Source organism: Anarhichas minor, unplaced genomic scaffold (genome assembly GCF_050575085.1).
Source record: "Anarhichas minor isolate MPS153535 unplaced genomic scaffold, ASM5057508v1 ptg000024l, whole genome shotgun sequence".
In the NCBI taxonomy this organism is placed as follows: domain Eukaryota; kingdom Metazoa; phylum Chordata; class Actinopteri; order Perciformes; family Anarhichadidae; genus Anarhichas; species Anarhichas minor.
In genome coordinates, this window is record NW_027466470.1 from 14,871,263 (window position 1) to 14,974,754 (window position 103,492).

General features: G+C 42.9%; 1 protein-coding gene across 1 annotated transcript; it reads right to left on the reverse strand.

Annotated features, from left to right (window-relative positions):
- Positions 1 to 3,094: 3,094 nt before the first annotated feature.
- Positions 3,095 to 96,185, reverse strand: LOC142956053 (ephrin type-B receptor 1-B). The gene is made up of 16 exons (XM_076097353.1): positions 96,152 to 96,185; positions 95,862 to 95,926; positions 80,747 to 81,428; positions 55,891 to 56,046; positions 49,081 to 49,416; positions 37,503 to 37,627; positions 29,941 to 30,103; positions 27,385 to 27,493; positions 26,276 to 26,340; positions 21,910 to 22,098; positions 20,450 to 20,697; positions 18,983 to 19,198; positions 7,197 to 7,346; positions 5,108 to 5,301; positions 3,926 to 4,081; positions 3,095 to 3,203 (listed from the first exon to the last, which is right to left on the reverse strand). Exons 1-16 carry the CDS (start codon positions 96,183 to 96,185, stop codon positions 3,095 to 3,097), a joined length of 2,997 nt encoding a protein of 998 aa, XP_075953468.1.
- Between the last annotated feature and the right edge of the window lie 7,307 nt (positions 96,186 to 103,492).

Below are 103,492 nucleotides of genomic sequence, written 5' to 3' on the forward strand. Positions count from 1 at the left end.
GATTCAAATTGAATCATTGGCTTCTGCGAAAAGGGACTCATGCCAATCTCAAGAAGTATGTGATTATTATTATATTGATAAATGGAAAAAGAGAAAGCAACTGATTTTGCCCATGAAGCAAACCAGTTGCTTGATTACCGTATGTTCCATTACCAAACTAAACCAACGAAATTAACTTTATACAATGACAAAGATGTTGCCACATAAACCAAACTGCAAAACAAAAACAGCCGATTTACTTCAATAAGCTAACTTTCTGACTTTCATCCAACACTCCATCTTTATGTCACCTCTATCCTGCAACCCCACCCTTCTGTAAACTGACTCATCCCCCTCTTGCAATCACATAAGCACAGACTCTGTCGGGTCTCTGCCAACTTTCTCTTCATTAAGCATCAGGCTGGAAACCAGATGTGGGCAAATCATAATAGAGGGTTCCTTAGTTTGTGTGTATTTGTTTTTTGACACTCCCATCAGTCTCCCTAACCGTGGCTGATCTGATGCCTGTCAAATGGGGGTCCCAGCAGGTGTTTGCATCCTTGCCCGGGCCCACTTGAGCATGGAGCCAACCATTTCTCAGGCCGGGGTGGCCATGGCCCAGCCCACTCCAGGACAGCCCAGGACAGCTTGGTTACACCAAGGATAAACGAGCTGGAGATGTGCCAGCTAGCGAGAGAGGGCAGGGAGAGAGGGCAGGACAGAGTGAGGAGGAGGATGACTTAAGGCGGGTGAGTATACATAATAATCACTTAGTGGGTCCGCCATCAATTTGTAATTTGGGATGAAAGGTGGTTAGATCTGTATTCATTCATGCCTCTTCAAATAGGGCCAAAGGGGATATAAGCAGGGCCACAGCTACAGCAGGGACTTGATTATACAAAAGCTCATGATAATTGTCTGTGAATAAGACACTTTGCTACCATGGCCGCATGTCATGGGAAAACAACCACGGGACATTCGGGTCAGTTTGCTTTCAATTGTTATTACTATTTCATCAACACTTGATAAAACTTGCCAAAGAAAAAATAAGTAAGCAAAACCACCGCTACTCATCACCAAGCTGCGCTCACACTATCGCATTGCACAGACCATCCCCAGACTAAAAAAAGAGAAATCATCCTTGTGTACTATCCAGCAATATTTGCAAAATATATTCCAGATACAGCAGTGTAATTTCAAAGACAGTCCATCCACAGCATCCCTTAGGAACAGTATAGACGTCTTGCAATCAAGCACTACCAAAGAGTGTGTTTCCAAACACCAATTCCTGCAGCTAAGACTTATGGACCGATTCATATATGCATGAAACTCCCACAAAGTGTTTGCCCTCAACCTGTATACCCATATGGCAGCAGCGTATAGTGAGAGTGCATAGATGTACTCAGCAGCTTAGCTACGGCAGTCTGTGGAAGGCTTTGCTACAGAGTGAGCGGCGTGGAAGCCGTGTGGGTTGTTTATTAATAAGCCTGTGTGTTCATAGGAATGCCATCAGGCGTCTGTTGGCAAACCTCAGCCCAGATGCTCATTTTGACTGTGTAGAGAAGTGAAAAGTGATTTCCAGCGCTTTGATTAGCTACTCTCCCAAGCATTTCAAACGTGCAGCGGGTTTTGCCCCGCCAAAGATACTTACAGGACCCGTGAGAAAGACTGACTGGATTTGCCTGAAATACTGATACACAGCAATTTTATGTTGAGTCAGCGGATATTTACCATAGATGTGGGCCGGCCGAGGTGTGGAGTTTCCTTCCCCTCTGGATGTTGCTGAGCACTCGCAACACACACACACACACACACAACAACAGAACAAAAAGAAATAAAAACATAAAACATATCTGTACAAGTAAGTGCTCACCAGCAAGAGACAGAATGTGTACAGCCACATTAAACGGATATTTTGTCAATTATTTTAACTCCTACAGCAAATGTCATATAGTTCTACAATACCAATTCTTTGCCTAAAATTCCTTTAATGTTTTCCTCAGCTTAAGATCCGGTTAGGATTGCCCTTGTGCCCCTGAAGCAGGGAGTCGTACAACCCAGTGTCTGTTGTCCGGCCGCCTGAAGGAAACCAGGGCACCGTGGGGAATCTACACATTGCATGTGTCTATCACAATCTAGTCAACAAACATGTCTTTGCCAAAAATGCAAGCAGAGAGTTCTGTACATACATATTCATACATATCACCTTCAATATGAAGGTTTATTATGACATATATAATCATATTCAGCAAGAGATAAACATATTTATATTCTCTGAATCTGGGTGGGGCTGGTTTAAGAAGTCCTTTGGTAAGGCCCTCCACCCAGGTTACCACAGGTAGTGTTAAAGTTAAAATACGAGTGGGCGGCATCTTGCTATAGTGATAAAAACAAAAGAAACAAACAGATGGTAAAAGACAAAAATATAACTGGCTCTAAATTTTGGCCAGTCCATTTAGAATACATTTTTTCAAATTCTTCAAACGAGCAAAATATGATGTGACAGTTGAAGATGGTGCTCCACTGTACATCCCTGTATTCTTCTCCCTCTAATTATTCCTATTGGTCATTGCTTTTTTCTTCTGGGACTTATTTCTGGCCAGGTCAAGGCATCTTCATTGCACACATTGACGACGGTAAAAATCACAGGTCACACAGGTTGTTTCTAAATGTCTCACACTTCGCTTTACAATTTTAACATCTTCAAGTCCAGATAATAAAGAAGTACAATATCACTCATTGTGCCATACAGTCTGAGATTGTGAGGGAGTCCCTGTGTCAATGTCGGATTGTTGGAGTTATTTTGGTTTAAAATGACATGAATGGCAGTCCATAACCACATCAACTGATACCTGTCTTCCTTCCTTTATTGAGGATAAATGGAGAAACAGCATCAAGTCTGAACCCTGAACTCCCGGCGTGGATTGCATGAAGTGTGATAACGGTTAATCATGTGGTGGTGTAGACCCTGGTCTCCTGTTGTCATGGTAGTGGATTAGATTAAGACAATTGTCTCGATTCTGGCGCGTTCCGATGGATCAGGGGTCATTCGAGGGCTGCCATTGTTGTTGGTCCTGCGAATGCTGCCTGCTCCGTGGCACAGCGCCCCCTGTAGTCATGCTATAGTCGTGGGTGACTGGCTCATCTGCACCCTCATGGACTGGATATTACTGAGGATCTTCTTTTGGTGGCCTGCCAGGGTCACTCCTATTCTCAGCAAGTCCCTGGAGAGAAAGAGAGAAAATTGAAAAGCAAGAACATTTTTGAGGCAATGGATGAAAGACTTTCCATCATATTAAAGATGGAATGGATTATTTGAGTGTAAACGCATTATACTAGCAAAATACAAAGACTTTCATTGTCGGGTGCATTTTACAGTCGTAACATCGCTGTATATGAAAGAGCAATTTCAGGGTGAAAAGCTGGTGGCGATGAACAGAAAACACAAATTTACTAAATTAATTCTACCACTTGATAGAAGACTTAGTAATGCGTGTTGCTTTGCATTGCAAAGAGACTGCATAAATGCCACCAAGCCCCAAGCATACATTTTTAATAAAAAAATGTTAGAATGATTATACATTTTCACATAAATTTGTAGACCAAGCAACATTGTTAATTAAAATAAATGAAGTGCAATGTGCATGTCTATTGGTACCACGAGTGCTATGAGAAATGAATTCACGACCCATGCTTTGAAACACTCATGAACACAGAGACAGTAGCAAATAAATGTGTCTCTTAAAAATGTGTATTTAAAGGATTTACATCCTTATCCATTTTGGAAGTGTTGATAGAAAATCTTTTGGATGCAATCGTTCAAAGACTTGAGTCACTGGGCGCATTCATGCTAAAAATACACACACTTGAAGTTTAGTCATTTCATACAAGTGCGCCCATCAGTTGCCATATGGATTTAGACCTGAGCATGAGCAGATGAACTCACTCTGAGGTCATTTGAGCCACCAGCTGCAGGGAGGTAAAACCTGAGTTTAGGAAGTTGTCTCTGTACTGGCTCATCTTGATGGCACCGAGCCAGTCCTCTACTGAGCTGAAGGTGTTGAAGTCAGGTATGGATCTGTCCAACAGTGGCTGAGAAGGCCTGCAGAAGCGAGAGGGGAAAAGGGGGGTAAGTATAGTACAGGGCTTTGATAAAAGGAGGATTTGAAGAGAAGGAGAGGAACTGTGGTTATGGCTTTTGCGTAGGTGTGTGTGAGAAGATGCAAGATGGAGAAGGAGAAAGTGTGAGTGTATCTATCTATCTATCTATCTATCTATCTATCTATCTAGAGAACAGCTCCACTCCTTGGCTGAATGGCAAGTGCTGCTAGTACAACAAGCAAGCTATCGTGATGTTTCTCAGTTTCAGATATAAGAAAACTGGTCACAATTAAAGAAACAGTGAACTGAGCTACAATACAGGAGGGACCGTGTTGAAAAACAGGCTCCATTGTAGAAACTCAAACTCACACAAAGCCAAAAGTTCACCTTTTAACATGGCAGCTGCACAAAGCACACGGCAAAACCAGTGGCTTCAGGACAAGTCTCAAAATGACCCTCAGTGTCCCGGCCAAAGCCTCAAATTTGGAATGGAAAATCTGTGGAGGAACCTGAAGCTTGCAGTTCACAGAAAGTCCACAACCAATCTGGATGAGCTTGAGAGGATCTTCAAAGAAGGGTGGAAGAAATTGCCCAAAACAAATGCAGGACTGGCAATATCATATCCATAAGTTTCAAAACAAATCAAGGCAAATGGTCCCTCTACAAAATAATGAATACAAATCCTGAATATCTCTGTACATTTTGTATTACTGACTACATTTTTGGAAAAACACGTTTTTTGCTTTAACAACCACAAAATGTGGAAAAATCCAACTTTTTAAAGCCAATATGGGGGTCTGAATGGGTGGGAGGAAAAATTCAGGTTTGATGCAATCAACAGTAATAAATTCATGTTTATTTTATGAGGAGATAAAAAGCAAGCATGTGCGTGCTGGATTGTTTGTGCAGACAGCATGTGTAAATACTGTATATATAAACTGCTGAAAAGCACATTTGTGTATACTTAATGTCCCCTTTAGGGTGAATGCACGTGTAATGTGCGGGTTGAAAAAGTGTTTTTACTCACACTGCAGGGATGTTGGCTACAGCTTTGAGGCTGGTGGGATTACGGATCATCTTGTCCAGGGTGCTGACAATGTCGGCGAAGCGGGGTCGTACGTTACGGTCCTTCTGCCAACAGTCCAGCATCAACTGGTGCAGAGCGCTGGGGCAGTCCATAGGTGGCGGCAGACGGTAGTCCTGTTCAATTGCGTTAATCACCTGGAGTACGGGTGGGAAGGGGAAGTTTGGGTATTTACAATGTATTGCTGTCAGTCACAGGTTTTTTTCTACCAACTGGCTGGTTGTCAGTAATATACTTCATTAAAAACAAAATACCAATTGAGTTTGCAGTGACTAATGATATTTAGCATATTCACTCTGTAATCCAGACACGCTCATCCCTGCCTCAACAACACCCCACCCCTTTCCCATACGGACACGCTCCCTCTGGCCACTCAAGAAACAGTTAGCATTCATGCTGATGTGCCCTTCTTCTTGACTGCAGCCAATCATATGCCACTCCTGGAGGACAGAGCAATGAAAGAGACGGCAAGGAAAGCAGAGGCAGTGTCACTGTAGAAAGAGGTCACTTGGGAATGGGCAGATTGCATATAATTAACACTGTGAAGCACAGCCACTTGACACATGTCTCTTAAAGGCTGCCTGGCCTTGTTAGAGAGAAGCTACAATTAAGAGTTTCAGGGTAGTCAGAGATAGAGTGAAGTGTTTTGAAAGAGTTGAACAAAGTTTTATCACAACTTGAGGCAGATTTGGAGACTTAGGCTGAGTGGAGTACCTTTAATCCAATGACCACCCTTCAAACTCCAGTCACTTCTTTTTTAGCTATAATGTATGTTTTGTAATAAACGATTATGTCTAAATAACTATATTATACCAACATAAATTAAAAAGCTTAATCTGCTGCCATGAAGCCACTTCTTAGATATTACAAACACAAAAGACCCAGATTGCTGCATTGCACATTGATGGACCTCTCTCTCACCCATATCCATGTATCCAAACTGTCTGTAGATGCAATCTTTTCTTAAAAATGCATAGTTGCGAGATAAGGGTCTGGTGTGAAATGAAGTCTAAAAGATACTATCATTAAAAATTAGAGGCTGCTCTGTCGGTTGCCAAGTCCACCCCGGAGTTGAGTGCAACTCAGCACAATCTTGACAAATGGTGCATATGGAGAAGTGGTTGTGTGTGCGTGGACTGAGCAGCCGGACATGCTGAGCAGTGCCAGTCCTCTTCTCTGCATTAGTCCCACCAGGCAGTGTTTGCTGCTGGCCCACTGAGGCAACATCTGCTGGGTTGGACGGTCCTTGTGGAGCAGGGTCCATAGAGGCCTGATGGTTGGCTGATTGTCTCACTAAGGGAGCTTAGGGAGAGAGACTTTGTAGTATGGGACTATATCCAATGGTTCTGGGGGTTGGTGTTGGTGCCTGTGTGTTTGTTGGAGTCTGTGTGTGGACCTTATCCAAACGGACATGGGGAACAAAGCAGAGCTCTCAGCAATCATCCATTGCTCTCAAAATCTGGCCAGGAAGGAAAGAGGATCGTGTGCAACTGTGTCCATAATACGTCTGCTTTCAAAGTCAGAGTCAAGGACATCTTCAGTCATGATGCTATGAGATGGGAGCCGATAAAAATGTGTGATTTACTACAGCTTCCTCTCTTATGAGTTATCCTTGATTGTGTATCTATGGGGTCGTTGAACCACATCTGTACGCAAATGGCCATCCTCTTAATGAGGCAGTTTATTCAGATTCAAACTTGGTTTTTTTACACTTACTTAAATGTTTATTTTTATGATTTTTCTTTAAGATCCCATAAACTCTAACTTTCTAGAAAGCTGCTACTTCCTAGTAAGAGGTGCATCTTCAGTGGTGACGCCATGCTGTACTAGGGTGTAACTAAGAAGTCAACACATTATTTGACAATTACACTTTTCAGCCTGTCATATCAAATACAACGGCTTTTCTCTCCATGACTGAAAGCCCAGTTAACGCTCACTATCCAATGTTCCGCCCTAACATCCTTTTTAAAAGGAAAAACATCGTATAAAAAAGTAACGATACAAATTCATTGGTCTACCAGTAAACACTTACATCCTGGTTGGACATGTCCCAGTAAGGCCTCTCTCCAAACGACATCACTTCCCACATGACGATGCCGTAGCTCCAAACGTCACTGGCAGAGGTGAACTTTCTGTAAGCGATGGCTTCTGGTGCTGTCCACCTCACTGGGATCTTCCCACCCTGAGGAAAAAAAGGGGCAGAAGGTGAAATTTAAGGAAAAAACAGTTTCACAAAATGTTTTTTTGCCAACATTCTTTTGCTGCCATTACCCTCAACACCTCCGTGCTTGCCTCAGCTGTATACTAAAACTCTTTATCCCCCCATTGACCCAGTATCAACACTCCAGCAGCCAAAACATACATAAGATTCTGCTTCTGTCTCAGCAGCGGCTCCCAACAGTGTCCGCCCTTCACACATCGACCAACATCACATTTAGCGTCTCCTCTCCCAGAGCAGTGTTTGAATAAAGGAAGATAGGCCCAGGCTTCTGCTCGTACATCGAGCGTGTCTGCCTGTAATTGGGTATACCTGGGCCTCAGGCATGCCACGCGCCCTGTTGGCTGAAATTGACAGCTGCTTGTTTAATATTCTTATTATTTAATATTTAATATATATATACAGTATATATATACACACACATTTGGGAACATATGCACAGGCACAGACAGACGCAATTGTGCACACCCACTCTGAACACCCCCCAACAGCACCTCCTCATTTATCTGAAGTGAGCTTGCCACCAGTTTAATAATGCCAATTAGCTGAATCTGAGCATTTGCAGATAAGCCGCTGTTGGAGACAAACCCAAACCCAAAAGGCAACCTACACAGACCACCCTGTTCTCTGCTCACTCTCAGAGAGCAAGAGGGTAAGAGACGACTCAGAGAGAGAAGAGGGAGGGATGTAGAGAAAGAGACGGAGAGGGAAATGAGAGATTAGTGAGGAGATTGAGAGACAAAAAATAGTTATTCCGCTCCTTTTCTATACTGCAGGTGGATGTTTGAAATGCTGGACAAGAATAATCATAAACAGGCTTACTTGCGTGTATTTCTGTATGTGTACTGCACACGCACACACAAACACACAGACACACACACACACACACGTATGGAGGTGTTACAGGTCAGTGCTGTATGGCACTGCAGAGGTGGAGAGGCTGAGCTCATTAACGACCACCTCCTTTGGGTTTGACCTTTGCGAGGTTGCCGACGCTGAAAAGAGATTTAACACCCGACCCTGAATGAAAACTGCTATAAGGAAACACTGCAAGACGCAGAGGCAACACACTCAGCTCTCAATGAGCACACGAGCCAGCGGAGAAGCAGACATGAAGCATTGAATGAATTAGGCGATTGGTGCAGTGTGTGGTTGTCTGTGTGTGACCGACGGAGAACATGAGAGAACAAGAAAGAAATACGGAGAGGAAGAGATCAATAATCTAAGCCCCAACGACTTCAGTGCTTTTCTCATACCTCAGACTAGTTCATATCTGAATCGTTTCATCTTTACTAAGACCCCAAGACACTTTCTCTTGCCCTTCCTTTTGTCTGAGGGCAGACTGGAGCTACACAGATACAAGCCGAATATCATCCCTGAGAAAAAAACAAAAGGGCCAATCCCCTTCCTCTTCATCTGTCACTCTGTCAGGGGCAATGCTTCAAGTCAATTATTTTATTTGGAAGAACATACATAAGATGAAAAACAAAGAAATAAACACAGAATAACATGAAAAAATAGCTGCTCCAAGCAAAATGCTATCTATTACGGTCCCTCTTCATCATTACTCGCTCACTCCCTCTTTTGCTCTGTACATCTGGTCTCATGCCCCGGGACCCTGTTGGGGATATGAGCTGAGTGTCGCTGGAATGGCCTGAGCAAAGACACAGGCTTCACAAGAAGGTCCTTGTGCGCCTCCAATGAGAAAGACTTTAGTAATAACATTTCCAAGGCAAGTGAGTCAGAGGCAGCTATGCAAACCCTTAGTAATTACTGCTGTGGGCCAATGATAGCTCTGCCAAAATCCTGCTTTAATAACATGAAGTGCTGAACAGCTCATGCATATAGGGAAGAAGGCAAAAACATAATACAAATTATTGGAGCTGGATGTTTTCCAGTAAAAATAGCGCTAATACCACAGGGAATGAGTTGGGGGGTAGCAGAAGTGATGATGGGAATTAAAACAGACCTATAGTCAACACAAAAGCAGGAGTGCTGTGGGGAGAGCTCTTTGGATATGGTATATTGTGCTGGCTACTGAAGAAGAAACAAGCTGTTTTCTGTTTGCCTTGAAGTGAAATATCGCCCCTGAAACTGAATTCACACACTGCTATCATCTCGGACAGTTAACTCAGAATTTGTGTAGATAAGCCAGAATGTAGCACAGTCACTGCAGCTGCAGAACTTCTAGGCCTTGAGAGGAGTAATCTGTAATGATATCAAGTGACACTTCGCAAAACTCCCATGATAATAAATAAAGTGGGTGACATCGAGTGCCTTATTCTCCAGAGATACTGGATGGGTCTATTTTCTGGTTGATAAATGTGGGTACTGTGAGGAAAAGGTGAGTGGCCATGAGGGGGTGTAAACCTGAAATAAATGTTCCACAAAGATACCTTACCATATTCTGTCAAAAAAAACAACCTCTTGCCCATTTTCCACACTCTGTGACATTAGCAATTTTTGTTCAACTAAATTTCCACATTAGTCATTTGGACAACACATCCAACCATGTTTGCACAGACAATTCCTCTCTAGAAAACCTTGAGCAGAAACAGGAGTGTGCTGTCAACCTAATGTCACCAGAATGAGGATTACAGTACTGGCTCCACCTGGTTGTGACCACCTGTGTCAGGCAGTGACCAGTTGTGACAGCTAGCGACATGTCTGGAGTGCGACTGCAACAGAGATGTGCTGGGACTGTATCACAGGGAGGTATCACGTTGAGACGAGCGTGTTCCTGTGACAGCCAGGTCCACCAGATGAAGGATAAACATGTGGTGGTGAAATAATGTGTCTACTTACTGGTGTCTGTAATGGTCTCTTTGCCCAATAAAGTGTGTGTATAGACATTGATACACATAGCAAGGATATGAAACACCTGTCATGTCTTTGCAGTGGTTAAAGCTGCCCATCCACCAATGTGCCAGATATCTTCATGGAGACTGTCACTGACATGCTGCTGCAGAATGAAGTAAAATCTGAAGCAAATATACCTGTCAGAGTACAATGACTAGTCCACGCAACAATGTCCCAGATAAATGTACTGTAAATGAAAAAAGAAGAGTTCAGTGTTTGGTCTTGATTTTGCTCAGCCTTTTCACTTCACAGAAGCTATTTAGAGATTCCAAGTAAACTTTCTCCTTAATCTGGAAGACAAATATGCAGATATCCTTCTCCCCGTCTTATTTCCTCCCCTGTTCCTTCTTCTCTTCTTCTTTCCTTTAATCCTCCAACTTCAGTTATCCACTTCCAAACAATGCACACTCAAATGGACTTGAGCACATTTACTTAGGCTGGGGAGAGTGCTCCATCAACATCCTTTTAATGAAATCCTGAGAGCAACGATCTGCCCTGGATGTCTGCCCAAAGAGGAAGAGAAAGAGAGTGGGATGGAGAGAAGCCAAGAGAGGGAGAGTAATATAGATGGAAATAGAACAAAAAGGGGTGGAGGTTGGTGACAGAGATGTTGGTTTCTCAGACACCCATGGGAATGTATGGTGGAGAGAAAGACACATGTCTTTCACCATGTACACCATATATACATTGGAGACATGCAAAACTCGGGGAAAGCATTTGTCAAAGTTTTATTTTATGTTCCAAAGATCCCAGACAGTCTCACATTAGGCTGGGAATAGTTTTGTCTCTGGATTTGATTAACAAACGAATTCTGGAAATGTCTCTATACTGCGTGGGAGGATAACAGAAGGGAATGAAAAAATGCTAGGCGCACCCAGAATAGCCCCCCATAATTGCTCTACTTCTGAAAAAAAAAAGATTAAAATACTTGCGCTTCATATTGCCAGGAACCTTCTATAGCATCCTGATCCCATTTCAAAAATAATTACTGAAAGGAACTGAAATCCAGTCAGGTTACAGTATAAGTAAAAGCAAAATACACCAACATTATTTTTCAGGTTTAGCTTATTATTTAAATAGTGTGATTTAACTGAGAAATAAGATAATAATGTAATTTAGTGCACCAGTTCAAATGCATCCCAATAATGTAATAATCAAAAGGGTATTAAAGATGCGTGTAACATTTCTCCTATGTCATTAACAAAATCTTCAGGACTTTCTTACTATTTCAATACTCTTCATTGTCACCTTTAATTACTAGATTCCAGAGTTTACGTTAGCTTAGTTAGCTAGCTAGCTGCTAGTGACAGTTGTAGTTTCAGCAAAATTGATGGTAGCTAGCTAAACATTTTAGATTGATGACTGTACAACTGCTACCGTCATACTGCATAATAGTTGATGTTATGACTGCTGACTGCTATACCCAGATTTCACCATAAAAAAAGGAAAAACATGTAAAAGAGTGATTATGAAAACCATATTTTTATGCCAAAGCATTTCAACTACAATTACAAAACCAATTTGGCTTGGTAAACAAAATGTAGTGCAGGACACAGCAGTTATATTCTTGTCAGCACTTGATGGAGTGTTGCAGGATTTAGTCCTGAAATCTTGGAAATGGGTTAGCATTTTTGCACTTCCGGTTCCCTAGTCTTAGAAGTCAATGTTTTTTTAATGGGCTTTGAGCTAGATGTAAAAATCCCATTGGCTTTTTGTCGAGGGAACCAGTACAATGCTAACTTTTGAGTTTGGAAGAATATGAAAAAAAAATGTTGTCATGTCAACACTTTTATTTTGAAGGTACTAAAAAGCTTTATATTTGGAAATTACTGCTTTGGTTGAACAACAGATTAAATATCAGTTTCTTTAATTGCAGTCTGCCGTATATTATTTATAAGGAGACACAGCCTCACCAACAAAGGAGGTATCTCTTACACTAATTTAGTTGTACACAAACTCCTTCGTTGTGAATCCTGCTCAGATGCAAATGCAGTCCAACAGCCGCAGATGGCGAATCAATGCCCACCTTATACTAACTCTGGCAAACACGACAGAAGGTATAAATCAAGGTGGAGTGCTTTGGATGGTTGCTCCCACTTTGATGCAGGGACCAAGTATGGATCACGTTACTTTCCTTCTGTTGCTCAGAACCTACACCTCCTCCATATTCATATTCTTTTCCAGTCCTAGAAATTGTCTGCTGCTATATTTAACCCAAGACTGAGCAAATTAAGCTCTGCAATCTGAATAAAATTAGCGTGGAAACAACTTAATTAGCTTCCAATAAAAAATAAAAAAAATCGAGAGATAACAATAAATCAGGGTAGGGGAGCATGTTTAGTATTTCGCTGAAATTACTGTATGTATGAGCATGACTGTGGTTCTATTTCCAGCATCAGCGACTTTAGCTTGGCAGGACACTGGAGTGGGAAGCCAGATAGGGATCATGCATCGTCACTGCAGTGGTGACTCATACTTATGTGGGGTGGGGGAGTTGAAAATCTGTGCAGGAGAGCATGAAACTCTCTACGTGCTCTCCCAATCAAACTGACAGATGACAGTAAGTACCTGGCATGTACTAGTCAACGCCTTCCACCAGCTTAAATAAGGGAGTTGGAAACAGCAGGGTACGTGGGAAATGCCAACAATTACATTGGAAATTGTCCTGATGCTCTTACCACACATCTCATATGAGTCTCATCCAGTTTAAACCAACTACCAACATTTGGAGATATCAGCCCTGGATTCTTTTCCAACACAACTGCTACTATATCGTGCTACAACTGCAAAATATAGCCACTGAGAGTTTGTTCCAGCTAAAAACAGGAACAACACATGTGTGTGTACACAGGTTGTATTTGAACATTAAAATACCCTACAGTAAACCTAGGCTTGTGGAAATATGGAGGGAGAATGTTCAACTTCTGTGCATTATCAAAGAGAATCATTGGATTACATCTTCCTTTACCTATCAGGAAATAAAGAAAAAAAGCTCTTAAAATGTATTAATATTACCAACAGTGAGGCACATACCCATTTTTGACAATGCTGTAGTGTGGAATCGCCATGTGGCGTAGTGTAAACCAGACAGCAAATGTGAGATACTGTATATATTGACAGTTGGTCATTTTATAGTGTAAGCTTGGTGAAAACAGCTTTTTAACACATCTTTTGCCAAATCTTTTTCACATTAAATTTGAATAACAAAACACGATATTTGTATCTGTATATTAACATTTTTTGTTTGTGCATCTCCATCTAAATATTTGTGTAGACGAACTCGCTGTTTGCCTGAAATTGGCTGTGATAATGGGGAGATTTTGGGGTGTGTCCTTGCTGTATGTTATGATGTATGGATATGGCCAGCAGTGCCATAACTTGTGGCCATCCTGGTGACACATATATAAATATTTCATACAAATTTGATATGTCATAAAAAGTCCCCTTGTTTGCCATGTTCCCATTTCCCTTCATGTTTACTCAGAGACTCTGTCCCTTTAACTTGCAGTGCATAAATATTTCACTACAAGTTGAGTAGACGAGCCAAAAAAAGTGCATGGGCCTGAAGCCAAAGAGAGAGGGGTAAAAGATGCAAATAGAAAACAGACAAATGACAGAAACAACAGCACAATCCACATAGTGTGAGCAATGGAGCGGAGCAGCGAGAATGTCACTCAGGTCACAGGGATTTGACAGATGAGCTTTGTTACTGGCTCTGTGTGACCTCACCTTTCAACCCCTCTCAGCCTCAATACAACAAACAAACACAGACACACACACACACACACACACACACACACACACACACACACACACACATCTAAAAACACATACACAGAGCCCCATACATGTCCATTCAGTCACAATGTACAGTACACATCGCGTGACATGCAAGGCAGTGACAGATGTCTCAAATTGTTAGTTGAGGCATAAGCAGAAATTCCTGACCCATACCTGTCTTCCTCACTCTGCTCCTGTGGCTAAGTTGTGATAGACTTGACACACTAATCTCACCTGCCAGATTTTGGAAACATATCCACACACACAAATTTCATATTGCTCGTTTGCTCTTTCATCTTAGCCACAAACTAACACTAAACCCCAGTGGCTATGCCCAGTTCTCTGTCTTTCACTCACCCATGACCGCCAAACACAAACAAAACATATGACGCATCACCACCGCAAACAGCATCATTCGTCACATCTACACTGAGTATGCTGCTCTGATGTGCCTTTGTGTTGCGGGAAAAGCCTTGAAATGGGAAAGAAGGGGACAGCTGGAGGAAAATGGATGCATTGATGGATGGCTCCTTAGACAGATGGATTGTTGAATAGAGAGAGTAATGTGAAAGTCTTCTCGGTTCGCCGGGCGTTTAGAAATCAATCCTCTTCTTTGTCAGGTAAGCAGGGTCACTCACATCTCACCTGGAATATGGGTAACTTCTTAAACGATGCAACCATGTAATCATGCAGTGATGCAAGTATACGGAAAAGCCACCGCTGCAAGGAAACGCAGTCTTTAAAGTCTTTCAATTAATTAGCATATATCACCTAAGCAATACCATTGCAGTCCAAGCGTTGTCCTGTTAGCCTAATTAATCACGACTTTGGTTAGCAGCCAACAGAGCGAGAGGAGAGCCCCCTTCTCTCTGAAACCTCCATAAGAAATACTCCAGAGTGAACCTACATCCAGGGTTAACAAAATTACCAGCATGTCCCCCTAACCATACATCCAGCATCACACCACAGGCACTGTAATTGGTGCGCCTCGAATTGCAGGGAAAATTAGAAAAGCAGTGGAGGGAAAGAGGTGATTCATTTGCTGGAGGAGGTCGATGGGGATGTAAATCACTGCATGTCAGCAATTTAATTTTCCAGATTCCCCGGCCTTGTCTGCCACGCCAGCCTTGCTCACTGATTGGTTAGCGTCAGGTCATAGCTGAAGAAGTCAAGGAGTGAAGGGCACCATGCATAGCTTAATTACAGTATAGGACCATGTGGAGGACTCTGTGGACGCTCCCCCCACACCCACACCCACACACACACACACACTTGTTTGCATGTTCCCATATTCAGGGGATTAAGGTTTAGGAGGACAGGTGAAATGAAAGTCTGTGGCAACGTCAGCTCTTCATATTATCATATTGTCGTCATATTAGATGGTCACTATTTAGTTCTCTTCAAGCCTTTAACAAGCATATTAACGGACTCTGGTTATGTGATTTGAATGAAACTGCTCTTTCGATTTGGAAGGAACCAAAATAGCACTGAAGATTTCATCTGGATGCTTATTATAATAAGGCAGCACTCGGTATGAAAGTGAAGCACAGCCAAAGCTTTGATGTGCTTGTTTTAAAATCTCTATCAGTAAAAAAAAAAAAAACTGAGTGTTACCATCATAACGTAGAGCTCCCTAGGTTCCGACTTCAAACATCAACTGCTCTATTGACTCTCCAGATAATGCCCTCAAGGAGACTTTGTTTGCATTAAACAACATCAAAATGCGGAATGCAATCTATGATCCAATCCACACCTTTTACACCCTGTTTTATTAGCAAGCTCAGCAGCGCAGACAACAGGGAGCTACTCCTCTTTGTTGCTAAATACGACCCATTCAGCAAGGTTTACCCAGAGGGGTCAAGGATACAAAGCAAGCTATTCCTGGGAGCGATTAGCTCCTAGCCACACCAATGTGAAGTCATGTCTCCTCTGGCCCTTATGACACTTCTTGTTCACCCCTGGGCTGAACAAGAAGTGAACCTGCCAATTGCTTACACTGTTTTGCTGTGCATTTGTGTTTTGCTGTGCATTTGTGTTTTTGCATATAACCTATGCTGGAATCTATGGGTTGTACTCTCCTCCAATCACAATTATACATTCGCCACTGACTGCTCATCTCCACTGATAGAGTTAACGCTTTAAGAACCTCGCTGCCCAAGATTCGATGCCAGCAGAGGTTGGATCACCTCCGATGCTTGAATGTGATGCTTTGATGTAATGAGAGCAAGCTGGAGATCGATGCCGTCTAGGTCCCTACTCCAGCCACCAATGCTCTGCCACTGCCTCCGGTCATCCCTGCTGAGACACCACCCTAGTTTGTAGATAATGATGACGTCAATATCTCGGTGTCCGGTACATCAGCATCCCGTGAAAGTCCACAACCGACATTTCTCTTTCTAGTCTTCCCGCTAGTGATGACCACTGCAGCAGGACGTGTTTGCCTACAACAGTCTACGCTGCTTCCACCGAAGCCGGTGAGCATTCTCTGCCATGGTTTTACAGCCCCATCTTGGCTGGGTGAGAGCGGTGATGGTGTGTGGACCGACACACAAACCTCCTCGAGCTACTGGCAGTGTTCTTGGTCTTCCACCACTTCAGACCCCTGAAGCAAGTGGGCAAAAAGAAAGTGGTGGTGATGACAAACAACAGCACCAGGGTGGCCTACATCAACAAGCAGGGTGGAGCTCAGTCTGTCACTGCCCTTTTGGGGAAAGTGGTGAGCCTGTGGTTGTGGGTCTTAGATAACTTGTTGTCTCTGAAGGTTCTCCACGTTGTGGGACAAGAGAACAGGGGCGCAAAGAGAAAAAAGACGACCAGAGAAGTGGAGGCTTCACCCCAAGGTGGAAAAGCGGATTTGGACATAGTTTGGGAAAGCAGAAGTGGATATGTTCAACAACCAACGCATCAATCCGACTCATCAATCTCCTGTTGGGGAGAGTGAGGCAGTCTGGTAGCCCGAAGTTGCTGCTCGCCACCGTGTTAGGCAGAAATGACTCAGATGATGGCAGCCCAGCCCTGGACCAGTTCTGGGTGGCTCTGTCTCAGGACGCAGGTGCGATAGGCCTGTTGTCCAACCTGGGCCATCTTCTCCAGGCTTGGCACCTGAGAGGGAAAAGCTGAGGAGGGCTGGACTGTCTATACAGGTTGTGCAGACCATCAAAGCAGCAAGAACGGGATCCACAATAGCCTGTACAAGGCAATGTGGTCAAGGTTCCAACGTTGGTGCATGGAAAGGAGGCTAGATCCCCTGTCCTAAGCAGTTAGGTATATTCTTTCTTTTTGCAGTGTTTGGTGGATAGAGGGCTGCCTAATGCTACTGTTAGAGTGCGTGCAGCAGCCAACTGGTCTGTGGCCACCTTGTCTTGAAGCAGTTCTTGAAGGGGATCAGAAGGCAACACCCAGTAATGGGTGCCTGCTTCCTACAGTGGGAACTGCCAGCCAAATTTCAGTGGACGAATGAAGGCTTGTGATTGGAGAAGAGTATTACCCAGAGTACAGTAGAGGACTCTGCCTGTGCTTATAGGTTAACAATAGCATAACCTTCTTTGCTGCTTAACCTCAGCCACATTAGAAGGAAATAAAATAGAAGTAAAGTACTTTGTGTGTTTTGTTTGTTCACCAACATTTTGATGAAGACAAATTCTTTTGAGAACTCTCTTTTTGTACCTGTGTAGCACTGACTCACAGGCTATTTTACTGTATACTTTTGATCTCAAGTTTTGCATGTGTTGAAATAACACTGAAACAAATTTTAGAATAGGCTCTTTTTATAGCATAATATACTCATATTTATTCATAATAGATACAGTGCTACTTCAATGCTGTAAATTCACAGTGTATACAATAAATCATTTTCAGAAAGATTTCTACTCCCAGGCAAGACTGGTAGAATAGGTTGTGTGACTTGCAAAATAACAGTGTATGGCAGAAATGTATGGCTTTTGTAAGCATATTTATATAGTATGTATATTTAACATACAATGTAAGTGGTATGTAACAAATATATATATATACAGTATATATATACAGTATATATATACCTTTAGGTATAATAGTATTGAACCATGCTCTTTTTCCATATTGACCAGTTTTGCTTACAAAAGACCTTGCTGTCATCAAAATGTACCAACACATATGATATATTGACAGTAAAACAAGCTACTTTATGCACCAAAGTATCAAAGCAGAGCCAATGAGATGATACCAGACTCCTGCTCATGGGCCTGCACACACAGATACACATCATCATTATATGCTCGCACACACACACACACACACACAGACATAAAAAAGAAAAAAAACACTCGCACGAACTCGGGCATGCCGGGAGTCCTAATGACCTGTGCTGTGTGTTTGCGAGGGTGTAGGAGTGTGTTTTGAATTAGGAAGAGGAGAGGCAGAAGATGAACTAACGATGGCTGCTAATAATTACAGATCTGTAGTGTGGAGGAGTTAATGAGGAGCCAAAGCCTCCCATGATGCCCGAGTAATAATGAATGAGGAGGGAGAGAGAGAGAGAAGGGAGAGAGAGAGGGGGGGTGGTAGCTGTCAATTTGAGAGGCCGCAATGCCCTTTGATTTCTCTGCACTCTGGGCATGTCAACGAGAGAGGAGCCTTCCCAGAGGAGGCTTGTCTCCACACTAATGAAGATGTGACAGACCTCTGGTCCGTGACTTGCAGAGTATAGGAAAGAGGAGGAAGGATGATGAGGAAGACAGACAGCTAATATAAAATGAAAGGCACTGAAAAGGTGAAAGGTTGCCGAGACCTTCAAAAAGAATGAGACAACGTCATGGAAGCAAGAATGATTATTAGACTGATAGGTTTCGATTGTTGTAAATGTCAATAACAAATTGACTGGACACTTAAAAGATACATTGCATGCAGATAAAAACGAGATTAGTAAAAACGAAAATGTTACCTATGGCCCTTGAAATAAAGTTAAACATACAAGTACTCACTAGAGAGCTGGTGTAGCTGGGATCAGAGGTGTCATCCTGTAGGTAGCGCGACAGGCCAAAGTCAGACACTTTGCACACCAGGTTGCTGTTGACCAGAATGTTTCGTGCAGCCAGGTCACGGTGGACGTAGTTCATTTCTGAGAGATATTTCATCCCAGCTGAAATCCCACGCATCATTCCCACTAACTGGATCACCGTGAACTGACCATCATTTTGCTAGAGGACAGAGACAAAACAAATAAAAGCAGTTATTTATACGTTAACTTTGTCACAATTAACATAAATGAGATTAGCTGGAGGATATAGAGATGTCAGCAAATGGTAATATTACTGCTTTTTAATGATAATCAACTAATTATGTTGATTCTTCACTGAATCATAGATAATATGTTGACTGGAAATTCCAGGCTTGAATGTTGTTATTTCAAAGAAATACAAATTTGAAATAACAAGTTTGTTTTCTGATGTTGTATAGAGACAACATGTCATCTTGATGTCTTCAGAAGGGCTCACCAGTCGGACTCTCCACCAGAATTATAAAGATTTTGTAGTATATCATTATTACCACAGCCAGAGGGTGCATGCTCATTCAGTGGCAATGGGACAAACATTTGTTATTAGACCTGGCATGTGCATAAGAAACAAGTAGGCTAATCTACCGGCTTTCCCATCTATTTGAGGTTGGAGCAACGTTTTTTTTCAAAGCAAGTAATTATGTTCACTTATCTAAGGTTAGTTGTTTTTTTGCTGCCCCTCGTTTTTTAATCATTTGTTGTTTACACTTAGCTATTACAAAATTGACATCCTGAGATCTTTTTTGCCTTTCAAATCCTCTTAGTATCCAGAGGAAAAGTAGACTAGCATCCATCTCTTCAGCATCCACGCATGGTGCCCCTACCCCTCTGTGAATGCTCTGAAGAGCAAGCTTTGAACCCCCGAAACACAGTAACAAATAAGAGGGTAAGGGAGATCGATGGAAACACAAGTCGGATGTGGCGGTTAGCAAAGCCAACTTCAAAGAGCCCCTTTAAACCCACCCTAGATCAAAGTGGAATAGAACACCAATCCATGAGATTGAAGGAGGAAAAAAGCGAGTTGAATATTGATTAAGCTGTATGTCTGACTATAAAAGAAAGAGTGAAGAGTCCATTAAAAGCTTCAAGCATTAATAGAGAAATTAAGGGCTGATAGAGCTAACTAATGGAAATTTTCAAATTAAGAACGATTGAAATCATGTTCATTGTCACGAAACATATTCTCTGTTGGCTCATTCTAATTTGAATTAGAAGGGATTCTTAGCTTGGACTCCTTTTCTGGGACTCTTTAACAATTAATTTCCAATTAGTTTCTCATTTCCATAATGCAAGGTTTCCATTCAACTCATGAATATGACTTTTCATCATCACCATATAAATGTTTGCAACTTTGTATACATAGTACATTTATGAGTTCACACAAATTACTCACCCTGAGGAATGAGTCAAGGGCACCATTCTCCATAAACTCTGTGACGATCATGACTGGACGACTCTTTGTGACCACACCCTCCAGACGGATAATGTTTGGGTGATCGAACTGGCCCATGATTGACGCCTCAGACAGGAAGTCGCGCCTCTGTTTCTCCACGTAGCCTGCCTTGAGGGTCTTGATAGCTACATAGATCTCCCGCTTACCGGGCAGCTTCAAACGGCCTTTGTACACCTCCCCAAATTCACCTAGAGGGGAAATAGGGAGAGGTGCACAGTGGTTGCTCTGTCAAAAAACGAGAACTGATCTACTTTTGTCTGATGAAAAAGTGATCACACTAAAGATTAGTAGAGTTGATGAGATCTAAATCTATTCATTTATCAAGCTTATTTACATCTCAAGTCTCTTGGCAGATATTATAGATCTTTATTTAATCTATATCAAGCATGCTGAGTGTTGTCCAATACTCCTCTAGTGTTGCTCCTTCATGATATTCCTAACAGTGTCGCTCCTCTGACTCCCACTATTTATCAATCCTAAAAGGCAGCCAAGTGTCTTCGTGTTCCCCAATGAAAGAATAACAGGCAAGCACTATCTGGTAAATATCTGGTATCTGTTTGATTAATTATCGCCACCTTAGTGCCCTGCAGAGACACCACACAGTGAAATCAACAGAAACGGAAATCTTTAATTAGTTAGTCCCCTTGCATCCTTACCCCTATCCTATCTCTGTCACTTCCTCACACCTAGCTTGCTGAGTAGGCCGGTCCACAGGATCTATTCCAAGCCCAGTCTCATTACCAGGTGTATTTTTACCTCTAAATGAACCAAAACATATGGTATCAGCATGCCCTTCCTGTTGTCAAAAAAAATTGAAGGTGTGCCCTGTCTGTAGGAAAAAGACATGCTGGAGACACATGGACATATCAAGCTGATGTTATTTTAACCTCCAGATGCTCAGAATGTACTAAAGAAGCAATCAGCCCCTAATAAGCAGCTCATCATTTTTAACAGACAATTTCACATTGAATAAGGAAATGACGGAAAATATCTCCACCTATTTTACATGTAAGGTTAATGAATGGGTCAAGCCAGAACATGTACGAGACTAACGCTAGGCTCCAAAAACAGAGAAGCACAGGGAATAGGCTGCAAGGCGTGAGTTATTTCTAATGCCATTAGGTCCCAAGGTAGCTGGCCTATATGCTGCTAGTGCACTTGACATAGGCCCTTGACGTGTTCCCATCTGATGTGGCAGCCAAAGGGGCTGTGCTTTACGACCTTGGACAGATGCAGGCTAAACAAGCACACAGATATTCGCATGTTACATGCAGAAACACATGCAAATATAGCAATCCACATCCACCTTGCGGACACCTGCACACATAAGTGTGTGTACACACACACACAGACACACACACACACAGATTGTTCCATAGCACCCATTCCATTCTCCATACCTGCACCGATGACCTCCTCAATCTTGACAGTGGAGACGTCAATCTCCTTGGCGAATTCTCGCACAGCTTCGTTGGGGTCTTCGTAGGTAAAGGGATCGATGTAGATCTTCATCCCCGGGGAGCCTGAGAAGTGGGTCGGGCAGCCCAGTGGGGAGGGGCAGTTAGACATGTCGGCTCGCAAAGAGAGTTCTAGAACAACCAAAGTGCTCAATGAGCTTTCCAGAAAAAAAGACACCGTTCTTTTTTTTTTTTGTTAGGCCAATGTCTAGTGTTAAGAACTGATGAATGCAATTGCCTTTCAAGTTGTAGGCTAAATCACAGTGTGACACAGCATTACTTACAATCACTACAAGCTCTTAACAGTTGTAAATGATGATAACTCCATTTGCCCTATTGTCCTCCTGAGAGACAGGCCTCAGTTGCGAGTAGAACAGACAACAAAATGGTGGTTTGAGGATCCAGTACTTGGAATGGCGAAATACACCAGAAAAGAAACAGAAAGAAAGATAAAGGGATGAGGGTATATAGAAAATCTAAATGTAGACAAATGATTTCACCCTTTTATCCTTTAGACTAGCAGTCTCTGCTCTTTGATAGTGGTAGAACCAATTTCCCCCGAGCCTTTCCCTGTGGGAGCTCATAAAGAGATAAAAGCACTGCGCTATCAACTAGCTCTTTATTATGTTTTGCAAGAGGTGACACAGTTCACAGACTGGAGATGTCTGCAAACGGAGGAGAGATTGTCAGTGTTGACAGGCCGGGTGGGGAGAAGTGGCGAAAAACACTTGTAAACAAATTCAATACACGCTGCCACAAGACAGCATTACGGCGAGCAAGCAGACGTCAAATCATCATTTCTGCGGTGACACCCAAGGGCAGCCCTCTTTCTCAAAGCTGTTTAGTCAAAACCCTGGCAGCCATGATTGGAATAAACCCATCTCCATCATGTCAATTTGTGCCTGCTCATTTGCATAAGCCACATAGAGAGTGGGAGGGGTCTCAGGAGACATGAGGAGGATAAGGTCTGGTCTTGGAGGGCTCAAGGTGCCTCACCTCGCTCTTGACTAGAAGCTGATTCTAGTCGGCGCACTAATTGCCTTGAACCCTATCTGTGTGAATGTAATTGCTCATTAGAGATTCCATACAGATTGGATTCAAGTTAATCCATCGCAGTGTTTATAGCTTTGCATTACATAAAATGCTCACATAGCACCACTGGGTGGAACTCAAAATCTCAGCAGGGAGCCATACAAAATAAATAAATAAATGTGAACACATGCGCTTAAAATGTCACGCACACACGTCCATATATACGTACACCCATTACTTTCTAATTCACAGTCCAGAGCCCACCTTCATATATAATTTAAAATGAAAACAATTTATCTCTCTCCCTCCCTCCTTCTGGTGCAGCCCTGGCTAACTGGACTCATCTTTTTATGGCCATCAGATAAAAAATAGATTGATGCTTTATTAATATTTCATAGTTCCTTCATTTGAGTGTATGAAGCAAATGTATCCAAAACGTCACTTCTATTTTTATCCAACATAAAAAACAGCAAGCATGTCGAGAGAGAATGCATGACTGCTGCAATGACTCACGGGCATATAACACATACCATTGCTTCATACCTTTTTCAATTACAAGGCCGCATTTAACATAAATGAGACAAATGGACAAACTCATAAATTTAATGAATTTGGATTATAAACCCAAACAAAATCCTTGAGCTATGGCACGATTTCTAAAACGGTTAAAGGTATTTAGTTGACCTTAATTATGAATTACAGTTTACTGCACTGCACTTAACCATGTTATTTTCACCAATGTCCAGCATTTACCCTGTTATTAGTCTGCTCTGGTCGTTTACTGAATGGCCCTAATGTATCCACAAATCAACCTTAAGGCAGTAATGCTAACATTAATCTATTACTGGCAATGGGTACAATCAAATCACTGGTGCACAGAATGTTCTTATTGCCTAAAGACAAACAGCAATGTCATGTAAGTGAAACTGTAGCTTCAATAATGCTCATCTTTTTTAGTTAAATTAATTATTTCATATGTTAATCTTTTACCAAAGAAACATGATATCTTCTCACTCCTTTTCCCTGACAATATTTGTAATTTAGCAATTTCAGTGTACAGTAATTATACGTTTTAAGTGATTATCCACTTTGAAAAACTAACATGCACAATTGCAGGACACTGTGTACACCTGTAGTGAAAACAGTCCCATTTCACGTTGGCGCGAGATGGCACACTAATCTATTCTGTGGCTTTGTGAGTGTAATGAGTTTATTTTCTAAACACAAACTAATTATCCATCGTTTGATGTCAGTAAATCATTTGTCAGACTCACACTGCAGCTTCTGCAGCTTGCAGGAAATCACAGAGGGGATCTAAAGATGGTATGGGATGAACAATCACATTTGTATAGATGTCAGTTTGGGTTTATCAGGAATGTGGTTTGACCTGTAATACTCAGGATGTTGAAGTGTCACAGTATTCTACTGCTGCTCACCAATTCCGTTCATGCCTTAGCCTATACTCACTGAATCCACATGTACGAATGCAGTATGCTGCTGCAAGAAAAACGAAGCAACTGAAGTATAAACATATTTGGCATCTAACAACTAGATTAGTTAAATGGACTTCCAAATCCCAATCCTCAGTCAGTGTTAGCACAAGATGCTGAAGTACAAACAGCTGAAGCTACAAAGCGACAAACGCAGTTCGAACATTATTGATTTAAGGATGTGTTGGTAGTCATATGCAGAGAAGCATTAGGGCATACAGTAAACATGCAGCTCTAAGAAAAGTTCATATCTGTTAATTAACTGGGGTTGACAGGTTGTTTGTGTGTGGAAAGAATAACAGGGAAGAGATGAGAAAAAATGTATATGCTCTGATGCAGTGAGGTGAGTATAACATGTTGGTATGAACGCTGATGATACCGTGTGCTATTAAAACAAAACAGAAACCCTTAAACCCACATAAGCAGCACTTGATTCATGTGTGGGAATAATGTGTGTGCTCATGCTTTGTGTTCCAATCTGCTTGTCATGACATCCCACCCAGCGTTTGGTGTAATGTTAGCGGTCTCATTTTCACAACCATGACCACACCGCGCTGTACTACTGAATTTACAGTATGAGCACCATCCCCCCCCCCCCCCCCCCCCCCTTGACGCCTGTCACGATAGGTGGGCTGGGAATGAGGAGGTATCATCTAAGGTGTGTGGCAACAGCTGGAACAGTCGGCAGCCGGGTGAAAGCCGGCAACGCATTCTTCGGGCGAATTCACCATAAACAATTGGCTGAGCTGCGCTATTTAATTGTTGTGTTGAATACTGTAATTACATAACTGCCAGTCAAATCTTGAGAGAATAGAAGACAATAATGAATCATGGGGTGGGGGATTACTTCATGAGTGTTGGCGGTGTGAAGGTTGAAAGAATAAACTTATGAATAGGATCCCTTATCAGCATTTTAGTTCCTCTCCACGCTTTTTATGATTAGGGCTGCAAGTGTCTCTGATCTTTTGTTTATTTTCACCAGTCATGTTAATTGCATTTGGTTACCCCAAAGACAGCCCGTGACAAAAAACCCACTCTTCTGCCCAGGTTTAATGAGCCCCCGGATAACGCTGCTGTAGCTTTGACACAAAGTAACTGTGCTGAAATGCTTTGCTGTGTCAGGCTCAACAAAACTCTATCCCCTCGAGTGAGCCCCCTTTCAGACGGCTAGGTCGGCAGTACACAGGGCTTTTATTTGAGGTACAAATCTCATACACACCCTTTTGTGTGTATGTGTGTGAGTGTGCGTGTGGAAGTTTATATACGTGTGTCCCTCCAGGCTCCTTCCCCTCATCAGTCGGTGCCGGGGGGGGGAGGGGGGGTTGAAACATGACTAAATCACAGCTCTTATAAAAGCCCTGAGAGATGACTGTAAGTCAGTGTCATTGTTTAAAGGAAGGAACATGTCATTTACATCCACAGATGCCTGCTACCTCAGGTCATTTCTCTTTCACCTCACTTCATTTTCATTAATGTATTATAAAAGATTGCGTGCTTTACCTACATTTCCTATACAATACATAATGTGACAGAAGCAGAGGACTGGACAAAGGGAAAATGGAAGTGTAGCAAATATCAATGATATGAGGACAATCAGGGAAGAGATATCTCGACCTGCGCAGCACAATCCTCGGATTTTTGGTTTCGAAAGCTTTTAACTAGATCTGCATCAAAATAAACATAGTAAGAGACAATCATTGTAATTGCCTGATAGCACCCAAGATTTTTGGAGAACACCTAAAACCACTTGCTTATAAAGGGGGCTTTAAGCATTAGGATGGACTCACCTCTTCCTGTGCTGTAATGTTGCAACTTGTCACTGTACACCGCCTCCTTGGTGTATGCCCTTTTCCTAAGGGAGCAATGAATGTTGAGAGAGAAACGACAGGATGAAAGGAAGTGTAAACGAGGCCTTATTACTCTTCATGTTTCGCTGTATGGCCTGAAAATGACGTGGCTGAAATTGAATCAGTTGCCGAGGGTTAGCGATGGCAAATGAAGTTTATGAAAATGAGCTGATTTTTAATTAGACCTCGATAGGATCTCTCTGCTTTTCATGTGTCTCTTCTGCCTCAGCATCAAAAGAGCCTGGCCTATTTGATGAACACTTTACTTGCTCAGAGTTGCACACAGCACTGCAGAAAATTCGACTTTCATATATTTAAAGCTGAGCAAGATAGGAATATGACAATGTGTCAAACTGCTGCGAAATGAAACTCGCTTGACTTAAGCAACTTAACAGGGCAAAGTAGGAGCTGTTAGGTTCTCTGTGAAATGGAATATTCCATTAAAAATATGTCAACTTAGCTTTCCTTTCTGTCAATTTGGTTGCTATTACGAAATGCTCTGTGAGTTTATGGAGGCAACTGTGTTTATGGAGGCAACTGTGCGTTCCAAAGTTTCACCTGGAAATGTGGCCATATTGGTATTAGACTATGTCTCAAAAGTATACCGTACTGGATTAGTTTCAGTATCAAAGAATGCCATGTCATTTTAAGACACATTTTTTAGATGTATCGCTGTTGACTTTTACTTTGACAAAATGTATTTTATGCAAACCAGTCATATATGGTTAGATTCTGATGTAAAACGAACATCTTCATGCGGTGTTGCCATCTGTCCTTCTGTACTGCAAAGCATGGCGTTCATGATTCTATGTCAACCCCTTATATTTGCTTCAGGTCAACAGGAAGCTACATGCTGTCATTACACAGCAAAAGTGGTCTAGATTTGCTGCTGTTTTCTTCTAAAGGGGAAAACATTGGGAGCGAAAAAATAAGTTAAATTACATTTTTTACAAGTTTAATTGTCAGGGACAAATGTAGCAATGAACTCAATAAGGTTGCAGCAGTTTATGCATGTGCTGCAAGAGACCAGAGAGGGGAAATGTGGTTACCTGCTGCACACGATGGAGATGGCAACAAGGGAAACAATAAAGACCACTCCTGCTGCCGCCGACCCCGCAATCAGAGGAAGCTGTTCCCTCAGCTCAGACTTGAAGTCATCTGTGTGACACAAAGAGAAAGGCAGACGGACAGACATGGAGTATGGCTTAGGTAGAGCTTAAGAAGTAAGACTGTGTTTATTTGAAGGTGAGTATGCGAGTGTGTGTTTGGGAGGTAAAGGGAGAGAAGGAGAGAAGAAGAGGCCGAGCCGAATGGTTAGACTGGGTGTACGGATGGATAGAGAAAACATATAGATCTCTCTGCTGAGCCCGCACTGACTGAAATCCGGTGAGCTTTAGAAAGACTGACTGACAGGTTGTGTTTGATAAACCAGGAGAGAGACAGAGAGTGACAGAGAAGCATACAACTGAAGGTGAGAATAAAGCGGGGACGGCCTCTCAGCCTTCTCCGCTGCGATACCTGTCAGAGACGAGCAGACAAGAAAGTGCCCCTTGGAATGTTGTTTCTCAGGTGTTGAAAAGGAAGTAATCTACCGCCAATCACACATGTAGCCCAAACATGTTTTATGTTCATAGCCGAGGCCGGTTGGTGGCAGTTCAGAGGACAGCTTAAACGCCTGCCGAAAAACTCTACACAGCAGAATCTTCAGTTATCTTTTGGTGTGCCTGTCGTCCCGCGACTTTAGCACCAGCAAACACTGCAGTTAAAGCAATGCAGGATTTAGCATGCTGCAGGCAAATCAGCAGCTTCTAAATCCAATCCCCCCGTGTAGAATGGGCCTATTGGATTAAAGTGATAAAGGGAGAACTAATGCATTTTCGAAGCAGTGTGAGAGCTGGGATATATAAGGAAACTCAATGTGACAGGAATTGCTCACTCTTTTAACTTGCACATTTATTTAAGCAAACAGTGTGTATGATGTTCCGGCTTCTCAGGTTTTCAGGCAGTCTTCCTGTTCTCTTTTGATGCACATTAGGCATGAGAGGTCTAGATAAATCTCCCCTTCACCCATATGGGAATGGTGATTGGTGATTTTCCCTGAGAGCCACACAGCTATATATATATATATATATATATATATATATATATATATATATATACTGTATATGACATCTATTTGACAGCTACCTCCAGAAGAAAATAGGCTCAGATTACAATCAGTTAGTTATCAGAGCCTCAGCCTATTAGAGAACTGGAGAATTGTGACATCAATAACCCTACTGATGGACCAATCATTTTCTTTCATCACACCTGTCAATCAAGTCTTCACTGCTCGCGAGTATGCGTGTTTGTGTCTACAGGTGGCAAAGAGACACCTTTTGGAGGCATGTGAAAACGTGCCGACAGATAGACAAAAGGGATTATGTGTTTTGAGAAAAGACTTGGAGGGAGAGCGGCGGTTGGGTGGCGAGGTGGTCGCTTCCTGATGCAGTGAAGCGGCTTGACAGGGGAAGGGGGAAACCTGCAGAGGTGGAGCCGTGGGTGTGATTGTCAGCAGTTCTCTAGCATCTGCTGCTAATTGCCTTGACAAATGTCGTGCTATGGCAGCGAGCCAACGGATGAACTGTAAACAGTGTTTGTGCGAGCGGGTGCAACGCGTGTGCATCTTCGTGTGTTGGAGAGAAAGATAATTTGTGGGCAAGGGTGATGCAAAGGTGCCACTACATCTGCTCTGTGCTTGTAAATAGCCACACTGATGACCTTCATCATCATTCCATCTTCCCCTCCCTCAAGATCATCACCCTCTCATTCATCATTAACATCTCCATTCGTGCAGCACAATGTGAAAACGTCTTTCCTGTTGTTTTTTTTTTTTTTATATTTTGAGCAATGGCCACACGTGCATGGTCGTCAAGTAGTCCAGCAAGGCACAGTGAAGCATGCGCTTTGGCAAATCTTCTGAATGTTATCCAGTGATTTGTTGAATCCATCCACACCCAATCACGCTTTGTTCATTTTAGCACCGATATTACTGCCTATGAAAGAGCACTACTGTGATATACAATAGCACCGCTACCACCAACCCTGCGCACACACCTCCTTGCACTTATACTAATAAACTTAGTTCCACAACCTTGCCAGTGTAGCAGGTGTTACAGCTCCTCTTCATCCCCTTCCCTCTCCAACAAACCAGCCCCCCCATGGCAAAAAATTAATCTCATCAACTGCTAATCACAGCTATGCATTCTGGGACGGCTCTCCAGCAACAGAAGGGCCGGGTGAAAAACTAATTAGCTAAGCATTTTGGATCAAGCACAGTTAGAAGCACAAACAAAAGACACTCGGAGTTCTACATATTCGACGCACCCACACACACACACACATTGAAACCTGAAATTAATTTAGCCGTAGAAATAGAAGTGCAATCCAGAATCACAGTTCCCCTCCAATTCACCGACTAATAATAATGCAACAACAAATACAAAGAGTGACAAGAGTGTAAGAAAGAGTTCGGGCGTGTGTGTGTGTGTGTGTGTGCGACACAGAGACGGAGAAGCACGGGGAGAGGCAGAGAGAGCCGTTTCTCCTGGCTCGACAATCCTTACCATCTGTGAGGGTTTGGAAGCACATCTTGCTGCTGTATTTGCCAAAGCCAGCCACAGTCCTTGCCCGCACCTGTACCACGTAGACTGTACCCGGCCTGAGGCCCTCCACGCGTGCAGTGTTAGTTTGGCTTCGCAGGATGGTGGAGTTAATCTCTGCATGGTCCTAAAAGGAGCAGTGAACACACGGGGAACAGGTTAGAGATGACTTACAAGCGAAGATGTCAGCGGGAAGGTGTTTAACCACACAGTTGAGAAAACACTGGCAAAACAAGATCCAGTGGTAGCAGTAGTGGCAGGGGTTTGACAGTGAGCCAACAAACAGACTCATCGTGTGTAGTATGGAAATAGTATGGAACAAGTGAACCAAATTTGGAGGAAATCAGTTTAGGCTGTATATTGTAGTTGTTCTAAATCAGATAAAGGAGCTTTAGTTAACTTTTTAAAGACAGAGTAATGACCTCTCTTTAAAATTAGGTCTTAAGTGCCCATTTTTTTGTTATTAATAAGGCTTTGGTCAGTTTGAACTTCGAATACACAACACTGCAGCAAGTATTCACACATTAAAATACACACAAGCCCAACATTCACACATTCATACAGTAACACACCTACACAATATAGTAATTAAAGGCAATCATTTCTTGCACATTACAAAGAGCAATAGCTACTTCTGAACAGTCATAGAATAGCATTACATATCTGTCTCTTCAGACGTGCTTTATGAGGCAAGTAAGCTGCTTTTTAAATGTGATGGAAGGCCAGTTCCACCAATAGAACACATTTCATAAAAGGGAATGCTATAAAAATGATTGGTGCAACTGCTGGTTATTTTAACATTCTATCTAGGTATTTGCCTTTTTTCGTATACTCTGTTTTGCATTTGAATAACTATAAGTTGTATTTACACATGCATGTATGTATGCATACATATAGTATAGCATACATTATGTAAATGACCATGGAACCTGATCTCCAGATCCCGTATCTCTGTCTTTCTCTCTCCTGGCTCAAGAGAGCCAGTCAGGCAGTCTGCTGCAGTGTAGTTTGGGGTTTGCTGGAGGTATCTGATATGGTGGATCAGTAATTACTCAGGCCTGTCACCTTCCCATAACCCAGAGTGAATATGACAGCCAGAAAATAAGACTGCACCTACACTACACCCACCACTGCAGGCTGCTGATAGCTAGATGCAGTCATACTGTAGAGAGGGAGGGGGGCAGCTGACAGTGAAGGGGCAAAATTCCCTGTGTCAGTAAAACAGTGTAAATAGCGGCAGGCTGTTTTTTTAAAGCTTGGTAAACACACTATTGAATACTGAACTACATCTTATAATACATGTATGGCCGCCCTGAGAAACTATGAATAACAAATCTGAGTTGACAACAGTGTGGAGTGGAAAAGGTAGATATGCAATGAGGAAGCAAAGGGGGGGGGGGGGGGGGGGGGGGGGGTGAAGATGATGGCAGGAAGCGTTATTAAGGCTGTTTTTTTAAAGCTTGGTAAACACACTATTGAATACTGAACTACATCTTATAATACATGTATGGCCGCTCTGAGAAACTATGAATAACAAATCTGAGTTGACAACAGTGTGGAGTGGAAAAGGTAGATATGCAATGAGGAAGCAAAAGGTGTGGGGGGGGGGGGGGGGGGGGGGGGGGTGAAGATGATGGCAGGAAGCGATAAGAAACTCCAGGCTGAAGCAACCCACATCGAAATCATTATCCAATCTGATTGGTGTAATTGAATCATTCCGGTTGCTCCATCATTGAGCAGACGGAGCAGCCCCACATAATGATTTGTGCTATCACATTAGCTCTTATTGGACACTCTGGGCTTGATGAAGACAAATGTTTGGGCTTGGAATAGGAGAGCATCGCACCAACAGGCTTTCATTCCATCTCTGAGAGGAAAGCGATGTTTATAAATGGAATGCTGGATGTAACTGGGTTAGAGAGTTTAATCATCTCACAGACCTTTTGTCCATTAGATCACACAATCTATCATATCGGCAATGTGCAGCATACAAATACTCTAAAACTCAGAAACTGGAATTTAAAGAGGCAGCTTGTACGTTTGAAAGAGCTGCAGAAGACACGAAGCCCCGTGAGAGACTGGAGCCATAGTCGCCTTTTCATCTGGATGAGTGGACCACTTGGGGTCCGGAATTGCCTATTGCCTATCAGTCTTCCTGTATTTCTCAGGACCACACCCCCCATCTGTTGAGTTTGTATGGAGAAGAGGTGAGCATACAGATGGCAATCAGCCAATGGGGGAGAATCCCTTGAGGGAGCACCAGCTAGGAATGGCCCTTTCATGCTGCCAGTCAAATAGGGATCATGAGACAGATACACACACATCTGCCACTTATAAAATGAGGTGGCATTTGGCACTCCAGCAGGTTCGGGGATAGCCAATAAAAGGCCATGCCAGGAGGGACTTCCAGCCACCAGAGGTCCTCTCCTGCTGCCAGTCAAATGAGGATTATGAGGACCACACCCTAACTTGCTAAATAAAGACAGAGTTTCAGGTGGGAAGGCAGATGGCAGAGCAGCCAATCAAAAGCATTGCCAGGAGTGACAGACAGGAAGCGCCGCGGGGAGTTTGGTCTTTGCAGCATTCAGTAAAATCACTGACACAAACTTAGCCAGAATGCTCTTCCTAATACATATTGTTTATAGACAAAGATGTGTAATAACATACTCAAACTACCTACCTACTTGGAACCACATTGACAACAGATACTGGGCTAATGTTGACATATTTTTATCGGACCCATTCTAAAGGATTGACTAAATTTACTGGATGTAACACGCTAGCACTGGATCTATAACAAACATATTGCTGGAAGTCCGATACTTGTATTTTTTTTTCTTGTTAAAACTTCCAATTTATTTTTTGTAACTGACGATATTTCTATTGGGCTATAAAAATAAACCTGACTTTATATGACATGTGCGTGTGTGTGTGTGTGTGTGTGTGTGTGTGTGTGTGCATGTGTGGACAGCATGCCCACCTGGCACAAAGACAGTCATTGTGGATACCATGTGTCCTCTGCACATGCTCACACACATGCACAAATGCACAAATAGAAAGGGGTGAGGGGAGTGTTTGAGGTAGAACATTCTACCATTATGTTTGGAAATTGGAAATGAAAGAAATAAGTGACAACCCCCATTAATGTTCAAATTAAAATGTATTGCCTTACGGTCAAAAGGCAAAAAGAAAAGAAAGGGGGAGAGATATGGGCTAACAATTTAAATCTCAGGGACTAGATGGGTTTTATTACCAAATACAAATAATTACCATTGCCTCAAGAATTCTAATCTAAAAAAATGGTCGTCAGTTTAAATGGAAATAATATCTGATATTAAAGACCATTCAAGACTGTTAATCGTTTTGGGAAATAAAGAAACTAAAATAATGCAAAAACAAACGATATCACCACACGGCAACAAAATTAATTCTGCAAAGCTACACGCTAAACATTAGTGAGCATACTACGAGAGAGATGAGATCACCTTATCTACGGTATCATTTGAAGTCAAATGTATTTGCCTCAGTGCTTTCAGTTAGTTTTTCTATTTATTTCTTTGCAGCCACCTCCTTGTTAGATGGCTCTTTGAATGCATTTCATTCACCTGGAGACTAAGAAAGAGGCCCGAGTGAGCGGGGTTGGGGGCAAACAGAGGGAGAGAAGAAGGGAGTCAGAGGGAGGAAATGTGAATACCCTTGCAGGGGACGGAGGGAGTGCTGCACAAGTACTGCCTTTCACGGGTTCCATTCAAAATCTAAACGTGTCTTTACAACATCTGTGTGCGTATACAAAAGTGCTGTGGTCGACTCTGAAGGCTGGCAGGTAGAGAAGAAGAATAAATACTTACTCCTGGCTTCTCTTCTGAGGAATTGCTAATGTATGTAAAGCACAAGGGGGGGTTTCAGAGTGCCAAAAATGCAGATGGCGCTATGGTCAGTGTGCTGCAGATCCTGGTGACATGCTGTAAACTTGTATTTGATTCTTGAATTCCTCACATTGCAGCATGACAGTACTGCTGTCATCCAGAATGGATGCACCTGAACTACTGCTGACACCCACACACAAACACTGACAGAAGCTCCCGCACACATCCTCCCTCTGACACCAATACACACAGAGCCATCAGCACTCAGAGCCAGTGGCTGCTCTGCTCCAGCCTTAATGGAAGGCCTGACCTCCGCTATGCTGAGTTATTTCCACCCTCCCCAAATTTTCAGGCAACCAGAGGAAAAATGGTATGAGAAAAATGGAGAGACCGGGAGCATGGGATTCTACTTTTTCCTCTGAAAACCTTTAATTTACTTCGTCTTGCTTCCCAATTTACGGAGTCCCAGGACCACTTACTCTGCAATGAGATGGTGGGTTGAAAAAGGGTGTGAAGCCTATTGAGAGAACAGCCTTCAGCACTCACTACAGCTTTCAGGTGAAACTGTCAAAATGCATTCTATTTAAATCATTACCGTCCCTCTTCGTCATGTCATAGGCCGCGGAAGCGGGTTTGTAAGGGGGAACCCGGGTAACTTTTGAAAACTGATTTATTATATTTATGAATAAAAGCCTGAATTTCATCAGTTTTTTTTGTTGATGCAAGACTTGTATGTAAAAAGAGCCAAACGATACAGGTCTCATGACATGTAACATGACATTTTCCTACCATGTGCATTATTTGTCAACAATTTTGTTTTGGAACCATGGACAGCACTGTTTGTTGTGTGTAGGATGCGTCTGCAGCGCTGTCAGCAGTATTGATAAACAATATCGAGATCGATAAACAATACTTGCTTTTTGTGGTCGTAAAATGAGAGAAAGAGAGAGAGAGAGGGGGGGGGGTCATCACAAGCTAACAGATGTTTCTACTCTGATAAGCCTTTAAACACCTTACACTGTTACTCAAACTAGACTTCTTGGATTGTATCGCTTTATCTCAATGGTACCTTAAATAACATGCAGCCTCTTGCAAAAGGGCTGTTGTGTTGTGTCAAGGAACAGAGCTTTTTTAGGGTAGTGGCCACCGATGGAATTGCAGGTCATGTGATAAACACTGGCCCAAATAAGAAAGCTGTATTAACGACAATATTTTTGTGCCATTCATGTGTACTGGATGTGCCTGCTGAACAACATTTGTTAGAGTGAATATCTTGAAACATCCAGTTCTTCTTATTATTAATACATCCATGCTTACGCCCCAATAGGGTGCCCAATCACACAACCATGTAAGCACAATGTCCATAGTTCAAAACTATCAGTGGACTTTGATCCCAGGACAACTTCATATGTTATTACTTACTCTTTACTGTGAACTGTCAAATCAAGCCACAACAAAAGCCTTAAGAAAAATACAAAGTTACTTAAATTTTGTATGAAAAAATGTGCAAAATAGTTGTGCAAAATATATTATCAGGTTGATGGGTAAAACTACAACATTAAGCAAAGGTTGTAAAAAGACAAAGAGTTGAATGTTCTTTTATGATTACCCCGAGGTATTACTCAATGCAGAGTGTGACGATGCCATGCTGCTGGAGAAGTGGCTCTTGTAAATGGGTATAGGGAGCTTCCTGTTAAGAGTTTGTAGAGAGAAAGCTCTCTGCTGTGCTAAAGACTAGCGGACTGTGCCAGGCACGCTGAGACAATCAACTCCAGAACCATAACAGTGTGACTGCTCTCAGATTAATGCAAGCATCAGTGAGATGCATAAAAAAAGAAGGTGAGAATAGCGAGGCCATTATATATTTTATAAGTTACACATAGCAATGGGTAAAGCTGGGAGTCTGTGATAGATATGGTGAGAGGCATCCCTCCATAATTGCCATTTATGACTAAAAGTCCACATCATCACTTTACGGCTGCATGAAACTTCCAGATTTTCAAGCATTCAGAGAATCAATGGAGAGCTGGCAGGACTGACCTCGAAGGAATGCAATTTAGTTCCCGGCTTCTCAATATATGCAACAAGGAGGTTAAACATGTCTGTACAGCAACCCGAGCCAACATGTGTGACACTGAGAATTTATGCCGACTTTTCATCGTGCATGCGTGTAATACATTTCAACTGGTATGGAAATGACACACATGGCATTAGATTTGCCACCATCTGTTCTGTTGTTTTTCTGCTTCTGAGGGTTGCTGCTTAATCAGGCACAAAAACACATCAGCAGTGGCACTTTGGACAGCAGTGGCTGGCTGAGGGAAAGTATGTTTAGTGCCTATAAAAAGCCTTGTCAGATCCAAACTACAGAGTGTCAAGGGAGGACCGCCAATGTGGCAATCTCATCTCCACAGCCTGGTGTAACAAAGCAATCACTCTGACTCATCTTATGTGTCTTACTCAAACTCACATGGTGGTACAACTTCTAGACACGTACAGGGTGATAGAAAGGTACATCGAGACAGAGGTAGACGGCGTAAAGCGCAACCTTTCTGTCACCTGAATCATCCCAGTGCAATTAGCAATCTTGTCCTTGTTAATTCAGTAATTTGTGATTACGCCGTGCTCATCTTTTTGTGAGAAGGCATGCTACGTAAACATCAACAGGATTTGGTTTCATTGATATTCATGAGCTAATGGGAGGCTGTATGAGTGTTATTTACACGACACTAAGCTGTCTGGCAGATAAGGTTTCTCAAGGCAATGGCAATCGGATTGAATTTCATGACCTGTGCAATGCCGGAGGGGGAAACAGCAAGCAATGCAGCTATTATTGGATAACTGAGTTTCCAACTGCAAACATAATTTAAAAACACGATTGTTGTTCTCCCTGATAGAAAATGCTAAATGTGACAAACACTATTCTAAGGTGGAGCTGTGAATATTGATCCACGGAACCTTAGCCAAAATGAGTTTGTGGGAAATAAATAACTCAACAGAAAAAGAAAAACATTTATAAAACTATATTGATTTTTGTCTTTTACTTGGGGAGCAGAACATGGGTGAAGGTGCAACAACAAAAGCCTTAGCTTAAGATGACAAAGACGTGTGGAAAAAAAAAGTGCATGACCAACCTTGCTATAACTATCGATCAGCTTTAGGAGGACAAACAAGGGCCCAAACAAAAAGCTAGAGTCTCCGATTATGTCCAAGGCCTTGGGAAAAGCCTACAGGTCAATACTGGAGCAGCAGTGGCGCTGTGGGGTAGGGCCAGCGACTTAATAAAGCAGACGTATTGTGTGTGAGTAGACGGGTCGATGTGACCCCCCCCCCGCCCCAGACGCAATGCATTTTCACAGCAGGACAAGTTGCTGCAGTGTGCAGAGTGGGCCTGGAGCAGAGGTCAACCTATTTACTTCATCAGCAGCAGAAACTAAGGAACAGTGGGAGAGATGGAGTGAAGACAGTGAAAGAACATATTATCAACCCAGGGGAGTCTCGGGGTGCTTTACATGCAGTTTGCTATGCATGTGCAGAGTAGGAGACAACACAAGAGCTGGCACTTCACACAAATAAATATAGACTTACAGTATACTGTATATGCATAGGAGATAAACATGTAAATTCATGCATTTACAAACACACACACACTTATCTTACCTTTTCGTAGTAGCGCAGTTCATAGTCCAGAATAATGCCATTGGGCTGTTCTGGTTGTGGCCAAGACAGTGTGAAGCTATTCATTGTGGAGCTGATCTGGTGCATGATGGGAACTATGGAGGGAGCTGTAGGGGACAGAGAGAGTAACACAAAATCAATACATTTCTAGAAAAGCATTGATTATTACAGATATACCAACCCAAACTGTTGGTAAAGAAAAACACCCAGCCGTATACATCAAGCAGGCTATGTTTTATGACAGCTAGGTATAGTTGGTACATTATCCACGCTAAGACTTCCAAGGATGACGGTGCGCATTCTACAATTAGTGCACAACTGCAATACATATCATCCAATGTGTGTACCCAGAACGAACTATTATTAGGTATCAGTAATCAGCACAGAATCCGAGTTTAAACAACTGCCACTCTCATCAGTACCCAGGTAGCCAGCAGAGCCAATCACTGGGCCATATTCTGGCACTGCAGGACCAAATATGTGCTGGCTTTGGCCAAAATAAGGCTGCCAGATTTGAGGGTGTGGACTTGGGCTGAGTGTCAGCGCTAGTTAGCAGGACTCCGGCTACCTTTGCGCCAGAATGGTCAGTCACCACGAGTCCGGCGTGAGTCCAGCAACCAATCATGTAGGATTTCGTCCGCTTTTGGACTGAATCATTTTGGCTACTTAGATTATAAGAGCACTAAGTGTGGCATCCTCAGGATGCATTGGATGCAGGAATTAAGTTCCAAAGGCCTACATATGGTAATACAAAACAACATGACGTAGTAATGTCTAATAATAATCGCCATTGTTTTTTGTAAAATTGTATTATGGCAGGAAAGAAAACAAGTCATTACATATTTCTAGACAATGATGTCTTAATATAAGTCTAATGTTCTATAACTGCATGTTTAAAGTAATTCATGCGGCCACAGAAATAGCTTAACTGGACTTTTGTGTTACAGTTATACCATGATTGTGCACCAGTAAAATTACCTAGAATACATGCATCGAATTTAACAGTATAATGCCCAGTGCCACAGAAATGTATTAATCAGAATAGCATGTAGAGGGTCAGATTAAATTGTTCTCATTCAGGAGCCATTTGCTTAGACATGTTCAGGAATGTACGTTAAAATGAAATGAGCAAATCTAACATGAAGGGGAGTGGTTTATCTGATTTGCTGATCCAGACATCACTCGATTAAAATTGACACAAAATTGATTGTGTGAGCGCTTTGTTTCTGTGTATGATTTCACATCTTTAGATTTCAGTTAGACAGAAGCCTGAGCAGAACTGCCTTTACTGACTGAAGTCACAAATACCACACCCTGTTGAAACACTGGATATTTATTACTCAGATGTAACAAGACCTACGTCTGAACAAGGGTAGTATCTGATGAGCTTCTTATCTGTTATCTGGACTACAGGTCTGTAATAAGAGCTTAATTTACCATCAGAATAGGTATCACATGCCATTGCAGAGTCCATCCCCCTGTCTTTTTGCTATGATACCTTGGCAGATTTCCACACTGTTGACATTTAACAAATCTGCGGATATCTTGTCCCTGCTGACAGTTGCATCAGGGTAGCTCAGACTGTCTCCTCTGCCAGGTAAAAGTACATTTCCCCGGTGCTGATATTCACTTTTTCTGCATCTATTTGTTGTGTTAATATGTGTAATCTAGGGGCTCACTGACACGTTTCTAAATGTCACAGACAGTGCTGTCTTGGGCGGTAGCTGGTGAGTGAGTTTTTAAACATCTGCACAGTTCATACTATCATACACTTCCCAGGGCTCATTTTGATCCCTGATAATCAAGTAAAAGGTTTTGGGTGTATTTTTGTCTTTTCATTGGTTATGCTAATTGTCATGTTTTGTTTTCCTCTATTTGTTCTAAACAAACCCACTGTTCAATTTTTGTTAAATTTGCTGTGTAGCAGAGGATTTTCCAGTGGATTTAAGGCCCTGCAAAGATATTTCTTCATCATCTTCTTACTTTAAATGGTGTGGTCCTACATGAACACGATATTTAATATAACAGGTGTAGTTATTGCACTCCAGAGATTTCTGTATTGTGTTTTCCTCTCTGCTCTTCTCACCGGTTTGAGGTGGACGGGCTCGGTTGAAAAAAATTGTCATGGCTCGTACTTGCATGCACCAATCAGTGCAGAGCAACATTTGAATCAGAATTTGATGACAGTTGCACAGCTGTTTAATCATGTTGCCAGCACTAATATAAACTGATCAAATCGCATGCACAGTCCTGATGACGCAGATTCATTTTTGAGTGTAGGATGTTTTTTTTTAAATTATTTAAATTTGATTATTGCTTGCTGGTTTCAGGTTCTTTTGGTAGAATACTTATTATGAATAAATCAATCTAACATAGAGACAGACATAGATAAAGTTTATAAAACAAAAATACAAATTACTTAGCTTTTATGTACAAATTAATCTCTTTAATGCCATGTGAATGTGCCCCAAAATCTACTGTATGATCACAAACTCTTCCAAGGTGCTAAGATAAACTCTAATTTACTTTCAAAGTTCAAATATGAATCCAACCAAACATACTCATCAAAACAGCTTGTGAACGTACAAGTAAGTTTGATTGAAAACTGATTCTGCTCGTATTAAGTTCAAAGCCCTCGTGCTTGTATACAGAGCTGGAAGCGAATCTCCACCCCCATGTCTGCAGGAATAAATACAGCCCAACACAAGCCCATGCTCTTCATTTTGTGCCCATCAGCCTCTTGGCTCTCGGCCTGCTCGCTGCTGAGGCCTAGTCATCGCTCCACCTGGTCTCCCACTCCACTCCACCATTTTGTGAATAACTCCTCGATTCAAAAGGCTGCAAATAGCACCCTCTCACCGCTAAATGATCTTTTTTTTTTTTTTCATCAGACTCTTTAATGCTTATTCTATTTATTTTCCTCTCGTTGTACTTCACCCCAGAATAACCACTCGATGGTCAAAGGAGTTCTGTGAGGAGAAAAGCCCCCGAACTTCTCACTCAGTGGGGTTGTTGTTGTAAATTGTGTTCTGTACAAAAGACGGCTTATTCTACATCTGTGATTTGGGGAAGTAGGTGATTTAAGTTTCAGATGATTACCTAAAATGTAACTGTCAACAAATGAATGAGCTCCGTTTATCTTGTCACTGCAAATGGATTCTGTTACATGCCTCCCTTGGCTCTCACCTCCTGCTTTCCCTCCCTTTCTCCCTCCCTCCCTCCCTCTCCTTCTCTCACCCTAGACTGAGAGTGTGAGGGCTAAGCTTCACCTCGGTGCACTTCAGCCTCTCTGCCTCTCAGGCTGGTTCACGCTCCACTGACCAGGGCCAGGGCTGCCTGGGCCGCATTATCAATTACCGGCCACAGGCACACACTGTTCCTGACAGACCCAGGGGAGGGGCACTCCACACAGAAATTCCTGCAGGCGAAAAAAGGGACTGAGAAGGAGAGGTATTACCACAGCCCCAGACCCGAGTCCTGGTCCCAACTCAATTCGTGCATTCAGGCGCACAGACAGAATAACATACATTTTTTACCAGATAATTTTTTTTGTATGTTTCAAAGCATCTAGTGATTAAACCTTTTGCTAGTGTATATAGCCTGGGTTGAGACCTATGAATCACGGCCCACATCTCAGGTTTCTTTTCGGCAATTCAAAAAGGTCTGGGGTTGTGTTAATTGAGGGATTTTAACCCAATTTGGAGAAACAACTGAGTCAATCAGAGCGTTGTGGGTGGGTTTAAAGATTGAGACATCATCTTCCTGTGCCAGAGCGACCCCCACAACTCATGCGATGTTTGTTCTTTTAACCAACAACTTAGTGAGTGCTGAAGATGATGAAGACGGGAATATATCACTGTCAGCTGAGGCAAAGCGAACCCTAGCTAACACAAACGCAATGTCAAACTTAATGAAGTTTCATACAATGGCAATTTAATAGGACATATTAGGCTAGCAAATGTAAATTCTGGATTGATTTCTTCTAAATTCTACCTTTCCAACACAAATTCTCACAACACTGCCTATGAACATATGAAAAACTTTTCTCACTGCCATGTCCCACTGGACACACAGTGACCGTGTTTGAGAGGAAAAGCAGGAGAGAGAAGAGCGTGTGCACATGTTCAGAATGTGTCTCTGTGTGTCCTCGTAGCCTATGTGGGAAGAGGCTGTCAGAGACAATGTGCTGTGCCTGTATCAGGGTGAGGTTCAGCCCAATGAAGCACCGCTGTCCCCTCCATTGCGTCCCCCACTGTCACCCTGGGACGATGATGCTGACAGTGATTGGTGACTGTGTCCTGCACTCCTCTCTCTCTCCTCCCTCCATCCCTCCCATCCCTTGCTCCTGTGCTCCACTTTTATCTGGCCCCACTCGCTGCCCCTGGCTTTTAATGCAGAGCTTGGCTCACCATTAATCAAAGTCAAAGCCTCCCCGTGTCTGACGGAGACAGAGAGAAAGTGAGAGAGAAGGAGAGGAGAGGCGGAGAGAAAAAAGGTGAGAGAGGGTTTGAAAGAAAGTGATGAAAGAATAAAAGCTTCTTTACCTTTGTACGATTAATCTACTTTGGAATACAGATCAGCTGGGGCATCATTTTACATGTCTGGCACAGACCTGAGCCTCTGTTTTCATTATTGTTACATCAGTGTGCAGTCCCCATAATTCATATGGAGAGGGGTCAGTCAGCATATCAAACATGCTGTTCTACATCCTAGAAGTGCACTCCAGTGTTTTATTAGTGCACTTCCATAAAGTTAGGGGACTCATTAGTGACAGATATAAAGAATGGTCAAAACTCATTCAGCGATATCCTTTCTGTTAGTCTTTTGTATGGGTAAAGCTCCATAAACGCTTATGTTTCCCCAAATGAACAAATTCTAGTTCCACCCCAAAATAATTATCTAACATCTCTAACTCTGTCTCTCTCTCTCTCTCTCTCTCTCTCTCTCCCTTCACTGCATCTTCTCTCTCGTGGTGAGATTCCTGGGAAAGACGGACTGCAGCCTGTGTTCCCCATGCAGCACAGCTTTCAATTCTAAATTCCCAGCTGGAATTTCCTGCTCTGCCTCAGTGACTCTCAGTGAAATGATTGGACAGAAAGTTGCACTATATTTGGTCAGCTGATCTTGGACCAAAATTCCCATTCAACAACAAGAAAAAAAGCAGACGTACATATGGCCACACTCACAACCATGAGTTCAAGCCAAGTCGCTCTTTCTCTGTAGTGCACTTGCAGTTTGTGCTTTAAGATGCTGGCACACCATTGAACCACGCAGCCTCCTAATAGGGGCTCAGTGTCTCAGATGAGGAGAGCAGCCTATAGTCATGTGCTGTGCCTCTGTCAAAGGCATAGGTTTAACTATACCCTCCCTATTAGTAGGGGCTCAGACGGCCAAGCCAGTCATGACTACATGGTAATGGCCTCTCTCAAACATCATAAAGAGGGATCAGTTCAGCACCATGGATTTCTGTCAAGGAACCACGGTTGGAATTATTTTCAAAATCACATTAAACGCGGAGGATTCTGAACGGAGCTCTATGTTATTAAGAAAAGGACTTGTACACTGCATAAGCTTACTTTCACATAGCTACAAACACACACACACACACACTTCCTAACATCACTTAATACACTATGTTAAGACATCAAAATTGATGAGCAGGCTCAGTAGCATTCAAGCCCACACTTTTAGTTTTGCCTGCAGCTAATACCTCTCTTTTTCGGTCCAGGGACGGGATCCAACATTTATGAGAACAGGCATGAAATGAAATGAAAACAGCACTCTGAGAGAGCCTGAAGAACTGTCTAAGATGATGGACACCCTAGCTCTGATACATGGAAGCAACAGGGAAAAGGGGGGGAAAAAAACAAAGAATAAGGAAACCCCCAAAAAACAAATGGAAAGACTTTGTAAGCTGTAAACTGTAAAGACACAATGAGTAGTGTCTGGAATACCCTCAACAGACATGTTTGCCTAACATCTCATCTGATTTTAGAACCCCACAGAACGCAGATCTCTTTAATTCATCTGGTTGTTTGGATTTCAGTCGAGTGCATAACATCTTAGTATCTTGAATGCAACCCACCCGGTCGTACTTGCCCAAAGAAGGCCGGGGAAAGAGGTGTTTGCATTTCTGTGGGAATAGCTCTCCAAACAGAGCGGCTAAGTGGAGAAGGATTGTTTGTAGATATAGTTGGCATTCTGTGGTCTGAGGGACTGTTGGCACATAATCTAGGTCAAGAAGGCTGTTCCAGTAAGACCAGAGAACTGTTGAGCATCAGGCATTTGTTGAAAAAGATAGCACCAGTCACGAGAGTTATTGACTTTTTTTTGCTTATATATTGTTCATCAAACCACCCTCGCATAACCACCCAGAGTAGAAAGGAGTTGTAAAATGTGTAAAAGACGGAAAATCCACTCGCCATCTGAATCAGTAATGGGTGTAAGTTAAGTGTCCAGGATGGATTACACAATAAATCATGGATGGCATGTCTGTAGTTTTCACCAGTAGCACTTTGTATCGGCCACAACTTGACTACTATATATATATCTATCATTGTAGTAATTCAGCAATTTAATAAATTCACTGAATGCAGAGAGTGTGTCCGACCCTTCAAATTAAACCACACTATTTCACAAAGAGAGAGACAAATGTCTATGGTTCAATAGCTAGATAAAGATGACTAAATTGAGACCAGGTGTGAATGATCACCTAGAGGGCACCGTATAGTCTTTGTATGTCTATATCTGTGTGTGTGTTGTGTGTGTGTGTGTGTGTGTGTGTGTGTGTGTGTGTGTGTGTGTGTGTGTGTGTGTGTGCATCTCCTGGAGAGCACAGGCAGTGAGTGAACTCCTAAATCACACTATTGATCAGTCATTCCTCCCAGACAAGCACTGGGATTGAGGGCAGTTAAATGGCCTCTTCGGTGATTCACACTAAATCCCTTCAACTTCCTCCTCACCTCCATTATTCCCTCATCTCCTCCTCCTGGTCCACTTTTCCTCCTCTCACCTTTGTCTCCTCATGGCCAATTTACACCACAACCCCTCTAATGACTGCTGCCTTACTCTTTTACAGGTGGTCTCTTGGTTTTCCTTAATCTCACGACAGTTCACACGAAAGCCACGGCAAGTTGAAAAGGCAAAGACTCCATTGAGACGAGCGCAAACTTTATCTTTCCTGGGCCAATCTGAAATAAAGGAACACTTCACCTATCTGTTCTCCCATAGGTTGACATACTTATACTAGAATGTACCATTACCTTTGTCAACGGACTAAATCTCATGGGAAAGCTCTATTTATCCCCACAAACACAAACCCATGTGCGATAATGTGCTTTTGAGCCTGATGATGTGATTTTGAGCAAGAAAGGCTTATTTTGGTATGAAAGCATCTTGTCATTATTTTAACCAAACAGAACTGTGAGACTTTGAAACTACAGAAACTTAAAAGTTAAACTTTGTTTATTAAACACATATTTTCTTGCTTTTGCTTGACCTGAGACTGCAGCTGTAGGTTTTGGTGTGCTATTGGCGAATGTTGTTTGCTGTGGATAAGCCAGTCACTATACAAACAGTAAATTGACATAAGATTGAATATTAGCAGTCCCTTTCAAACAGAGATGTACGTGCATGTGATTGATATTACAGGCCCTCATTCTTGGGACACGTTCACAGTGAGAACCGCAATCACTTCTCCACGTTGCACAGGAAATGAGTGCATATATATAAACGCACTAGCAATTTACTTCCATATTAAGCCGAGGCACATCCAAACATGTTGTTTGCAAAAAGGATGAAATGGAAGATAAACAAAAGAGTATGTTGATTAATCATTATCGGCTAAGCAATCATTCTACTCATCTCAAACCTTTTTAACAGCTGTGCTGAGCACAACAGCACATGACAGAAATGGCTCACCTTGACAGGCTGAGCCAAGAGGCACTTAGAGGAGACTGTGAGCAGCACCGTTAACCGGGCCACATTCTTCAGGCAGAAATGAACTCCATTCTCCAAAAAATGTAAAGTGATCATTCGATTATGTTTTATGAAACGGGTGAGCTCTTATGCACACTTCCATGACACACATCCATTATTTAAGAGTCCAAATCATAGCTTTACAGAGTCACGTGTTTCTGATAACTAATTCTAATCTAAAGTAGAAGTGCAATGACAAGATTCAATGAACAAAACAAACTTTCATGTCCTGATTATGTGTGCACCTGTGCCATCCCAGATGCGCATAAACATGACTATGTCACATCAACAAAGAAATCTGTCTATTCTCCTGCCAGTCCTGGCTCTGGCGTAGAGAGGACATCTTGTGGAATTAGGGTTGTTTAATGTACATCTGTTTAGTTCAAACTGTACCATCCTTTGCTTTTGTTATACAGTTAAGTGCTGAAGCAATCAAGTTATTTTTACCTGGGTTTTGGTTGTAATGTTGGCATTTCGCTGCTTTAATAAGGAGATGAAGAGAAGGTTTTATTTATATACAGTATGGGCACCAACACCCTGGCTTCATTTGGATTACAGTTGTTTTTCTTTCACATTACTACCCATTTGCAACAATTACAATATATTGGGTAGATTGTTGCGATGACCCCATTGTATGTATGATGACTGTTATTGCATTGGGAATTTCCATGGTCCTCCAGACTCAAAATACACCTCTCCTATTATACATGGAACATGCATATTGTTACACCACCTCTCCCAGCCTTGCATCATGCGAGGGCGCAGTGGATAAAAATACCAAATGAACGGACGAGAGAATTTCTAAAAAAATGCTGTAAACCTTACTGCACCCTTCACGAACCGTCAACAATACAGCCCTACTTTTTAAAGAGTGTCTCACTTTTTAGTTTTTAAAGTGCATTAATATCAACACGAATCCCTTCTGGATACTTCTGCCTTTTCAATGACCTGCCAATAAAACCCCCTGTCGAAACTAGGAACACTGCAATTACCTGGCTACAAAGGGGCCACATAGGGCTGGACATAGGCCTGGCAGGTTACTGGCAGACACCTCATTACTGCAGCAGACTTCAACAATAGGCCTGAGCATTGCTTCTTTTACATCTATCTCTCAAGTGTGCTATTAGCCTGTCAAATGGGGACAGTCAGCACCATTAGGCCACCCTGATAATCAGACCTATTTACCCCCTCATTTTCCTCTCCTTCACTGTCGCAGTCTGGTCAAAGAAAAAAAATAAAAATAAGCGGTCCCTTACTCCATCCCGCCCCCCTCCCCCCTGACTCATTCTCAGACAAAGACTAGTTGAGTTGGTCATTACATTTTTCTGAGAGTCATCGTAATCAAATACGGTATGCCCTCTCCACCAACTGGGCCAGATTTAATTTCAAATGTACTCCTATACAAAAGGGACCTGGATGAAGCAATTCCAATTTCACTGGTCTTTGGGATAAATGTGAAGTAAGCTCATTCCACAATTAACGTAGAAATGTGCATCAATAATTCTGAATTCATTTGACATTAGGTATTTTGTCATTAGGTTGGACTGCGTAGATAATACAACACAGAAAAGCATAAGTGCCTGGCCAACAAAAGGTGAACTTAACCAACAACCTCTTTTTTTTCCACTGGGGATGCACTGCTATTGATACCGGGACGATACTGACTCCAAAAATTGGACTGGATATCAGTGGGGATAATGGGTCTGATCTATTCATTTCAATTATATGTTTGTATACAATATATATTAAATACTGGAATTTGAATTCCTGTTTAAGTTTTGACAAATTTATGTCGATGTATTTATTTGTTACATTTTGATTTACAAAGTGAGCAAAGCAATAAGTCAAGCCTGATGTTTCCTTACAGAAAAAAAAAATGGTCCCCGTCACTTCCACACAGTGAGGCACACCGCTTCTTAATTAAACACTGGTATCGGATTGGTACCCGGTATTGGCCGACACCCTAAACCCAGGTATTGGTATCAGGACTGGAAAAGTCAGATTGGTGCATCCCTATTTTTCACCACACTGTAACTCCACTTCATGTCTGTTATTAGGCCCCACAAGCTTACGCTGTGACTTTCACGGTCCGCCACATCCACAGAAGCACAGAAAAACAAAGAGATGTTTCACGTGGTCAATACTTGTCCCCTGATAGGTGCCTCTGTGTGCAAGTCAAAGATCTACAAGAGCATGAAAAGCGCTGTAGCAAAAAGGACCGGCAAAGACAATATCTTCGACCTGTCATTTCCATCGGATGGGCTCAGGTCCCATCGGGCGCAGTTAGTGGATGAACACGCACAAACATTCAGAGAGACAGGCAGGGAGAAAGAGAGAGAAAGATAAGAGGATGAAGGTCATTTTCATTGGCTAGGCTCAGAGCCATCACAGGCAAAGTCAGAGGATGCGCACACATGTACACAAACACAAACATACAGGGAGACAGGCGACAGGAGAGAGAGCAGGACTGAAGACAATTTCAGCCTGAAAACAACAGCCTCTGTCTTGGTTCGGCCTCTTTCAGTGCAGTCTGATTTAAAGTATTGAACAGTGAACAGAGTGCAAGCAGGATAGCTGTTATACAACACCAAAGGTGAAACTTGTAGTTCAACACGTCTGTGTGTTGCCTGCTAACCTTAGAAAAGTGCAACAAGAAATGGTGGCTTTTGAGATCCCGCCTAATGCTGAAATTTATGAAAGGGGCAGAATTAAATAAGATTAATTCTCTTGTTGTTTCTGTTAATTCAGACTGCACCGGCGGTGTATACATCTGCAGATTTACAGACAGCTTTCAACTGGGGTGTAGCCTTCCGTGGAGAGAGAAGTACTGACTTGCTGTGCGGCATTGCTCTCAAAACAAAGGCTCATTAAAGAAATACCACAGAAAAACAACAAAAAGACGTGTCAGCCAGTGAAGCAGCAGCCTGCAACCTCCAGATGTGAACTTCAAAGCATTTAAGGGGTTTCATTAATGACTCATGCGTTGTTTTTTGAAGGATGATTACTTTTAGTGGTGTTAAAAAGCAAGGATTTCTGGAATGCCCAAAGATAAAGGCAAACCGGGGCTATTTACATCAGCGGATTTGATGTGTAAATAAACTACAAAGGAAAGAGGGCTGGTGCAGTAAATTGCGCTTGTCCTGGAAAATGTAACATGCTGTGTCTTGGGTCTGAGTCTGAACTCCTCCATCATGTTTTCAAAAGGGAAAGCCATTACTGTGATTCAGGGAAGGAAGGCCGAGAAAGAGAGCATGTATGACTTTCACTAAACCAGCTGGCCCCACGCTTCAAGCCTTAAAGTCGCTATCCACGGTGGAGCGACGAGAAATCTTAGCGGCCAGGTCGGCTATGCCGTGGATTAAGACTCTGAAGTTTTAATTGTGCAAGATGATGATCTTTTATAGTGAAATGATTCACATGTAATGCTTCTACTACTAATACTACTAATACTATTAATAATAATAATAATAATAACGTGGCAAATTTGAAATTTGCCATTTCAAATGGACAACAAAAGACAGTCGTCATCCTCATCAATGCCACCGCCCCATCATCACGAGACGTAGCCGAAGCAGCCACTTACCAGCCTGGTTGGTGGTGATGTCTATGGAGACATGCTGGGCAGGGTACGGGCTCTTATTGCTCACGCCATTGACAGCTTGTATTTCAAAGCTATAGAGAGTGTGAGCCCAAAGGTTGCTGATGAACACCCTGGTGTCAGTCAGACCCAGCTGTCGAGGGACGAAGTCCACATTGTCGTCGCAGTGGGAGCAGGAGCGCCGGTCAGCCCGGCACTTCTTGCAGACTATGTTGTAGACGACGTCATCGCGGCCACCCGTCTCCCTGGGAGAGTGCCACTCCAGGATCACGGACGTTTCGTTCACGATGGAGATCACATTCCTCGGGCTGGATGGGACACCTGAAGGCACAAAGAGAAAAGATGTAATACAAATGTTATTTTGGCTCGGATCATTGACTTTTAAAGCTGGATCCAGTTCATATTAGACAAATCGTAAGGTAAGCTGTCATGATGCTATAAGCAAAATAACGCATTGCTTGTAAATCATGCCTGCTGTTAAGTCAATTTAGTCAATTTACAACCCTGTAATAAAGTGTTGTTGTGAAGAGCAACTTGTCGTTTTCTCCTTTTTTCTCCATCTTCAGCACAATTGGAATGCTAATTTATTCCATTCACACCCAGCGAGATCATACAGCGAAAAGTTTGTGTCTATCAAACATTGGTTATTTAGCTAAATGCAGTGTTGCATGGAGTATTCTTATCCAAGTGGCTCTGGAGATCCACGCTCCCATTCACTCCCTCATAGCCCACAGCTGGAGCAGAACCTCAAAGACGATATTCAGAAAGAAATCAAGAAATAATAAAGTAATTGTTTTGCCTGAGTGGTGGCTTAATATTAGGTTGTAGAAAAGTGGCTCGTTCAGCCTCCCGCATTTGGAGCACGATTCCTAAGAGTTCAAATCTGCTCTAACGGCAGTGTATAATTTTGCTCAGCCGGGACTGTGTCCGTGCAGCTGCTCAGAGGCAGCTCTTTCTTGTCAGACACCAGACACTGCCGATAAAGCAGAAGCTCACCAAAGCCCTTAGTCAGTGATGCTTGGGTTAAAGTGTGGCTGCCCTGCAGAGCTGATCTGGTTCCAATTCATCCTCCATAAAGCCTAACCTTTATCATTAAAAGAGGAGTTTAACTGACCCACTTCTAAAACCATGACTACTGTGGAAATAAAAATCCGCTCAATTCTAGAAACCCTTTGAAGAATTACTCAGCTCTCTAACACACTCTACTTCCTTTCCTCTTCTCTTTTTACCCATGAGAAAAAAATATGACAACAAGCATGCATGTAGACTTTTAAGCATATTATGACACAGCACTTTGAGTTTCCCATTACCGTGGGCTTAGGGCAGATAGTTACTTCAGTCAACGCAGACACAATTAATCATTGTTGCAGCGAAGCCATGTGGGATAGCCCTGGGGAGCTGGGACAAAGCGGCAGAAAACACAAGGGTGAGGGAAAGGCACTGCTACTGCTGCGACCTCGGCTTGGCGCCTCAACAACAGAGAGGTCAGTGACAGGAAGGGCGTGACCCTCCATAGTGTGATTATTATGGTCTGGCTAAGAGGACAGCTAGTGCTCCGGATACACTATATGGTCATAATGGCACATAACTTGGTCTTTGGATGCTGCCAGATGTATTGTATGCGGAGGGAAAATACAGCAGAAAAGGGTGTGTGCTGGTAGGAACAGGCCGTATGAGGGAGATGGCACCACTTTTCCCCTTGGGGACTGCACTATAGCACTTCATATGTTACTCACACCGCGTGCATCCTCTGTGTCATCCATCACAAACCTAAAACTTGCATCGCTGGGAAAAGCAATGCACATTTTTCCATGTGGAAAATGCATGTGACACAAACACACACGCCTAAAGTATCTATTTATGTGTATTCATGGTGTATTCATGCCTGCACTGTCTGTAACAATGTATTCTTACAACGGTGATAGAAAAAGAAAAGAAACCTGGTTTAGGTGCGAACAAATCCGTCACACCCTTTCGTCCCAATTACGACCGAGCTCCACACACGCAGGGATGGCACAAGAAATCAGATGTGACGGCCACTTAACCAATGATCTGCAGACTATTACTGCAGCCTTTGGCTGTTTCAATTCACCATAGGATTTAATTTGTTGAGAACGTTACTTACAGTCTCTCAGCTTGCGTTCATTTAGCTGTGCCTGTCAGATTTGGTTGGCCTTACATACATGTTGCTTTCACTTAAGTGATAGGAGCAAAACATCGTCTCCAAGCAGCTCCAATGCTCTTCGCGTACATGTACTGTATCACAACAGAGTCAGGGCTCTATTTTAACGGTGCAATCACAACAACCAGTGCGAGATGTCAGGTAATTTGGACAATGAGCACATATCAATTTATTTGGTTCAGTACGGGCAATTCATTTTATACCTTTTTAACAGCTCTGGCAATCGCTGGGGCAAGATAATACTAGCTACCCCAATTAGTGTGCTTCCTGGACAATATTGTTGTCCAGGAAGCAGAGAACAGCAAGGCACAAATGTAGTGAAGCAAATAGGGAGCCAGATGATTTCAGCTTTTTTTAGCTGAATTTGTGGAGATGGAAAAAAAAGTCTCATCACCTTGTTTTCATCGTGCACATTTAAGACAATAAAATACAAAACGACAATTTTTAATTGATATTTAATTGATTTGCTGGCTGCTTTTGGTTCAACTTGTTTTCCTGATTAATAAAGTCGTACTCGCATAGATTTGCTTGTGTTGATATGCAACAACAATGCCATTGCTGCAAAACTGTGCGTCAATAAATAGTCTGTTCAAGCTGTTTACATTGTTGCACAAACTGACATCAATAATTCCATATACATGACCATCTAGAGAGAGTTTGGGATTTTTCTAACAACTTAACACCTTTTTTGAGTCACTCTCGTAAATTTGACAGAAATATAACTGATAATACTTCTGTTTCTTTTTACTCATGTGGACAAGTAAATTGCTGCAACGTCATGATGTGCATTATCGCCAGAGTTATAATAAATGATACTATGCCAGTCCTCATGTCTGACATGCACATGAAGTACTCAAAAGGACTGTCTGAGTTGTGGCCACTGCTAAAGGTGGACTCACAGACTGATATGTATGCCCAACTGACCTGTTGGGGAGCAGGCATTAATGTGCCACCTGGGCTCTAGAATACCACAGCCCAGTTTTCTCCATGAACCTGCTAATACACAGTGTTTCAGTGCCCAAGATAAACACTTCTGAACATTGTTTACTCATCTGCCCCTTCGAATGGTCTGAGACCGGAGCTTCTCTTCTTTCAAACGGTTTGTTTTCATGATGTAAAACTGTCCTTGAGGGACCAACAGAAGGTCCCTGTGTGGAGATACGGATCACAGCCGGAGGAGCCAGGAGAAAGAAAGAAGGGTTGTGTGGGTTGATGAGACAAAAAATAAAACATGTCACAAGGACTAATACTGTCTGGCTGAGAGACCGAGGGAGTCATAGATAGACTTTTGTGTTGGTGTGTATGGGAGCAAGCAGTGCAGTTTGGGAGATGTGGGTGCTTCCACAATGACTTGTCTGAGGAGACACAATATGAATAGGCTGACGATTTTGTTTTAACTGAATAAAGGATAATCTCCACACCTACATTGACCCCAAAAGTCAAATTAACTTGGCTCTGCATGTGACACAGAGAGAGAGAGAGAGAGACTAGTGTATTTTTCAAACTTGTGTGCATGCATGTGCACACTACACTGGAGCATTATGTCTTCCTAGCCAGTAGAGGGATTAGAGTAGGAGAGACAATTACCTTGACTTAGCTCTGTTTACTATTTACTGAGAGAGGAAACTGGCACGCTGACTGCTGTGGGAAGCACCGTCAACTGACTGCAGAACTGACAGCACAGTTCACGAGGAGAAAAAAAAACGAAGATAAAAGAACAGAATATTTATGCACCTTGACGGCGCCCTCCTCTTTCTCTTTGAAAACAACAGAACAAGGAGAGAGAAGATGCAGTAAATAGGAGAGCACAGAAGAAGAAAAGTCTAAATGGACTGCTGAGGAGAATGGAAAAGCAAATAACCCCCCGCCTTTCAGTCAGGAACTTTGATGGGTTTTGTTTGTTTTCACGAGGGGCAGACAGTGTTTGACAGGCTCAAGGAGGTTTTCAGGGGACGGGCCATTTAAGAGTACTGAATTTGATCCGCAAGATTTAGAGCCGATGTGGTACGGATCCGGAATGTAGAAACCCACCAGAGCCGTCCTGTTTTCCTTCTCTTTTCCTGTAGCTGTGTTGATTCAATTACAATTTTTGTTTTGTTTTTATAAATAACATTGTATTGTGCGTCACTGAGACTTATCCTGAGTTACTGTAGGCTGTGTGTAGAACTTCCCCAGACAGCTATTTGAATCCATCATTTCTTCTACATTTAGACTTAACCTTCAAATGAACAGATTCAAATCTCAGTTTGTCACTGTATTGATGGATTTTTGTCTTCTATCTATCGTTGTCATTAGTCCTTCCCTCCCATCATTCCCTTTCCCGCTCCACTATTCCTCACACCAGCGTGCTCCATTACTGCGGCCCTTCTCCCCTATGGCCCAATCAACACTGGTTTCACCGCCCGACTCCCCTCAGTTACCACTCAGCTTGTCATTCTCTTTCTCTGACTCACACATTGAGAAACCCAGCATGGGGGAGCTGGCTGACCCCCCCCCCCCCCCCAACACACAGAGCCTGAGGAAGGGAACGGTGCAAAGCAAGCCACTGTCCCAAATCCCCCAGGATACTGGGTAGCCAAGCTTCCCACAGCGAGATAGAACGCTTGGTGTGGTGTTCAGGCATGGCTGGAGTTAGCGCAAGACAGAGAGCTGGGGGGGTGGTGGGGAGTTTGAAGTGCATCCCAGGCTTGGCATGGGAGGAGGGGGGGGGGGGGGGGGTTACGTGAAGCCCCTGCTGACAGAGCCAGGCGTCGGACAATCCATCAGCATCAGCAAGCTAATCAGACTGATCTGGAGCACACAAGGACCCGCGCCTCTGATGGCGGCAAGAAGCGCTAAAGCTTCAGCGTCTGCTGCTGCAGATTGGCCTGATTTATGCTACTCAAGCAGTGCTCTTATCAGGAGCAGCAGTATTAAAGAGATTCTTACTAGGATGATCTCACTGCACCCCCATGCTGAGATCTAGGGCACCCCGAGCGCCGAGCTCAGCTGCTACTGTATGATTTGAATGTGCTGTTGCAAAATAATTCCGTCAACACCAATTGAGGAGGAACCGAGGTTGGTTTAAGATTTTAACGTTTAAAGGGTTGGTTGGAAAAAAAATTCTCAGTAGTATTTAAAATGCATGTGTAGTTTTTTTCTTTTGTAATGAATGTTGTATTCGTAGTCCACTGTGTAACTGTGATTGGAACATCGGGCAATCTTTCCTTTTTTAAACCTATCAATAACAATTATTTTACTGGGCACCTAGGATGTGTATTAAAAAAACTGCCTAATGTTAAGATATTGAGAGGAGTGAAGTTGTACTGATCATGAGAGGAAAAGTGTTATTAGGCCCCACAAGCTTAGACAGAGGATGAGATAAGAAAGAATTGCCTCGATTGAAAGACGAGAAAAAAAGTAACGCAGCCTGCATTCGGAAAGTGAACACAGACCGGAGGGATCTGTTCAAGAAGCTCCAATGGGGAATGGTCGTGGAGATTGCTTAGGGAAAATGCAAGGCCTCAAGGTAGAGGCAGATGCTATAGTTGATGGAGCGCTCACTAATTCACCAGAGAGGTATGTAGTATACCATGGGAGGGTGGAGAAAACTCAAGGTGAAAGTGGGGTGTCATCCGTTGAGAACATCCAAAGCCTAAAGGTGTGGATGGCTACACTTGGGAAGCGTTCAAACAGTCAGACAGACAGCCATGCGAAATTTGGGTTCCACTGCAGCTTTAAGGCACTTATTCATAGTTGTAAAAAGGAAACATGGCAAAAGAGGTGCATTCAATACACGTTTTAGCTGTGAAGGCTACAGCTGCTGAACGATTACGAAAGGAGTGTGGTCCTGAGCCCATTCTGGAGGCCAATTAGCCAGGTCTATGTGAATAAATCAGGACTAAATGAATACATAACCACACCAATAAAGCTTCCAGGTCTGTTGTTGTGAGGTGAATAAACCATTAAGACACTCCCCAGTGGCAGCAAAGAAAGAGAGGTAAACAAACTTTTTGGGGGGTCTAACAGTGCTCTCCTTCTGTGTAACTGTGTGTCAGCAGGGAACGACAGGAAAGCTTAGCATATTGCTTTTACATCATATTAAGATAAATGTGATGCTGTGAGAGGCCTTATTGGATCTCCAGCGGGTAGCGCCAGGACAGTGTTGAAGCTTCGCAGCATCTGCCTGAGTAATTAGGACTTCTGGGGATGATAGCAGACAGAAAGAAAGAACAACAGCAAGAAAAGGAGACGGAGAGAGTAAGCTAACTGAGAGGAAACAGAGAGGAAGCTCAATGGCACAGTGATGGAGACATCAATAATGGAAACCCTAAAATGATGATTATGAGCAGTCTGAGAAGGCTAGGGCTCTAGATACATGCTCATTTAAATGCTACTACATGTGCTGGTTTTATGACAGTGAGAAAGAGACATAGACAAAACAATCAACCTCTACACTGTCGTTATGAAAATATAGCGGCTTGTATATGCATGACCAGTCTACTCAATATTGATGCATATAAATGTATGCTAAAATGGATACATGGATGCCTATCACAGGTGCTTGTCTGACAATAATGTAAGTGTGCGACGGTGTTGGAGTGTGTCGGTAATGTCATGTACGATAAACTCACTGGTGCAGGGTTCATCCGGCTGATCAGCGTCGCCGCGGTAGTAACCGTTGCGGCACACACAGATGGTCGCGGCCTCAGCTGTGGAGCGGCTGTTAGGAGGGCACTGTAGACACAGACCTGGACCCTGGGTTGACTTGAAGGTACCCGGGGGGCATGCTGTGGGAACAGACAAACAAAGTTAGAAAATAGATATAAAAAGATAAATAAATAATCCACGAGACGAGTACGCACGAGCCAGGCATCCGGGTCTGGTACATCAGCTAGTAATGGTGAGCAGAGATGAAAACAGACTGAGACAGAAAAAAGTCCAAGTCGAAACTGACTAGAAACATAACCCCCATAACGCCACACATTTTCATTTTTACAGTTTGTTTCTTATATGGATTGAACAAATGAATTATAACATGTTCGTAAGTGAGCTTTAGATGGAGTTTGTTCCCTTTGGACAGAGGTAAGCTAGCTGTTTCTCCCTGTTCCCATTCTTAATGCTAAGCTAAAATAAGCTAACCGGCTGCTGGCTGTATAGCTTAATATTTGGCAAAGACATGAGCGGGGATCAGTCTTCTCATCTCGCAAATATTTTCCAAAATGTCGAACAATTTATTTAATACCGAGTCTACAATCGTGAAACTTATCCTTATGTACATAATTAGTAGATACAATCAGTCTGTCTTACTCTAGCAGCCCTGAGTAGAAAGTTGGCCATCTGTGGCAAATCATTGGTAGTTTTTGCATTGTTGTGGTCGTCGTAACATATTCAGCCATTTCAGCTTGTTAAATGAACGGCTGATGGCAGTTGGTGAGGGAGGCTGTACAGCCTCGTAAAGCAGTGATTTCACCTGCTCCGTCTCATTTTTCATCTCCACTGTTTCTCTTCTCCTTCCACGAGCAAAACACCACTGACAACACCAGCGGAAAGTAAATAAATGAACACACAAAAAAAACCTTTAAAGTACCCAGATGCAACATTCCAATTTGTATTGTGATCATTTCACACAACTGTTTTATCAGATTGATAGTGGCATGAAAATGATTGGCAAGTTTGTTATATTGTGAATTCCATTACTTTAAAGATTTTGAATATACTGACGATATTTGGGAGGCACAGAACATACATGCGTGTCAGTGGTCAGCTGGCAATCAGCTGTAGCTCAGTAGTATTTTCTTGTTCAAATTTTTAAGACTAACACATGAGGCAAAGTCGTAAATTGGTGGAGGTTAGCTTAATGTGTTCGAGCCCTGAATTCTAAAGGCTGTGGTGGAGGACAAAGATTATTGTGGCTGATATCACTGGGCCAGTCTAGGCAATAACCTAATCCATTTACCCTCATGTCCCAAAAGAATACAAAGCTGAAGGGTTTCTGCACTGCATGGAAGGATTTACTGACTATAATAACCATGATACATGTCTAATATTTTAGTAGGCTTACTGATGGGGGACGAAGCCGAGGTGCTGCTGCACTCCGGAGGGGAGCGGTTATAAATTTAATGGGACAAGCATCTTACAGTTTCTCCAGCTGCGTTCGGTTTGCCTGAGTAAAAGAATGTAAAGGCTTGACTGCCACTGAGAAACAGAATGTAGGGTATACTCATAGTTGTGTGAAGACAATAATGCAAGATATATTATTGGAACAAAATATTTTTATCAGGTAAACAAAATAATGAGCCATTGGTTACGTGTTTCAGATATTCAAAGCACAAGAAATCGCTGAAAGCAGAACTGAATTTGCTTTTCACAAATGGTTCTATTGTATCTGATTAAGAGTCTATTTCAAGAGTTCTGAAGAGCATGTTAGAGGGAGAGTTAATTAGAACAATGACCATGGAGTTGGTCCCATAACCACTCCCTGCCGGATCAAACAGTGGAGAATGTGGAACAGTACAGGCTTTTAAGATTTAATTTAAACATTTTATGTTTCATTAAAAAAATGCACTGAGGTTGCTCTGGGTTCGGAAGCCGGAGTCTCCTTTTATTACAAATGGGTCTTCCATCCATACCATTCAGCCGGCCATCTCTGATGGGCTGGTAGTGAAGGATTGACAAAGACAAGGCAAGAAAGATAACTGGTAAAGGAGAAAGAGGGGGCATCATGCACATACACACACACACACACACACACAAAACTGAAGCTGCTGCCCACAACAGCGGCTGCCCTCCCATCTCCTTTGGTGGCAGCCTAACAGACACACCAGAAGCTAACTGACTGACCTCATGTCTAGTCACACAACACTGTCCACACACAGCCAGACCAACTCACATCCAAACACACATACAGGACCGCACCACAACAACCACAAGCACCTTATAAAACAGGAGGAGGAGCTGTAAGGCATTTCACAGCTGCAGTACACAAGGACATCCCCCTGTGGAAAACATATAGCTATGCTGTGGATGTAAGGAGGAATATAAGGTTATACAGGCTTTACAAGAGAGTATAAAGGTAATAGTAAGCAACTATTTTAGTGCGTGGGAGAGGATGTTTGTGACCTCTCATGATGTGAAATACACAGATTTGCGAGAAGATCGAGTTCCATCTAATACAAGAACATTGAGACTCTTAAAACTCTCCCTGGCCATATGGGGAAGCACAAACCAGCTGCAGAGCCATTTTATAAAGCAATAACTTCCGGAGATATCAGAGATTACAAGGCGATAAAACACAGATCAAAAATTAATTTTCCGTAGGAGAGTGGGAGAGAACTTATGTGTCATCATCTTTGCCATATAAAATTCATACATCGGGGTGAGCGAAGAACCACGCGCATGCACATGGCCATCTCTCTCTCCCTCACACACACACACACACACACACACACACACACACACACACACACACACACACACACACACACACACACACACACACACACACACACACACACACACACACACACACACACACAAGCGAGCTTCAAATCTATTGCCCTGACTCTTATGAAAAGGGATCACAATAAGTTGTTCAGTGTGTGTTTAATGGGGTGTGAGCAGAATATGTGCATTCGGGTTCTGCCCTCGGGTTGTGTGTTTACACACAGACAGTAGCTAGCCTGGACGCTCATAAATGGGCAAAAGCGAAGAGGAAAGCAGGGAGGGCTTTGCTGAATCAGCCGTCTGAGATAGCAGTGCTGCAAAAATGCCTTAAGGCAAACTTGTGAGCAGAAAAATGCAAACACACGCACACACTCTCTCTTACAGTATCTTGTGTACGCACTCACTCAAATAAACACACGTCCTAAAAGACACTACCGTATCGGCATCAACGCTATCCTCACCTCCAGAATACATTTACGGAACTGATTTACACAGCAACTCGTGTAACCACCGCTGACCCCATTAAATGAAATGGTGCACCCACATTTTCCGCCACTTGACTAGCATATGTTCTACAGAACCCGAGATAAATTAATGCCTCTCCTTGGACAACTGAATATGCTGCAAGATCAGCATTACAGGAGGGGAGATGAGTGACAGCCAGGCTAAAACAAACAGGCAGCGGTACACACACACACACACACACACACACACACACACACACACACACACACACACGCGCGCGTATAAAAATACCCAGCACAGGATGAATGTCCGTCTAGATTATAACTCGTACCTTGGAGCTGAAGCTCTTTCTCTAATTGACAGACAATATGTGCGTGAATCCTAGCATTAAACTCATTAATTAGCTGCTCACTGATCTGCCTCACAGCGCAAGAGGGAGGAAGAAACAAAAATGGGCAAAGCCATAGAGAGAGAAGAAGAAAGTGATGTGAACAATGTTAGCAAACCCTCAGAGGTATCGTTCTGAGGGCGGGCAGCGTTGGATCTGAGTAGCTTTATGCTTCATCGAATTTGGAACTGAGCCCAAAGTCCTTTCTCCTGATTTGTGAATATTTAGATTGGAGGAGGCCAGAAGTTCCTGTCCTGCAGGGAAAAAGCACACAGACCCATCACTCATCAAATGTGTTGGTTTTCGGGGACAGGAGGGGATAGAACATTAGATCAACAAGCAATTACTCTCCCCAGTGGGAGGATAACCCACAACTGAACTGGCTGCATGGAAAAAACAAAACATTCCTTCCTTTCAAGTGGTCTCTACAGGATTCTCGCTGTATTCTTCTCTCCTCCTCTCCTTCTCGGCCCTCACATCTTTTGTTTTTTGTCTGTCCCACTGGTACTGAATTGCTCTCACTCTTCTCCCACCTTTCCTCCCCTTGTTGCTTTCTTGTCTTGATTGACAGGTTTGAATCTTGTTAAAGTTGGTTGTCTTCCTCTCGTTCTCTGTCTCGAGCTCAGGAGAGCGAGTTGACGGAGGTATGGCAGCTGCGGATCGCTGTTCGCTACTCATCAAAGTCTAACTGCGATGAACTTCTGTCACAGCAGGCCTGACCGGGAGAGATGAGACGATGATCTCTTCACTGTCATTTTCCCAGCAGGCACTCTTTCTCTTTACATTTCTGATGATGGCAACAACTTCAATCTGAAAGCAGTTAATAAACAAGCCAGTGGACGAACGTTGTATTCCAAACATTTTCAAATTCCAAGTTAATACGGAGAAAACTCAGATCGTCCTTCAACACAACAGAGGTATTGATTGGCCTGGGCAAGTGCTACATGAGAAGATTAGCAACATGAGCCAGTCTCTGAGGAGAGGCTTTAACAATGGCTGATATGCATTGGGTTAGACTACGCAATGTATTTGCTGAGCGTATAGTACACACTGCAGGCAATACATCATACGTGGAAGCACGCTTACTGTGCCAGACAAGGTGCTTGCGTTTAGAATGTGCAGTTGTAGAATGTATATAGCCCATCAGAATCCAAGTTAATTGGAGACATGGGATTTATGGAGGCAGTGGAATAAGACTTATATTAGCTTGTCATGCAAGCATCACCAGGTGTGTGTGAGATAAAATGGAAATGAACAGTTAGGAGTTGCAGGAAACCCTACGCAAAGGCTTATGACCAAGGCGGGTTTGGAAATGGCTTTCCGACTCAAACCCAATCAAAGTTACAGTACACTAAGTCCTGCCCTGACTTTTGCTTTGGCATCCCTCTGAAGTATGTATGAGGTTTTAAACCACCAGAAATGGCTTGGCAGGAAATTGCGTGGAATGCAATCAAACGTTTGCAGCAGGTGATGTGGAAAGGTACATCTGAGATTTAAAGGAAAGAGTTCCATTCTGTAATATGAGATGTTTATCACTTTAAAATAAATGATGTAGCACACCAATATTGACAAAGTAAAGCTTGTCGAAGTTATGACTCATGTTAAGACATCTAGTTTTTTGCCTGATGAAATCCGTACATTTTTCCGCCAAGATGTATACATAGTCTTTTTTAATTTAAAAACGTACGTTTCAGTTTTGAAATATAACTCTGCTTGTCTGAGGTTTTAAAACATTGCGCGGAGAGGGTGCTTGACCCAAAATAAAGCCACAAGTTGTGGGTTAGCGTCAGTGACCCTTACGTACAACTCTTAAGCCCCCAATACACCCTTAACCCTGGCCCTCATCCATCACATGGGATGGATCACAGGCTTTGGAGTCATGCATACACACCCCCCCAGTCACAAACACTCATACAGACAGGCTTATGATCGGGTCAAGACCCCAGTTGACCCCTATTTCACTATTTCGTTGCTCAATCACTCAGAAAAAGAGTTATCTCCCACTCAAACCACAGGCTGCATACATTCCAAGGGCACCCCTGTATGGATTTGCGTATCTGACAAATTAGACAATATCAACCGAGTGGTGAAATTAACACGTTTGTCTGACAGAGGGGACACAAAACGTGGCAAGACAGCCAACATCTTAAAACAAAAAGGCAATCAGCGCTGCAGCCTATTCGTATTCAGTCTCGCTCGTCTGTCATTGTTCATTTTCCAGCCAGAATTCACGTAATGAGTTGCTTTTCCAACCCAGGTGTTCCATTTCTCCACAAGGTCATTTAAAAGCATAATACAATAAGTTGAGACAGAGGCATGGCTCGAAACAAAGGCATGTCAGAGAAAATGCCCGCAGGATATTAAAAGTCGGGGTACAATGCCTTCTAGGGTTATGATTTATTCATTCGTATGAACGGATTCAAGAAACATTTTACATATTTCTCATAAACTGCCAACAGAGACTCACAAAATACATCTCAGTCCAAGATCTGATCTGATCGGAGGCTAAAATGTATGTAACTTCTCCCAAGTGTGGTCATCAGGGTTCACAGCGGTGACATCACTTGGCAAGTCTGGTCAGTGTATGTCTCCACTACCGCCTGTCATCACCTTCTAATCTCACAGAAAGAGATAATGTGAGGAGGAATAAAAGAGCGCCAGAGAGGTTTTCTCAGGGATAAAGGGATGGTTGAAAGAGTGTAGTGCTTGGAGCATACCTCGACGGCTTTTGTTAAGAGCTGCGGTGCTGAAGAGTTCCTCCCACAGAACACTCCCCCCTGATCATTAATCATCTGTCCATTCTGGTCCTGTCGGAGGCTCTCTTTCGAGCTAAAACACGCATCTACACCCACAACCGCCCACGTACAAACAAAACTCACCCCCACACATCAATTCACACACATACAACTCTTCTCAACTTTCTGCTACCCTCACCAAACACCGATCATCTTGACATGCCTGTCCTCTCAACTAGCTAATACAGCAATATCTGACGCTGCAGAAACCCCCGTGAACAATACTTAAACCCCCTGAGAAAGCTGAGATATCCCCCAATTAGGCTACCCTTTGAAACTCCACATCTTGTTACATTGCTGTGTAGTCTCGTTTCAGAAGAGAGAGGCATTAACGAACACATAAGGAGGAGAAAAAAGAGAAAATAATAGGAAACAAATCACTTTCTCTGTTTTGTTTTCCATTAATGCCCTTATAGTGGATATATAACCCCAGTTCAGCACCGTACTCCCCCATGTTTGTAGAATGAAAACCGTGTCTGACTGGATTCGATAGAGGGCAGTGCAGCAGTAAAATAACTAGAGACAGTGTCCAGATAAAGACAATAAATAGGCCTGTGTGTGATTTCTCCAAAATGATCTGTTTGCTTCACGTAAGGAAGTGAAATCCAACAGTCTGAATGCTGATGAACAGAGCAGGTGTCTGCTAGACAATGAATGTCGGAAGTGACATTCTGTTTAAATTAAAGTGTGTGTGTGTGTGTGTCCGCATGTGTGTGTGTGTGTGTGTGTGAGCCTTAACAAACCAGCGCACAATTTAGCAGACAGCCCACGCCCCTGGGCAGGCTGTTACCATGGTAACCTCACAGCCAGTATTCTTTTGGCCCACACTTTCCCTTTGAACAGCCGGCCAATGACAGACCAGCCGACTGGGAAATCTGGCTTACTGAAAGCGCATGCATGAGTCGAGCGTCTGCATTGTGCATGCACGCGCATGTGTATGCATGTCTGTGTATGCGTGCACAATGTGAGCTCGATACAGAACGAGAGAGCTGTATAATCTCTTTGCTCCGCAAAGACTCGTCATATCCGAGCGTTGCATTGGCAGTTAGCCGCTTTGCATCGCGCGTGGCACATTGGCTCGGGTCAATTTTATTTCCCCAGGAAGATGCAGCTATGTGCCAAGGCACCGAGCATATCTTTCAGATAGAGGAGTGGTCAGAGAGGAGCAGGGGAAAGAGATAGAGACAACAAGGAGGCATTGGTATTCCAGGAGACTCCGCTGTGCCAATCCATCCTTGGCTGGCCAGGGTAGTAGAGAAAACCGCCCTCCGAAACATATCGCCGCTCAGCAGGCAGTAACGTGTGCTTGCACGACAATCTACAGTGTAATCAGAACCTAACAAGGGACTGACCAGGCTCATTGCCCACTGCCAACTAACCAACTAACTAAAAGGCAAAGGGGTATGACAGACAGAGATGAAGAGTTACTTGATGAGGGGTGAAATCAGTCAAGAGAAGTTAGGTGAGCGTGGAGCATTTTATTGCCGGTGTTTGATTGCAATATGATTGCAAATGCTGATTTGATCAGTCTGACTTCACTAAGCAAACTGTAATCCCAAAAGGCCCCCCTGCGTTACGTATTTAGGCACATTAATGTGACGGTGTGAGGATGTTCACGAACTTTATTGTCAAATGAAATCCTGTTTGTCAACTCACAAAAATGGCTATTGAGCTATCTGGAGTTTATAGTCAAAAATGCGTTGTTGTCCCCTGGGTTGGGTTGTCTGTGGATCAGGACTTGCTAAGAAGGATGATCAAAATGAGGTGATAAAATCAGCAGTTACAGGCCTCGTCAATTACCTTGCGATTCTGTCATACGGTGAATAAAGTATATGTTGCAAGATAAATAGCTTTCTCTTTCTTACCACTCTAAGTTGTGAGAGACCATTAGCTTCCTCTGTCTCAGCACTTGTCTCTTTTAAAAAGGATCTAGCTCATTAACTTCATGGCTAGATCAATTAATCTATAGCAGTTAGCCAAAGATGCCCACTCTTGCTCTTTTTGCTCCTGTGCTGTTGCTCAACACTGTCTATTACGTCTATGGCCTTCAAACCCTTTTTTTCACTGCCCATAGCTCTGTCACAAGCAGAGCTTAAGCTAATGAGGAAGTGTGGATTGTAAACAATGCATCATTATGTTGGAAAAGTGGTGAGGACAGAGAGAAAAGGCTTGCTCATCTAGATATGTACTTTACAATTAGAATTAGAAACAAAAATACAGAAGTTGGACCTTTATCAGCCAATCCAGTCATTTGAACCCTTTATTTGTGTAGCTTTACCTAATGCATTATACATATACTCTGGTGCCATATCACATTCATTTTTAATAAGTGTTTAACTGAAAATGAAAGCGGTTGTGAACAATGATTCAGGCGGCAGCTTCGAGCTACGTTTTAAAGCAATGGACGTACCTTATAGTGATACGATGTACTGCAAGATGCACAGCACATACAGCTTAGATCATCCACAGTAATCTACATCAGTCATTACAGAAATTCTCAAGGGGAAAGGATAGACTGTGCATTCAGGTAAGTGTTATGAAAAGGAAATCTCTTTATGTAAATGAGAGTTTAGTTTTGCCATTTGTGATCAAAGACATCCGCCAGCTTTTTGATAGGCTTTGTTGTTGTTTTCTATAATCAGGTTTCTTTATTGTTTTATTTGATTAAAAAAAATGTTCTACTAATAATATAAACCAAGAGCTGGTGTAAGAAGCTACAGTATGAGTAGCAATTAACTATTTCTAATTATTATTATTTCTAATTATTTCTAATTTTAGAAGCGTTTGCATTTGTATGTAATCTGCTATGGAGCTCAGCCTTACAGCCAGCTTGGCATCTAAGCAATGTGCCTTTAATATTGACTGAATATAAAAACACTTTTTTATGCAACAATGTCACAAGAGTAAGTTGAAGTATTTTGAGAGATCCGATCCCTGAGCCAACAAGATCGCCCCCATGTATTGCAAATATTTACTGGCTGCTTGTTTCATTCTCATGAACTTTAATCAAGAGAAGAATAAAAAGATGTCATGCATTCCTATCATATGTGCATGTCTAAAATATCCCTGAATTCTATTTGTCCTAATTGTTTGCAATCCAAAAGCAGTAAACTTTAAATAGTCACAGGCACAGCAGCTCTGTTTAGGAAATAATCAACCTGCTGGTACCTAAATCTGTGGCCAAAATATCACTCCAACACTCTTACACAGAGAGTCAACTGAGTTACTATGAGACCTGTGTTCTTATGACTGTTTCTGTGATCGAAGATAAGGTGGGACTAACATCACTTTGTCTATATGCGATACTCAAATGGTGAAATCTCTTTCATAAACTGTAATGGCAAATGCCTTTTTTACAATTCATTGTCATAAGCAAAATTATCTATTTATTAATGGCAACATAGCAAAAGCAATGCCTTCAAACAGTTGTGTGATCTTAGAGAGGAAGTCGTATATCCATCCAGCAGCTGTAACACAACATTATCGAATTGACTTTTTTTAAATTAAGTTGTAGACAGATTTACACACATGTGTATACTGTACTTACTAGATCTTAATATCCACATTTACATTTAGATTAAAAAGAAAATCTCAGGGTAATGAACTGCTAACAATCCCCATCGTAATCTAGATGATCCCAAAAAACGGATCATTCCTTACCGGCCCATTTAATGTAAAACTGCTTTGTGAATTGTTTTAGCAAGGCGTAATAATAGCTTTAAGATACCCATGTATCCTAAAATACCCGGCCCCTTGGCTCAGGGTTGAGGCCCGGCTAATGAGTGTAGAGGCCTGTAAATGGGGATGAGTAATTATGCACATTTGAAGGTAGCAGAGAGTAGAATGATAAAACCACTGGAAAACAAAGGTCCCTTTGCTGTTTACCATTCCCTAATTTGATTCCTAATTGAGCGTACATAACACAATGTTTACGCCAAAATATTCTGGCAAAGACAAGCACCAATGGCAGAATCACACAACGGAACACAGCGTACTCTTCTCTCCAATGAGCTCTGGGAGTGTAACCACGGGAAGCCCTTCCATCCCCAAAACCCATTACCACATGGAAGTGCAGTGACATATCGCCGACCTAGTATATCCCACTAGTAAGCGTCTGCACCCTTTCATGCAGATGCAGACATTTTCACACATGGTAAAGAGGCTGTCAATCAGAGTAAGGAGGCCAGAGGTCAGAAGTAGAGTGGAATTGGAGGTGGATGACAAGAAAGGAAAGCGGAGGATAAACATAGATCTGGCTTTTTAAAATCCAATAGTGAGTTTAGAGCCTGGCCTTAGGTCGTAGTCTGCGTCACTGATGGAAGGACAAGAGGCGAGGTTGGAGAAGAACAGATGGTTGACGTGAGCATTACTGTGATGGAAAGGTCATCGGCAGCAGCACTGCCTGCTGGGATAGCGACGACATCAACTATCACAAAAGCTACATCAATACAATTAAAGGCATTCACTGGCGAGATGTTCCTCCAGCTGCACTAGCATTTCCGCTGTTTCATCGCCCCTGCTGCTATTATGCCTAATGGGAAATAATGATAAAAAGCTCTGCATCAAAAGAGTAGACACAAATTATGTGTGAAGCGTGGGAGAGGAAAAGTGACCATAGGATCAGGGAAATAGAGAGTGAGAAAATGAGATGCAGAGAAGTGAGAAAGTGAGAGCGAAACAAAGTGAGGAAGCACTGAGGTGTGCATCTTGTCAGTCAAATTGTTGGTGGCAAAGCAGCCATCTCTCATTGCATACTAAGACACGTCCAAGCTATTATCTCTAAAGCTGACAACAGGCAACGTGGACTAAAAAAGGCTGGATAATAAATGCTGCTTAGAGGAACTACGCATCTGTCTGCCCAACGTAGAAAACTCCATTCATGGTTCAGTATAGGTGTGTTTTTTTTTATACATACAAAATAATGATTCTGTTTACATCAGGCGCAGGCATGAGCAAAAAAGCTCAATGGATGAATGACGTGCATGCATGGAAATGTTTTTTGAATACTGAACAAAGACAAACGGATGTGTTCACCGAATGTTCTGTTGCGTATCGCGAATGAGCAGAGGCTGACCCAATTCCCTGGCATGCAAAATGCACCTGCAGCCCGGAAATCCTCCAAAGGTAACCGGGACCTCAGCGCATCTATATTCATGTCATATTTACATATGCATGACCTCTACACAACCTTATCAGAAAGCTGTATTCCCTTCCCGACAGACAGAAACGATGTGTGTGATGGTGGATTACAGCTCCCATCCCACCTGTCCAAAGCTGGACAGCACTGACCTTTATCAGGCAGCCTCAGTCAATATACCCCTAGCTATGACAGTGGCACACATTTGTGTTACTGCGTATGTGTTTGTGTGTGTGTGCCTGAAGGGATGGGAGAATGTGGGACCTCCTTACAGCGCATCAACATGTGAATATGTTGATGCGCCGTAAGGAGGTCCCATTGTAGGATGGACGGAGACCAGAAGTCATTCATCTGGATGCAGAGTGAATGATGGACAGTGAACAAGTGCATCACAGCAGTCTCAGGGCGAGGGGCTGACTCAAAAGTGCGTGTGACACATCCTCGTTAGGTCTCTGTGACATTGTGGGATTTGTGAAAGACATCAACACCTTGTCCAGCTGACAATTGAGGGGGGAAAAACACAACACGGCCAACTGGGAAACAGGATTAACTGTATAAATGGCAGATAGCCATTAACACAAAGGTAAGGTCTTACAAGGCACAGTAGCAAAGGTGTGTGTGTGTGTGTGTGTGTGCGTGTGTGTGCGTGTGTGTGTAGGTGTGTAAAAGAGAGAAAGAAAGTCAGTATATGCATGCGGGGAGACATTTGACGGAGAGTGGTTTGATTTCAGGTGTTCCCAATAAATCATTAAATCAGCCTCTGCAGCCCACATACATGCCTCGTCCCATTTGAGATGGGATTTAAAGAACATTTATCGTTCTTTGCCACACATGATGAGCAGTTGCTATAAAGTTTCAAGGACAGATGTTGAACGCTTCATTCACTGAAGCAGTGTTACGGTAGGGGGATGACCCAGGAACATTCATGGTCTTGCGTGTTCACACTCAAGTGGAACATAAAACATAAACATACACACAGTGACACACGATGTGCACCACAACGCCATAAATGAACACGTTTCCCAAATGAATACACTCACAGATGAATACACATGGCAGAGCATAACTGCAGTGACATCATATATGCATGAATACACACATACCCATGCAAAGAAGACAGGTCAGACACATTGTTGTAGATGTCATGTGTGTTGTCACATGTCCACAGTCATGCACGCATTCTTGTTGTCACATTTTGCATGCAAATGTTGTGCAAGGGCCCATCTGGATATGGGGTGTACACCCGACATGTGGTAAGAAGGAAACCCTTGGGTGCACACAAATGCAGAAAACAGCTTAACAAACACACACACACACACACACACCTTTGCAAACACACCTTTCCTGGGCAGGACATATTGGATTAGGAGTGATTTTTTTTTTCTTTGCTCCTTCTCAGAGGTGCTAGATTAAATGCCATTCCCACTTTACTACAGGAGGCTCGAAAATAAATCATACTATCCATATTCACACATGAAGGAATGTACACACGCACACACACACACTCACACACACACATATTACAGAGAAACACTCACACAGGGAGATATATAACATGTTGGCACACCCAAACACTAAAGCACCTGTACGGTCCAGCGCGTTTGCTCTTTGTATTTCAATCACTGAATCGATGGTTCTAAATTGATTGTAGCTGAGCGGGGGCCAGAGATGTTCCCCCTGGCTCACTGCCCTGGCCCTCTATTGATTAGATCTGAGAGAGCCAATTGCTTTCACACTGGATTAAGGTTTCCGGAGCAGTGAGCACGGAGAGGGAGACAGAATAGGGTTTGTAGCAATGAGAGACACACAAACAAGGCACTAAGATCAGGCCAACAACACTAATTAACTAACTAAAGGAATACTTCACCCCCAAAGTTACCATTTGTATATCAATAGGTCACCCCGTGTTACCTTGAATTCTTGAAGAAAACTTTGTTTTTGTCACATGCCTCCAATGGAGAATTCAAAAACAGAGAAAAGTCTTGATGAATTGAAGTAAATGGGGTCTGCGTTTCACAACAGCAAAACGATATCAAAATGCGTGTTTACAGTCCCTCACCGAACTTGTGCATTGTGATCCAAGTGTCCTTCATCCAGTCGTATATTCACGACTTCTCAAACACATGCATGTGGGCTAAAAGGTTTCTGCAAGTTTTCTGTATTTTATTTATGAGTAATTGATATAAAAATGGTCATTTTGGGGGTGAAGTATTTCTTTAACAACCCCTTTCTATGAGGAGAAGACCGTGTAAGTGACCTAACATATGTGTGTCGCGCACACACACACACACACACACACAAACACACAAACAATGACTCAACCTAAGGGTTGACAGTACTTTTGAATTAGACACACATGCCATAAATATGTATATCAGTTAATACATGCAAAGTCTGTTGAAAACACAGATATAGACACATAGATAGGCACATATGCCTGCACACACAGACACACACACACACCAACACACACACACACACACATACACAAACACACCTCCACATTGCAATCCTGCAGATCAGAAGGTACTAACACAGATCAAGGGTGTAATCTCATTTGACCCTGGAGCTAAGTAGCCCAGGGCAACAGCATTACTCTTCAAAGCTTCACTCTGAGTTTGTTACACATTCCAGCTCCAAAGTATTTTGCAATGTAACCTAGTGGAATCAAACAAAACTTTACTATCAGCCGGCATCACAGGATCTATTCTGACCTGGATCAAATGATAAATAAACTGCGAGAGGTAGATACATATATATATATATATATATATATTTTTTTTTACAGCTCTTCTCTTATTTCTGTCTCTCAAGTCTGCATTCACCCTCCCTATGCCACTGGGGGCAGTGTTAAGCCGGACATCCACTCAACACCCCATCACTCTTCCTCTCCATACAACAATTAGCTGCTCCTGCTGGGGCCTCTGTATGGAAGAATGGGAAGGGAGGAACAGGGCTAAGGAGGCCCCAGCCTCAGAAAGGACTGGCCCTTTTGTCTGGCCGAAGTTCTCCTCTCAAATCATTTCCACAATGGAGAGGCTTCCAATCCAGATTAAGCGCTTACGAAAATGGAGGAACTGTGTGCTTTGAGATGGGGCCGGCGCAGGCGACGTGGACCAGGGTCATGAGAGCCAGTAAAAGGGCCCCTCACTCCGAGTGCTCACGGAGGCGTTTCTCAGGGAGCAGCAGGCCTATTCACATGGCATTAGGGATGTAAAAGCATCACATTGACTGCGCGAGTCAGGCAAGCTTAATATACATTTGGCTAATACCCCTATTGTGGCACTCCCTCTTAGACTGCTCTCCTAGCAGTACGTGAGAGAAGGAGGACAGTGGTAGAGAGGGAATTAAACAGGCAGTAAAGATGAGATAGAGAATGAAAACAAAGGAGGGAGGTAATAGGATTTGCTGGCCGTGATGGGTGTGAAGCACACGCAGACATGCCTGCGAGCACACGCGAATACATGCAGGTACACACGCACGCATGCACGTACGTACACTCGCACAATAATACCCCTATAAAAGGCTGCTGTTAGTCCTGTTCTTTGGAGTCCGGCAGGACACTTGGCTGACAAAATAAACTTGGCAAAAAGTCGAGAAACGCAACAGAGCCGCAAAGCCAAAACACACAATGATAGGCCGACCACGGCAGCCATTAATATAATAGGTCAGTTAATAGGGATGTAAGAGCGAAAGATGGGCAGAGTGAAAAAGTGAGAGGGAAAGAGAGGCAGCGAGATTGTGAAATTGACTGAGTGTATGTATGAGCATGTGTGCCTTTGTGTCCCTATCACTCTGTGTTTGGTTCATTCCCCAAAGGGTCTTATTATGCTTCGTGCTGGCTCCAACACAAAGGCAGCGTCTCTGTATCTCAGCCCATCCAGCTCCCCCAGAGAACATTCTAGACACAGCAAATCCATTTGTTTCTCAGACTTCTGCTCTATACTGACTTAGACTAATCAGATATCATTCTCTTTGAGGAATATACCACTGTGCAGTCTGGCCTAGCAGTACAGTATCGCAGGCCCATCACTAAGATAGCATCTCTGGGCTTTAAGAAAGGACTTTTTGTAATCGTTAGGACTGCGCATAGACATCATAAAACACTGTTAGAGGGCAAGTTATAAAGGTATCTCTCAGTGCATCAACTACAATTACAATCTTTCTTGTTTTTTTTACCAGTTACAGATGAGCCTTGTAGTGGGTAACTAAGTTGTTGGCCCTTGAATTGGTTGAGGATTATTTTAATGTGGGACCACAAAGAAAATATGATCCCGTTTTTAAAAGCAGCCATATAACCCAAACCCAGCAAACACAGATGTAAACTGAGGGCAGATTACATATGTTGACTGTGCACAGAATAAATTGCTTTAAAAGAATGAGAGAGAGACACTACTGAATACAAAAGACACTGCACCAGCCATGGCAGTGCATACCTATGGGATGGTACAATGATCCATATCTATTCAGTGCATGGTCACAAAGTAGCCTCATCTTTATTCTCGGTACTAGTTCACGTCTGTGAACACTGCACTTTTAAGTGAAAGGAGACGAGAACAAGAAGAAATGGAATACCAAAGATGCAGGCTATCAACTTTAATCGAGTGGGTAGCAAAATCATTCAGGGATCAGATTTCATGCGTTGCATGAATTGGGTTTCACATAATTCAGCAATGTGCAAAAGGTTACCTCTTTGAGCACAAAACATGAATCGAACTGAGTCTGTTTTATTCTGCCGATTTAATTATTGAGGACTGGAATGCCGAGACAGCTGTGTTGATTATAAGAGATGTACAAAATAACTGTATCAAGTTTTGATATGTACTGTATTTTGAAGCCTCATCTTCCATTTTATGTCATGGCAAAGTTCTGTAATATTATGGTGCTCGATGCAGCCAATGCAACCTCCGACAAGAGACACCGTCCACTGCAACACGTAGGCAGCAGTCGACCTGTTGACACAGACTCTGTTCCCACTCAGCAAGCAGTGAAAGCATGACGGGTTTTATTACAAAATGCAGCCCAAAAAAGAGACTGTCTAAGAGGTTAGTAGAGGCTTGATTAGACTCAATAAAACCACACTCCCTTTGAAGATTTCATTAAAGTCGGGTTGCCGATGTGACACGCTAAGCTCTCACATCATCTAAACTACACACTCGCATAGAAATAAACAGGGACACGCATGCATATGAAGAGCCACACAGATCTGACTACAAGTCTGAATATGCTAATTCCTGTCTTGGAGAAAAGCTGCAGCCCCCAGCCAGTGTGGGAACTCAGTAAACAAATGGAGCACAAAGCACAAAGTGCTCAAAGAGAGGATTACCAAGTCGCTCTCTTTCTTTTTTTTCTCTCTTTCGCCTTTTTTCACAGTGCCCCCCCCCCCCCCCCCCCCCCAACACACACACACACACACACATAAAGATAGACACACACACTCCTCCTCTCCACTGTCTTGCTTCCAAAATTCAATATTCACGCAATGTCTTCTCCGGTGGGCGTTTTCGGAAGACAGCCATAGCAGGGGGTCTTTTGCACGAGGAGTGACAACAAAGCCAAGATCAATAATTTGTCACAGAGAAGGCCATATTGAGTTTAGGCTCTTTCTGTCGTCTGTCAGTCTGAAAAGAGACGTTTTCTCTAGTTTCTGCAGAACCACATGTCCTGACCCCAGAAAGTACAGGCTGTGTTGACTGTCAGTGAAAACATTCAATTAAATGCGCACAATGACATAGTGCGATGCGGATTATGGGAGTTGTCTAATTGCCGGATAATTGCATATTGTGAATGTTTTGAGGTCGTGTTTGATATGACCTGGCCAGTTAGAAGGAGTCAAGTTGGTTTAGGATAATGCATGGTGTCATAACAGATTACAAATACATAATTCTTCAAGTATGTTTAATCAGGGATACTTAGGGAGCACTTAAAGTGGAACTGTAATGCTGTTTGCTGTTTGCTTCAAGTGTGCGGCAATTATTGCCAACGTGATTAGGTTATGAAATTGGACACGCAAAGTTCAGCTTGGGTTGATGGAAAGTGTGTGTGTGTGTGTGTGTGTGTGTGGTTGTGTGGATTTGTTCATTTGTGTGCAGGCCTCCCACAAAAGAGAACAAATATCTTACAAGCTTTGACCCAAAGTCCAGAGATTTTGAGCTCTGAATTGATTTCAAGCCCCCATGCACATGGACAGAATCAAAACAAAGCATGGGGAAAAAAATACACTTTTGGCTTGCAGGATTGGCTTATTGCAAATCCCAATATCTCCATGCTGACTGTATTGTATGCTGAGCAGATTCACTCAGTCCATCTACAGGCACTGTGCAACCTCAACTGCCATTAAAAGCACATGTTTGCACTGTATCTTGTGAGACTTCAGAAAACGGTCTCGAAGAAAACAATTTCACAGACTTGGTCAGTTGAATTTTGAAGTAATTGCATATATTTCCTCTTCTTACAGCTGGACAGTTTTGGTTTTGTTTGCACAGGTATGGAGATGCATGTTTCATTCTGGAATTTCTGCTGCCGCCCCTATACAATGGAGACGAATGCCATTTTGTTGAAAAACACAACAGCAACATTTCTCCTTTAATTTTAACTTTGACTTTGCTATTATTAAATAGATTATTGTACTCAAGAAATTTACTCTATGAGAGAGTGGAAGATGCAAAAAATCCTAGGATGGATATCTGAAAACTGGTTAAATAAAAGCAAAACTAGCAAAACTAGCATTTCTGCATGAATAGATACCACTTAGGTGTTTTTTGTTTCTTTATAAATTAAGGAAGCTGACCCTTTAACCCACTCCAGTAATAGAAAATGTGGCCACCACCTATTTCATGGTTGCTTTGTTGACTAGTTCTCACTACATGTGAAATTAACAGAACAGATTGATCTATAATTGGCCTACTATAATTGCAATTCAATTCTAATTAGATCATCAGTCCACAAGTTCCACAATATAACCTTGACTAATCCACATCCATCATTCTGCTGCTGCTGATGACCTCCAGGAAGGGATGACACAACTTCCTCGAAGTGAAATGTGTCCCTCTGCCGTCAAACCAAACAGGCCTGGCTGTGTTATTAGCCGAACAGTGAATATTGATGGACAGTGATGAGGCAGAGGGGGAATGTTTGCACATTCTCAATCGGGTGGGGGGAAGGGGGGGGGGGGGACTCTACGGAGAGGCTACCCGTGTCTCCTCATTACTGCCTGCCAGAGCACACTCCAGAGGGGGAAGAGGAGAGAAAAAAAGAAAAGTTGCGGTTTTGCAGCGGCAGTAAAAGTACAAGGAGAGTGAAAAGTGAGGTTTTCTACGTGCTGTCCACATTTCTCTTGACATTTAACTTTTGATCCCTTGTGAAGACAACACAGAGATAGAAGCTGAGATCCCTCCATAGCATTATTGATGATCTCTTTGTTGTTTTCCTAAACGTGCCGTCATAACTTAAAAGCAGAAGATGAGGAATTTGATGGATGGGAGACACGGTTCGGGTGAGGGGGTGAAGTGGAGCCCCTCGTGCCGCTGGCCTTTTGTGTTTTGCCAGCGAGGGTGACATGGGCGAATTTAGCGGAGCCCCAGCCATCTGCTGAATGTTAGGGGTCCTTTGTCTCCCTGTCCCCCACTGGCCTCAACGCCCAGTGTCCATCACTAAGAGAGGAGAGGAGAGGAGAGGCGATACGGAGACATGACTGAGACTGAAGTGAGGAAGAGATTAAGAGAACTGAATTGGATTTGGCGGTGAAGATTGGAAGAGATGTCGAGTCGAGGTGGAGCATTCTTGAAAAAGCCTTTCTGTGCAGCAGCAAAAGGAAAGACCAAGTGAGAGATGACAATGAATTGCTTACATGGCCTGTAAGGCACTGAAGGTTAGAAAGAAAAAAAAACAGCGAGTGAAAGGGAAGACAGAAAGAGTGAAAAACAATAGGAGTAGGAGTATGTGTCCCTCCACGGGGGATAAGAACAGCTCTGTGTGTGGCGGGTATTGCCATTATGCGTGAACAACATACCTGGATTCCCTTCACATTATTAGGGACTGACTCTGCTGTTGCAGTGAGAGCAGTGCATCTGTGTTTGGGGTCATTACAAATATTCAATTTGGGCCTTAAATTCAAAGAGTCTTTTGTTTGGGTCACACTCATTCACCGCTGCTCTCTGCCATCCCCCTATTCAGCCTATTGAGAGCCATGGAAACAAGAAGTCTTTCACTCTCTGCTCTCTCTTACAGCTTTTCTCCGTCTCTTCCTCCCACTACTCCATTTTTTGTCTTCGTCACACTGGCCCTCGCTGCCGTACGACTAATAGCAACAGGACGAGTCAGACGCTTACTTAATTGTGCTTCAAGGTGACTTGGTAGACTTCTGTGTGTGTGTGTTGGGGAGTACAGATGGATGCTTCTCGGCGAATGAAGTAAACTCTGTGGAACGTAAGTAGACAAGGCCAAATGGGCTGGAATTGTCTCTAATAGCTTACCGGGCCTTTGTGGGTCCTGTCTGCCAAACCCTTTACACTCAGATAAGACGTATACAGAAGTAATCAAAGCCTCCCTGGAGCGGAAAAGTGAAAAAGCAAACATTTATAGTAAATGGCTTCCAAAGCCAAACTTTAAAGCTTTAAATAAATGTAGTATGTATGTGTGTGTTTTGGAAATAATTATTTTTTGCCTAATCTCTCTAACACAGAGAAATAAGCCAGCAGGTGTCGGTGACTATGAACTCTATAGTGGTTTATAAGGTTTCAGGCTAGGGTTAATAACATGTTACATGTGCCTGGAACACTACATTTCACTTTTAAAAAATGCACTCATGGAAGAACTAACACTTTTTTCTGAGTGTGTGTGTGTGTGTGTGTGTGTGTGTGCGTGTGTGTGTGTGTGTGTGTGTGTGTGTGTGTGCGTGTGCTCGTGCCCCATGATGGCAGCCATTAGACAGGAGTAAGGCAGCCATGATGAATCGGCACTTAGCCTAGGGAAGCGCACTTGCTCAATGGGCTGTGAATCTCCCGCTGCCACTGTCAGCCTGCAGAATGTTAAATAAAGGTATTTGAATGTTTGTAATATTAATGTGCCAGCATGTCAAAAGCCCGCTGAAGCCTAACAGTGAGAGAAAATGTGAGAAGATTCATACTAGGACTAGAGGGCTGCTCCGGTAATTCACATCTTTGCAAAAATCAATAGTTGAAACAAAGCTCCACCCATTCCAATGCTGTTACTATCCTCTGTCCCTATCCCAGTCTCCAAGTTCATGCAGTAGAGAAGACGGTGAGCAGCTATGATCTTTGCATAGGAATGGCCCACTGAGATATGAAAAAAAAAGAAGAGAAGCAATAAGCTTTCAGCATAGTTAACCAATTACAAAAGAAGACAAAATATAAAAGAGGGCCACATAAAATAAGACTCCAGCATTATAGACTCCAGGCAGGCATTAATCAGCGCATAGAACATTTCGTTTCCCAAAGGAAAAAGTGCAAAATGAAGAACAGGCACTCCAAAGTTTTGAATTGCTTTTCATAGTATGGCATTTAGCCCGGTTTACTCTGAAGGAGTATGTGCCACATCCTTCACTTTCAAGAGTTTAAACGTCAGAATAATTAGTTTACCAGGGAGTTTTAATCACTCCATATATGAGTATACAAGGAACATTAAAATGATCAATGATTATATCAGATTATTAAAAAAAAAGAAAAGATAACACAGAGACGGGTGTGAAGCAAACCTACTAAACAAGGTGATTCTATCAATCACTCAGCTGGAAACAATGACAACGATCATGAGAGGGTCCAGTAGAACCATCAAATCAGTCTCTCTTAAGACTCTTGAGATGATCAAGACACACACGTGCGCACACACACACAAACACACACACACACGCACAACGCACACGCAAGACAAGCTTTACGTTGTTGGTGGAGGTAGTGGGGTGCTATTTGGAGCGTCTCTGCTCGATTTAACAGGGAGGTGATAAAATATTTAGCAGATTGCTTACATAGCCAACGGGTAGAGAGAGGGAGAGAGAGGAAGAGAGAAGGGGGGGGGGGGATACCCAAATGGCTTGTGTGGGAGCTGGTAATGAGGATGGCATGCTGGTATCATCGTTACAGAGCACAACAACTCAACATGGTCTCTCTGCCCAGCTGACAGCAGGCCACACACACACACACACACACACACACACACCACTACCTGCCACTAATTAAAACATATAGATTAGAGAAAGTACAGTCAGGTAGAGGGAGGCTCACGCACACACACACACACCACACACACACTGATCCAACACACATGCAAACACAGTTTTAACAAACATAAACCTTTTGCAATTAGGGTAATTTTCTCTGTCATAACAAATGACTCAATATGTAAACAAATAAAGAATTATTAATGTGTCGCTTGAAAGCAACATTTGTAATCTTTCACAGCAGCTGCTTTTCACTATGGAGAAAATTAACGTATCAAAAACGATGGATTTGTGATTGAACATTTAGCGACTGGATGTTTTGTTACGAGTACGGTCGACTGAATGTGTGTTTCGTTTTGACATCAAAAGGTTAATATACTTTACACCTAATATTGTCCTTAGCCAGTTTGATATCAAGCAACGCTGATTATTTCCCATATTCTACAAAGCAGGTGTTGAGCAGGCTCAGATTCTACCCTCTATTTTCCCTATAATATTTTCAGACAATATTGTTGAACAATAGATTGTTGAGCCTTGCTCAAAACAAAGCAATTTATTTCCATGTTTGATTCCCCCCTGTGCTTTTAAGCACCACAGTGCCTTCCCTTTCCCATGTTATATATTTCCTTCTCATGTTGCTCTCAATGAGGGAAATCATTTCAGCGTGATCTCATATTCGTTTTGTTCTTGTTCCTGTTACTTCATCTCTAATGGGCAATTACTTCAGACCCAATGTTGAGGCCATGTTATTGCACCAACCCCCAATTGATTGGTTGCTCGTAGTACTCAGCTTCCGCAAGCACTTTAAGGTTAGAATTCCCTGTTTAAATAATGAATTACAAGACCACGAAGAGAGACTTTGTGGAAAATAAAAGGTTGAGATTGCTCTTATTGGAGGGGCCTCTCAGAAGAGATGAGAAGGGAACAGATTCATAGTCTCCAGAGACTATGCTAGCTATGAGAGGTAGAAATGCAACATCATCCATTTCTCTCCTTCAGTCCAACTCTTTTTCTCTCTTGTGTGTGTCCTGAGGTTTAAGGTCAACCCACACAACACTGTACAGGTTTATACTACTACAGTCTACTACAGCTACGCACTAACAACTCCCTCACTCCACAGGCTGTTTCTTACACCTCCCATAATGCTGCGTTTCCATCAGAGAGAGAGACATGTCAAACTGAACACAGCAGGAAGTCTACTTGCTGTGGGTACTTAAGAGAAGGGAAGCAGGGGGATTGTGGGAATTAGTGGAAATATACATCTCCTCCTCTGTTCAAAGAGTCTTTGTAGTGCGGTGACTACCTGGGGACTGTGTATGTGTTGGAGCCCGTGTGTGTTGTTGGTGTTCACAGCAGTGCCAAAGCCCCCACTAACATAAAGCCTCCTACCATCACTGGAGGATAACTTAGGCTCCAATGACTGTGCTGTGAGTGTGTATGGTTGAGGTAATAATAGAGTAATGTAATAATGGAAGGAAAAAAGGACATTCTGTGGAGAAGAAGGTTTGTTTGCATTTGAGCATAGGGGAGGATATTTGGCTAATTTCTTTTAAAACTGCTGGACTGAACTTTGCCTCAAATATTTACCCTCCACACACTGCTTAAATATGCTCTGTCATATGTTTATAGATGACCTGATGTATAACTACAATAAAAACTAGGTTGAAAGGCCCAGATTTATTGAAAACAAGTAAAATGGAAGTCTTAAAAAAATACAATTAACTGCAGTCCCATTGGTCAGATGGCCACTTGAATTAATATTAAAAAAACATATGAAGTAACTCTTTTTGATCTTGTTTTTTACTTAGTTTAAAACTTTCTATTGCAAATAGTGATGCTGTAGTTCGAATATCACACAGTTGGAACAAATATTTGCAGCAGGGAAACTAAAGTCCGCTATCTTTCACTTATTAGTTTGCAAATAATGCACTGGAATACTTTTTCCATAGGTGTGGGTTAGACTATAAAGTTGCTTTTAAAATATGTAAATTAAATGTACCTTCCTCTGAAACAAAAGATGATAATCATCGAAAGTCATGTAAGACGAAATGACCTGTGAACAATGTAAAACACAGTTGTGATGAGATGAGACGGTAAAGTTAGATGTGAAATGAAAACTTCCAGTGTATGAGCTAACGGAAGGCAACCAACCTTTACCTCGTCATTTTCATTTGGAAGTCATTCCACCTTAGCCACGGAGTGAGTGAGTGTGTGTGTGTGTGTGTTCTGCGTAGGACATAGAGCAATGCGAGAAGGATCCAGTTAGCACAGTCCCACACAGTGTGCTTTGTAGATATGTGGCACTCTCATATCTGTTTTTTGATCGGAGCAGATGTGCGTCAATCAATCTTATCTGGGCTCCACACACTCTCGAGCTAACCTCCAGAGGTAGGCCAACCAATACTGCGCCATACTGAGAGCCCTCAGCCACTCATATTATCGTTAGACACCTTGAGCAAATTTTCTCTTTGTGTGTGTGTGTGTGTGTGTGTGTGTGTGAATAACACGGTGCAGAGCGTAAAAAGGTGCATTAGAGCACAGACAGAATAAGAGAGAGAGAAAGTGACAGCTTGAGCTGAAAACCCAGATTAACCTCGTCTTTATGTGTGCGCCATTATCTATTCCTTAGAACTTAGTCTTCCGCACATCATGCTGAGGCAGAATCAAACCTCTCACCATCTGTAACGTAGGCTGCTGCACAGAAGGCTGGCATTCGCTACAGATTAAGAATCAATGCTAATGTGCCTTTCGAGTACGCCGGAGGTGGATGTGATCAAGGAAGAAGTATGGCACATCATGCTCAAACGCATGAAACAAAATCAATTCAAACATCCCAATGATGCGAAGAAACCTGTGATCCAAGGTACGCCGACGCCTTGTTATATGAAAGACTAAAATAGCACAATTTCCTGTCACCTGTCTTCAATGAAGTGATTTGTTCTAGTATGAGTAGTCCCTCATTTAAAAAGAAAAAAGAGAGAATGATAAAAAGCAGGGTGCTTGCGTCTATCAGAGGTGACACTCTCAAATAGCAACTAAAGGACGTTAATGACAAATGTATGTAGTTCTACTTATTGCTTACCTCGACATACGTTGCCATTGTCAGGTTCAAATCCAGCCTTGCATGTGCAGCTACCGATAGGAACCATCCACTCTCCGTCTCCGTTGCAGTACAGCTTTATGGGGACATCTACTTCCTCCGAGTTGGGAATGCAGATTCCTCTTGCAATTACCAGGGAGGTGCTCTCAGCCCCCGTCATTGTCTCTGGAAAGATTGCAAAGTTCTGGACCACACTCGGGCACTTCTTATAAAACACCCTGACTGACAATAGAGACATGCAGGCGCCATAGTCCTGAAACGCCAGGTAGAAGCCATTTCTAGACAATGGACCAAAGCTCCGCACTTCTGTGTTGACCTTCATCAGGCGTCCGCCAAAGTCCACCTGCGAGAAGCTTTCATCCGCAGCAATGGTGTCCACCTTGAGGTAAGGGGCCTCCATCCAGAAGGCGGTGCCTTTAGTGGCAATGACAGCGTCCGTTTCATAGTAATAGAGATTAAACGTCTCCTTGCACGAGCCGGGGACGTTGGGGATGGAGCTGCAGTCGCGCACGGTGAATCGGATCTCCACGTAGATGCGCTGCGATCCACGCCGGTCGATGAAGGTGGTGAGGAGCCAGTTGTTTTGACTGGGCTCGAAGACATTACACACCTGGTAGGTCCTGATTGTGTTCAGGTTTTCATCATAGCCACTCACCTCCTCCCACTACAGAAAGAGAAGGAGAGAGAAGAGTGCACATGGTTGATTAGTAATCAGTGGTGGTAAGGCTGTGGTGCTTTCTCATTTTTTGATAGGGAATGCTAATATTGGCTGAGCCACGGATCATTTGTACACATATCAGTAATCTCCCTAAGGCACTAACTTTGAGTCTACTTCGTGGATTAACAGAAGGGAATCAGCTGTGTCGAGCTGTGGGGTTTATTCAGCCATACACACATCCTTCTTTTTTGGAATTATAAACAATTCTTGAAGTGCAGCAACAACAAAAACACCACGTCTTGTTCTCTAAATACGCTCAACTGCTGCAGTATGTGTACTGCAGCACTGTGTAAACCCCGTAATTACTTTGGATGTGTTGCTATTTGCCATCGAGGCCGAAATAGGCTAGGCAACCACAGTTGATGCGTTATCAACCACAGTTGATGCGGTGCAAAATATGGTTTGTAACTAATTCAAGATTATGCACTCTTGAATTACAATTAGAAAGATGGGGACTGCTACGTGGCAGCCACGAGCCGGTCTGATGGAAAGGCATTTGCCTGCAGACCGAACTGAAATACACTGCAGGCCATTTCTTGCAGGTGTGACCCAGAAAGTATGTTGGATGAGAATCAGAGGCTCCTTGGGGTATTAACTCAGTGCACAAAACCATGATGAAAATGTGCCATTACCATTTGGCTGGAATCACTGCGAATCGGAAAGACAAATTACTGAAATTAAAAGACGGTTGCCGAGAAGCTTGCTTTCAGATAAACATTTTTTGAATAACTGTCCAGCTGCACAAAAGTTGGTCAGGCTCAAATTTGTAGAGGCAGACAGTCTAATATATTCTTAATGTGATATTTTAATTTGTAAAGCTATTTTGATGTGTGATGTGTGTGCTACACTTTGGCATACAGCTGTAGAGCAGACATGAGGAAAGAAATACAAAAGCAGACAGTCACATAAAAGCCACACTGACTTGAAATGCATATGTTGTGGAGCAGAGAGTGATTTGAAACAGTTTTGTTTTTTTACATTTTCTCCTCAAATCACTTGCACTGTCTGTAATAACACCATTATTTTTACTCCTATAACAGCTTAGCACACAGATTTATTCCTCCGACCCCACCAATGCCGCAAACAGCTGTAGGCCAGGAGGAGTTAATGAGGTCTATAGAGGAGTAGGTCGGCGTCCAGGTAGTTCATGCTTCTTGTGAGCATTATATTTCTTGTTGCTTCCTCCTTCTTCTGACCTTTAAAGCCTCAGCTGCCCAATCAGACCTAATGGAGAGGTGAACACATCAACCCTCCGCACACAGCCCCGACAACCGGTCAAACCATGGAAAGGCTTCTTCAGAAAATCTTGACAGATGAGTCAATAAAACAACACGTGAGACGAGAAACAGGGGATAGTGGGCCGTCAAATTTAGGGTTGGAAAATAAACCGAAACAATTAAGATCATAAAACTATTTGGCCCGAGGAATACGTGGCAATGTCTGGAGGGAAAAAAACAAGAAGGTTTGGGTCAGGTCGGGGGCAGGGAGAAGACGAGTGGAGAACAGTGACACCGCTGACATGATAAACGAGTTTACAGGAATCTGAGGTGCAAATTAAAGCCTTTTTTCACCGCTGCTCCCTCAGTGCCCACTCTGTTGTACTCTCCTCACCCTCTCCTCTCTTCCCCTTCTGTTCTCTTCCCTCGTCTCTGCTCTGTAATGACCATTCATCAAGATTACAGGAACCTGTCCCTTTCAGCACTGCCTGTTCATTAATACAGCTAGCCCTAGGCTCCTCTGCACCCGTCCGCTCCAGTCTAGGAGGGGGTCCTCACCGCCCCTCGTCTAGCCAAATGACCACCATCTTTCACGCCAAAGAGATGCCCAAGGCATCTCCGATAATGCCCGTCTGAAATCTGTCCAGATATTCATTGGCCCATATAATAATGAGCTTTATTTCCTTCTCGGTAGATATTCGGTGTCACCATTGTGTCAAAGGCAAAGAAAACTATTACAGGTGCATCAGTTACTTAGCAGAAATCAAACTTCCACATCCCTCCGGCGCTTTGTATGCAGCTGCTATTTACGCTTGTGTGCGTGCACTCAGGGATCGTGCTGTTCATAATTTGATGGTTTACCGACCACATATTGATTTGCTGGCCGTTGTTTTGCTGCTGAAGAGCTCGAGGCAACGCAACACATTTCTGCTTCTGTAGGTCCAAAACATTTGATTACTCTGAGTATTAACACCAGTGTGAATTCTTAAGCAATTGTTAGCATTCCTCCTGTTTTAACAACATTGAAATGCGTGTGACACATGCATTTAAATAGCAAGGACACTATCCACGAAAGCAGCAACACGCCCTGCAGTCACATCAATACTGCCTAGGTTTCCTATTTCTATTTTCATTTCTTTGCTCTTCCTTTTACATCATTTAAATCAAATCTTTTTCCAGCACTTCTCCATGACATCTCTCTGACCTTGCCAAAGGAGAGGGAGAAGAGAAGGCAGCATCACCCGTCACCTTACTGATAATGGAATTCCCTGATCCTTGCATCCATTTGCTCTTCAAGGATTTGTGTTTAATATGACACTGTTAGTCCCGCACTGCGTATATTTAGTCCATGCAATGTGGACATAAGCGCAGATGTATGTTCGAGCCATGTATCATTCATATCGGCTCAAGATGAACAAGGTGTGGAAGACTGGAGACTGGAGTGTGATCTCTATGTTCCAGAGTCCTCGTTTGTACTACTCCAACACATGTTCTCCCTGCTGTAGATGTCGTTTAAGTTCAGGTGATAAGAGATAATGGTCTCTGACAGGGAAGACACCACAGAGCAGTAGCGGATGTGGATCGCATCTTAATGAAATTGAAATAAAAAACGAAATGAATACAGTTGGTAGAGAGATGAGACAGATCAACATCACTTTCGAGAGTCTTTTATGTGCCTTTATAAAGTCAGCTCTCTCCTAATTAGTTTAACTGTACACATTTCTGCATCGCTGTGTATATTTTATCATTACCGATCTCACTGAACACAAACTTTCTTGCTGATGAATGACCAGACAAAAATTCAAAGACTCTTTACACAACACTTATTTTTACGCCAACCAAATGTACCCATTGGCTCCACTCTAATAGCTTTACATTTGCCAGTAATATAGAAGACTCTCTTCCCCTGATTGTCAAGTGTGGCCATTGTGTGTGTCATTATGGCTTCACTGTTTTATGGGTAGTAGCGAGGAGATGGAGGAGCTATGGATTCACGGAGCACTTAATGTTTGTTTTAATGACCAGTCACAGCTAGCTGAGCTAGAAGCTGAGCGAGAAGAGGAAAGAAAAGGACAGAGTGATGGATAAAAGAAAAACACAAGGAATCAAGTAGAATGGGGGTAATATATTCAGGCTGATGTTCCCCTTCGCACAGCCTCAGCTCGCTGCCATCAAGCCATCAATACTCTGCCCTCATAAAGGCCATTCATCACATTGATCTCCTGCCATTACCTTCAAAGGCTAAAATAACACAGAGCAGCTCAGATGGCCAAAGTCTTGCTCTACCACAGGACCACAGCATCCAACATTGAGCTCACGTAGGGCTGAGGGTAACCTATCAGAACCTGGATGTAACACCTGTGGACAATAATAGGAGAAATGGACTGGACTAATGAGTTATTTAGCAGGCATGGTGGCAACAGGACAGGAGCCACCGCACGCACACATGCTGTAAGATTCCAGTCAAGCTTGATACAGATATAACAAAAGCTATGGAGAAGAGGTCTGGCCTGAGAATAGTACAAAAGGTTATATAGCCCATTACACCAGGTTCATCTTTTGTTTTAGAAAAACAGACATTTTCAGAAACCTTTTTAGGACCTCAGAATTTGTACTTGCTTTTCAACTCAAGGAACCTAGATCCTAATGTAGTTATTGAGCCATACTTCCTATCCCCCAAAAGTCCCTGCTCTGGGGATTTTGCAGAGCTGACCATTGCAAACGCAACTACATGGGTGCCAGTGGTATCAATGTTTCAATGCTGTCACTATTTGGCAGACTCTATTAAGTGTTGAACCTTTTTACCAGTGGTTGCCACAAAATGAAATCCAGGAATAAAGTAAGAGCAATAGGACTTCTGTCCTGATGTACTGTAACTCTACACTTAATCATACAAACCAGCCAAAACACTTGGCAGCCAATAGGTCTGGTTGTGGCTCAGGCTTAACATACTCAAAGACGGTTCTGAGAAGCATCTACTGGGCTGATCTTTAACCTCCAGTCCCACTAACTCACTGCTTTTAAAATCCATCAGCACCAGTTAATACCACATGCTCAGAGATACTGAACACAGATGGATGACGAGCAGCTCAGAGCATTTCCACATTAAAAGCTCCTCTGCCTAGAAAGGTCTACAAAATGCCATCGTAAATAGCAGATGATTGCCTGGAAATTGTTTCTTGAACGGCCGGCAAAACTCCCATTATTCAGTCTGATGATGGGCTTTTACAGCAGGACCCAAGGCAAAAGGTGTACTTAACAGTGGACAGCAATGGCCAAATGTAACTGCTCCACCACCATCATGTTCCCCTCAACTTTGTCCCAGACTACGCTCTGCTGGTGCAGTTTACAACTGAATGATTTGTTCCCTTTTCAGTTAAAGCACTCAACTTTGAGCTTATAGCCTTCAAAAGGTTGCTTCTTTTTGTGGGGGGGGGGGGATCCCCAAAGAATTCCAGGACTAGATTGTATTGATATAGTTTTTCTGCCAACAGTACTATAGCTGTAATAAAATGGCTGGCACATTTGTGAACACTTTCTACCCAAGACTTGTCTGTTCATCTATCAATGCAGGACTAAAACATGTGGGTGGAGGCAAGCAGGAGATTGCTTTTCATACTACAAGCTTAGGATGAATATTTCAATAATGAACCTATTTGTTATTCATGGCAACACAACATTGTACCATGGCAGGGAAAGTATACCTTCATAGAATCCATTTTTTAAATAATTAAGCATGAATAAATCAGCATTTAAAAGAGCTGGCTTTTGATAAAAGGAGAAAAGAAAATAACAGGGAAGGGTGCACATGCAGGTGAAATTCGCATTGACATATTTGCAAAGGCCAAGGTCTCCGAAGGACGGTGGATTATAGCTGCACATGAAAAGCTGAGATAGGGATTGAACTCTTTATGCCCGTGCTGAAAGATGCTCATCTCATTTTGCAAAGCTCACCGCTGACGGTAGTCACAAGACTTTCTTTACAGGGCTCCCCCTGACTTAGTGGGCATATTTGCATTTCAACCTTTGCGTCTGTTCTTTGAAGTCAAATGAATGGACATGTCATGTAGCAACAGTTGGTTTGCTTTGGCAACAATAACTGCTGCTACATTCAATCACATCCTCTTACAAGCTTTGAGACACATGCTGGTCTTGTGAATTCACCTATTCTGAAAGCTACACCTCCTCCTCCTCCTCACACACAAACACACACACACACACACAATCAGACTTGGGCCTCTAAAATATGCAGCGGCATGATTACTATTATCATTTCTGATCAGCTGTGTTATTGAATGAGGGCTGCTGTCAGACCAGTTGCATGGGAATGATTATTTTGCGCGGCATCTGTGGCCTAGTTCCGCCCGGCTGAATGTGATGGATGGGGAGGAAATGGTGATGTCTGAAACACTCCCAGTCCTGCCAGATCCCAGCCACTCTATAATTACAGTCCCACGGTTTGACTGAGCCCAAATAGAACTCCGTCCGTCTGCATCAGAATGAGACACACTGAAGATCTGCTCCCCGGCCACGCCCAGGCCCCCGATCAATACATGTACTGAACTGAGGTGTTAGGCAAGCGAGATCGTGTTGATGTTGCCGAGTATAAATAAAAACTATTCAAGGCTTGTTTTGCTTCATTGGTACAGGGGGCTTTTATACCAAATTTGTGTCGTTTATAGCGAGTGAGAAATAAGCTGTGTTGATACATTATATGCAATTTCGCCTCCATGCTTCCAAATGTCTTTGATATGCCTTTTTTTTTTTTTCAGATCCTGTACGAGATGCACATAATGTGGCATCACGCTGCGCCATTCAAGTGAACAATCCACTCAGGCGCCCCACTACCCCACTCCTCTTTCCAACTTTTGTAATATCATTATTAACGCTCGCTTTTTCAATTACGTGCTGGTGGCTTTGAAGCTACCAGTCGATCTGCTGGGCTGAAGATGTTTTTAGACTGAGCCGCTATAGGGAACACATCCCTCACAGATATTGTAGTAGTAGTTACTACTGTAGTTACTCAGTGAACGCTTAAGAATGAACACAAATGCTCTTTATTTCCAGCCAAGAAGAAGGACATTTAAATGTTAACCACAGGCAATTTAGCCTCATCATTACAGAAGATATGAAATATGAAGATCTTATTATTAACACAAACATAATTCACAGAGAATGATGGGTGGTGGAGCTTTTAAAAGGTTATTTTATATGTAGGTGGAAAAACCGAAACAAGTGACTTATACATGATGTTTAAAATAGAAAGCATGTCTACTGGACGACTTCTATTTGATCACTTTTTACCATTGAAACATGTGGTAATGAAAATGAATGACGATTGTTCTAACTCGAAATTCGAAATTCTACCTCCCATTTCACATATTGTTACATCTACATGAACATGTTCTACTATAGAAGTCATTTTAAGTGTCAGTAGTCTCCAATTATTAATTTTGTTGCTAAACGATAGTAACGTGGTAATTTGTGCACGTCTTTACACAATTATCATATAAGGCTTAAATGAGTGTGCCTAAAAATAAAAAGCTTCATTCACTTAACAACGCATTTAAAAAGAACAAAAACAAGGTCATGTAATTGTGTTGAAACAGAGAACTGTTTCCTGAAGACTTTTATCACAGGATGACCTGGTAACACCCACTCAAGTACCTTCACAGGAAGCATGCAGCTCACAGTGCCTCAGCAGGGCTTTCAGTCTCCAGAAGCAACATTACCTGGAGTCGCCCTGTGTAAAAGAATCAACCTTATAGATCTGTTGTGGAGGATCATAAGGAGGACGACTTAATGATTCATCACAACTGTGTGTCTATATTGAAACTGGAGATGTGCCCACGCACCAGCAGGTATGTAAAGAGAAGAAAATGAAAATTCTAAAAGTGGATGACGAAGGGCAGGAGAGAGAAAAATTCACAGATGGAGCAGAATAAGAGTAAGAGTTTAAATAATTCAGAGTGGACGAGAGGTGTATAAATGATGAACAAAAATGGAGTGTATTAACAAAGGGTGAAGGGAGTGAAAGAGTGAAAGCTGTCGCTCTGCAGGATCCCTGGCCCCCCATGGCCCAAGGCGAGGCCATTTAGGGACAAACCATAAAGAACGTGTCAGCAGGGGACGGGAGAATGGCAAGGTATCAAGGCTTTTGGGTGCAAAGAGGCCCCAGCCGGTCTATGTGCGCATGTGTGTATAAAAATCCTTCAAAGCAGGACACCTGACAGCCCTATATCCTCCAGACACAAAGACATGGAGAGGGAGTGAGGGTGAGGGATGTTGGTTAGGTAAATATAGAGCAAAAAGGCAGTCTTAGCTTTGAGACAGACGAGCTGGAGTAAAGAAACAGTCAGTGTGGGTAAAAAAAAATGGAGGATTTCTGCCAGCTCTGTAGGGCTGCCGAAATAGCAGGTACTACAGGTACCGCAGCAGAAACACAGTCACTCCCACACACATAAGTCAGCCTCCAGCCACTCCCTCGCACTCCTCCAAATGCATGCCAAATTAAAGATAGACTCATTTTCTCCATTCTTTTTTGTTCTATCACTTTGTTCTTTTATTCATCTCTGACGAAAAAAATCTGTCCTTGGCTCCTAATACATCCAAGAGAATTCTTATGTGTGAAATATGGAGGGGAAATCCACAGGAAGGACATAAATATTTGAGGTAGTCACATGTTGTCTCATTTTCAAAGAGGCAAGTAAAAAATGTGGAAAAGAAAAGGTTAAAAAGAAATGATGATGATGAAGCCTGATTCAGCTTGTAACTATATTCTGCTTGTGTTGCACACATACTGTACTGGTCTGCTCTGTATGCAGATGCTGCTGGGAATGAAATCTTACCAACAAAAATACAAATGTTCAGAGCTAAAATATGATATGGGAGTGGTTCTACACACAGATTGACAAAATTGCATAGGCATACAAACAGACACACACACACACACACAAACACAGAGCCACACGTGCACAAACACACACAGGACAGAAAGCCGTGGTTGCATTGTGATCTAAGTGATTCGTTGTGTTACTATTATGGTCTTCACCCCGAGCAGAGATGTCCGTGTCTGAAGTCGAGGCAAATTTTGCAGTCTGGCTACACTCCTAAATCACACTCAATAACCATGGAGGCTAAATGAAACAGGTCTCACTGATATGACAATGACAGTGTGTACGTGTTTGCGTGGACATAGATTCAACTTCCTTTTAACCATACAGTAATTCCTGAAGAGTTTATAGGGAGTTATGTATTAATATGTGAATATATGCATGTGCTAAATTCTCACATACACACTTTATACATGTGTGCAGTTTCCATCCATCTGTCTGTGTGTGTGTGTGTGTGTGTGTGTGTGTGTGTGTGTGTGTGTGTGTGTGCATGTAATGAAGGCACTCTTCTCACCTGGCCGCTGAAGCGCAGCCAGCATGACTCACTGTCGTTTTTTCTCCTCTCATTCCATTTCAGCTCGAGCTCTGCAGGTTCAGAGTTCACCTCCATCCCTCTCTCTCTCTCTCTCTCGCTCTCTCTCTCTATCTCTGACTCCATCTCACCGACTCTTATTATCTACTTCCAATCAGCCTCTTTCTCCCTACTCTCCACCTTTCGCTCTTTTTTTTTTTCCTTCACTTTCCTCATTTTACTTTTCCCTCCCATGTTCCCTGATGCCCGTTGCCTGCCTGCTTGTCTGTCTGTCTGTCTGTCTGTCACGATATGAATAATTGAGGTGTATTGAGTCTGGTCAGCAGATGGTGAGATGGCTGTTATGGATCTATCTGTGCTCTTTAGGAATCGCTGAGTGTATGCTGACACCTGTCCAGTCAAGGCCCACAGGAGCTTTGCTAAAGCCAAGGCCCGGGCCCGCCCCAAAAAACACCTATCCAGCAACACCTGCTCTTTTGCACGCTCACATATGCCGGTGCAGATATGCAACAGCGAACTCAGGCACTTGAAATATGCATGAGCACACACACACAAGTCCTCATGTAGAAATGCAAGGGAGTGTAAATACTAACAAACATGTCAGGGTGAGATCCATTCTGTCTCCTTCCCTTATTTTGCACCTGCTTCAACCAAATGACAGGGGGGTTTCTCCAAAATCTCATCATCTTTCTGCTGGCGTCTCACTCCACACACCGTTTCCTGTCCGTTGTGTCCCCCAGCATTTATCCTCCACACCCCTCCCTCTGCTCACTTAGCTGACTCTTTATCCCTCTTCTCCCCAAGCTCCTTATAACCACACCAACCTGCTCTATTTCTACGTGCTTGACAGCACCCACAGCCTCTCGGCGCAGCCCCTGCCACCCCGCTGACCTATCAACCCCCCCCCCCCCCCCCCCCCAAGGCTCTCAACTCTCTCTCTCTATGACCTCTCAGAGTCACATGAGTTAACCCGAGCTCTCTTCCACAGGCACACCCACAGCTGGATGTTGCAGTTCTACAGGGTTGACATTTTTGGTTCGGTTCACACACCATCTCTTACACTCTCTCACTCCAGTTTCTCCATATCCCCGTCCCTCGTCACACCCCTTTGCTGATCCTGCAACCCTTTTCAGCTCCTCCGCCATTACTTATTGTTTTTTCTTCTCCCAGCTCCTCTCATCCCTCACTCTCGGCCCCTTGCTCTCCTCCTCACTCCTCACTCCCCTAATCCCATCCGCTCCCTCTCAAACGAAAGCATTTTTTTTAAATCTCACTCCCCATTTATCAAAGTGATGGAAAAGAATCAAGATTTGTTTCTATTTTCTTACATTTTCGATCACCTTAGTCATCAACATTTTAGCGGGTTTCTCAGGGAACATCTCCAGTTACAACAGGGGTCTTATTAAGTTGTCGTCACGGCTTATAATGGCAAAGAAGGGAGAAAAGCTCGTAGAAAATGTGACTGGAGAGACATAAAGAATAATATATTGGAGCATATGGGCTAAACGCTGACTCTTCATGGTATGACTGTGCCTTTATGGTTCTAGTATCTATATATTTCCCTGTGGTATACCATATTGCTACAGGCTAGTTAACATTACGAGCCTCACAGCGTCTCGAAGCATTTCTTCTGGCGCTCGCTCCCAGCACTTCCTGCACTATCCTGCTCTTCAGAACACCTAGTCGACACATAGCCCTGCTCTTCTGCTGTTCTTCATTCCCACTGTACCCTCCTTTCCTCATAAAATTCCCTGAAATGATTGTAATACGATACCCCGATGTGTCACCTTCCTAATTTGCTTCTCTGCGCAGTGTCTATGTGCTTACATCATGCACACAGGAAACCAGATTACTGTGAGAAATCAAGCAGGAAATCAGATAACACAATTACGTCCACAACAAAAGTTAAAACTCACATTGAATTGGCGAGTAATCTGATTTCTGCCCGTGCACTACCATGTCTAGACAGATATTGTTTAATCGTATCTAACTAAACATGGTATGTAGGGAATGGTGTTTGGACTGTTAAGCAATGGCTCTGTAGTGGGAGCACTTTTTTTTGTCATGTTGTTTCTACACCTAACATAAAATTCACTTTTGCAAACTAAATTATGCAATGGTTCAACTTTTTAATTGCTTTAAGTTATACTTCAAGACCGACCCTGGATTTAATCATTTTGGTTCAAAGGATTATTTTTGCAGATATTTCTTTTCACCTCGCTGTAGGACTTTTTATGTGGTCTTTATCATGCACACATAATAAAAACCCTTTAGAAATCTGTATACATGACCAGGAAATCATTATTTTCCTAGAGGTCCATAGGTGGTGTTAAAGGGGACAGATCATGAAAAAGTTCAGTGCTTTTGGGTATCTGGAGTGCCTACCAAGCCACAAACTATGAAATAAGACAACCCAGTCAGTTTTTGTGGGCTGCCTAGATCTAAAAACACGTGATTCAACAAGCCATTCAGATGTTGCTGCCCTTCCTATGTCACATGCAGCTCATTAGAATATAGAATACATATTAGAATAGATGTGAGTATCTTCGAAAAGGTGCACCAAGAGGAGACTAGGACTTTTCTAAAGGGAGTCCTAAAGAGATAGGCGCTAACATGGAGCGTTCAGACAGAGGGTGGACACGGGTATATTCAGACAGACAGAATGAACATTAAAGCATAAAAATATTTTCCAGTAGAAACTCAAAACACACGTACAAACCTAAAATGAGGATATCTGTCCCCTAATCTTCTTTTAATCGGTTAACCTGATGAAGAAACCCAGGTTTGAGTGTGTTTATTTATCATTTCTTACCTATTTAATCCATGTTCAGACTGATGGCTTATGATTATACTTGAATTTCAGATGATGCTTCAGAAAGCCAAGTTACTGTTGATAACTAAGAATAATCACATTCTAAGTGGATGTAAATCTACATTAGCAAGGCCAGTGTTTCATTGCCTTTCATGTCTGCTCCGTCACATTGCCACATGGCAAGGTCGAGAGCCATTTGCCCTTCTGGGACTGCACATTGTATGTGTCGTAAAGTAGCAAGGATGTGCGTCAGACAACGCCAGAGAGTAACAGAGAGAGAACGAGAGGACTGACTCACAAGGATGGAGGTTAGACAGAAACAGAGAAAAATATACATTGGAGGTGAAAGTCCACAGAGGGGAAAGAAAGAATATATCCAACTGAAATGCAACAATAAAAGCTGGAGCAAGAATGCACATTCTGAAGGAATATCATCATTTTGTTTCTATCTGTTTTCCTTCTGAGCCCTCCTCTCTAGCAGGTGCTATCATAAGGGTGTGCATTCGCAGACTGTCGCTCCATTATACATTCACATGGCCAACCCTGATACGTCCTCGTGTTTACACCACTGGAACTAATGATGCTGCTTCTGCAATCCTTCAAAATTAACCCTTCTGGTCAGCCACACACAAACACACATACACACTGCTTATGAACTCCTGAAGGGGAAGTTACTGAAGGAAAATTAATGAGATGTATCGAATAGCACAGGGACAACACTAGTGTGTGTGTGTGTGTGTGTGCCCTTTCTCTTGGTGTGTGCGTTAGAGAGGCATTTATCAGGTTTGCAAAGAGAACAATTGACCACATAGCCACTGGCTATAGCAACAAATACACATGATTAATATAATAAGCATGTGTAGTCATACAAGTACGTATCTTTACATTGACACTGCCATAGGGCTACAGTCAGTCTTATGAGATTTACCTTCAGCTGACCATTACATTAAATAGGTGAGATGGAATACATAAGTCAAATATATCTGATTATCGATTAAATACTGGATTTCCAAATCAGCTGATATAGTACACAAACAAACGGGCGCACCAGCAACCCTCAAGGGGGAGTGTTGTACATGGAAATCATCAGATGTTGCAGGTTTGAAATAATTACATGTTTGAATCTCATGCAACAGAAATCCACCAATTAAAAACCTGCTGAATGCTGTGTGTGTGTGTGTATTGAAGTGCACATATGTGTGTGTGAGACAGTGTGCATTTCTAGGCACCATGCTGCATCACTCACACACTACCAGTAAGGTCAAGGCAGCCGTGTAAAGTGGTACGTTCTTCCAGTGAGCGGTATGAGTGTATTCTCCCTACAGAGGTGTCTCCCTGCCTAAACCTTTACACCAGGAGTATCTTAAAAAACTATGCTCAACACAGACAGGAGGCTCTGTGTGCCTGGAGGCTTACTGAACTGAACAGGCTCCGATGGAAATACCAGCGTAGAAGTCTCTACTCAGTGGGTCTTAATGGATATTTTCCCGTCACGGAGAAAAAGATGCGACAGTGTGAGGCTGATCCATGGGGGGGGGGGGGGGCATATGTATTTATTATATATTTATTCCATTACATATTATGTAAGTGCGTAACTGTCGACCCAACTGATCCTTTCACAGTATTCAGGGTGAACAGCACCGGGTGTAAGACCAACATGCCCCTCAAGAAGAAACTCAGAATCTCCGGGTTTGGTGCAAAGATTGATGTCGTGCAAAAAAGTCAAATCAAAATACAATTTTACATTAATTGTAACTATGTTGGCTCACCTGCAACATACTCAGTTGCTTACTTTAAGTTTTCTTCTGGTGAGGACAGTCTGCTCACAAGCTACTCACCTTATCTTCAATTGAATCCAGTTGTATTTATATACAGCGAAATAAAAATGCATTGAAAGTAGTTCCCTCACTGATTCTAGAAAACTATATAACTATATTTGGTATGTAGTATGTATCTATATAACTTTATTAGGATCTCAGATCTGTAAGATCCTGTTAGGATTGTGCACCAACACACACACATACACACACGCACACTTGTATCACATAAGATGAAAACACAAGGTTATTCCAGGGTCCAGGTTGTTTTAATTAGTACTCCTTTGGGGAGAGAAGAAAAAGCGTGGACTGCCACACTCTCCAATGTTTAAAGCCAAAGCTCTGTTCAAAAGCAATAAAAGCTCCCTTTACACGTGTGTGAAATGCCTCATAAAGACCCAAGGACCCAGAAAATGCAGGAAACAGTCATTGTCTGTTCTGGATGACTCCTGCAAGATCCATGCTATCAATGCTGGTCTATGGAGCTTTTCATTGAATTATTGAATTACAGCACAGAGAACAAGGCCTTAAAATTATCTTTAAGTCCATTAGTGTAATAGGGCAATCATACGTCTGATAGTGTGATTCTTTCAGGAAAAAAAAGCGAACACTGTCCCCATTCTGATGACTTTGCACTTTCCTCCTTTTATGTGCATGAAACTACCGGAAAGTTGAAAATAGTTCCCCTAAAATCTGAAAAAGCCCTGAGCGTTTCCATCCTCTTTAGCTCCTCCTTCCCTGTTTCATCCTAATACCTCCACTGCCCTGCATAAATGTATCATTACAGTATCATTATGTCTATGGTATCCCCCAGCCTCCATTTACAGGGACTTAGGTACTGTGTCTGGGGCTTACGTGGACCCATTATATCATTAAGCCATTATGAGCTGGGACAGAGAGAAAATAATACCCATAATAGGAGCTTCATTGGGCACTACTTAAGTCTATACTCCCATCCTGCCTGCCTTCCTGTCTATTTGTCTGGCTGAGCGTAGATCTGTATGTGCACACTGGGTTTCTTCCTCCCAACAGAAAGAGTTTGAACAGAAACGTCTGAAACCATTTGTATAGTCAGGATGCGTATATGTGTTGACAATAACTGACTCACCCCAGAATTAGGATACGCCGTCCAGCCCAGTTCAGCTGTGGCCACCCGAGTGTCCATCACGGTCTCTGCAAAGAAGAAAGAAAAAGAGAGGTAGAGAGAGACAAAGACAGCGGTTAGCCTCAGAAAAGCTATTTTGAGTATCATTCCACAGAGTTGAACCGCATTCAAGCCCCAGCGATCACTTGACACAATCGTTGATGAACAGAGAGGAGATGAATCTTTCAAAGCGTTTCATCCATCTCCGCTAGACTTCTGGTAAGACAAGAGACATGGAAACAAAGCTTTGTCACTTTGCTGGAAGGAATGTCTGAGAGCCTCTGTCATGCTGTTAAATGCTGAGCTTTGTGTTGTGTTCTCTCTGTGACAGCATGAAACTACACTATGTGCATCCTGCCTTTGTTTGCGTGAGTGCATGCATTTTGCACGGTATGCAGTCATTTGTGAAAAAAAAAAAATAAATGATATTTTTGTATGTGTGTGTGTGCACATGAGAAAGACTGTGTGGGTTTGCATGTGGTTGTGTGTGAGTGCTGCACTTTGTCACATTGTTAACGCAAAGAAAAGCGGCTTCCAGAACGCAGAGGGAGCCCTCCAAGGCGAGGCCATTGCTTAAAAAACTGAAAAATAGTTTTGCCCTGGACTCTTGTGTCAGTTCTTCTAAACCCACAGCAATGTAATACATTTCCAAAGCATACAGGTTCTCTGTGATTTTCTGAGTATTGCATAAAATCTCAAGATGCACCTATATACCGTATGGGGCACTGGTTGCAAACAAAAATGAGATGATGAAATGCTACAACCTCAAAAAGGAAAATTTGCCATATAGGGGACCAGTTCAGATTCCACACTTTGGACTTGCATTACACAAGGTGTCTTATCTGGTCCCATACCTATGAAATATAAGACAAAGGTTACCTCTAGCTAATCCGCAGTGACACACCGCAGACAAATAAGTCTGGCAGCTCACCCAAGATGTTTGTCAGCCCCATTTTGATTAATATCTGCCGTGTTGGCACACTGATATCTTGAAACCCGATACACCTCCAGGAAAGAAGAGAGAAGCATGACAGTTATTATGAACCTGTCTGTCTCTCTCTCTCTCACACACACACACACACACAGATCTATAGAGTGATGGACTGGGTGACATGTTGGCCTTAGCAGTGTAATGATAGATTCATAATTTCCCCAGTAACAGACAGTTTATTCTCTGGCCTAACCCTTCCATCTTATAGAGAGGGAACCAGGGCATATTTCATGTTTTTCATGAGCAACAGCGGTTGCTGTGTCTTTGGCTTGGACATCTTCCACTGCCACAGCACACGGTTGGCTAGCAACGCACACACACGCGTTGTTGATAAGGGAGACATCTCACTCTGACTGAATGCAAAGACGTAACCAGCAGACGCTGTCCTCGTTCAAGAAGAGGTCCCAGCCCTCAGCACCCTCCCTTTACCCACTCCTCCGCAGGAAGCACAAACCCCGCAGCTGTTGCTTATTTGGAATCTGACTGAACTTGCAGTGATTCAGAAATCATTCCAAATGATGGAGCACTCAAAGCCCGTCTTCTGCAGTTCAAGTGGTCTTGGTAAAAAAAAACAAGTACATGATGAGTGACAAGGCACCAGTGGGAAAGAAAAAGGCCTTTCATTCTCAATCTCTACTTAGTGGAAGAAACTGTCCTCAGACATGAAACCAATTAGCCCAGGTAATTCAGCTGCACACACAAGCACTCACACAGATACACATTAAGCCACACATAAGCTGCACGCTAACACACACACACACACAGACACACACACACACACACACGCATACACACTCGCATTCACCAGCCAACAGAGAGAGCAATTTTCTGTGTACACCTACGGTGACAGCCTTGTTCACACCCGGCTTCCATCAGAGTATTTCAATTTCCCTAAGATCAGCCTTGTCTTGTCTAGTTTCCACAGCCAGCCAGCCAGCGCCCACCTGCCCGCCCGCCTGCCTGCCTGCCTGCCTGCACGACTTGCTGTCAGCTGGGGAGATAGGAGCATGAAACAGCCCTCAGCGCCAGCCAGCGTTGTGGGGACTGCCAACCCTTTCTCAGGGGAAATCACAGAAGCTTTAGTCAAATCACACAGGCATTGGTTGGCCATTTCCCATTTCCTTTTAAAAGGAATGGATGGGGTGAAGGAGGCACAAGATGGTGTAGGAAGGAGACAAAAAAAAGGTCAAAAGTCCATGGGAGGGGGGTGGGTGAGTTGCGTCATGTGACCTAATGTCTACCATTAGCAGAATATCAGAGTAGCAGATGAGTAAATGGAGTATGGTAAGTGATTATTAGCAACAGGGTGGGGCTCACACAGCCGTCATGCCGCACCTGTCCGCTGGCACTGGGGATTTGGAAAATGTCCCTTGTGTACGTGTATGTGTGTGAGTTTGAAATGAGCTGTTTTGTGGACCATTCATCCATTTAATCATAAGTGGATTTTAAGAGTTTTATTTTAAAACGAGCAACCCGCATTAATTAGAAAAGACGGCTCTTTCAAAATTACAAGAGGTTTAGTTTATTATTGAAATTATAATTCATCCTATGACCTTGGTTTAGGAAACAATTAGGTTTCTATATGAAAAAAAAAAAAAAAAAGTTACAGAAACAAAATATTATGTATATATTATTGGGATTCGACATTTCTGTTTGGGTAACTGTAAATTTGTATTTCAAGCATTTTAAGACACCTATTTCCCCGTGTCATCTCTCTTGGCTGTACGTGGGTTCCAGTAGCTAAACGCTGGGTTACTCCTCAGCTTAAGACCATAAAACCCTCGTAAAATCTATTAGTCCTCCCTTTCCATGGCTCCCGATTCTGATCGCAGTTATATCTGACCGGACCTCCCGTTACCCTCTTTCAGTTTTTACCAAGTCATTTGGAAGACAAGGAAAGACAACAGCTCGCTGTAGTCCTTCATGTTTGGAGGGTAGCCCAGAGTGTTTTCTCCTGCATTTATATTCTGCTATGTCAGCTCCATCTGCAAGCTCCAATAAATTAAACACAGCCAGGTTCACTAGCAGTTCAGTCTGTGGGAAAATTATTAATATAGAGAGCCTAATATTGACTGTGTCATAAATCAATTGGAAAACAATAGCTTGTAGGTGTCAGGGTAGCTTGCCTTGAATGGATTCAAAGAGCCGCAAGGCTATAGGGAATGTATTGTGAGTACATTGCAGAATATTAGTTACTCTAAAACCTACAACGAAAGTGGATTGGCTCATTGTGTAAGGCTCACTCGCGCTGATACATTACCAGCGTACGAGTCAAAACCCAGAAGTGTCAAGCCGAGCCACAACAAAGGCTCGACCGAAGGCCTACAACTTCCAATGCCAGAAAGCACAGCTCCTTCTCATTAGTAGCAAGTGGTAGATCAATACCAAATGGTAGGCTGTTTCCACAGATACAGAGGGGAGGGAGGGAGAGAAATGAGGGAGCAAGAGAGACTGCATTAAACATTGATGGGGCCTTGCGCTACAGATCGATGAAGGCAGCCCTCTTCACACAATTACACGTCAGCAAGCAGTCGCATGATACATCACAGACACATGGATGCTCGCATTTGGGCCAAAGGACATCTATAGAAATAGAAATAAAGAGCAGCAGGTCTAGATTGGCCAATCTCTCCATCCTCTATGAGTCTTTACGTATGACTTTAATTCTACGGGTTGCAAGTGAGAATGGCAACATGTTTGTGTGATTCTCCCCTTTGTGGCCATGTCTGTATGATTGCATGGCTGCTGGTCGATAGAACACGTGCTGAAGCGCCTCTCTGAAGCACGGCTCCTTAGTCAATATGCCAGACAATTCTGTGCAGATTTCCCTTCCCAACCCATGACACATTTTTTCCATTTATCTTAACTTTAACCACCCCCCCCCCCCCCCCCCCCTCCCCTCTCTCTCTCTCTCCTCCCCCTCTTCTATGTCCTCCTGTTCAAGGATGCTGGCACACTTTGTAATTCAACGAGACAATCATGTCCAGATGCTGGATGCAAGGCTGAGAGGGGCTTCTCTTTGAGATTGTAGCAACAAACTGAAACAAGATCCAAAGGGCCTTGAACAACATTATTTAAGAGGGGTTTATCTTTTCTCCGCAACTGATTCAAGATGGGAGGACCAAGAGAGGGAGATACGGAAGGGAATGGACAGACAGAAGGAGAGACAGAGAGATGAAAAACCGAAAGACGAAATCAGCGGGATTGAAATGAGCACTTAACAATGATGAAGCCCCATGGTAGCCTGCTGAGCCTGGCATCTTAATACAGGGCTGAAAACAAAGTGACAAACAAACATGAGAAAAGGCTGCTGCGTCTCCAAACTAATCAGCCGTCCACTCGAGGGATTTATGAATAAAAAGGGAACATTTTTGACAGAGCGAAGTGTTTTCGAAACAAATCGTGTGGAAATTTGTCACAGAGACAGACACTGTTCACTCACTTCAACTTGGGAAATCGCCCAAAAAAAAAGATTGTTTATTGATGGATAAGATCAGCTCAAGTCCAACATGGTCAAGAGCATTGAGCTGATTTGAATACTGTCACTGGGTTTATGGCACAGCACTGCTTCAGGGTGAAAGGAATATGAAAGAAGTGATGTCTTTGACTGAGTCACCGTGTTCAACAGAGAAGACAATCCTTGCGAACATAGATGTGAGACTTCTACAATCCGCGTCACACCAAAGCTGTGTCACTCAAACTGAAGGCTTTTTCGCTTTAAATAGAAGATACAGAACAGTCAACAGAAATACATCAAAAGAAATACGTTACTTCTATGTCTCCCTGAAGACAGCAATGACAATGTGGCTGATTCGAAAATTGAACAGAAAATAATCTGCCAACCTCGGAGACATTAGCTGGGAGTGATGGGATACACAAGTCCCGCTTCGGTGAGCCACAGACAGAATAAATGAGCAGGCTCACAAATCACAGATCGCACACACACACACACACACACACAAATGTATTAACAGTGTTCTAAGCTCGCAGACACTCGCTCTGGCTGAGTGAAAATAAACTTTTCGGCATGAAAGAAGACCGGGTCTCGGGGACAACAGAAAAAGCCGAGAGATGAGGGGAGAAACAGAAGAGGGGACTCACAGAAGCCAAAGTGAGATGTTAGGAGCAGCAGATGTTAGGAAGAATGCCTCGCAAGACAGAAAAATTATTATACATGCAGCATCTGCAGAACCCGATGAAATTATCCTGTCATCGCAGCAAGGTGACATTCTCTTGGCCTGACACATCTGGGCTGCCACGTCGCATGGAAGTTAAGATTCAACCTTGCGGCACTGGGCGAGCAGCCACACTCTCTTTCGCCACTATTAGCGGTTTGTAAAAGAAGGGAAGCAGGAAAACCCAGAGGCGGGGTTGGCAAACACAGACAGGGACACAACCAATGCACACCCAGAGGTTGGTGACAACAGACTTACGCATCTAATCACTTCCGCGTGGTCAGTCACTCATTCAGCTATTGGCCTGAGACTGAAACAGCACAGTTGTACGTAATTCCCCACCACCACCACCACACACACACACCTTACACCTCTCCATCTCTCTCTCTCTCTTTCCCTCTGCTGGTCAGGGGAGAGAGGTTAGGCACATCATTTGCATACATTAACATTGTATTAGCAGACAGAGTGATCTTTAGAAACCAGGCTGCCGGTGAGTGTCATCTTTAATTCATTATAACCCCACCACCCACCCTCCTCTCGCTCTTTCTTTACCTCCACCTTCTTCTTCTCCTCCCTCTTTCCTCTCCCACGCATCCATCCCTCTTCTCCCTCACTCTCTCTCCCCCTAATCCCAGTGCATCCTTTCTCCTCCTCGTCTCTGCGTGCCTCTTCCATTTACCACTGTCTTTCATCTCCTTCATTCCTCCCCCCCCCCCCCCCCCCCCCCCCCCGTCTATTTTTTTTGCCTTCTCTCTTCCGTTCCTTCCCCTTATCTTTCTTTATCTCTGCCTCCTGTTAATGACAGGCTACGGGGGGTTTGATTTCTCTTCATATTTGAGCTCTATGCAGGATAAGAAGGAGAAGGGACACACCCGAAAAACACACAGACACTGCTTGTGAGCATCGGTCTGGGAGGCAAGACTGAGAAGAGGATCTCTAGGCTTCATACGGGGATCTCTGATGTGACACATTGGCCTGTGCTTATTACAAAAGAAATCTCCCAATCAAAAACTCCATCTCTTCTTCTAATGCTTGCAAATTACAAGTCATTTTCTAGCTCACTGGATGTAAAGGAGAAGAAAACCAATGTTCTTCTATATTGTAACCATTACCAGAGACTGATTGGAGGAATCTAACCAATAATTAGTCCCATCCTATGGGTCAATTAAAACTAACAACATAATTACTTTTAGCGTAAGTGCAAAAGACTTTCAATTACTCCTCCTTCTATACAAAATAAGAAGGCGATAAGGAGCAAAGATGGGTAATAGCTAAACTACATAATGGTGGGGCTGTAGAGATTATGCTAGACACAGATCAATGTGAGCTAAGCAAATCTCCAAAATATTTCATAACATGTGTATCAGGTTCAGGCCAAACAGTAGGGATATTAACACCTCCATGAAAAGGTTAAATTATATCAACATAATCTGGTGAAACACAGTGTTCAGCATTCTGACAAAAGATATACCATTGTCCCGTTTTCTCTCTGCTCGTGACGCACACAGCAGAAATATGATCGCCCCTCATGTAGATCTTTGGAGTGAGTCTGGCAGTGATGACACCGCTTAGGGAATTCTGCAGTTACTTTAGTAGACCGTCATTTAATAGATCCTCGTAGGGACCAATCAAAAGCAAACATTTGTGTTGTTGTCCCCCCAAACCCCCCTACGGTGAAGATAATGCTTCTCACCATCCGTTTGGAAAGGAAAATAGACAACATTGCATGTGTTTACACATATACAAGCACAGAAAAGCACATTCGTTATTTCTATTTACACTGGCATGCAGCTCATTGACGGATCTCTTCAAGATTTTGTGAAGAAGTGCTGAGCAAGAAGTGCTAATTTTAGAAAAATGTGAACATAAAATGTCTTTTTGTTGGAAAAAATGTGTCTACGTGGGAAAGAAATCTGTATTTCACAAATGAGTATATATTATCTTACTATGCAAGGTTAATGCTTACATACACACTTATTGGACTGCCGAACACGTAGTGCAGAGAAACTCAATATGAAACCATTTATACCTCACAGTAATGAGCCCAGGATCGGCTAAGGCTTGCTGTAGCAGCAGACCAGCAGCAGTGACCAAGCAATAATCGAGATGGAAGCAGCGCTAGCCTCCCACAACCATCACAATACTCATTACTGCTGATATTACCTCAGCCAGCCTGTCTGCTTTTAAGAACCCTGGCAATTTGCTGCAGTAAAATGAGGTAATTACAACTCTTATCAGGCTCCTCACCTTACAAAACAGAATCCAGGGAGAGGGAGACGACTCCCCAATGGTTCACTGGCTGTAGAACAAGGCCTTGGCTGGCTTCCCAATCACTCAGCCACACCCACCCACTGTCATTTATTCTCTTTGCGACTCCTCCCACTCCCCGTTCTTTCCAATAAATGCATTAAGAGCAGAAATTTGATCAC

What these genes read in the sequence shown, in the direction of transcription:
- LOC142956053 (XM_076097353.1), bottom strand. Translation starts at nt 96,185, where the DNA reads ATGACAGAGGCTCTCAGACATTCCTTCCAGCAAA. An exon ending in ATCTCCATCGTGTGCAGCAG is followed by an intron (nt 26,341 to 27,384) that starts GTAACCACATTT and finishes TTGCTCCCTTAG; the next exon opens with GAAAAGGGCATACACCAAGG. An exon ending in GTGGCTCAAATGACCTCAGA is followed by an intron (nt 3,204 to 3,925) that starts GTGAGTTCATCT and finishes CTTTCTCTCCAG; the next exon opens with GGACTTGCTGAGAATAGGAG.